Source organism: Anomaloglossus baeobatrachus, chromosome 4 (genome assembly GCF_048569485.1).
Source record: "Anomaloglossus baeobatrachus isolate aAnoBae1 chromosome 4, aAnoBae1.hap1, whole genome shotgun sequence".
Lineage (NCBI taxonomy): Eukaryota > Metazoa > Chordata > Amphibia > Anura > Aromobatidae > Anomaloglossus > Anomaloglossus baeobatrachus.
This window is the reverse complement of record NC_134356.1, coordinates 639,611,506-639,755,684: the sequence shown is the minus strand read 5'-3', so window position 1 is coordinate 639,755,684 and position 144,179 is coordinate 639,611,506. Positions and strand designations below refer to the sequence as shown.

The following is a 144,179-nucleotide window of genomic DNA, read 5'->3' as shown; positions in this document are numbered from 1 at the left end:
AGCAGAAGACCCCTTCACTGTGGAAGATGTTATACAAGTATTTCTTATAGAACAATTTCTTTACAACTGTCCTTCAGAAATATGGCAGTGGGTCAGAGAGTGCACGTTGTGCACCTTGGATGGAGCCCCAGCCCTGGCTGAGGAAGCCCTTACTATCTGACCACAATGGAGGAGGCTTATGGACAATAAGCCACAGTCTGATCCTCCTGCGCCTCGGCCCTCTCCAGTTATATCTGCCCCTCCACCCAGCTGCAGGCCGATGATATCCACGTCTCACAATTCTGGGCTCCAACAGTTCCAACCACGCCCTGGGGGAATCAGAGAGATGAGATGTTATGGGTGCGGGCAACCTGGGCACCTGCAATCCAGTTGTCCCACAAGGATTCGGAGGGACCCCCACGCACCTCCATCTTGTCTGGTGCATTTTGTGCATTCCATCCCGCCTGAGGAAGAGTTACCACCACCTCCACCGGAGTCTACCGCTGACCCCTGCGCCATAGATGCCCTTGTTGGAGTCACCAGGTTCTCCTACTGCCTTCTCCAGAATGCACATTGAAAGGAGTACGACGCCTCGGAGATGTTATCGATGTGGACATCCTGGGCATTTGGAAAACACTAGCCCTGCTGGTCGATTGAGGAATGACCTTGCACCAAATCAACCTGTTCATTCTCTACAGCCGAACTACCATCAAAGTAAGCACTTACAGGAGGTTGTGCTGGATGGACAGAGAGTCATTGGATTTTGTGACTTCAGGGCATTTCTCACAATAGCTAATCCCCGAGTGGTTCGGCGAAAGGTGATACATCATGGACCAGGGATTGTTATAGAATTGGCTGGAGGACAGAGGAGGAATATCCCAAAGGTGACTGTAGATCTGGACTTTGGTTTTGGGGTCAAGCAATGTGTGGTTGGGGTGTTGAGCGGCCTGCCTACAGATATTCTCCTAGGAAATGATGTGGGAGATCTACAATGCCGATTTGTGGATGCAGGAAACACAGTTTGAGTGCAGGACACAAGGGGAAGCTTCTCCTTCCAACCCTACCGCTGTACAAGGGACTATCTACAGCTTCTCCACCCAATACAAGTGTGGAAGCCAATACCAGAATGCTGATGGACTGTCCCGGCAAGAAGAACCATAGACTATTCACAGCTAAGCAACATTGGACTTAAGTGAGGTGGCCAGAGGTATGTGTAGACCTCATGGCATATGTGTCGCCCAGGGACCAGGGGTACTCAGATCCGGGCCACGGAGTCACTTCTGTGGGTATCACGGTGGCGTGACCCGGTCTGTGATCCCAGGCTCCCCAGTAAAAGGGGGTTTAGTAAGGAAGTTTGTCCGTGACGCCACCCACGGTTGTGGTGATTGTGGACACCACCGCTGCGATGAAGGTGCGGGACTCCCAGGAACGGTGTTGGGATGCAGCTTAAGATGTTAACCCCTCCGTGGGTAGGGCCAGTTGGTCCCGGGGCCCGTTCGGGGATAAGCTGGGAGCAGGGCGCAGTGCTGCGGTGCGGTGCCTGAGGGCACGGGCGTACTCACAAGTATTTCACACAGAGTCACTGGTAACTAGGAATTGCCGGTATCCGCAGCCTTCGGTACGGGGGGTGTTAGTGTCCCACACACGGTGCAGCAGCTTCTGTTGTTCTTTCCCTGCAGCCAGGTGCCTCTCTCTCCACTCTCTTCCTCTTTCTCCTCAGCCGGGAACGGGGAATCCACTCCCCTGCAGTGACCCGGGTCACCCTAGGTACCGTCGGGCCACTACCCTGCTCCGGCTACCTCTGGCCCCTTCCTCACTGCAGCCTGTCCCGGTCCTTTCGGAGCACGCTTCACTATCAGCCTGGGAGCTACAACTCCAGACTCCTCTTCTGTCTGTCTCTCCAAACACTCTGCTCCAGCCCCTCCCCTCTGCTCTGCTTTTCTCTTACCCTGGGGGATGTGGTTTGTCCTGCTGCATCGGTGTGGGATCAGGTTACCAAGGAGGATTAACTCTTTCTGTGACAACCTGGCTTTGCCAGGGCGTCACACATACTCACTTATTCAGAAGGAGGGAGAGGTTGTGACGGTGGGATATAATGTACTGTGTATCCTGTTGTGTAGGTTTGTATTTTAAGCTTGGTTCACTGTCCATTATTTGTATTGCTTGTGTGTACATTGTATTGTCTGTAGATAATCACCCTTTATAGTTCAAGGTTATAGCTTCTTGAAGCGCTTCTATTCCTAGGTGTGGGGGGAGATGGGTGTGGAATCCACCTACTGTAAACTCTCTGCTTACCTGGGGGGAAGAGGCAGTCTGTTTGAGAATTTGAAGAAAGAAGGACAAAGATTGAACCTCTGGGCTGAAGGTATGGCTTCTCAGAGAGACCTGGACATTTGTTTATCGCTTTCTGTTTTATATTCATATTTCTGGACTAATTTTACCCTCTGTTTTGTGGATTATGTTATGGACCGTTTTGATTTGCTTGGAATAAATTGTCTTACAGCCATCTCTTGCTCTGTTGATTGTGTGATATGGGAGAAGGACCCCGTCACATCGGGACGGGTGGACGAAAGGACAGTGTAGGGTGGCAGGATGTTTCCTTGAAGGACATGGAAAAAATGGGGTTCCTCAACCTGCCTAAACCCCACGAATTTCCTAGATGGCTTATTTTTAGCGGGGGAGACAAAGTTTTTATTGATATCATCTTAGGATAGACATGACATTTTGGTTGCTTTACAACATCATTGTTTTTGATCGCTTTCTATTCCAATTTTTGTTAGGCAGAATAAAAAAGAAAGAGCAACTCAGGAATAGTTTTTTTTGCTTTGTTTTGTTTTTTACACTGTTCACCATGCCGTAAAAGTGATATAAGACACATTTATGTAGTTCTTTTTTGTTTTGCGATTTTTACACCATAAAATCTATTTTATAGGAAAAAAACCTGTTTTTGCATTGCTGTATTCTGAGAGCGATAGCTTTTTCACTTTTTGGCTGACGGAGATGTATGGTGGCTTGTTTTTCGTGGGACAAGATGACATTTTCAGCAGTACCGTTTTTATTTATATATGACTTTTTGATTGCTTTTTATTCCATTCTTGTCAGCTCTATAAGGAAAAGAAGTTTTTGCTACGTTTTTTTGTTGTTTTTTACAGTGTTGACTGAAGGGGTTAACTAGTGTGACAGTTTTAGAGCTCAGGTTGTTACGGACACAGCTATACCAAATATGTGTTTTTGTTTTTTTTACATAAAAACAGCTATTTATTAGGATAATATTTTAATTTTTTTGTTCTTTATTTTCATTTTTTTTAAATATTTTTACTTTTTCACTTAGTCCCTTTATTGGACATTACCCCACAGGACTTTGATCGCAACTGCAATGTTCTAAAGTGCTCGATCACTGCTGTAGGCATGATCACAAACACTTTCCGTAGTCAGGAAACCTCAGGTCACCATGACAGCGATCGGGCTCTCGTTATTCCATGGCGGGGCTCCCGATCACAGGGGAGAGGGTGCGCGATCCCAATCCCCTTAGTGATTTAGGGGGTTAAACAGCCAGGGATGGCTCAGGCACCATCTTTGGCAGTGAGGGCTGGGCCTTGGCTGACAGGTGAGCCGAGTCTCCGGCGGCGATCACGGGTGCACAGCGCACTGTGACGCCACGATTGCCAGGATATACCGGTACATTCTTGGTCGGAAAGAGGTTAAAGGCGTATTCCATCCCCAAGATCTTATCCCATTATGTAGTAGGTATAATAATAATATTAGCAAATACCTGTAATTAGATATGTAGTATAGCTCTCCTGATATAGCCATGTCTCTTACATCATGATCAGGGCATTACAGGAGCTTAGGGTCAGTGCGCATGATCAGAAAGCCCCGCACTTCCGGTCATGTGCACTATGAAGCTGAGTATATATGTCCCGGCTTTAGAGAGGTCTAGTGTGCATGACCGGAAGTGAGGTGACTTCTGATCCACGCGCACTGACCCTAAGCTCGGCATCTGAGGCGGTGCAACGGGCACAGGTACGCACGTCACCGCCACTAATAATGCTGGGCCATGGACATTGAATAGCATGTTAGCATGCCCCTGTGGACATGCTAACATGCTAAGCGACTCGAATAAGCGCAGGAACAAATGCCCCTGCGACTAATCCCTGCGCTCATTAACATATCATAAAAGATATTTAGAAATACTTTTTCTAACGATTCCTTTATTTATGCTACTAAATACAGGGACGATTAGGCAGGGATTAGCAATATACACCCAGAACTGCTCGTGGTTCTGGGTGCATATTGCACATGACATGTTTCCCTTGAACAAATCAAAATGCAAAATAGTATTCTTGAGAGGGAGAGAGGAACTTAAAAGTCATATCCAACCTAGGGGATAGTCTACGTGGGATCCTCATAGCTAAATCCCCCATTAAATATCTAGGCATCCAAATAGGGTGAAACTTCGAGACGACTTAAGCCTGCTTTACACGTTACGATTAAGCATACGATATCGTATGCGATCGTAACTGCCCCCATCGTATGTGCGGCACGTTCAATTTGTTGACCGTGTCGCACAAACGATTATTTGCCCTCACACGTACTTACCTTCCATACAACCTCGATGTGGGCGGCGAACGTCCACTTCCTGGAGTGGGAGGGACGTTCGGCGTCACAGCGACGTCACGCGGCAGCCGGCCAATAGAAGCGGAGGGGTGGAGATGAGCGGGACCTAAACATCCCGCCCACCTCCTTCCTTCCGCATTGCCGGCCGGAGCCGCGGGACGCAGGTAAGATCTGTTCATCGTTCCCGGGGTGTCACACACTGCGATGTGTGCTGCCTCGGGAACATTGAACAACCTGACGTTCAATTTTTAGAAATTGAACGACATGCGTGCGATGAACGTTTTACCGTTCAATTGCAATCGCACGTAGCTGTTACACGCTACAATGTAACTTACGATGCCGGATATGCGTCACGACGTGACCCTGCCGACACATTGTAAGCTATATTGTAGCGTGTATAGCCCGCTTTACTCCCTAAATTAAACTCCATTAATTGAGAAAATAGAAAGGGAATTAGAGGCGTGGTCCAATTTACCTCTGTCATTTTGGGGGAGAAATCATTCAATTAAAATAATAAGCTTTGCGAAGTTGCTCTATCTGCTACAAAAGATCCCCTTATTATTAAGACACATTGATATGAACAGATTGACTAAAGCATTTTCTAGTTTTCTATGGAAGGGTATTTCTGTTAATCTTGTTGACTATAGCTTATAGCCAATGAAAACCCTAAAGTCATTATCTCAAAAAATTAAAATAATTACCACAAAACACATGCAAAGGCTTCCTAAGCATTGAAAATGGTCCTTTAGTCTGGTTCAGTAGGCTACACAATCATGGGGAAGACTGCTGACATGTCCAGAAGGCAGTAATTGACACTGACACACTCCATAAGGAGGGTAAGCAACAAAAGGTCATTGCTAAAGAATCTGGCTGTTCACAGAGTGCTGTATCCAAGCATATTAATGGAGAGTTGGGTGGGAGGAAAAAGTGTGGTAGAAAAATATGCACAAGTAACTGGGATAACCGCAGCCTTGATAGGATTAAGAAAAAGCCATTCAAAAATTTGGGGGAGATTCACAAGGAGTGGACTGCTGCTGGAGTCAGTGCTTCAAGAGCCACCACACACAGACGTATCCAGGACATGGGCTACAAGTGTCACATTCCTTGTGTCACCACTCATGACCAATAGACAACACCAGAAGCGTCTTACCTGGGCCAAGGAGAAAAAGAACTGGACTGTTGCTCAGTGGTCCAAGGTGTTGTTTTCAGATGAAAATAAGAGAGCAGAATGAGTGCAGGAACTAACGCCTTTGCGACTAGTCCCTGCTATCATTAGCATATCATAAAGGATCATTAGAAATACTTTTTCTAAAGATCTCTTTATGTATGCTACTAGATGCTGGGACTGTTAGGCTAAGGACACATGGAGAGTAAAACGTAGCAAGTGGAATACAATAAAAAAAAATCGCTTGGATTGCTCGATACTCGTAACTAGTGATGAGCGAGTGTGTCGCCCCCGTTTCAGCAGCCAGGCTGCTCGGATCCGGATCCGCGGTGGCTCGAGGGTGTCCGGACCCGGGGGTCGTGCGGCCACTCAAATAAAGGGGGTATTTACAGGGGATTGTATATTTAAAGTTCGTGACGCCACCCGTGGTGTGTGGTAAGGTGGAGTACCACCGCTGCAGCTGGGAGTACCCGGGGGCGATGGAGTGGGCAGCTAGGTGTTTTAACCCCTTCACGGGTAGGGGGAATGCCCCAGAACTCGGTGATGAAGTTGGGGAGTACCGTTGGGGGTGAAAGGGTCACTTGCGTACTCACTAAGTCCATAAAGCTGACACCGACAACTTGGTAAACCAAAGTTCTGGACACCGCTGCCGCTGAGGGGAGCTAGTTTGGGTCCCATTCCTACTGGTGTTGCCTGATGATCTGTGACCTTTCTCTTGGCACTAAGTTCTCTTGCTAGTTGACCCCTGTAGTGTAAAACTAGTCGGGTCCCGCTCCCCAGTGTGACTAACTGTGGGAGCTTGCTCTCAGGGTTCATGCTTGGGATTTTCTGGACCGTTTTTGTGGAAATTCCTATCCCCCTCGTTGCGCTAGTACCCTGATTTTGGAGTGGGTGGAGAGCGGATCTTGAAGGCTCCGTTCTCATCGGGTGAATTGTCAGGTTGCCTGAACCTACTCCCTGACCTAGGGTCAACGTACCCCGTCGTGCCCTGGTCCCAGCCCGATGATGGTACAAAGCCGCCGGCTGTCCTCCTCGACAGTTCCGTGCCCCTTGTCACGATCCCCTGCAACCGGGGGGGTCCAGCTCCTACTAGGCCCAGACCACCGTCTGCACCTAGTTACTTCCAAGGAGCCCGGCTCCTGACCTCCTCTCTCCTTCACTTACTACACTTCACTGACCTACTCCTGACACTCCTGACCTCCCCTTACCAACCCCCCAAGTGGGCGACCCTATTCTACTCAGGACGTCCACTGGTGTGTCTGGTGGGTGTGGTGCAGAGTGTTCCTAGGATTTTGATTGGCTGGTATTGGCAACACCATAAGTTGGGGACCCATAAACAAGGAGGAGGTGGATATTGCACAGAAGGGCAGATTGCACAATACCCTGTGACGACCTGATAGACCAGGGCATCACACGAGCACTGCCATGCTCGGGTTCTCAGTACTCATAACTATTGATGAGCGAGCACTGCCATGCTCGGGTACTCAGTACTCGTAGGTAGTGATAAGTGAGCACTACCATGCTCGGGTACTTGACTCGCCCACCCCAGGGCTATGGGACACCCGGTGCCGGGCCGGACTAGTCCGGGGGTCGTCAGTGGTGGCGGGGCCCGACTCCGTGACCCTGGTGGGTGTCAATTAAGATGGCTTCAGTGGGGTTGATTAAAGTTTGTATTTTCGTGACGCCACCTGTGGTTTGCAGCTATTAAGCCACCGCTGCTGTATGAGGCCTCCGGGGCTGGTGGTATGGCAGCTCGGATGGTCCTGCTCCCCACAGGTGGAGCGGTGCCCCGGGGCAACAGTTGGTGCTCGTGAGAGTCTATGGTGTTATGTTGTGTGAATAATACAGTGCAGGGCCGACAGGCAGTCAAAGAAACAGGCACAAACAGTAGTCTCTTTACCTTCTCCTCTTTTACTTGGCAACAGTTTAGTCCTGGGAGACCGTCACAGGTGGTAGAGGGCTCTGGCCGGCCTGGAAGTAACTGAGGTATCTTTTTGGCCAGATGAGTATGAGGCCTACTCCTGTTCTTTCTTTACTGTTATAGGACCCTGCTCTCTGGCTTAGCAATGGCCCTCTTGCTGCTGGGACCAGTGGTACGTCCCTCTCCCTGTGTGGTAGGCTGCGCAGGCCCTCTCTGGTGCTTCTCTGCTGGAGTCCACACCGGGCCCGGGTGATGCAGCTGTACCTTCGGGCTGTTTATGGGCCAGGTGCTTGCAGCTCTCCTGCCCTTCGGATTCGGCTACTAGGGAGTATTTTAGGCCCTGGTGGCCACAGACTCCGATGTCCGAGTCTCTTCTGTGCCTCTCTGCTCTTCCTGCTTCACTGGGCCAAGCTATTCCAGCTCCAGGCCCCAGTCCGCAGGACAGCACTACTCTGCGTCTGCTTTCTCTCTACAGACTGACCACTAACTCCTCCCTCAGGTCAGACTTAAGGAATGCTCCCTGGAACTCCAGGTTCAGAGCTCCCCCTGCTGGCCAGAGGGAGAAACTGCGTTGGATGTTGAACTTACTGGCCAATGATTCCCCCAATTACCTCCAGGCTCAGCATTAACCCTTTGGAGGGGCAATGCTGTTGTGGCGACCAGATCCTGGGGCGCCACACTCCCCCTTAGTTAAACGCAGTACTCCCGGTCTGAAGAAACAAAACATAACATGTTAGAACATTTCATCCCATTATGGGAGGCACATTTTCTTAAACGTTACAAACTTAAATAAAACTATAAGAGTCTAGTGTGGCTCCCTGCCGGGTGTCCAATACACTGCTCCATGGGGGACCCGCCGCGATAAAACCCCCAACGTAGGCTCTGGGCGTGCGTCAGAGCATTGATGACCCCACTCTATGCACGCCGGACGGGTTTTTCTTCAGGGGTGCTGAGCACACTGGTGCTAACTATGAACAATTAAAGTGTTGGCCACTCATAGTCCAGTGACCCAGTTGTCCATATACTCAATCATTTAAATAAAAAGCATTTTATACACAACATTTTAAATAACTATATACATTCTAATAGGTACTTTTCTTTTTACTCTCTATACCTTGGAGGGGGCTGTCCCCGAGTGCTACGTTGGGATCTGCGTAGCCCTGGCGTTTGTCCCTGACTGCTTGGAGTGTCTGCTACCTCAGTGCTACGGGTAGGCCTAACCCTGATAGGTATGCGTGATGATTGCCTACATGGTCTGAGAGTCGCCAAGGGTACGACAGGTTCACCACTGACAGGGGGTTGATTCTCCTGTTCCCCTGCTGGCGTGTCATCTTGTGTTGGGGCGGACAGTTCCTTAGGTGGATCTGGAACCTCTTCTGTTTCTGGCTCAACCAATTGCGGGATTGTCAAGACTGGTACTACTATAGCATTATTTATTCGGGTCCAAGTTTTGGGGAATTTTCCAAGTATTGTTTGGATCATCTCTTCCTCTTTTTCTTGAATTTGGGGACTTTCTTGTACTTCCTCTACTTCCTTTTGGATTTTGCACCGTTCAGGGCACACTTTCAGGCGGTCTCTAGAAACTGCTTGATAGGTCTTTCCTTCATCTTTGCTTATGAGACACACTTTACTGTTATCAAAATTGGAGGTAATAATGGTGTAGGGTTCCTTCTCCCACTGATCATCTAATTTATGCGCCCTCCTGTTGTGAATGTTAGTTATGTTTTGGCTGCTGGGAGGCTCCCTCTGGTGGCCAGGAATGGTTTGGACTTGGAACAGGTGTGTTGTGCAGTGGGTGTTTCCTTTGCTAACTCTCTGCTTATTTAAGTCCTGGTCTGATTGCAGGCTGTTGCCGGATGTCAGTTGTTCTTTGTATCTCCAGCCTGCTTAATCCTGCTTTACACCACATCTACTCCAGATAAGTGCTGGCTCTTTATTTTTTGTCTGGTTCTTTTGCTTATCTGGGTTTGTCATTTGTTGTGGTTGGTTTTAGTTTATTTCCTTCCAGGAGTTTCTGCGCTGACTCTTTGGAGGTTGTCGAGCCGTCTACTATCCTGAATGATGGTGTAGTTTTCTCGGCTATTTCGCCTGATCTCCGGTTGGCACTGGCAGAATTTCAGGGGGATAAACCTGAGAGATGTCCTACAGGGAAACTGTTTGTCCCGGACCAATGGAGAGACCGAGTTGTCTCTGAGGTTCATTGCTCTGTTTTGGCGGGTCATCCTGGCATTTTTGGTACTCGGGATCTTGTGAGACGCTCTTTTTGGTGGCCTTCCCTGTCCCGAGATGTCCGTCGTTTTGTGCAGTCGTGTGGAGTTTGTTCTAGGTCCAAGCCCTGTTGTTCACGTTCTAGTGGGCTATTATTGCCTTTGCTTGTACCTAAGAAACCTTGGACGCACATCTCTATGGATTTTATTTCAGAGCTTCCCGTCTCTCAGAAAATCACTGTGATTTGGGTGATCTGTGACAGATTCTCCAAGATGGTCCACTTGGTTCCCCTATCTAAGTTGCCGTCTTCATCAGAGTTGGTGCCTTTGTTTTTCCAACATGTTGTTCATTTGCATGGTATTCCCAAAAACATTGTTTCTGACAGAGGAGTGCAGTTTGTATCCAGGTTTTGGAGGATTTTTTGCTCCAAACTGGGTGTTCAGCTGTCTTTCTCCTCGGCGTTTCATCCTCAGACCAATGGTCAGACTGAAAGGGCTAACCAGACCCTAGAGACCTATTTACGGTGTTTTGTTTCTGTGGATCAGGATGACTGGGTTTCGTTTTTGCCTTTGGCTGAATTTGCCCTTAACAATAGAGCTAGCTCTACCCCATTGGTGTACCCCTTTTTCTGCAATTTTGGATATCACCCTAGGTTCCTCTCTGGGCAGCTTGAGGCGTCTGACTGTCCGGGGGTGGATTCGGTGGTCAATAGAATGCAGCAGATTTGGGGGCAGGTAGTGGATAAATTGTTTCAGTCCCAAGAAACTGCCCAAAAGTTTGCCAACCGGCGTCGGACTGTTGGTCCCCGGTTTAAAGTAGGGGACATGGTGTGGTTGTCCTCTAAAAATATTCCTATGAGAGTTCCATCTCCTAAATTTAAGCCCAGATTTATTGGACCTTATAAGATTTTGGAGATTATTAACCCTGTATCTTTCTGTTTGACTCTGCCTGCGTCATTTAAGATTCACAATGTCTTCCATAAGTCCTTGTTGAAGAAACATGTGGAGCCAGCAGATCCTGCAGCAGCGCCTCCTGACCCTGTTTTGGTACAAGGGGATCTGGAGTATGAGGTTGAAAAAATTCTGGATTCCCGTCGCAGTAGGCGTCAGCTTCAGTACCTTGTGAAATGGAAGGGTTATGGGCAGGAGGATAACTCTTGGGTTGTGGCTTCTGACATTCATGCGGACAGGTTGGTTCGCGCCTTCCATCATGCTCATCCTGAGCGACCCGGTTGCGTGGGTGAGGGTTCGGTGACCCCTCCTCAAGGGGGGGGTACTGTTGTGAATGTTAGTTATGTTTTGGCTGCTGGGAGGCTCCCTCTGGTGGCCAGGAATGGTTTGGACTTGGACCAGGTGTGTTGTGCAGTGGGTGTTTCCTTTGTTAACTCTCTGCTTATTTAAGTCCTGGCCTGATTGCAGGCTGTTGCCGGATGTCAGTTGTTCTTTGTATCTCCAGCCTGCTTAATCCTGCTTTACACCACATCTACTCCAGATAAGTGCTTGCTCTTTATTTTTTGTCTGGTTCTTTTGCTTATCTGGGTTTGTCATTTGTTGTGGTTGGTTTTAGTTTATTTCCTTCCAGGGATTTTCCCCCTCAGTGGATTGTTGAGGAACTCCCTGCAGTTCTGTGTGGAGTATAGCTCCTTTGGGTCCATGTGTTTGTGGCTTGTTGAATTTGTTATAATTCTTGTTTTCTGTTCATTGGTATGACAAGGGCATCTGGTATAGGACGGAGTTCAGATCGAGCGATCTGAGGGCCTTTTTGTACTATCAGGAAGTTGGTATTTTGCAGGGTTTTTCTCTGGTCACCATCAGTCCCCTTTCCTGTCCTTTCCTATTTTAGTCAGCGGGGGCCTCACCTTTTGCTAATCCTGTCATCTACCTGTGTATTTTGTTTTTCCTATATCACCGCAGTCTTTGAATGTGGGGGGCTTGCTATTCTTGTCTATTTTCTGAGGCAGATAGTTATTCATCTTTCCTACCTTTAGGATAGTTAGTTCTCTGGCTAGGTTCGCGGTGCACAGGTTGTTAGTTCACCCCTCGGCTACTTCTGGTTGTGATGGTTAGTAAGGGGATGGCGGCCAGATTAGTTGCCAATGCTCTTGTCACCTTTTGCCAATGATTTGTGGTGGTCTTCCATGGTTCCGGATCATAACACCCTCCGCTTCTTCTTGAGGACCTGTTCTCCAGGTGCTAAGGGAGTTGCTGGGGCTTTTTGATTATAGTTCTGTTCTTGTCTCGTTCTTGCTTGGGACAGGCTCTTTTCTACGCATTCCTGAACTTTGCGGTACTGCTGTTGTCGCTCTGTATCCCAATCTTCTATCTCTTGAACCGCTTCAGGTGACACAGTTCCAATCTCAAAGTCTACAGGTAATTTGCCAGGTCTTGCTCGCATCAAGTAAGCAGGGCTGCAGTTGGTCGAGTTTACTGGGACATGGTTATACAGGTCTACCAGATCTGGTAGCTTCTCTGGCCATTGGTTTCTTTCTTCCAGAGGTAGAGTCTTGAGCATATCAATAACCACATGGTTCATCTTCTCGCACAATTCATTGGTTTGGGGGTGGTACGGTGTTGTTCTGATTTTCCTACAGCCGTACATGTTACAGAACTCTTGAAACACTTCTGCCTCGAATGCAGGACCTTGATCAGTCAGTACCCTTTCCAGATAGCCGTGAGGTCGACAAAAGTATGCCTGAAATGCTCTAGCTGCTGTTCTGGCTGTCTGGTCTTTCACAGGCACTACTACCAAGAAATGAGAGTAATGGTCCACAATGGTGAGGGCGTAAACATAGCCTGACCGGCTTGGTGTTAACTTCATGTGGTCCAGGGCCACCAACTCTAGGGGCTGCTTCATGACAATTGGCTGTAGGGGGACCTCTGGCTGGCATCATCCTTCCGCCTCAGGTTACACGGACCACAGTCTCGGCACCACTTCTCGACTGTCTTTCTTATGTGCACCCAGTAGAACCGATCGCGGAGTAGGGTCTCCAACTTCTTCCACCCGAAGTGTTCTGCTTTATCATGGTAAGCTGCTAGGAACATTGGAGCATCCCTCTGTGGGGCCACTATCTGCCAGACGAGTTCATTCGTTCGCCAGTTGACATATCTCTTGCATAGCTTGCCTTGGTAGGTGAACAGTCGTCCCCTCTCCTTCCACAGCTGCTGGGCTTCTTGTGGAGCGTCTGGACCGAGATGGGTCTCAGCTTGTGCTAGCTTTTCTTTGACCAATCGCACGGCCGGGTCACCGTTCTGTGTCTCTTCCCAATTATGGTGGAGTAATGGGTTGACTGAGACTTCGTGAGGGCTCGAGCGCTTCCCTTCTACAGCATGCTCCCACTGGGAAACACCTTGGTGATGGAAAGCCGGTAACTCTATCTCTTCGAGTTCATCCAGGTCTTCTCCAGACTTGGGTAAGTGAGGCATTCTGGACAGCGCATCAGCATTGTTATTCTTCTTGCCAGCCCGGTACTTGATGGTAAAGTCAAAGTTAGACAGCCGGGCCATCCATCGCTGCTCCAACGCATTTAGCTTGGCTGTTGCCAGATGTGTCAACAGATTGTTGTCCGTGAAGATGGTGAACTTGGCCGACGCCAGATAGTGCTTGAAGCGTTCAGTCACTGCCCAAACAATAGCGAGGAACTCCAGCTTGAAGGAACTGTAGTTTTCTGGATTCCTTTCTGTGGGACGAAGCTTCCTACTGGCGTAAGCTATCACCTTCTCTCTGCCTCCCTGCACCTGGGACAGAACTGCTCCCAGTTCCACGTTGCTGGCGTCTGTGTATAGTACAAACGGCTGGCTGTAGTCAGGGTAGGCCAGAATTTCTTCTCCCGTGAGAGCCCCTTTCAGCCGGACAAAAGATGTTTCTATTTGGCTGTTCCATTCAAATGGAGGGCTTTGCTTCTTAGCCTTCTTTGGCTGGCCCACCAGGAGATCTTGAAGAGGTGCTGCTATCTTTGTGAAACCATCAATGAACCTTCAGTAGTAGCCCACCAGCCCAAGGAACTGCCGCACCTCCTTTACCGTGGTGGGTCATGGCCAGTCCTTGATTACGGTGACTTTCTCCGGATCAGGTGCTACACCTTCTGCGCTGACCACATGACCCAAGTACTGTACCTTTGGATTCAAGAGGTGACATTTGGACGGCTTTATCTTCAGGCCATACTCTGACAAGGACTCAAACACTTCTGCTAAGTGCCTCAGGTGGTCTTCGTAGGTCTTGGAGTAGACTATGACGTCATCCAGGTACAATAGCACGGTTTCAAAGTTGTGATGGCCCAAGCAGCACTCCATCAATCTCTGAAATGTCCCTGGGGCGTTGCAGAGCCTGAACGGCATACAATTGAACTCGCAGAGACCCATTGGTGTAGTGAATGCAGTCTTGTCCTTGTCCGCCTCTGCCACGGGAACCTGCCAATACCCACTGGTGAGATCCAGGGTGGAGAAATAATTAGCTGATTTTAAGGCTGTTAGTAACTCTTCTATTTTATTATTATTATTATTATTATTATTGTTTATTTATAGAGCACCATTGATTCCATGGTGCTGTACATGAGGGGGTTACATACAGAATACATATACAAGTTACAATAGACAGACTGGTACAGAGGGAAGAGGGCCCTGCCCTTGCGGGCTTACATCCTAAAGGATTTTGGGGAGGAGACAGTAGGTGGGGTGTAGGTGGGGCGGCAGCTCCGCACGGTGGTGGGGCGGCAGCTCCGCACGGTGGTGGGGCGGCAGCTCCGCACGGTGGTGGGGCGGCAGCTCCGCACGGTGGTGGGGCGGCAGCTCCGCACGGTGGTGGGGCGGCAGCTCCGCACGGTGGTGGGGCGGCAGCTCCGCACGGTGGGTAGTGGATAAGCATCTTTATGTGTAATGCGGTTAATTTGTCTGTAATCTACGCACATTCTCATTGTACCATTTTTTTCTTTACGAGCACTAGTGGAGCTGCCCAGGGGCTACAACTATCTCGGATAACCCCAGCCTCCTTCATTTCCCGTAACATTTCTTTGGCACGCTGATACTGTGCTGGGGGTACAGGGCGGTATCTCTCTTTAATGGGATGATGGTCACCCGTGGGGATTTGATGTTTAACCCCTTTTACCTGCCCAAAATCTAGGGGGTGTTTGCTGAAGACCCGCTCGTACTCCTGTACCACCCGGTAAACCCCATGCTTTTGGTGTGAGGGGGTGGAGTCGGTGCCCACATGTAATTTTTGGCACCAGTCCTCCAGCTGTCCCTTGGAGCCATTATCTTCTGCCTGGTCGGACGGCATCAAGGGTTCCACTGCTTTGATGGTATTGTTACTGACAGTGTACAGTTTTGCTACAGTGGTGTACCGGGGCAATTTGGCTTTCTCCTCCCCACAATTCAGGACGCGGACGGACACTCTTCCCTTGCGGACGTCTGCTACCCCTCTGGCTATCAGGACACCAGGCCTACTTTCTGAATACACAGGTTCTACCAGGGTCTGGTATTCTTGACCCTTGAGGCCTATTGCTGCCCGACACCATATCAACATTTCACTTTTTGGGGGGATTGCAATGGGGAGAGGGTCACTTACCCTTACACTGCCAATTTCTCCTCCGGCCAGCTCTACCTGCTGCCTCCTCATCAGGGCTCGGATTTCCCTCTGTAGGGCACGTTGCTGCCCGGAGCTGGCACTTTCAGACGCCTGCTGCAACAAAATATCACTTCGGCAAGACAATTTTCCATCACATTTGTACCAATGGTTAGCAGTGGGTTAGATTATTTGCGATCAATATCTACAATTATCATCCCCTGACATGGCAATTCTACCCGCCCCACTTTAATGGTTACCTCCTTATACCCAATTTGAGGCAAGGGCTGACCATTACTGGCCACAATTGTTAAATCATCATCTGGGCCATGGTCAATGTCTGAATCAGCCCAATATCTTTTGTACAGTCTATAAGGGATGGTTGTTACCTGGGACCCCATATCCAGGAGGGCAGTCAAAGGGATCCCATCCAGCACAATAGGAAGGACGGGGCGTCCTCCCACATACTTGCTGCGACTGGGAGTTGAGCCGGTGTGTCAGTCAATAAAAACACTCACGCATATTCCTTCTTTGTCTTCATTCGAGTGCTGGGGTTCATTTTACTATACTATATGATTATTTTTCCCCATAGCACCTATATTGTGAGTGGTAGAGCCTTTAATCTCCAAGTATGGGAGTTGAGCCGGGCTTCCTTACACCTGGTGGTTGGCTCCTGGCCCCAGGCTCGGCCCATTTAAAGGACAGTGTCTTGCTATGTGGCCCGCCTGGCTGCAGCGGCGGCAGATCGGTTGTCCCGTTGAATCATACCGGTCTGTGTCTTTTCCTCGGGTCGGCGGAATCCTCCTCTGTCGCATCCATGGGACGTCATCTGGGCTGGAGGCCAACTCAATTCTTGCAGGCGATGGGGTCACTTGCAGAGACTGCACGGTCTTGGCAAGGGCAGCTACAGTCTTGGTCAGCTCCTGGACCTGCTGTCTGAGCTCTGCAGCGGGATCCTTATCCAGGGACTGCGCCTCAGCCCCTGCAGCGGCTCGTGTTGCAGGCATCACCCCTGGGTACGTGATAGCAAGAGCCCGGAAGGGTACTCTGTCATTCGGTGTAGATTCTCTCAGTATCCGGATGGCCTGGTCCTTAAACTTTGCAAAGTCCAGAGCAGGGTTCTGCAGGACCAAGATACGCAGCTGGGTCCTGTGGGCGTCTGACAGGAGCCCTTCTATGAACTGCTCAGTTAGGAGTTTGTCTTCTTCACGTACACTCTCTGGGTCCACCTGTTTAATTGCTCTCAGGACCTCCTGCAAGTTTAAGGCATAGTCCCGTATGCTGTCTGTGGCCCGTTGTTTGCACCCAAAGAATCTCATTTTTATTTCTGCTGCGGTGCGGGTGTCAAAAGTACTCTTTAGCTTGGCCAGTATCTGGGTTGCTGTCCCTTTATCTGTATCAGGCCAGGACTTCACTTCACGCTGGGCCGCGCCGGCTAGCTGTCCCATTAATATGCCCACCTTCTGGCTCTCAGTCAGAGGATACACTCTAAACAAGCTGTGCAGCCTTTCTCTGAAGTCGCTCAGGGTATGTGACTCCCCGGAGTACTGCGGCAGCCATTCTGCTCCCGGGATGTACGGCATTGTGATCGGCATTACCGGCGCTACAGCGGGGGCTGGGGCGACGGCGACTGGGATTACATCGGCCGGTGCTGCGGCGTCTCGGGCTATGGCAGCCACCTGCTCTCCCTCTGAGTCGGACATCTTCCTCCCCCTTAGTGAACTTTACCAGGCTCCGTTCACTTTTCAAAATCTCTTCTGGGTCGCGCGGGGTTAATGGCGCTCTGCTCTGATGGCACGCTCCCTTCGCGCTCTTTGTCAGGCACGCCCCCCTTCTTCCTGCGCTCAGCGAGGCTAATGGCGGCGGCAGTTTTCAAACAGTAACACAGTCTTTTAAGCACAGTTTCTGCAGGCGCACACTACCCGGTGGGACTGGGCACGAAATCCTGTTCGTGACGCCAAAGTTGACTCGCCCACCCCAGGGCTATGGGACACCCGGTGCTGGGCCGGACTAGTCCGGGGGTCGTCAGTGGTGGCGGGGCCCGACTCCGTGACCCTGGTGGGTGTCAATTAAGATGGCTGCAGTGTTGGGGGTGAATAAAGTTTATAGTTGTCGTGACGCCACCTGTGGTTTGCGGCTATTAAGCCGCCGCTGCTGTATGAGGCCTCCGGGGCTGGTGGTATGGCAGCTCGGATGGTCCTGCTCCCCACAGGTGGAGCGGTGCCCTGGGGCAACAGTTGGTGCTCGTGAGAGTCTATGGTGTGATGTTGTGTGAATAATACGGTGCAGTATTAAAAGTTACCTGGGCATATTGTAATGAAGAGCCGCCCCCGTTGAAGCGGGTAGCGAAACGTACGTCGGGGTAAGAGACTGGCGGCTCTTCATTACAATATGCCCAGGTAACTTTTTGCTCTTGAATGGTTGATTTGGTGCCCATACTTTGTCAGTTTGGCGTCTGCTAAAACATGATACTTTCTCCCGTTTGGGAGCTGTTTGCAGGTGCCAGCTGATTGATCTATTTGCTGAGTACGTTCTGTATCGGTCCCGCTTACAAGTTGGACCTTAGCGCCATCTATGGATGCAATTGGGTAATGAATCCACCATTCATTTGCAACTGGGTTATATGGCACGATATTCAGACTTTCACTTAAACGCAGTGACTTTAATATATATTTTTTATGCAGTGATAAACTGACCTTAAAATTGCCAGATTATTTTTGGGCCTTCTACTAGTTATTCCATGTTTGGAAATTAGTTTAGGTATAAAATCCAATATACTGACATTACATGGGAATTTATTACAATTTGCATTTTTGTACAGCATTAGTCACTTTGCATAGTGGATTGGGTATAGGTGTAATATTATTACGCTGCTAGTTTGTTCTGTTGCTGTATACATCTTTTTATGCTTGTGTGATTGTATCTACTGAATAAAGATTATATTGTATACTTAGGACTGTTTGCTCCTTTTTGAAAAAATGATTTCACAAAGTTTTTTCAATTGTTGATATTACTGTAAAATGGGAGTGTCCATATATATAAGGACCGCTTTTGTGTTAATTTGATTGAGGCAAGGTGCCTGGACCTGTCAAAGTGGACGGTCAGCAGCCTGGTCCTATCACCGGTCCAGGACCGAATTCACGGCAGGGTACAAGGACCCTAGGTCGGGGAGAAGCTTCAGGCAACCTGGCAATTAACCTGCGGAGAACAGAGCCTTTATGAACTGTTCCCACTAGCTCCAGAATCGGGGCACTAGCGCAACGAGGGGGATAGGGCCTTCCATACAAGCAGCCCACTAAAATCCCAAGCGTGAGCCCTGAGAGCAGACTCCCGCACTTAGCCACAGTGGGGAGCAGGGCCTGGCAAGTTTCAGAATACTGGGCCACTACGGTGAATTTAAACTTTGTGCCAGGAGGCAGGTAATGGATCACCAGGCAGCACTGCAGGGGATTGGGACCCGGACGAGCTCCCCTTTGAGAGACAGCAGCATCCAGAGACTTGGTTTACCCGGTTGTCAGCGTCTGCTTATTGGCTGAGTGAGTACTTGAGTGATTTCCCCGTCACGGCACCCAGTATCATCATTCAGAGTCCCGGGGCCTACCCCTACCCGTGGAGGGCAACGACACCTTGCTGCCCCATTTCATCACCCCGGGTACTCCCAATGGCAGCGGCAGTACTCCCAGTTACCGCATACCACGGTGGCGTCACGAACTATAACTCCCCTGTAAATATCCCCACTTTTACTTTAGAGTGTGGCCCTAAGCCCCCGGGTCCGGAGACCCTCGAGCCACCAACGAACACCACCCCCGGATCTGAGCGGTTCGATCCACTGCTGTGGCAGCACACTAGCATGCTCAGGTGCTCAGTACTCGTAACTAGTGATGAGCGGGCACTACCATGCTCGGGTGCTCGGTACTCGTAACTAGTGATGAGCGGGCACTACCATGCTCAGGTGCTCGGTGCTTGTAACTAGTGATGAGAGGGCACAACCATGCTCAGGTGCTCGGAACTAGTGATGAGCGGGCACTACCATGCTCGGGTGCTCGGTACTCGTAACTAGTGATGAGAGAGCACTACCATGCTCAGGTGCTCAGCTACTCGTAACTAGTGATGAGCGGGCACTACCATGCTCGGGTGCTCAGTACTCGTAACTAGTGATGAGCGAGAACTACCATGATCGGGTGCTCGGTACTCGTAACTAGTGATGAGCGGGCACTACCATGCTCAGGTGCTCAGCTACTCGTAACTAGTGATGAGCGGGCATTACCATGCTCAGGTGCTTGGTACTCGTAACTAGTGATGAGCGGGCACTACTATGCTCGGGTGCTCAGTACTCGTAACTAGTGATGAGCGAGAACTACCATGTCCCACCTACTGTCTCCTCCCCAAAATCCTTTAGAATGTAAGCCCACAAGGGCAGGGCCCTCTTCCCTCTGTACTAGTCTGTCTATTGTAACTTGTATATGTAATCTGTATGTAACCCCCTTCTCATGTACAGCACCATGAATCAATGGTGCTCTATAAATAAATAATAATAATAATAATGATAATGCTTGGGTGCTCGGTAATCGTAACTAATAATGAGTGAGCACTACCATGCCCTGGTACTCGGTACTTGTAACAACAGTCCCTGACAAAAGTTCTGTCGCTTATCCATGTTATGTAAATAAAAGCTTATAACCTGACTTTAAATTCATCCATTGGTTTTATAAATTACTCTTTTGAAAGCTGAAACCCTCCCAAATTTGGTTTAGGTTATGAAAATAAAGTTGCTGCAAAGCTGAAATATTGATCTTTTAATGAACACAGAAAGGTCAGATTTTGGCAAGACAAAAGTTTTGTCGCCCACAGAAAGAAATGTTAAATTCAAACAAGTAATTAACTTCTAATACAAAGATATGTTGCATAACATTGGTGAATGAAGTTGTGATGCGATTAGAGCCATATTTAATATTTTGTGCGACTTCCATGAGCTTGAAGGACTGCATCCATGCGGTTCACCAATGATTCATACAATTTATTGATGAAGTCATCAGGAATAGCAAAGAATGCAGTCTTACATGCCTCCCAGAGTTCATCTAGAGTCTTTGGTTTTGTCTTCCAAGCGTCCTCTTTCATCCTACCCCAAACATGCTCAATGATGTTCATGTCTGGTGACTGGGCTTGCCAGTCCTTGAGCATCTTGATCTTCTTTGCCAAGAGGAACTTTGTTGTAGAGATGGATGTATGAGATGGAGCACCATCCTGCTGCAGAATTTGACCCCTTTTATGATTGGGAATGTAAGAGGTAGCTAATACTTCTTGATATTTTAGGCTATTGATATTGCCTTCCATCTTGCAAATGTTTCGCACACCCCCATACTAAATGTAACCAGACCATGATCTTTCCACCACCATACGGGCTCCAGCAGGCTCCAGCAGGTCTCCTGCAGTATTTGCGGTGCCTGTGGTGTAATTCAACTGAAGATTCATCAGAGAAATCCCCCTTCTGCCACTTTTCCAGCGTCCATCTTTTTAGCAGGCTGTGGGACTTGGCAAATGCCACACAGTTTTTTAATTGCCTTTTGTTTAGTACTGGCTTCTGGGCACTGATTCGACCATGGAGGAGATTTCGAGACAGAATCCTACAAACTGTTCTAGTTGACACAGGGACTTGAGGTGATCAGGCCTTTTGGAGCTCTGCTGCAGTGGAAGAGGGGATGGCTTTGGATTTTCTGACCAACAAACATTCCTCCTAAGCAGTTGTCTTGCGGGGTCTGCTGGACCTGGGCTTGTCGAAAACATCTCCAGTCTCTTCAAATCTTTTTTTAATTCTTTGTACTTGATGTTGAGACACATTAAAGGTGCCAGCCACCTCTGTACTGGATCTGGTCTTCAGCCTCTTGATAATCAAGGCTTTGGTCGCAGGGTGGATTTTTGGCATGTTGTCAGAGGTCAAGTTGCAGTTCAACTGTAGGTCTGGGGTGCTGGGTTCCTTTTTATACACACTCACTAATTAACCGATCATTTAGTGAGCACAGGTGAGGATGTAAACTAGGATTGGGTGCATTATATGACAAGGCGACAAAAGTTTTGTCTTGCGAAAATCTGACCTTTCTGTGTTCCTTAAATGATCAATATTTCAGCTTTGCAGCAACTTTATTTTCATAACCTAAACCAAATTTGGGAGGGTTTCAGCTTTCAAAAGAATAATTTAAGAAACCAATGGATGAACTTAAAGTCAGGTTATAAGCTTTTATTTACATAACATGGATAAGTGACAGATCTTTTGTCAGAGACTGTAGTGATGAGCGGACACTACCACGCTCGGGTGCTCGGTACTGGTAACCAGCAGTTGGACGCTCAGATGGGCGCAACTTGAGTACAGAGTATAATGAAAGACAATGGGGAACTGAAACATTTTTCTGTGAGATCTTTGAGTACTGGGCACTCGAATATGGTAGTGCTCACTCATCATTAGTAGCCATCTGTAGAAGATTGTTCAATCAATTGTTGAATCTCCCCAACTGCACATAGGAGCACTGTTCCACCCATTGCTCCTGTGTTCTCTATGAGAAAGTCACTGTCAGACTCTTCTGTCGGCACCTTATCTCGCCGAGAGTAAAATGATTGGAAGTCAAAATTGGACATGACAGTTCCTTAACTCCTGGAGGGCCTCATATATACAGTCAGGGCCAGAAATATTTGGACAGTGACACAAGTTTTGTTATTTTAGCTGTTTACAAAAACATGTTCAGAAATACAATTATATATATAATATGGGCTGAAAGTGCACACTCCCAGCTGCAATATGAGAGTTTTCACATCCAAATCAGAGAAAGGGTTTAGGAATCATAGCTCTGTAATGCATAGCCTCCTCTTTTTAAAGGGACCAAAAGTAATTGGACAAGGGACTCTAAGGGCTGCAATTAACTCTGAAGGCATCTCCCTCGTTAACCTGTAATCAATGAAGTAGTTAAAAGGTCTGGGGTTGATTACAGGTGTGTGGTTTTGCATTTGGAAGCTGTTGCTGTGACCAGACAACATGCGGTCTAAGGAACTCTCAATTGAGGTGAAGCAGAACATCCTGAGGCTGAAAAAAAAGAAAAAATCCATCAGAGAGATAGCAGACATGCTTGGAGTAGCAAAATCAACAGTCGGGTACATTCTGAGAAAAAAGGAATTGACTGGTGAGCTTGGGAACTCAAAAAGGCCTGGGTGTCCACGGATGACAACAGTGGTGGATGATCGCCGCATACTTTCTTTGGTGAAGAAGAACCCGTTCACAACATCAACTGAAGTCCAGAACACTCTCAGTGAAGTAGGTGTATCTGTCTCTAAGTCAACAGTAAAGAGAAGACTCCATGAAAGTAAATACAAAGGGTTCACATCTAGATGCAAACCATTCATCAATTCCAAAAATAGACAGGCCAGAGTTAAATTTGCTGAAAAACACCTCATGAAGCCAGCTCAGTTCTGGAAAAGTATTCTATGGACAGATGAGACAAAGATCAACCTGTACCAGAATGATGGGAAGAAAAAAGTTTGGAGAAGAAAGGGAACGGCACATGATCCAAGGCACACCACATCCTCTGTAAAACATGGTGGAGGCAACGTGATGGCAAGGGCATGCATGGCTTTCAATGGCACTGGGTCACTTGTGTTTATTGATGACATAACAGCAGACAAGAGTAGCCGGATGAATTCTGAAGTGTACCGGGATATACTTTCAGCCCAGATTCAGCCAAATGCCGCAAAGTTGATCGGACGTCGCTTCATAGAACAGATGGACAATGACCCCAAGCATACAGCCAAAGCTACCCAGGAGTTCATGAGTGCAAAAAAGTGGAACCTTCTGCAATGGCCAAGTCAATCACCAGATCTTAACCCAATTGAGCATGCATTTCACTTGCTCAAATCCAGACTTAAGACGGAAAGACCCACAAACAAGCAAGACCTGAAGGCTGCGGCTGTAAAGGCCTGGCAAAGCATTAAGAAGGAGGAAACCCAGCGTTTGGTGATGTCCATGGGTTCCAGACTTAAGGCAGTGATTGCCTCCAAAGGATTTGCAACAAAATATTGAAAATAAAAATATTTTGTTTGGGTTTGGTTTATTTGTCCAATTACTTTTGACCTCCTAAAATGTGGAGTGTTTGTAAAGAAATGTGTACAATTCCTACAATTTCTATCAGATATTTTTGTTCAAACCTTCAAATTAAACGTTACAATCTGCACTTGAATTCTGTTGTAGAGGTTTCATTTCAAATCCAATGTGGTGGCATGCAGAGCCCAACTCGCGAAAATTGTGTCACTGTCCAAATATTTCTGGACCTAACTGTATTAGACGTAGACTGAGCCCACCGATATTAGCGGGTTCGGATGACATTAGTCTTTTGTGTAAAGGGTCTGTTAGTATTGACAATCCCTTTTAGTTAGGGGTCGCCTGATATACTGGTAATTGAGTGTTCCAATGACCAGCTACAATCTGTAGGACTCAACAGCACCACCACAGGGAAAATTAGGCATTATGTTATGCCAGTATATCCATGCATTATAGCTAGTTAAGACATGAACATGTGGGGTCTTTTGCAGATAACCTTTATTAGCATTCTCCCCTCTACCCCATAAGATGAGGGTCCGGACCAGGGGAGTCCCTGCTCCGATGTCCAGACACAATCCCCTACTAAGGTATTGAAAAATAGTCTTATTTAAACTGGACATCTCCTTCAAGTCACTGGGATCAGAGCAGAAGTCTATCATGGCCATGTTTGTGAGGGTCATAATAATGTGCCCACCTAAACATCAGGACATACATGTACAGTCGCACTCTCTGGTGGCTTAGGCTGCTTTCACACATCCGGTTTTTCCTGTGCGGCACAATCCGGCGCTTTGCACAAAAAACGCAACCTTTTTTTTTGCTGCCGGTTGCGTTCTTTTTGCATAGACTTACATTAGTGCCGTATTGTGCCTCATGGGCTTGCGTTCCGTCCGGTTTTTGCCGCATGCTGCAGATTTAGCCGATGCGGCGGCCGGATGGAACGTTGCCTGGCACGTTTTTTTGTCCGGCAAAAAAAAAAACGCATTGCGCCGCATCCGGCGCGATTTGCAATGCATGCGGTTTTTGCCACTGCGCATGCTCAGTAGCCTGCCGCAAGCGGCAAAAACCAGACGGGCCGCATGTAAAAAACTTATGCAAAGGATGCGGTTTTGTCGCCGTATCCGTTGCATAGGTTTTAGAGCCAGATTGGCCGGCTCTGCTAAAACCGGAGGTGTGAAAGCAGCCTCAAAGGGGTTTTCTCGTTTTTAGGATAGGAGTCCCATATTAGTTCAGTAGTGGCCAGCTCTCCAGACCTCCGCTGGTCAGCAATCCACTAAACCCCTATATGTGCAAAATGGCACCAGAACGGTTTTCTCTGTACGATTAGTGTTCTGCATATGGTATATATCATTTCTACCAGCAAGAGATGCATAGGGAAATGTGGCAGGATCCCTATACTCCCTTCATCACTGTGTGGTATTATATACAGATTTACAACGTCCTCATGTATTTTATTCATGAAACAGAAACCAAAAATCTGGACGAGACCCCCAAACCGGAAATGCGCCATTATTTTACACCCTCATTCTGAGGTCACAGGAAGTAGTAGTAATGTTCTCCCTATAACACCATTACTGCCCCCCCTGCCTGCTGTGTGGTATTATATAAAGATTTACAACATATTCATGTATTTTACATATTCATGTATTTTATTCTTAAAATTAAAAAAAATAAATAAAAAAAATAAAAATCAGCACCAAGGACAAGACTCTACACCGGAAGTGCGCCATTTTTGTACACCCTCATTCTGAAGCCACAGGATGTAGTAGTAATCTTCTCCTTATGACACCAATACACCCCCCCTGCCTGCTGTATGGCATTATATAAGGATTTACAACGTGTTCGTGTATTTTATTCTTGAAATTAAAAAAAAAAAAAAAAAAATCAGCACCAAGGACAAGACCCTACACCGGAAGTCCGCCATTTTTGTACACCCTGACTCTGAAGCCACCGGAAGTGATGGACACAATTTCAGCTCCCCCGCCTATTATAACTGTGTAGACCGTCTTGTCCTTTCCCCTCAGCTTCTACACAGCTCTATTTTTCCGGCCCTTCACGCTTATCCCATAATCCCAGCCACTATGTTTAGGTGACGTTGGAACCATAGCTCCGCCCCTCTTATCCGGGTACGTCAGAGTGTACGTGCTGACGTCACCGAGGTATTAAGAAGCTGCTGACAGGCGATTCCCCGGCTGCTAGTGTCACTGCGGAGAAGATGGCGGTGAGAGTGATGCGCGGAGGAGACACCGGGAGCCGTGGAGGGCTGGGGAACCCGGCGGGGCAGGCGGCCCGGGAGCACGTCCAGGCGGTCAGCAGGGACTACCTGTCCCAGCCACGGCTCAGTGAGTCCATGTCACCAGGAAATAGCCCTATATTGTGTGTGCAATGACTGCTGATGTATGGGGAGTAGTGGACATCCCCTTTAAAAGATGTTCATGAGAATAATGGGGGCTGCAGGGAATTGTGGATACATGGAAATCAATGGGGGGAGGGGATAGTCTTATTAGAAGCTGCTGTCTTATGAGCTGCTGTCTAATAGGATCCTTAATATGATGTAGCTGCAAAACTACAACTCCCAGCATGCCCTGCCATCCACAGGCTCTCTGGGCATGCTGGAAGGTGTAGTTTTGTGAGCACTGGGGAGCTCCAGGTTGCAGATCACTGAGGATGGTGCAGATATTGCTGTCATTCCCCTCTCCACCTGCTGCAGGCGATACCCGGCGGGTTATGGCCCTATCCAGCACATTACACCCTCCGGCGCGCTTTTTTTCCCTGTGTTTTCAGTGACAACACAAAGTAACAGGTGTCTGTTTATGTGTAGACAAATCCGCAGAGATCAGGGCAGGTTATACTGCAGGCACTGTACGGAGGAGTCTATAGGTGAGGCAGGCAGACACTGTATGAAGGAGTCTATAGGTGAGGCAGGCAGACACTCTATGGAGGAGTCTATAGATGAGGCAGGCAGGCACTGTACGGAGGAGTCTATAGGTGAGGCAGGCAGACTGTACGGATGAGCCTATAGGTGAGGCAGGCAGACTAAGGAGGAGCCTATAGGTGAGGCAGGCAGACTGTACGGAGGAGCCTATAGGTGAGGCGGGCAGACTGTAAGGAGGAGCCTATAGGTGAGGCAGGCAGACTGTACGGAGGAGCCTATAGGTGAGGCGGGCACACTGTACGGAGGAGCCTATAGGTGAGGCAGGCACACTGTACGGAGGAGTCTATAGGTGAGGCAGACACTTTATGGAGGAGTCTATAGGTGAGGCAGACACTTTATGGAGGAGTCTATAGGTGAGGCAGGCAGACTGTATGGAGGAGCCTATAGGTGAGGCAGGCACACTGTACGGAGGAGCCTATACGTGAGGCGGGCAGACTGTACGGAGGAGTCTATAGGTGAGGCAGACTGTACGGAGGAGTCTATAGGTGAGGCAGACACTTTATGGAGGAGTCTATAGGTGAGGCAGACACTTTATGGAGGAGTCTATAGGTGAGGCAGACACTGTACGGAGGGAGCCTATAGGTGAGGCGGGCAGACTGTACGGAGGAGCCTATAGGTGAGGCGGGCAGACTGTACGGAGGAGCCTATAGGTGAGGCGGGCAGACTGTACGGAGGAGCCTATAGGTGAGGCGGGCAGACTGTACGGAGGAGCCTATAGGTGAGGCAGGCAGACACTGTATGGAGGAGTCTATAGGTGAGGCAGGCAGACTGTACGGAGGTGCCTATAGGTGAGGCAGGCAGACACTGTACGGAGGAGCCTATAGGTGAGGCCGGCAGACACTGTACGGAGGAGCCTATAGGTGAGGCAGGCAGACACTGTACGGAGGAGCCTATAGGTGAGGCCGGCAGACACTGTACGGAGGAGCCTATAGGTGAGGCAGGCAGACACTGTACGGAGGAGTCTATAGGTGATGCAGGCAGACACTGTATGGAGGAGCCTATAGGTGAGGCAGGCAGACACTGTACGGAGGAGTCTATAGGTGATGCAGGCAGACACTGTATGGAGGAGCCTATAGGTGAGGCAGGCAGACACTGTACGGAGGAGCCTATAGGTGAGGCAGGCAGACTGTACGGAGGAGCCTATAGGTGAGGAGGCCGCTCAGTGTCAGGCAGATTGTACAGAGTCTATAGGTGAGGCCGGCACTCAGTCATGTGGTTCCCTGCATCACATGCTTGCCGTCATGTGACCCCCTCCTCTCTTCCTCATCCTCCCTCCCCCATACGTCCTCATTCCTGCAGCGAGGCTGGATCATTCCTCTTCTCGCCTGTGTGTCATGTTTCCGCTCACAGATGTGGAAATGTTTTGTTCTTAGAATATTGAATTTGTTCCTAGACTTTTCTACATTGTGCAGTTTTCTTTTTTACTCCAAACCGCTCAGTAAGAACAAAAAATCCCATTGGTTTATTTTTTCATTAGGTTTTTGCAGGATGTTTTATTTTTGTTTTTTTACTACATAGTGCTGGGGTCGATTAGATTCAGTTTTTGCCTGTTATTTTAGGGGGAAGGGGAAAGAATAAAGTAATTATTTTTGTTGTACTGTTGTGTACTTACGTGAGATAGTGGTAGAAAAACATGGTTGTGTTCTTGCAAAATAAATAGCGCCCCCACCTGTCAGCAGGTTGTGTGTGATTTTGCAGCCCAAACACATCAGCTTCAGTAGGACTAACCTGCAGTACCAGACACAGCCTGTCTATGGTGGTTGTGCTGTTTCTGGAAAAAAGCAGCAATGTTTTTCCAATCCTGGACAATCCCTTTTACAGGACATCCTCCCTTATCACCTGAATGAGCTGCCGCTCCCTTTTGTGATGAGAGTAAGACTTCTTCTTGCCAGTCAGTGCTGGTGTTTGTGGTCAGACCCCCACCAATCAGGACAGGTGATAATGTGAAACCCAGGGGGGCAGGGGGTTCAGGTCTGGTCTGGTACCTGTCAGGCTGATTTCACACATCCGTTTTTTCCTGTGCAGCACAATCCGGCGCTTTGCAGAAAAACTGCAACAGTTTTTTTTTGCCGTCGGTTGCGTTTTTTTTTGCATAGACTTACATTAGTGCCATATTGTGCCGCATGGGCTTGCGTTCCGTCCGTTTTTTGCCGCATGCGGCAGATTTAGCCGATGCGGCAGCCGGATGGAACATTGCCTGGCACGTTTTTTGTCCGGAAAAAAAAAAACTCATTGCGCCGGCGCGATTCGCAATGCATGCCTATGGACGCCGCATGCGGTTTTTTCCACTGCGCATGCTCAGTAGCCTGCCGCAAGCTGCAAAAACCGGACGGGCCGCATGTCAAAAACGTATGCAAAGCATGGAGTTTTGTCGCCGCATCCGTTGCATAGGTTTTAGAGCCGGATTGGCCGGCTCTGCTAAAACCGGAGTTGTGAAAGCAGCCTTATTCGTCTCCGGGCCAGTGTGGAGGTCTGGGATGTGTCTGGTTTCGTGCCCCGAGGTGTACACCAATAAAAGGGGGAACATAGGAGATTGTTGTCGTAACTCCACCTGCAGTATGCAGACAGGGATTAGCCGCCGCTGCTGACGCTGTCCTCCGGGCTGGATGGTGGTAGCAGCAAAGATGGTTCTGCTCCCCACAGGTGGAGTGGGCCCCGGGAGGATGATGAGGGAAGTAGTAATGGCGGGCGCCGGCAATAACAGGCTCACACAGTCTCTGCGGTTCCAGGTTGTTTTCACTCAGTTATGCTGGGCACCCAGGTAGTACCGGTCACCCACTGTGATGGGTCGCATCAAACCCGAATCCCTTCAGAGGTCAGTCCGGTGTAGTGGTCACTGGGCCCTTCCTGCTAGCGCCGTGTAAGTTGGATCCCCGTGGCTTAAAGCTACTTGGGGACCCCAGTCCGTGTTGAGTCAAACTCCCGTCCTTTTTGCAGGTGCCTCGGTTCCGCAAAGGGGCCTGACGCAGATCAAGGCCCTGGATACTATATGGCACTGTGCTTCAGGCACTTATTGGCCAGGGAGACGTGTAATCTCCCCATCCCGGCAGTTTCTGGAAAACCAGCTTGAAGAATGATCTTCCCTAGGGTCCTGCACCCTGTGTGGCGCCAGTCCCGAGGGAGCAATGAAGCTCTCCCCTCTGCAACCTATGAACTCCTGTGTCCCACCAGAGCGAACGGTGAGACAGTCTGCTCGCTTCCTCTCCTGCTGGAGAACTCTCTGCTGTTGTTGGCTCCTGACTCCCCCTGATGGCTGCTCCTCCCCCGGTTCCCTGTCACGAGTGGGTGGCAGCCCCCCATGTTTGGAGATTGCCTTAGGACCATACCCTAGCCCGGTCTCCAGTGGGGAGGACACCCTGATTGTGTGTTTGAGTTGTGTAAGTGGTGAAACCAGTACCGACCTCCTCTGAATCCGGGTTGAGCACTGCACCTTAAATCAGGTAAATACCCTGTGGCAACTGAAGCCTGAGGGGCGCCAAACTAACAGCTCTTAATAACACATACTCTGCTCCCGCGTTGGTCCGTAGCTGGCCCCAGCAATGCAGTAATGGTTTCTTTGATTGTTACTCAGCTTTCCCAAACCCCTGAATGGCAACTCTTTCTAGTTGAGCAGGGAGAAATCCTCAGCAAATCTGCCCAGTGATGCACGAATATTAGTCTCTGCAGGGGCGCTTGCAGTTTTCGGGTTTCCCCTTCTTTCCCGACCTCAAGTGATGGATCTCCTGTAAAGTTCTTCAGTGATAAATTTCCCTTTTTCCATCCACGATTCTTACAAAGCCAGACGACGATGCCTGGGTTCTGTTGTGGCTGCCATATTGATTTTGCACTTTTTTTTTTGTGTGCCTTAATGATAAATCTGTCTTTCCTAATTTAGGCAAAAGTCTGGAGTATTTGCTGATGGGTATTCATAGATTTGCACCTCCCCCCGACTCTCCCCAATGTCGGGGGCAAACTATTGATTTCCGATGGTGTTTGGTGCGCACGTTGTCAGGATTCCCCCGTCTCATGCCGAACTTGTATGGCTTCTCCCAATAGATGAGAATTGCAAGAAGCTGGACAGGAGAGCAGTCGTCACATCACCGCCCACCGACACTGGGTAATTGTGACCGCGTGCTGTCAGTGTCCTGCAGACTTGTGTCCCAAACCTGGACACCGCCTGTAAGATTGACTGTATTGGGCTACTTTCACAGATCACTCTTTTTTCCCCATCAGGCACAATCCGGAAAAAAACGGATCCGGCGCCGGATCAGTTTTATCCCCATTGATTTGTATTAGCGCCGGATTTTGCCTGATGGCATTGCGTTGCATCCGGCTTTTGCCGGATCCGTCGTAATTGGTTAATGTGGCGGCCGGATGGAACGTCTGTTGTAACATTTTTTGTCTCTGACAAAAAAAAACATCTCGCCGGATCCGGCGCGATACAGCGTGATTTACAATAGAAGCCTATGAACGCCGGATCCGGCGCGATACAGCGTGATTTACAGTAGAAGCCTATGGACGCCGGATCCGGCGCGATACAGCGTGATTTACAATAGAAGGCTATGTACCCACGCTGCAGAAAATTTGCGGAATTTGCCGCGATTTTTTTCTCGGAAATTCCGCGGATTTTTTAAAAATCCGCAGCATAGAGAGTTTCCAGCCATTTCTATGGCATTTTGGAACTGCTGTGCCCATGCTGCATTTTTCTCCGCAGCGGAAACAATGCGAATTTCCCTGCGGAAAAATCTGCAGCATGTGAATTATTCCTGCGTATTTCTTTGCACGATCCCATACTTACCTGCCTTGATAGCAGACATCGGAGTCTCTTCCTCCGGTGCAGAGGAGCGCGGTGGAGCCAGGAGCAGGAGGTGGGCGGGGCCTTCATGAGCTCCGGTCATGTGACAGCCGGAGCTAGTTCAGGCCCGCCCACCTTCTCCTGCACAGTGCAGATAGACACGGCCGGAGAGTGAAGTGCTGCGTGATGGAGGTAAGTAATATGAACACCCCGATCACTCCAGCACTTGTTCTGCATTGAGGATGCAGTGCCCAAGCTGTGGTACTATATCCTCAATGCAGGACACCGTAGCATATCCGCAGGACATTCCGCAATACAACCGCATGTAAACAGACAAAGTTGTGCTGCGGATTTCTGGGAGCTCCTGCAGAATGTCCTGCGGATATATCCACAGGACACTTTCCCCGTGGGCACATAGCCTATAAACGCCGGGTCCAGCATAATGCGGCAAAAAACGGATGCGGCTGCTGGATCCGTTTTTGTAAACTGAGCATGCTCTGATTTATTGAAAAAAAAAACAAAACAGATGCAGCAAAAAAACAGATGAAACGGATGCAAAAACGGATGCGCCGGGTCCGTTTTTTGACCAATCAGGTATACCGGATCCGTAAAAAAAAAAAAAAAAAGGGATCAGGTGCATCAGTTTTTGCATATTCTGCGCCGGATCCGTTGCATCAGGCACACGCCGGATTGTGTCTGATGCCAAAAACTGATTTGTGAGAGGGCTGTTCCCAAAAGATGAATTTATCCTCCTATTTACAGGATAAAGGATAACTTGCTGATCACAGGGGGGTCCGAATACTGGGACCACCAGCGATCCTTAGAATATGATACTGGAACCCCACCAAGATCGGGGCCATGGAGCAAAGATGTGACTACGCAGCCTCTGCTCTGTTCATTGTCTGTGGGACTGTTGGAAATAGCTGAGCGTTGTGCTCTCATTCTCATAGACAATGAATGGAGAGTCACAAAAGTTGTAGGTCCTTATTTTTGTCACCTGTAATAGTCAGAATTAGCTGCTCGGAGATTTGTCGTGCCGGATGAGCGTTTACAGTCCCTACTAGAAGTATGTGTGGGGTACAAGATCACTGATCCAATACTAGAAATGATAAATCTCCTATTTCTCTGCTGCAGACCTTAGAACACAGCTAACAGGATAACCCCTCCCACACCACTGTGTACACTGTCAGCAAGCGACCAATCACTGCTGGGGGTGGGGTTATGCATGTTAAGTGGACGCCCCTCCTTTCTCCCCTCCGCCCCCCCTCCTTTCTCCCCTCCGCCCCCCCTCCTTTCTCCCCTCCGCCCCCCCTCCTTTCTCCCCTCCGCCCCCCCTCCTTTCTCCCCTCCGCCCCCCCTCCTTTCTCCCCTCCGCCCCCCCTCCTTTCTCCCCTCCGCCCCCCCTCCTTTCTCCCCTCCGCCCCCCCTCCTTTCTCCCCTCCGCCCCCCCTCCTTTCTCCCCTCCGCCCCCCCTCCTTTCTCCCCTCCGCCCCCCCTCCTTTCTCCCCTCCGCCCCCCCTCCTTTCTCCCCTCCGCCCCCCCTCCTTTCTCCCCTCCGCCCCCCCTCCTTTCTCCCCTCCGCCCCCCCTCCTTTCTCCCCTCCGCCCCCCCTCCTTTCTCCCCTCCGCCCCCCCTCCTTTCTCCCCTCCGCCCCCCCTCCTTTCTCCCCTCCGCCCCCCCTCCTTTCTCCCCTCCGCCCCCCCTCCTTTCTCCCCTCCGCCCCCCCTCCTTTCTCCCCCCCTCCCCCCCCTCCTTTCTCCCCTCCTCCCCCCTCCTTTCTCCCCTCCTCCCCCCCCTCCTTTCTCCCCTCCTCCCCCCCCTCCTTTCTCCCCTCCTCCCCCCCCTCCTTTCTCCCCTCCTCCCCCCCCTCCTTTCTCCCCTCCTCCCCCCCCTCCTTTCTCCCCTCCTCCCCCCCCTCCTTTCTCCCCTCCTCCCCCCCCTCCTTTCTCCCCTCCTCCCCCCCCTCCTTTCTCCCCTCCTCCCCCCCCTCCTTTCTCCCCTCCGCCCCCCCCTCCTTTCTCCCCTCCGCCCCCCCCCTCCTTTCTCCCCTCCGCCCCCCCCTCCTTTCTCCCCTCCGCCCCCCCCTCCTTTCTCCCCTCCGCCCCCCCCTACTTTCTCCCCTCCGCCCCCCCCTACTTTCTCCCCTCCGCCCCCCCCTACTTTCTCCCCTCCGCCCCCCCCCTACTTTCTCCCCTCCGCCCCCCCCTACTTTCTCCCCTCCGCCCCCCCCTCCTTTCTCCCCTCCGCCCCCCCCTCCTTTCTCCCCTCCGCCCCCCCTCCTTTCTCCCGTCCGCCCCCCCTCCTTTCTCCCCTCCACCCCCCCCTCCTTTCTCCCCTCCGCCCCCCCTCCTTTCTCCCCTCCGCCCCCCCTCCTTTCTCCCCTCCGCCCCCCCTCCTTTCTCCCCTCCGCCCCCCCCCCCCTTTCTCCCCTCCGCCCCCCCCCTCCTTTCTCCCCTCCGCCCCCCCTCCTTTCTCCTCTCCGCCCCCCCCTCCTTTCTCCTCTCCGCCCCCCCCTCCTTTCTCCTCTCCGCCCCCCCCTCCTTTCTCCCCTCCGCCCCCCCCCTCCTTTCTCCCCTCCGCCCCCCCCTCCTTTCTCCCCTCCGCCCCCCCTCCTTTCTCCCCTCCGCCCCCCCCTCCTTTCTCCCCTCCGCCCCCCCCTCCTTTCTCCCCTCCGCCCCCCCCCTCCTTTCTCCCCTCGGCCCCCCCCTCCTTTCTCCCCTCCGCCCCCCCCCTCCTTTCTCCCCTCCGCCCCCCCCCTCCTTTCTCCCCTCCGCCCCCCCCCTCCTTTCTCCCCTCCGCCCCCCCCCTCCTTTCTCCCCTCCGCCCCCCCCCTCCTTTCTCCCCTAAATCTCCCCTAAACCCCTCCATCATCTGGTATTCCAGCAGGAAAAAGTTTCTCCAGTGTCTTATTGGACTGTCAGGAGGTGATGAATATTTAAGGGGATAGTATAGGTTACAGTTACAGCAGCCTTTGCCGGGTTGATGTCCGGTAGTTGCTGTTGCTCCGCTTTCCTGATTAGCGCAGTGTGTTGCGGGTCCCCGGGCTGCGCCGCGGGCAGCAGAGCATTTTATGCCGCTGTTAGGGGCTGTAATCTCTGCAGTCCATTGCCAGGGAGTGACAGGACGTGGTTTGTCACATGTCACAGTTCTGTGGCCGAGTTCCTGGAAAAATGAGGATTGTGTGAGCGGTGACACAATGGCCAGAGAAGAGGAAACAGAGGAGCAGATGACTCCCGCAGGGGAACGCTACAGGGGAAGCAGAAGCTCCGGCACACGGCCGCTTCCCTTTTCTGAGGTTCTTACCAAACCCATGTTATGTGCCCGGACGGGGCATCCATCCGCCCCAGGAATCAGTGCAGCTGACGGCCTAAATCAGTTGCACGCAGTCACACATTTCACCACTTCTGACCCGGAGCTTCTGGCTGAGTGCTACTTACCTGACCTTAGGAGGAAGGGTTAATTGGAAATTGCTTCAGAATTGGGCTTTTCCCTGCACCCATCATCCAGGGTTACAGTACAGAGTGGTCAGGCAGTGACCCCGGGCATGTGGGTGCAGGATTCATGATGGCCCTGCACTCCTCTCCGTGGTCTCACCTTACGGTTAAAGCAGATCAGTCATCAGATTACATGGGTTAATAAATAGGCCTCTCCTGATGAGGCTGGTGTACTTACTTTCCTTTGATAATCCGTGTCATAATGCCTACTTAATTGTATGTGAAAGTTTCCCTGCCTGATATTAAAGGGAGCATTGTATACGTTTGTGGTTATTTTAACCCTTCAAGCAAAATAGGGGTGATCTCTAGTGGAGGGGGCTCAGGAGCTGCACTCACTGCACGGTCAGAATACACTCACTATATTATATAGACAGCTCGCTGATACCTGTGCACCGCGGCTACATCGTCTGACCGCTGCACGGTCCCAGGGCACTGATCAGCTACCATAGGGGCAGCTGGAGACCCTCGGCTTTACCATCTGGGTACTGCTGTGACGCCTCCATAGAGGACTGCGATCAGCACCGTTGTATAGCAGCAAATAGAAGATCTATGCAGACAGCCCCGTAGTTTCAGGAGTCCAATGTCCCTGGCAGGCTCCCAAGGATGGCTCCATGAGAATAGACTCACTAGCCCGTATTCATACTGAAGCCTGCCTGTATTACACAAATACAGCTGAAGCTCAATAGGCCGTACGGCGAGTGTCACACAGGCGTAATATAGGCAGATGTCTGCTGTTATTACAGCCCCACAGCCTCCGTAAACTCTTTAGTAAGGTCCATTAGACCCATGCTTGTAGGAAGATCTGAGTGTTTAATTGTACAAGAGGAGGAGGAGGTGAGCTTTGACATTGCCTATTGTGAATGGTGGATCCAGTGTTATCTACTATATATAGAGGTGTTATTAGTTGTTGTACAGGAGGGGGAGGAGGTGAGCTGTGACATCACCTATTGTGAATGGTGGTTCTGGTGTGATCTACTATATATAGAGGTGTTATCAATTATTGTACAGGAGGGGGAGGAGGTGAGCTTTGACATCACCTATTGTGAATGGGGGATCTGGTGTGGTCCACTATATATAGAGGTGTTCTCAGTTATTGCACAGGAGGGGGGGAGGTGAGCTGTGACATCACCTATTGTGAATGGTGGATCCAGGGCTATCTACTATATATATATATATATATATATATATATATATATATATATATATATATATATATATATATATATATATATATATATATATATATATATATATATATATATATATATATATATATATAAAATATATATATATAAAATATATATATATATTATAGAGAGAGGTTTTATCAGTCTTTGTACAGGAGGGGGATTAGGTGAGCTGTGACATAATCTATTGTGAATGGTGGATCCAGGGCTATCTACTGTATATAGAGATTATTAGTCATTGTACAGAAACAAGAGGTGAGCTGTGACATCACCCATCATGAATGGTGGTTTGTATTGTCTACTGTATATAGAGGTGTTATGAGTTATTGTACAGGAGGGGGGAGGAGGTGAGCTCTGGCATCACCTGTTTGTGAATGGTGGAGCTGTGTTACCAATCACTCTACAGGGGGAGGAAGTGAGTTGTGACATCACCTATTGTGAATGGTGGATCATGTGTGATCTCCTGTATGTAGAGGTGTTATCAGTCATTGTACAGGAGTAGGAGGAGGTTAGCTTTGCGATCAGCTATCATAAATAGTGGATCCTGTGTAATCTACTGTATATAGAGGTGTTATTGGTCATTGTTCAGGAGGGGGAGAAGGTGAGCTGTGATGTCACCTTTTGCGAATGGTGGATCCTATATGATCTACTGTACAAAGAGGTGTTATCAGTCATTGCCCAGGAGGGGAGGAGGTGAGCTGTGATATCACTTATTTTGAATAGTGGTTCCTTAATGCCTGAATTTCATCTTGGCTCGGTCTTTAGTTGTAGTTTTACTGTTTTGGCCCCCAGGTGTCACTATTACACAGTTTCTTTTAGACGTGCGTGTACAGAAGTGCACCCGCCCCATGTGCCCGGAGAAGGCGAAGGGCTGAACGCGTTGTGAATGAATCGATTGTGCCTCAGTAGATGAGCAGAACGGCCCGGGATGAGGACAGTGGCAATCATCTGCTTGTGCCATTACGGCTCCGGATCACTCATTACTTGGCTTCCGGCTCAGTCAGGACAATGCTCCATAGTGTGACCACCATGGGGACTAATCTCGCCTGTGTGGGGCATGACCGATTATTAAAAAATAGAGAGCAGTTACGAGCCGATGGCCCGGCTATATGGCTGCACCACTCCTTTATGGTGACATGAAGACTCGTAGGCCTGGCTGCCTATTACTGAATGATTAATGACCTGGACGTGGCTTAGAAACCCAGATATACTCCGTAGGTTGGGTGTCTGTAACCTATCAAGGCTCAGGCCTACCCTTGTAGCCCCTTACAGTACAAGAGCCATTGTCTGAGGCCAATATTACAGGATACGGCCAGCAGAGGGCAGCACCACTCGCCCGTGGCTCATGTTGTGGCCCGGTGTTGGGTAGATTATCTCGGTCGTGTCTTGCATCGCGCTCTCCCTTCGGATCCGCTCCATCCAAGTCTGTCGCTCTGAATTCATGTCCTCGTTTTTGCGGATAGTTCTGTATTTCACGCCCTCTTTGCTGCCCCCCTTTAATCTGCCCGACATCCTCTTTTGCAGCTTATCGGACAGTTTCTGGAGTCAATGGACCTCTCGTCATCCTGGACAACGTCAAGGTAATCTGATGGCGATCGGTGCTCCCGGCCGGATCATTGTAGATCATTGTTCGGCCTCATGGGGCTGCAGATAGGAGCAGAATTTGTAGCCGGTACCAGTATGAGGAAAGCCCTCTTTACTTGAGAGCGTCTTCCACACACTTTGTTATGGGCATAAAGATTTTGTAGCAAGATGGCAAGTTAGGCTATGTGCGCACGTTGCGTACTTCACTGCAGAAATTTCTGCAGCGATCTGAAGAGCACATGTGCGCTTTAGATCGCTGCAGAAATGTCCGTAGTGAGCGCCGATTCCATGCGCTCTGCCTGCAGCTCCTGCCATAGACAGAGCAGGAGCTGCCGGCAAAGCGCAGGAAAGAAGTGACATGTCACTTCTTTTTGCGCAGCGCTTCGGCAGTAGCCGAAGCGCTGCGCTCTGAGACGCCACGTGCGCACGGCCCCTGCACAATCTCCATAGACTGTGCAGGGGACGCAGGACGCATGCAGTTACGCTGCGCTGCAAAGCGCAGCGTAACTGCATGAATTTACGCAACGTGCGCACATAGCCTTACAGTACTTTGTTTTATAAGGCGCACCCCAAATTTAGAGGAAAAAAAGGGAAAAAATATGGGGTTCGTCTTATAATCCGGTGATGTCTTACCGGAGAGGGGGCGGCAGCGGTGGTGGAGCGGGGTCACAGAAGGCAGGGACGGCGCTGGAATAGGGCAATGCAGAGGGGGGGCCCAGATGCTCGCTTGAGGCACTGTGAGGCAGAAGGAGCATCCAGAATCTATCGGCAGTGCGGCTTCAAAGAAATGGCGCATGCGCAGATTGAGCCCTCGGGTCAATGGCAAGCCGATATCTCATCTGTGCAAGCGCTACCTCTGGGCGACGTTTTCTTAAGTCAGCTGCAGGGAATCAATGGGCCCGAGGCGGCGCATGCGCACACAAGATCTTGAGCCGAGAGCGCCATCTGCATGCGCCATTATTTGAAGCTCGCACTGGTGACAGCAGCCCCTGGCTCACCACCAGCAGTACAGCACTCGCGGCCCGAAGCATCTTCCCTGCCTCCACCATCCCCCGATAATCTACATTCAAATTATAAGACGCACCCCTTGTTTTCCTCACAAATTTTTGGGAGGAAAAGTTGGTTTTCTGATCCAAAAATGGTTTTATGATCCAAAAATGTACAGTATTTTTTATTTGCAGGGTTGGTGGAAACTTACTCATAGCTGCAGGTCCCTGTGCTGTGCCCCTCACTGATCCTAAAAATGGGGCTCTGCAATGTGTCTTCTGAATGGTGCTTGGGCTGCACATGTTAACGTTCCGCGCCATTGTATATGGGACTGATGGACGTAATCTGTATTGGGCTTGACTATGTCCGCAGTGCCACGGACAATGAAAGGAGTGGATTTGCACACATTGGACTGCTTCGTTGCAAGGGCACATTGCAAAGCCCCATTTTTAGAATTGCTCGATGGCAGCAGTCTCCATATGCTTGTGAACAATGGCTGGATCCTGACAACTTCAGCCCCTCGTGCCTCCCCCGATGCTGCAGAGGCATAGGCTGCCTCTTTTTGCCACCTCAGGGAGTGCACAGTTCAGGTCAGCTGCTGCGCAAACTGCCTATCATCAGGAGCCCACCGACATGCAGGAAGGTGGAAGGCGGGGAGCAGTGTGCTCCTAAAGACATAAGACATCCCCTTTTAAAGGGAATCTGTCACCAGGATTTTGCAATGTAAGCTGAGGAAAGCATGCTGCGTGGGTTAAAAAAGAAAAAACATCTGTGTTTCTCTTATCTGTGTGTGAGCCATTGATTACTTATACTAAAGGGTTTATTGCTCTTTGATTGGTGTGACTCCTCTGCATGTACAGAGAAGACCCGCTTGCCCCCTGCTGTGATTGTGCACTGACAGTGAGCTGTCAATCTATAGAGCCTGGTGTGGGCGGGGACAGCTCCCAGCTCTGCTACACTCCATCCTGACATATAGTCAGAACGGCTGCACACAGCGGGCTCTTATGTACAGCATTCTAACATGCTGTATATAAGCGCCCAGGCCGGGGGTATAACATAAAAAAAACCTTTATAATACTTACCTAACGGTTGCTCGGTTGGCCTTATGGGCGTCTCCATTGTCTGGCGCCGGCGCCTCCTCTTTCGGTCATCTTTGTCCTCTTTCTGAAGCCTGTGTGCATGATGCGTCTACGTCATACACACTCGCCGGTCCTGCGCAAGCGCACTACAATACTTTGATCTGCCCTGCTCAGGACCTGAATGCCGGCGCTTGTGTATGACGTCGGACCCGTCATGCACCGCGGCTAGAGAAGGAGAGCAAAGATGGCCAAAAGAGGCGGCACCGGACAACGGAGACGCCCATAAGGCCCACCGCGCGACTGTTAGGTAAGTATTATAAAGTGTTTTTATGTTATACCCCCGGCCTGGGCTCTTGTATACAGCATTCTAACATACTGTATATAAGAGCCTGGTGGTGGTGGCCGCAGCTTATAGGCCAAAAAAAGTTGTGACAGGTTCCCTTTTAAATATGGTTAGGTTCAGAATCTTTGTCTACATTATGAAGTAGTAAAAAACCTGCGGCCTGACTCCCTCTAAGTCAGCTTCTCTCCCAAGAAGCCCCGGTGCCCCCCATGTTTGACTCTCGCCTTTTTGGCACGTGTGGCTTTTTATAGTTGTCCCCAGAACCTGTATGGAGCAGACTGATGTCCGTCTTCTTGCTGTAGCTGATGTGTCACCCATGTGTCTGTGTCTTTATCTCAGTTCCCCAGATATTCAGAGATCGTGTACTTGACTCTTCCCGATGGCACAAAAAGGAGCGGTCAGGTGCTGGAGGTCAGCGGGTCCAAGGCTGTGGTACAGGTAAGACCCGGAGATAAGGCACCTCCCCTGTGTGCACCCACCATATCCTCTTCTCTGTCTTTTGATATCTTTCACCCTTCTTCTGCAGGTTTTTGAGGGAACTTCAGGTATAGATGCCAAGAAGACATCTTGTGAGTTTTCTGGAGACATCCTGCGGACCCCTGTATCAGAGGACATGCTGGGTATGTGAGCCCCCTGCTTACACGTATAGTTATTCTGAGGTGCGGTCAGATTGGGTTTTGCAGATTTGCTGATATATTCAGTTCTGTTTCTCAAGGTCGTGTATTTAACGGCTCAGGGAAGCCCATTGACCGCGGGCCTACGGTCCTGGCTGAAGATTACCTGGACATCATGGGTAAGTCTGAGGACCCTGGTACTCCCATGAGTTGTCCGATATGTGAGTTAGATTTATATTTTCTATCTAAACCTTATGTATGTTCTCTGCAGGGCAGCCCATTAATCCTCAATGCAGGATTTACCCCGAGGAGATGATCCAGACGGGCATCTCTGCCATCGATGGCATGAACAGCATTGCCCGTGGGCAGAAAATCCCAATCTTCTCCGCCGCTGGTCTCCCCCATAATGAGGTGAGTGGTAGAAAGGCCTAAAAATGGTTCACAGAGGACAAATTCAGAAATGATGGGTCACACGGGGTCCCAAATTGTCCTTCAGCCGTACGACTCACATTATGGTGCACTGATGGGCACCACTCCACCTCTACACCCATGGGAGTTATATGTACATATACATGTGCTTTATACCTGCTCCTGTCTCCTGTCAGATTGCGGCACAGATCTGTCGTCAGGCCGGGCTAGTCAAGAAATCCAAAGACGTTATGGATTACTCCGAGGAGAACTTCGCCATTGTGTTTGCCGCCATGGGGGTAAGTGAGTAATGGCAAAACGCTGCACACTGTGAATGAGGATTACCCATACATGGTGAGTTCTGGGCTTTGTCATCACCCTGTCTCAGGACCCTTCAGTCCAATAGGGATGGTCCAAAGTGCCTTACTGAAGTCTTTAATCCACGGGAGACCTAGAAATAAGTCCCTGATTCATCAGTTTTCAAAGTTACCAAAAATTTTGCACCTTAATATTTTTCCACCAGTCCCGGCCTGCAAACTTTGAACTTTTTTTGAAAAGTTGGGCTGTGGCATCCCAAGTACAGGCAATAAAATTATCATTTATGCCACAATAGTGATGTAAATTGCAACAAAAGCGTAACCCGTCTGATGGAAGCGCAAGAAATGTATTAAGTGGTACATTCTTCTTTAAGAATTAGGCGCATCTTACTCCAGCACTCCTGGCATGTAGACTGATGTTTAATATGCTGGTATTGTCTTAAAGGGGGTGTCCCCTACATTTACATTGATGGCCTTTCCTTACTCTACATTGATGGCCTTTCCTTACTCTACATTGATGGCCTTTCCTTACTCTTACATTGATGGCCTTTCCTTACTCTTACATTGATGGCCTTTCCTTACTCTTAAATTGATGGCCTTTCCTTACTCTACATTGATGGCCTTTCCTTACTCTACATTGATGGCCTTTCCTTACTCTTACATTGATGGCCTTTCCTTACTCTTACATTGATGGCCTTTCCTTACTCTTACATTGATGGCCTTTCCTTACTCTTACATTGATGGCCTTTCCTTACTCTACATTGATGGCCTTTCCTTACTCTTAAATTGATGGCCTTTCCTTACTCTACATTGATGGCCTTTCCTTACTCTACATTGATGGCCTTTCCTTACTCTACATTGATGGCCTTTCCTTACTCTACATTGATGGCCTTTCCTTACTCTTACATTGATGGCCTTTCCTTACTCTACATTGATGGCCTTTCCTTACTCTTACATTGATGGCCTTTCCTTACTCTTACATTGATGGCCTTTCCTTACTCTACATTGATGGCCTTTCCTTACTCTACATTGATGGCCTTTCCTTACTCTTACATTGATGGCCTTTCCTTACTCTTACATTGATGGCCTTTCCTTACTCTTACATTGATGGCCTTTCCTTACTCTACATTGATGGCCTTTCCTTACTCTACATTGATGGCCTTTCCTTACTCTTACATTGATGGCCTTTCCTTACTCTTAAATTGATGGCCTTTCCTTACTCTACATTGATGGCCTTTCCTTACTCTACATTGATGGCCTTTCCTTACTCTACATTGATGGCCTTTCCTTACTCTACATTGATGGCCTTTCCTTACTCTTACATTGATGGCCTTTCCTTACTCTACATTGATGGCCTTTCCTTACTCTTACATTGATGGCCTTTCCTTACTCTTACATTGATGGCCTTTCCTTACTCTACATTGATGGCCTTTCCTTACTCTACATTGATGGCCTTTCCTTACTCTACATTGATGGCCTTTCCTTACTCTACATTGATGGCCTTTCCTTACTCTTACATTGATGGCCTTTCCTTACTCTACATTGATGGCCTTTCCTTACTCTACATTGATGGCCTTTCCTTACTCTACATTGATGGCCTTTCCTTACTCTTACATTGATGGCCTTTCCTTACTCTTACATTGATGGCCTTTCCTTACTCTTACATTGATGGCCTTTCCTTACTCTACATTGATGGCCTTTCCTTACTCTACATTGATGGCCTTTCCTTACTCTTACATTGATGGCCTTTCCTTACTCTTACATTGATGGCCTTTCCTTACTCTTACATTGATGGCCTTTCCTTACTCTACATTGATGGCCTTTCCTTACTCTACATTGATGGCCTTTCCTTACTCTACATTGATGGCCTTTCCTTACTCTTACATTGATGGCCTTTCCTTACTCTACATTGATGGCCTTTCCTTACTCTTACATTGATGGCCTTTCCTTACTCTACATTGATGGCCTTTCCTTACTCTTACATTGATGGCCTTTCCTTACTCTACATTGATGGCCTTTCCTTACTCTACATTGATGGCCTTTCCTTAGGACAGGTCATCAATGTCTGATCGGCCGGGGTCCGATACCTGGCACCTCTGCTGATCAGTTGTTCTCGGCCCCGGCAGCAGGCAGCCAGAGATGCTCAGTTTTGGAGCTGCTCCATCTTCTGATAGCGGCTGCGGCCGGGTACTGCACATCCACCTCGTATTGATTTGAACAGGAGGCGGATGTACAGTACCCGGCTGCGGCCGATATCAGTAGATTGAGCAGCTCCAGAATTGAGCATTTCTGGCTGCCTGCTGCCACCGCCGGGACTGAGAAAAGCTGATGTGCGGGGTGTCAGACCCCAGCCAATCCGACATTGATGACTTATCCTAAGGATAGTCCATCAATGTAAAAGTAGTGGACAACCTCTTTTAATACAGGAGATTCCCTGCAGTGGCTCCACAGGAGAAATTGAGTATTACAATGCCATTGAAACTCAATATGTAATGCATAAGAGGAAAGGTCCTGCAGAGCGAGAGACTTTGTAGCTCATCGAATTATTCTAGAATTTCCTGATGGGGGGAACGCAAATACGTTTACTAAAATGGATAACCCTTTGTAAGACACTGGTGAAACTGCGGCATTTGCCCATTAGGTTGACTAAAGTTAGTGCAAATCAATTCTCAGGACTCGTACACCGGCCACATCGGTAATCTGTGGCTGCTGGAGGGGGGGAAGGGCGCGAGGCTGGAGGCGCAAGGCTGGAGGGGGGGCAGCCGTGACAATGACCTTTTAACTGACTGCATCCATGGCGCTCTGGATTAGCCAGCCTAATAAAATGAAGTGCCACGGATGCAGTCACGTCAGAGACCATTCGCATGGCTCCCCTCCAGCAGCTACAGGTTACTTTTGTGGCCGATGGACCAAGTCCCGAAAATCGTTTGCACCATCTGTAGTTAAGACTCAACTACTTGCAGTAAAAGAAATGTGAGAGCTAAAATAGCGCCACAGTTGTACATACCAGACACAGCTGTGAAGTTATTTCTGTAAGAAATTGGCCATGTTTTCTCTTATAACCCCTTCTGATGTATGGAGCAGGTGCAGGAGCTGAGCCTGCATTACACAGCAGGGATTGTTCTGTAACAGAAGCATTTGCAGTTGGCCTGTATCACTGCTGTAACCAATTACATGCTGCTGTCAGTCACTGTCAGCAGAAAGTCAATGGTGCAAAATTAAGTGATGGTGTTTATCCACTCCCATCGGTCTCACTAAACAATTGTGGTGGCCCATCTGTTCTCATGACAGCAGAAGGCTCCTGAAGGCTCCTCCTGGGCCATGGGCTTCAGAAAACGTCAGTTTGATTATATACTGCAGTATGATGAAATTGCAATCAATTCCCCAAAGGAGAGTAAAAAATTTAGTTTTTAAAAATCTAACAATCTAAACTTAAAGGGAACCGGTCACCAGATTTGGGGCCAATAAGCTGCGGCCACCACCACTAGGCTTTTATATATGCAGTATTCTAACATGCTGTATATAAGAGCCCAGGCCGCTGTGTAGAACGTAAAAATCACTTTATAATACTCACCTAAACGGTCACTGCTGTGGAGTTGGGTCATATGGGTGTCTCTGTTCTCCGATGCCTCCTCTATCAGTCATCTTTGTCCTCCTTCTTCTGAAACCGGGGTGCATGACGCGTCCTATGTCATCCATACTCGACGGCATTGAGCTCCTGCTCAAGCGCACTTTGATCTGCCCTGAGCTCAGGGCGGATCAAAGTATTGTAGTGCGCCTGCGCGGGACCGGCGAGTGTGGATGACTTAAGACACATCATGCACCCCGGCTTCAGAAAGAGGATGAAGATGGCCGAAAGAGGAGGCATCGGGAAACTGAGACACCCATATGACCCAACTCCACCGCAGCGACTGTTTAGGTGAGTGTTATAAGTGATTTTTTTAATGTTTTACACAGCAGGCTGGGCTCTTATACATGTTAGAATGCTGTATATAAGAGTCCACTGGTGGTGGCCACAGCTTATTTGCCAAAACTGGTGACAGGTTCCTTTTTAAAGGGTTTTTCCACTACTAGGACACCCCCTTCTGATTCCCCAAGTTTCCCCCAGGTAAAATAATAAAACCTATACTCACCTCCTGTACCAGCACTGTTCCAGCGGTGCCGTGGATCATGTAGGGTTGTGATATCACGTGAGCCCTGCGCCCAATCAGCTCCGGCTTCCTTCCCCCGCCTGCAGACCAAATGAGTCAATCAGCAGGAAGTGAGCTGCACTCACTTCCTGTTGATTGCGCGTTTGGTCCAAAGGCGGGGAGAAGGAAGCCGGAGCTGATTTGACGCGGGGCTCTTGTGATATCACAACCCCGTAGCACCGCTGGAACGGCGCCGATACAGGAGGTGAGAATAGGCTTTATGCTTTTACCTGGGGGAAACATGGAATCAGATGGGGCGGGTCCTAGTAGTGAACAGCCCCCTTAAAATTCTTACTTCATATGCCATAAAGCGAAAAAAAAAAATACTGTATTCAGCTGTTCAGTTTGTCAGAAATAACCCCAAAATGCTATCAATAAAAATGCCAGATTGGCACGAAAAAAACAAGCCCTCACCCTACTCCATTAACTGAACAATAACATGTTACAATTTTTTTTAACGCAATTGTACTCACCTGTAGAATTTGTTTCCAGGTAATTTTATTACCATATAATGAGAACCGTAAATACAAAACCTAAAAAACAATGGTGGAATCATGTTTTGTTTTTTTTTCTTTTTTCTCCATTCTGGTCAGTGCATTTGGAATGGTCTCCAGTTTACATTATCTGGTAACTCAAATTGTTATTGACAACTACGTCTCGTCCCGCAGAATAAATACCGGCCCTCAATCCGTTCTGTTGATGAAAAATAAAAAAAAAAGAGAAATAGTTCTAAGAAGGGAGGGAAAAACCAAAAACGCAGAAAATAACATTCACGTATTGTAGACTTCCCCTCACTTGTTCCTATTTTTTTTTAGGTGAACATGGAGACTGCTCGGTTCTTCAAATCTGATTTCGAGGAGAACGGGTCTATGGACAACGTGTGTCTCTTCTTGAACTTGGCCAATGACCCCACGTAAGTACGGGCTGATTCTACCCACTGGGGCTTGAGGATAGTCCTGTGCACCAATCTATCTCCCCATGTGCTGCCCACTGTGCCCTCCATGGCTGACCGGCGATGCTTTGTCCCCCGCAGCATTGAACGTATCATCACTCCTCGGCTTGCCCTCACCACGGCAGAGTTCCTGGCCTATCAGTGTGAGAAGCACGTGCTGGTCATCCTGACGGACATGAGCTCCTATGCTGAAGCCTTGAGAGAGGTAATGTATGTGTAACCGCGCAATGATGCAGGATATTGGATAAAGGGATAACTGGTGGATCTGCGATGGTTTGATCACCGGGAACCACAACGATCGCCAGAATGGGGTCCTGCACCCCTCCGTCATCCTGGCTGAGCAAGAAAACTCTGCGAGGAGGAGTTTTAGGCTGCGTGGCCACGATCAGTGTTTGCAGCGTTTTGGATCTAGCGTGTTTTCGGTATGTCTAAAATGCTGCGTTGTACAGTACAAGCACAGTGGATAGGATTTCTAGAAATACCGTACCTACTGTGCTTGTTTCTTCCACAGCAAACACTGACCTGCGGTGTGGCTTTCCAAGCCGCAGCATGTCAATTGTTTACTGCGAAATCACATGCATCCTCCGCAGGGAGAACACAAGCGAAAGACTGCAGCACACCGAACCCTGATCGTGGGTACAGGCAGGACGCAGCGAGCCCTGATCGTGGGCACAGGCAGGACGCAGCGAGCGCTGATCGTGGGCACAGGCAGGACGCAGCGAGCCCTGATGGTGGGCACAGGCAGGGCGCAGCGAGCCCTGATGGTGGGCACAGGCAGGACGCAGTGAGCCCTGATAGTGGGTACAGGCAGGACGCAGTGAGCCCTGATGGTGGGCACAGGCAGGACGCAGTGAGCCCTGATAGTGGGTACAGGCAGGACGCAGCGAGCCCTGATGGTGGGCACAGGCAGGACGCAGTGAGCCCTGATGGTGGGCACAGGCAGGAAGCAGCGAGCCCTGATCGTGGGCACAGGCAGGACGCAGCGAGCCCTGATAGTGGCTACAGGAAGGACGCAGCGAGCCCTGATAGTGGGCACGGGCAGGACGCAGCGAGCCCTGATAGTGGGCACGGGCAGGACGCAGTGAGCCCTGATCGTGGCTACAGGCAGGATGCAGTGAGCCCTGATCGTGGCTACGGGCAGGACGCAGTGAGCCCTGATCGTGGCTACGGGCAGGACGCAGTGAGCCCTGATCGTGGCTACGGGCAGGACGCAGTGAGCCCTGATGGTGGCTACAGGCAGGACGCAGTGAGCCCTGATGGTGGCTACAGGCAGGACGCAGTGAGCCCTGATCGTGGCTACAGGCAGGACGCAGTGAGCCCTGATCGTGGCTACGGGCAGGACGCAGCGAGCCCTGATAGTGGGTACGGGCAGGACGCAGCGAGCCCTGATAGTGGCTACAGGCAGGACGCAGTGAGCCCTGATCGTGGCTACGGGCAGGACGCAGCGAGCCCTGATAGTGGGTACGGGCAGGACGCAGTGAGCCCTGATCGTGGGTACGGGCAGGACGCAGTGAGCCTTGATTGTGGCTACGGGCAGGACGCAGTGAGCCCTGATAGTGGGTACGGGCAGGACGCAGCGAGCCCTGATAGTGGGCACGGGCAGGACGCAGCGAGCCCTGATAGTGGGCACGGGCAGGACGCAGCGAGCCCTGATAGTGGGCACGGGCAGGACGCAGCGAGCCCTGATAGTGGGCACGGGCAGGACGCAGCGAGCCCTGATCGTGGCTACGGGCAGGACGCAGCGAGCCTTGATCGTGGGCACAGGCAGGACGCAGCGAGCCTTGATCGTGGGCACAGGCAGGACGCAGCGAGCCCTGATCGTGGCTACAGGCAGGACGCAGTGAGCCCTGATCGTGGCTACAGGCAGGACGCAGTGAGCCCTGATCGTGGCTACAGGCAGGACGCAGTGAGCCCTGATCGTGGCTACAGGCAGGACGCAGTGAGCCCTGATCGTGGCTACGGGCAGGACGCAGTGAGCCCTGATCGTGGCTACGGGCAGGACGCAGTGAGCCCTGATCGTGGCTACGGGCAGGACGCAGCGAGCCCTGATAGTGGGTACGGGCAGGACGCAGTGAGCCCTGATAGTGGCTACAGGAAGGACGCAGCGAGCCCTGATAGTGGGCACGGGCAGGACGCAGTGAGCCCTGATCGTGGCTACAGGCAGGACGCAGTGAGCCCTGATCGTGGCTACGTGCAGGACGCAGTGAGCCCTGATCGTGGCTACGGGCAGGACGCAGTGAGCCCTGATCGTGGCTACGGGCAGGACGCAGTGAGCCCTGATCGTGGCTACGGGCAGGACGCAGTGAGCCCTGATCGTGGCTACGGGCAGGACGCAGTGAGCCCTGATCGTGGCTACGGGCAGGACGCAGTGAGCCCTGATCGTGGCTACGGGCAGGACGCAGTGAGCCCTGATAGTGGGTACGGGCAGGACGCAGCGAGCCCTGATAGTGGGTACGGGCAGGACGCAGCGAGCCCTGATAGTGGGCACGGGCAGGACGCAGCGAGCCCTGATGGTGGGCACAGGCAGGACGCAGTGAGCCCTGATCATGGGCACATACCCTTATGCTGTGGGATTACGGATGGAAGAGCTGGGCTATGGCTGTGCAGTGAACATCTTTGTGTGGATACACAAGTGCTGGGGCACAGGGAGAAGACCTCTGCTCCACCGTGACCCCGACTCATCCATCTGTGATCTCTCGGCAGATGTGCGGTGTATGGTGCTGAGCCGGCAAGAAGTGGCAGATAGCAGAAGTTCTGTGCGCGAGCCACTACCTCCCGGCTCAGCACGAACAGATTAACCCTGTCATGATCTTTGATGTATATTTTTACATAAAAGGTTGTGTCCCTGCCTTTGATGCTGGCTCACATCTTTCCCTTCACATGACGGCTGATCTGTTCAGGCATCGTGTGCCGCTAACGGCCACGACTGGATCGGAGATCCGCCTGCTGCTGTTAACCAGTTAGAGATTGACAACTGGATTTAATTGGGGCAAATCATTCCCCGCTCCCATCGGCTGCCCCGTGACGTTATCGCAGGCTGCTGATGGGTTTTTATAGCAGCCGATGACCCCTGTGTCTGTCAGTACGATCTTTCTGTGAACACCGGCTGCGAGTCATATAGTGAACATAAACCCCCCCCCCAAAAAAAAAACCTGTAGCATTGCACGTTTTTTGCAATTGTGCCGCACTTGTAATTTTTGTTTCCCGTTTTTGCTACATGGTATTATTCAAAAATACAACTTGTCCCAAAAAAAACAATCCCTCATGTGGCTATATTGATGGAAAAGTAAAAAGGTTATGGCTCTTGGAAGAAAGGGAGGAAAAACAAAAACGCCAAAATCGTAAAGGGGTTAAAGAGGGAATCACTCGGCCGATCAAACCTCGGGTGTGCAGTGTGACGCCAGGGTGATGGCACATAGACAGGTCGCTGTGCACATCCGAGGTCACAGCGGCCGCTAGGGATTTGTCTGACATAGTTTGGTAGGAGGAAGCAGAGGGGCACTACAGATGGGCGCGATATTTATTGGCTGGGCTGCTCAGCAGGAGTACACGCCATTATGACTAGTGATATCAGGTGGCTACGAGTATGCGAGCAACTTTCACTTAACATTGGGGCTGCTGGAAACCAGTGTTTAATGGCAAATGCAGCGCTGTGATTAATAGGGGTAAGTCCTGCCGGGTTCCCTTTAGGCACTCTGCCGCGCCATTTAAAGTCTCTGGCTCTGTCAGATCTGTCCAGTGTTGATAATGACGCGGCCGTATTACAACTCCGGTTATTGGACCCGCACCCATACACATGTAGGCTCTGCTAGACCGAACATGTCTGCTCTCAATGGGAGAGGGGAGTAAAGTCAGGGTCTGCAGCCGCTGCATGGACTGCGGTTATTAGTGATGTGTCGGTTGGGGACGATCCGACACAAAGATCCGGCTCCCTGCTGTGCCAGATCCCCAGTGAGAGCCACTAAATTCTTTAAATGGCTCTTTTCGCTGCTGAAACCCCGCCCACCCATAGCTAAACCCCGCCCACTCAGCAGTCTAATCGGTCCCTTGTAAGTGGGTGGGGTTTATCCGCGGGTGGGCGGGTTTTCACCGGCGTTACTATAATCCTAAATATGTGTTCACCTGGGGTGAACACATATTTTATAAGGAGCCAAGAACGATCCGAATGAGCCGCCTCTTTTTGGTGAGCGGAGCCATGGGAATCGGATCACCAAAAAGAGCCGGACTGCCCATCACTAGCGGTTATTTGGACTCCCACCGCGCAGTCAGTGTCCGCTGGATCTTCTGCATATACCTTAAACAATTTTGTAGCGATCTGGATATCTCCTTTGGCTTCTGGCTATCTAAGGAAAAGCAGCCATTTTATAAACCCTCATTCACCTTTTTCTCTTCTTTTCTTGGTTCTTCTATGGGAATGTTGCTGAGATGGGAAAGCTTGAATGTATTATCTCCTGCTGCAAACAGATCAGAGGGGAGAGGCTCCTGCTGCAGCCAATTGTCTAACACCCAGACATAGGATGTGGAGGAGGGGGACATGGCTGAGCTTCTGAGGCACACAAATGAATTCTCTCTACTTTTTTGTTTTTAAAATGTTCATATCTGTAATGGAGCGAAGAGATTGCTGGGATGTTTATTTACTGTTTAGGTTCCTTAATCTTAGTCTTTTCTTCGGCGCTCCATTGGGAGACCCAGACGATTGGGTGTATAGCACTGCCTCCGGAGGCCACACAAAGCATTACACTAAAAAGTGTAAGGCCCCTCCCCTTCTGGCTATACACCCCCAGTGGGATCACTGGCTCACCAGTTTTCTGCTTTGTGCGAAGGAGGTCAGACATCCACGCATAGCTCCACTGTTTAGTCAGCAGTAGCTGCTGACTATGTCGGATGGAAGAAAAGAGGGCCCATACAGGGCCCCCAGCATGCTCCCTTCTTACCCCACTTGTGGTTTGTAAGGTTGAGGTACCCATTGCGGGTACAGAGGCTGGAGCCCACATGCTGTTTTCCTTCCCCATCCCCCTGAGGGGCTCTGAGGAAGTGGGATCTTACCGGCCCCCAAGCCCTGAGGCCGGGCTCCATCCACAGACCCACTGAACCTGCTGGATACGGAGCTGGGTACCGTTCAGGGACAAGGCCCTGCAACTTTCAGGTACTCTGTGTCCCCGTACAGACAGGCACGCACACGCCAGACTTGCTGGGTGTGTTAGTGCGCCGGGGACAGTAGCGCTGCGCGCTGGGGTTTGAGTCACAGCAGCTTAGCTGTGTGACTTCATGTGCTGGGAACTACCGCGCCGGCCACTCTCAGAGCGGCGGCGCGGCTGGGACTTGTAGTGCGCCGGGGACTTAGCGCCGACCGCGCTTTTACGGCGGCGGCGCTTATAAATTTACTCCCCGGCTTTTGCGGCCTAGCTCCGCTTCGTTCCCGCCCCCTCCCTGTCAATCAGGGAATGGGACAGACGCTGTGCAATCGTCAGCGCCGAGGGCTGGAGCCTTATTTACATGCTCCAGCCCTCTCACTAGGCACAGTGGGACGCAGGTTTCCCGCTTTTGGTCTGAGCACGCCCAGGGCCCGCCCCCCCCTCCACAGGTCGCCGGCAGCCATTCCTGCATGCAGTCTGGCTGGAGGACGGACACAGGCTCTGGGAGACCCAGACTAGGGATTTCTGGCGACCACACACCCGCGTTTAGCGGGCGGTAAGCAGCACATTAGTGCTGGCCCCACTACTGCCACAGTGTTGTATTGGTGTACTTTTTCCTGTACCAGATATATATATATATATATACTGCACTGTACGGTCGCTTCTTGGCTGTATACCCTATATTGCTCTGAGGAGACAACAACATGTCATCCACAAAACGCAAGGGTGCCAAGGCACGGGCTGTATACACTGCTTGTACAGCATGTGGGGCTAATCTACCAGCAGGATCCAACGACTCTCATTGTGTGCAATGTTCAGTCCCAGTGGCACTTCGTCAGCCAGAGCCTATGGTGGTGGTAGCCCAGGCAGAGACGCCTGTGAACCCTGCCCCGGTGACGGGGACAGAATTTGCAGTCTTTGCTGATAAAATGTCTGTGACTATGACAAAAATCCTGGAGACCTTGCAGTCCAGGCCAGTTGCTCAGACCATGGACACTGCTGTGTCTATGTTCCCCGGTCCCCCTCAGTTGGAACTAATCCGTACTTCAAGGGGGTCCCAGGCATCACAGGCTGGGGGCTCTGACTCCGATGACAGTCCCAGGCCGCCTAAGCGAGCTCGCTGGGAGAGACCCTCCACGTCATCACGCGGGTCAGGGTCTCAGCGAGAAGGGTCTCTATATGATGAGACAGAGGTGGGTGATCAGGAGTCTAGTCCTGACACCGCACTCAATTTGGATACGCCAGATGGTGACGCCATGGTAAATGACCTTATAGCGGCCATCAATAGGCTGTTGGATATTTCTCCCCCAGCCCCTTCAGCAGAGGAGGCAGCTGCCCAGCAGGAGAAATTCCTTTCCTGTATCCCAAGCGTAAATCGAGTACTTTTCTGGACCACTCTGACTTCAGAGAATCAATCCAGAAACACCATGCTTATCCGGACAAGCGTTTTTCCAAACGTCTTAAGGATACACGTTATCCCTTTCCCCCTGACGTGGTCAAACGCTGGACCCAGTGTCCAAAAGTGGACCCTCCAATATCCAGGCTTGCAGCTAGATCCATAGTTGCAGTGGAGGATGGGGCTTCACTTAAAGATGCCAATGACAGACAGATGGACCTTTGGTTGAAATCTGTCTATGAAGCTATTGGCGCGTCGTTTGCTCCAGCATTCGCGGCCGTGTGGGCGCTCCAAGCTATTTCAGCTGGTCTGGCACAGGTGGACTCTTTCATACGTCCAGCAGTGCCGCAAGTGGCGTCCTTAACTACGCAAATGACTGCGTTTGCGACTTACGCTATCAATGCGGTACTGGACTCTACGAGCCGTACCTCAATGGCATCCGCCAACTCTGTAGTTTTGCGCAGAGCCTTGTGGTTAAAAGAATGGAAAGCAGATTCTGCTTCTAAAAAATGTTTAACCAGCTTGCCATTATCTGAAGACAGACTGTTTGGTGAGCAATTGGCGGAAATCATTAAACAGTCCAAAGGTAAGGACTCTTCCTTACCCCAGCCCAGATCAAGCAAACCTCAACAGAGGAAGTGGCAGTCAAAGTTTCGGTCCTTTCGAGGCTCGGGCAAGCCCCAATTCTCCTCGTCCAAAGGGACTCAGAAAGAGCAAAGGAGCTCTGATTCCTGGAGGGCTCACTCACGCCCCAAGAAAGCAACCGGAGGTACCGCTTCCAAGGCGGCTGCCTCATGACTTTCGGCCGCCTCCCTCCGCATCCTCGGTCGGTGGCAGGCTCTCCCGCTTTTGCGACATTTGGCTGCCACAGGTCAAAGACCGGTGGGTAACAGACATTTTGTCTCACGGGTACAGGATAGAGTTCAGTTCTCGTCCTCCGCCTCGGTTCTTCAGAACTTCCCCACATCCCGACCGAGCAGAGGCCCTTCTGCAGGCGGTGAATTCTCTAAGAGCAGAAGGAGTGGTGATCCCTGTTCCTCTTCGGGAACAAGGACAAGGTTTTTACTCCAATCTCTTTGTGGTGCCAAAAAAGGACGGCTCATTCCGTCCTGTTCTGGACCTAAAACTGCTCAACAAGCATGTGAACGCCAGGCGGTTCCGGATGGAATCCCTCCGCTCAGTCATTGCCTCAATGTCTCAAGGAGATTTCCTAGCATCAATAGACATCAAAGATGCTTATCTCCACGTGCCGATTGCTACAGAGCACCAACGCTTTCTGCGCTTCGTGATAGGAGACGACCATCTTCAGTTCGTAGCTCTGCCATTTGGTCTGGCGACAGCCCCACGGGTGTTCACCAAGGTCATGGCGGCAGTGGTAGCAGTCTTGCACTCTCAGGGACACTCTGTGATCCCTTACTTGGACGATCTACTTGTCAAGGCACCCTCTCAAGAGGCATGCCAACTCAGCCTGAATGTTGCGCTGGAGACTCTCCAGACGTTCGGGTGGATCATCAACTTCTCAAAGTCAAATCTGTCACCGACCCAATCACTAACGTATCTTGGCATGGAGTTTCATACTCTCTCAGCGATAGTGAAGCTTCCGCTGGACAAGCAGCGGTCACTACAGACTGGGGTGCAGGCTCTCCTTCAAAGTCAGTCGCACTCCTTAAGACGCCTCATGCACTTCCTCGGGAAGATGGTGGCGGCAATGGAGGCGGTTCCGTTTGCGCAGTTTCATCTGCGCCCACTTCAATGGGACATTCTCCGCCAATGGGACGGGAAGTCAACATCCCTGGACAGGAAAGTCTCCCTTTCCCAGACGGCCAAAGACTCTCTGCAGTGGTGGCTTCTTCCCAACTCATTATCACAGGGAAGATCCTTCCTACCACCGTCCTGGGCGGTGGTCACGACAGACGCGAGTCTGTCAGGGTGGGGAGCAGTTTTTCTCCACCACAGGGCTCAGGGTACGTGGACTCAGCAGGAGTCCACCCTTCAGATCAATGTTCTGGAAATCAGAGCAGTGTATCTTGCCCTACTACCCTTCCAGCAGTGGCTGGAAGGAAGGCAGATCCGAATTCAGTCGGACAACTCCACAGCGGTGGCATACATCAACCACCAAAGGGGGACACGCAGTCGACAAGCCTTCCAGGAAGTCCGGCGGATTCTGATGTGGGTGGAAGCCACGGCCTCCACCATATCCGCAGTTCACATCCCCGGCGTAGAAAACTGGGAAGCAGACTTCCTCAGTCGCCAGGGCATGGACGCAGGGGAATGGTCCCTTCACCCGGACGTGTTCCAGGAAATCTGTCGCCGCTGGGGAAGGCCGGACGTCGACCTAATGGCGTCCCGGCACAACAACAAGGTCCCAACCTTCATGGCACGGTCTCGCGATCACAGAGCTCTGGCGGCAGACGCCTTAGTGCAAGATTGGTCGCAGTTCCGGCTCCCTTATGTGTTTCCACCTCTGGCACTCTTGCCCAGAGTGATACGCAAGATCAGATCCGACTGCAGCCGCGTCATACTCGTCGCCCCAGACTGGCCAAGGAGGGCGTGGTATCCGGATCTGTGGCATCTCACGGTCGGCCAACCGTGGGCACTACCAGACCGACCAGACTTACTGTCCCAAGGGCCGTTTTTCCATCGGAATTCTGTGGCCCTGAACCTGACTGTGTGGCCATTGAGTCCTGGATCCTAGCATCTTCAGGATTATCCCAAGGGGTCGTTGCCACCATGAGACAGGCTAGGAAGCCCACGTCCGCTAAGATCTACCACAGAACGTGGAAGATATTCTTTTCTTTGTCGCTCCATTGGGAGACCCAGACAATTGGGTGTATAGCTATTGCCTCTGGAGGCCACACAAAGTATTACACTTAAAAGTGTAAGGCCCCTCCCCTTCTGGCTATACACCCCCAGTGGGATCACTGGCTCACCAGTTTTGTGCTTTGTGCGAAGGAGGCAACACATCCACGCATAGCTCCACTTTTTAGTCAGCAGCAGCTGCTGACTATGTCGGATGGAAGAAAAGAGGACACATATAGTGTCCCCAGCATGCTCCCTTCTCACCCCACTGTATGTCGGAGGTGTTTGTAAGGTTGAGGTACCCATTGCGGGTACGGCGGCAGGAGCCCACATGCTGATTCCTTCCCCATCCCTTTTTACAGGGCTCTGGGTGAAGTGGGATTTACCGGTCTCCAGGCACTGAGACCGTGCTCCATCTACAGCCCCTGGAGAAGATGCTGGATGGAGCGGAGTACATCAGGGACATGGCCCTGCTTCCTCAAGGTACTCTGTGTCCCCGTGCATTTGGCGCTCACACCGCAGCATGCTGGGTGTTGTAGTGCGCCGGGGGACATCAGCGCTGCGGCGCCTGTGCCATGGCCTCATTCAGCTTAGCTGAAGCAGGCACACTTATGGGACTCGGCCGCGCCGGCCGCTGGGACTGCGGCACGGCTGGCACTTGTAGTGCGCCGGGGACTTCAGCGCGGCCTGCGCTTTTACGGCGGCCGCGCTGATAACTACAGTCCCCGGCTTTTGCGGCCTGCTTCCGTTCGTTCCCGCCCCCAGACCTGCCAGTCAGGAGAGGGGCGGGACGCTGCCCACGTCTAGGACTCGGGCGCGCCGGCCGCTGGAACAGCGGCGCGGCTGGCACTTGTAGTGCGCCGAGGACTTCAGCGCGGCCCGCGCTTTTACGGCGGCCGCGCTGATAACTCGAGTCCCCGGCTTTTGCGGCCTGCTTTAGTTCGTTCCCGCCCCCAGACCTGCCAGTCAGGAGAGGGGCGGGACGCTGGCCACTTCTAGGGCGGTCGCGCCGGCCGCTGGGACTGCGGCGCGGCTGGCACTTGTGGTGCGCCGGGGACTTCAGCGCGGCCCGCGCTTTTACGGCGGCCGCGCTGTTAACTCGAGTCCCCGGCTTCTGGGCCTAGTCTCCCTTCGTTACCGCCCACAGCCCTGACAGTCAGGGTAGGGGCGTGACGCTGCATAGAGCAGAGCTGAGAGCTGGAGTATGTTTTGCATACTCCACCCCTCTCACTGTGTGCAATTCCCGCACTTTCTCAGGCACGCCCACGGCTTCCTTCTCTACAAGGACACCGGCAGCCATTAGTGTCAGTTTCTGTACGATACAGAGACAAGTGTGGAAGACCCTGGCATTCTGATAGTCACACAATCGCTGTAACAGGCGTTAAGCAGCACCTGTGGTGCTAACCCCACTAGTGCAGAAGTGCACTTATAGATATGCTTGTACTATATACATTGCACTGTTTGGTCGCACGTTGTATATACCCTCCTGGATTATGCGGAGGAGTTATCAGCATATTCTCTGTGTAAAACAAAGGTGCAGAACCACATGTTTTTCTATACAGCTGGTACAGCATGTACGGCTATACGGCCGGCAGGTACATAGACTCCCATTGTATGCACTAATGGCCAGGGGATGAGGACGGTGTCTGCAGTATTTACTGACAGTTTTTCTGAGACTATGGCTATGATACTAGAAGCCTAGCAGTCCGGACATGTCTCTCACAATATGGGCACTGTTGAATCATTGATCCATGGCCCCCCTCAGTGTGAATAACTAACAGCTCCGGGAATGTCACACGCATCCCAGAGTCACGGCTCTGCACGGACGTCAGTCCCAGACAGCCTAAGTGGGCTCGCTATGAGCGGCCTCGGTTTCATCAGGGTCCTAACAGAAGGACTCGCTGTGTAATGAGGCGGAAGTAGCGGCTCAGGATTCTGATCCTGAGACCGCTCTCAATCTGGATACACCTGATTGTGACGCCATAGTAAATAATCTTATAGCGTCCATCTATAGAATGTGGGTTATTTCTCACAACTCCTCCAGTGGAGGAGTCAGCTTCACGTATTTTTCTGGACCACTCTGCCTTCAGAGAGGCAGTCCAGGAACACCACGCTTATCCAGATATGCGCTTCTCCAAACGGCTTAGGATACACGCTATCCCTGTCCCCTGACTTGGTCAAGGACTGGACCCAATGTCCAGAGCGGCATCCTCCAATCTCCAGGCTTGTAGCTAGATCCATAGTTGCAGTGGGAGATGGAACTGCAAACTCAAAGATGCCACTGACAGACAGATGGATCTCTGGTCGAAAGCCATCTATGAGGCTGTCGGCGCACCGTTGCTCCGGCATTCTCTCCCTTGGGGCACTCCAAGCTATTTCAGCTTGTCTTACACAGATTGACACGGTTACACGTACATCTGTGCCGCAGGTGGCATCCTTAACCTCTCAAATGTCTGCATTTGTTTCTTACGCGATTCAGGTTGTCCTGGACTCTGCGAACCGTGCGGCGGTAGCCTCCGCTACTCCGTGTTTTTAAGCAGAGCCTGGTCTGCTCGTTAAGTGAATGGAAGGCAGATTCTGCTTCCAAAAAAGGTTGCCTAACCAGTTGCCTTTTTCTGCTGACCGACTGTTTGGTGAGCGTTGGATGTAACCATCAAACAGTCCAGGGGTAAGGATTCATCCTTTCCTCAGCCCGGACACAACAAACCCCAACAGAGCAAGAGGCAGTCGGGGTTTTCGGCCTTTTCGAGGCTCGGGCAGGTCCCATTTTTCCTCGTCCAAGGTGGACTCAAAAGGATCAGAGGAGCTAAGATTCTTAGCGGGCTCAGTCTCGCCCAAAAAAGCGACAGTCGGAAAACCCGCTTCCAAGGCGGCTTCCTCATGACTTGCGGCCTCGGTCCGTAGCAGGCTCTCCCGCCTTGGCGATATTTAGCTGCCATAGGTCAATGACCATTGAGTGTGAGACATTCTGTCTCACGGGTACAGGATAGAGCTCACTTCTCGTCCTCCAACTCGATTCTTCAGAATTTCTCCACCTCCCGGCCGGGCCGCTGCTCTTCTGCAAACAGGGTGCACTCTATAGGCAGAAAGAGTGATGACCCCCGTTCCTCTTCAGGAACAAGGTCACGGTTTTTACCCCAAATTCTTTGCGGTACCTATAACAACGGGCCGTTCCGTCCCGTTCTGGATCTAAAAATGCTCAGCAAGCTCGTGGACACCAGGCGGTTCCGGATGGAATCCCTCCGCCATGTCATCGCCTCAAGGTCCCAAGGATATTTCCTAGCATCATTAGGCATCAAGGATGCTTATCCACACGTGCCGATTGATCCAGAGCACTAGCGTTTCTACGCTTCGTTATAGGAGACGAACACCCTCTGTTCGTAGCTCTACCTTCCGGCTAGCGACAGTCCAACTGGTCTTCGCCAAGGTCAGGGCAGCAGTAGTCACAGTCCTGCACTCTCAGGGTCACTCTGTGGTCCCGTATTTAGACGATCTACTTGTCAAGGCACTCTCTTAGGAAACATGCCAACACTGCCCGAACGTTGCGCTGGAGACTCTCTAGAGTTTTGGGTGGATCATCAACTTTTTAAAGTCAGATCCGACCCCGACCCTATCGATAACATATCTAGGCATAGAGTTTCTTACTCTCTCAGCGATAGTGAAGCTGCCGCTAGACAAACAGCATTCACTACGGGCTGCAAGCTCTTCTTTAAGAACCAGTCGCACACATTGACACGCCTCATGCACTTCCTACGTAAGATGGTAGCAATGGAGGCAGTTCCTTTCGCGCAGTTTTACTGCGTCCACTACAATGGGACATTCTCCGCCAATGGGACGAGGAGTCGACGTCCCTCAACAGAGTCGTCGTTCTTCTCAGGCGGCCAAGGAATCTCTACGGTGGTGGCTTCTTCTCACCTCTTGGTCAAAAAGAAGGTCCTTCCTATCCCCGTCTGGGCGATAGTTACGACAGACGCGAGTCTATCAGGGTGGGGAGCAGTTTTTCTCCACTACAGCGCTCAGGGTACGTGGACTCAGCAAGAGTCCACTCTTCAGATCAATGTTCTTGAACACAGAGCAGTGTATCTTGCCCTACAATCCTTCCAACAGCGGCTGAAAAGCAAGCATATCCGACTTCAGTCGGACAGCTCCACAGCGGTGGCATACATCAACCACCAAGGAAGAACGCGCAACCGGCAAGCCTTCCAGGAAGTCCGGCAGGTTCTGATGTGGGTGGAAGACACGGCATCCACCATATCCACAATTCATCCCAAGTGTGGAAACTAGGAAGCTGACTTCCTAAGTCGCTGAGGTGTGGCCGAAAGAGTATGGTCTCCTCACCCGGACGGGTTTCAGGAGATCTGGCGCCGCTGACAGAGGCCGGACGTCGATCTAATGGCGTCACGGCACAACAACAATGTGCCAGCTTCATGGCACGGTTTCACAATCATCGAGCTCTGGCGGCAAACGCCTTAGTTCAGCATTGGTCGCAGTTCCAGCTACCTTAGGTGCCACCTCTGGCATTGTTGCCCAGAGTACTGCGCTAGATCAAGACCGACTGCGGCCGCACCATCCTCGTCGCTACAAATTGGCCGAGGATGTGTGGTACTCGGTTTTGTGGTGCCTCACGGTAGGCTAACCGGGGGCACTACCAGACCAATCAGACTGGCTGTCTCAAGGGCCATTCTTCCATTTGGATTCTACGGCCCTCAACCGGATGGTGTGGCATTGAGTCCTGGAACCTAGTGTCCTCAGGATTACCTCAGGACGTGGTTGCCACCATGAGACAGGCTAGCATACCAACGTCCGCCAAGATTGACCACAGGACGTGGAAGATGTTCTTATCTCGGTGCTCGGCGCAGGGTGTTTCTCCCTGGCCGGTTGCATCGTCTATGTTTCCTTCCTTCCTGCAATCTAGGTAGGAAAATGGGTTGTCGCTCAGTTCCCTTTAGGGACAAGTCTCAGCGCTATCTGTATTTTTTCAGAAACGACGACTTCCTCAGGTACGCACGTTCCTACGGGGAGTTTGTCTTCTCAGCACTCCGTACAAGCGGCCGTTAGAGCCCTGAGATCTGAACAAGGTTCTAATTGCTCTCCAGATGCCGCCTTTCGAGCCTTTGAAGGATGTCTCCCTTCCCGTTTTTCACGGGAAGTGGCCTTCTAGTAACGGTCTCGTCTCTTAGGAGAGTTTCCGAGCTAGCAACGCTCTCATACAAACTCCCTTCCTGGTCCTTCACCAGGACAGGGTAGTTCTGCGTCCGGTTCCGGAATTTCTCCCTAAGGTGGTATCCCATTTTCATATCAATCAGGATATCACCTCACCTTCTTTGTGTCCTCGTCCAGTCCATCAATTTCAGAAAGATTTGCATCTGTTGGTTCTGGTGAGAGCACTCAGGTTCTACTTCCCGCATGGCGCTCCTGCGCCACCCGGATGCACTCTTTGTCCTTGTCGCTGGTCGGCGTAAACAGTCGCAAGCTTCCAGATCCACCCTTGCTCGGGGGCTCGAGGCACCAATTCTTGAAACCTACAGTTCTACTGGGCTTCTGGTTCTCTCAAGGCCGAAGGCCCATTCTACCAGAGCCGTGGGTGCATCCTGGGCATTACGGCACCAGGCTACGGCTCAGCAGGTGTGTCAGGCACCCACCTGGTCGAGTCTACTTACTTTTACCAAGCATTATCAGATGCATACCTACGCTTCGGCAGACGCCAGCCTAGGTAGATAAGTCATTCAGGCGGCGGTTGGCCACCTGTAGGAGAGGGCCGTTTGACGGCCCTATCATGAGGTATTCTTTTACCCACCCAGGGATTGCTTTTGGACATCCCAATTGTCTGGGTCTCCCAATGGAGCGACAAAGAAGAAGGGAATTTTGTTTACTTACCGTAAATTCCTTTTCTTCTAGCTCCAATTGGGAGACCCAGCACCCGCCCTGTTTTCTCGGGGTTTTTCTGTTTTTTCGGGTACACATGTTGTTCATGTGGTATGGTTCAGTTCTCCGATGTTTCCTCGGATTGAATTGGTCTTTAAATCAGTTATTGGCTTTCCTCCTTCTTGCTTTGGCACTAAAACTGGTGAGCCAGTGATCCCACTGGGGGTGTATAGCCAGAAGGGGAGGGGCCTTACACTTTTAAGTGTAATACTTTGTGTGGCCTCCAGAGGCAATAGCTATACACCCAATTGTCTGGGTCTCCCAATTGGAGCTAGAAGAAAAGGAATTTACGGTAAGTAAACAAAATTCCCTTCATCCTGGTGCTCTGCTCAGGGAGTGTCTCCCTGGCCATTTGCTTTGCCTACCTTTCTTTCTTTCCTGCAATCTGGGTTAGAAAAAGGTTTGTCGCTCGGTTCCCTTAAAGGGCAAGTCTCGGCGCTATCCGTCTTTTTTCAGAAGCGTCTAGCACGACTTCCTAAGGTGCGCACGTTCCTGCAGGGGGTTTGTCATATCGTACCCCCGTACAAGCGGCCGTTAGATCCATGGGATCTGAACAGGGTACTAGTTGCCCTCCAGAAGCCGCCCTTCGAGCCTCTGAGGGAGGTTTCACTTTCTAGACTATCACAGAAAGTGGCTTTTCTGGTAGCGATCACATCTCTTCGGAGAGTGTCTGAGCTAGCAGCGCTGTCATCCAAGGCTCCCTTCCTGGTCTTCCACCAGGACAAGGTAGTGCTGCGCCCCATTCAGGAGTTTCTCCCTAAGGTGGTATCCTCTTTTCATCTTAATCAGGATATCTCTTTGCCTTCTTTTTGTCCTCATGCAGTTCATCGGTATGAGAAGGATTTACATTTGTTAGATCTGGTGAGAGCACTCAGAATCTACATTTCCCGCACGGCGCCCCTGCGCAGTTCGGATGCACTCTTTGTCCTTGTCGCTGGTAAGCGCAAAGGGTCGCAGGCTTCTAAGGCCACCCTGGCTCGATGGATCAAGGAACCAATTCTTGAAGCCTACCGTTCTGCTGGGCTTCCGGTTCCATCAGGGCTGAAGGCCCATTCTACCAGAGCCGTGGGTGCGTCCTGGGCATTACGACACCAGGCTACGGCTCAACAGGTGTGCCAGGCAGCTACCTGGTCGAGTCTGCACACTTTCACCAAACATTATCAGGTGCATACCTATGCTTCGGCGGACGCCAGCCTAGGTAGAAGAGTCCTGCAGGCGGCAGTTGCCTCCCCGTAGGGGAGGGCTGTCTTCGCAGCTCTTACATGAGGTATTCTTTACCCACCCAGGGACAGCTTTTGGACGTCCCAATCGTCTGGGTCTCCCAATGGAGCGCCGAAGAAGGGAATTTTGTTACTTACCGTAAATTCCTTTTCTTCTAGCTCCTATTGGGAGACCCAGCACCCGCCCTGTTGTCCTTCGGGATTTTTGGGTGTTTTTCGGGTACACATGTTGTTCATGTTGAACGGTTTTCAGTTCTCCGACGTTACTTCGGAGTGAATTTGTTTAAACCAGTTCTTGGCTTTCCTCCTTCTTGCTTTTGCACTAAAACTGGTGAGCCAGTGATCCCACTGGGGGTGTATAGCCAGAAGGGGAGGGGCCTTACACTTTTTAGTGTAATGCTTTGTGTGGCCTCCGGAGGCAGTGCTATACACCCAATCGTCTGGGTCTCCCAATAGGAGCTAGAAGAAAAGGAATTTACGGTAAGTAACAAAATTCCCTTCATTTCTTAATTTTGTGTCCACCAGGTTTCTGCTGCTCGAGAGGAGGTGCCCGGTAGAAGAGGCTTCCCAGGTTACATGTACACTGACCTGGCCACCATCTACGAGCGAGCGGGGAGAGTAGAGGGCAGGAACGGCTCCATCACGCAGATCCCCATCCTCACTATGCCCAACGATGGTCAGTGTGTGCCCGTACATTGGCCATGTAGTGTATGCACGCTTAGAGAAACACATTACATGGAGGAGATGTTTGATCTCGTCGCCTCTCGTTTCTTGCAGACATCACCCACCCCATCCCTGACTTGACGGGATACATCACAGAGGGGCAGATCTATGTGGAGCGGCAGCTACATAACAGACAGGTTGGTGATGGAGGTGCTGGGTCCAACCAGTCATCCAGATTATAGTGTCCGCCTCATGACATTAATTCCGCTCCCCCCCCAGATCTATCCTCCCATTAATGTGCTGCCCTCACTGTCCCGTCTGATGAAATCTGCCATCGGTGAAGGCATGACCAGGAAGGATCACTCGGACGTGTCCAACCAGCTGGTGAGTGATCCGCTTAACGCTGGGTGTGGCATATTTGTATTTGTCCTTACAGCATATATTAAAATCAAGGCATTTCTTTTCCTTCACTTGTGTAACATTGACACATCACCAGCTTATGTGAATACACCTCAATATTTGTATTAGAGGTATTTTGGCCTTGGTCGTTTCAACATCGGGAGGTGAGCGGAGTCATTGACGTTTCTAGTGATGAGTGAGCACTACCATGCTCGGGTGCTCGATACTCGTAACTAATGATGAGCGGGCACTACCATGCTCGGGTATTCAGTATTCGTAACTAGTGATGAATGGGCACTACCATGCTCGGGTGCTCGGTACTCGTAACTAGTGATGAGCGGGCACTACCATGCTCGGGTGCTCGATACTCGTAACTAATGATGAGCGGGCACTACCATGCTCGGGTGCTCGATACTCGTAACTAATGATGAGCGGGCACTACCATGCTCGGGTGCTCGATACTCGTAACTAATGATGAGCGGGCACTACCATGCTCGGGTGCTCAGTAGTCGTAACTAGTGATGAATGGGCACTACCATGCTCGGGTGCTCAGTACTCATAACTAGTGATGAGCGGGCACTACCATGCTCGGGTGCTCGATACTCGTAACTAGTGATGAATGGGCACTACCATGCTCGGGTGCTCAGTACTCATAACTAGTGATGAGCGAGCACTAACATGCTCAAGTGCTCTGTACTCGTAACATGTGTGTGCTTTGTTTGCCAGGTATAATGGAAGTCAATTGAGAACTCAAGTGTTTTTCCAGAAGATTTTCTCGAAAATATGGTTCTCCCCATTGACTTCCATTATACCCAGTACATGAGTAGTGCCCATTTGAGTATCAGACTGCTCATTACGAGACCTCAGCAGGGTAGTACTCGCTCATCACTAGCTACGAGTACAGAGCATGGTAGTGCCCACTCATCACTATTTCTGAATCAATTGCCAGTAAGGCTTTATGTAGAAGAAATAAATTTGCTTGCTTAAAAGGGTTCTGTTTTCAACAATTCCTGCTTGACAATAAGCTTATCATAGTGTGCCCACCTCCTGGGACCCCTAATGGTCATCTGTGATGCCATCTTGCTTTAGGTGTTCAGTTTCCCTGCAGCACTCCACAGGGTAAATTATTGTATTTTTCTGACTATAAGGCCCCCTTCACACATCAGTGATTCTGGGACGTTTGTGCTTTTTTTACGTACCAGAATCACTGACATACGCAGACTCATTATAATCAATGGGTCTGCTCACACATCAGTGATTTTTCACTGAACGTGTCTCCGTGCAGCGTGCACCCTTGGCCGTGATTCTGCACGGAGACAAGTCCGTTTTTTTCTGGCATCACTGATGACCCACGGACCACACTATGGTGTGATCAGTGAAACACTTAGCAGAAAATCACGGACATATTAAATAATAAATTTCTTCAGCGCTCTATTGGGAGACCCAGACGATTGGGGTATAGCTACTGCCCTCTGGAGGCCACACAAAGCACTACATCAAAAGTGCAAGGCCCCTCCCTCTCTGGCTATACCCCCCCGTGGTATCACGGGTTCTCCAGTTTTAGCTTTGTGTGCGAAGGAGGTCAGACATTCCATGCATAGCTCCACAGATTTTAGTCAGCAGTAGCTGCTGACTATTTCGGATGGAAGAAAAGAGGACACATTTAGTGTCCCCAGCATGCTCCCTTCTCACCCCTGGATGGTGTTGTAAGGTTGAGGTACCTATTGCTGGTACGGAGGCTGGAGCCCACATGCTGCTTTCCTTCCACATCCCCCTGAGGGGCTCTGTGGAAGTGGGATCCTGCCGGCCTCAAAGCTCTGACGCCGGGCTCCATCCACAGACCCATTTGAACCTGTTGGATACGGAGCTGGAGTACCGTTCAGGGACATGGCCCTGCACCATTACAGGTACTCTGTGTCCCCGTACACACAGGCACAGCACACTCCAGACTTGCTGGGTGTGCTAGTGCGCCGGGGACAGTAATGGGTTACAGTCACTGCAGCTTTGCTGAGTGACTTTGTGTTTTGGGAACTACCGCGCCGGACGCTCCGGGAGCGGCGGCGCGGCTGGGACTTGTAGTTCGCCGGGGACTGGGCGCCGACCGCGCTTTTACGGCGGCGGCGCTTATAAATCCAGTCCCCGGCTTCTGCGGCCTAGTGCCGCTTCGTTCCCGCCCCCTCCCTGTCACTCAGGGAAGGGGACAGGCGCTGAGCAATCAGCAGCGCCGAGGGCTGGAGCCTTTTTACATGCTCCAGCCCTCTCACTGCACACTGTCGGGCGCCGGATTCCCGCTCTGCCTTGGGGGCACGCCCACGGCCCGCCCCTCCTCACAGGAGCTGGGGAGGAAGCCGGCAGCCATTACTGAAGTCCGAGCTCGGACTTTCGGCAACCAGGCAGGACGGTGGCGATCATACACCCGCTTATAGGCGGGCGGTAAGCGGCACACATAGTGCTGACCACATATAACTGCAGTGTGTACATGTGTTGTTTTTAACTGCACAGGTCGCTATATGCCCGCTTGGGGAGCGACACATTAGCAGCAGGAAAGCAGGTGTGCTAAGGCACAGGCTTTCTAGGCTGCTTGTATTGCACGACTGAGGTGTTCATTTGTGTTTATGTGTTATACATTGCACTGTACAGTCGCTAGTCTTAGCTATATTCTCCTGGAATGGCTAGACTACAGCAGCAGAAAACCAAGGGTGCTGGGGCACAGGTTTTTTTCTATGCTGCTTGTATTGCATGGGCTGCAGTGTGCATTTGTACTTGTGCTTGTATGCTATACATTGCACTGTATGGTCACTCTTCTGGGCCATATTCCCCTAGATGACTAGTCTATAGCAGCAGAAGAGCTGGGGTGCCAGGGCACAGGCTTCTATGCTGCTTGTATTGCATGTGCTGCAGTGTTCATTTGTACTTGTGCTTGTATGCTATACATTGCAATGTACGGTCACCAATCTTGGCTATATAATTCTAGATAGCTAGTCGGCAGCGGCAAAACAGCAACACAGATTTTCAGTGCTGTTTTTACTACATGGGATGCTGTTCATGACACCGTCCCATTGTGTGCATGCTCCCCTGTAGCACGTCGTCTGCCGGGGTCTCTAGCACTTCGTCTGCCTGGGTCTCTACTAGTTGTGGCCAAAGAAACCATCTGTCAACCCTGTCCATGGACAGGGACGGAGTAGTCATAATATAGAGACTTGCAGTCCAGACAGGCCATGGGCAATCTACTTGACCAAAAGGCAGCTCTTCAGGGCTTTGATACTGACATAGCTATCGATCCGGATACACCGGGTGGTAACGCCATACGGAATGATCCTATACCGTCCATCAATGGAAGGTTGGATCTTTCTCCCTCAGCTCCCCCAGTGGAGATAGGAGACGAACAGGAGAAGTCCCTTTTCAGTATCTCACACAGATATTGAGTATTTTTCTGGCCACGCTGACTTCCGAGAAGCAGTCCAGGAACACCACGCTTACCAGATAAGCGTCTTCTCCAAACGTTTTTTAGGATACACGTTATCCCTTTTCCCCTGACGCGGTCAGCGCTGGACCCAGGGTCCAAAGGTGGATTCTCCAATCTCCAGGCTTGCGTCTAGAGACATAGTTGCACTGGAGATGGGGCTTCACTTAAAGATGCCAGTCACAGACAGATGGACTCTGGTTGAAATCTGTCTAGGAAGCTATCGGCGTGTCGGTTGCTCCGGCATCCACAGCCGTATAGGCAACCTAACCTTTTCAGCTGTTCTTGCGCAGCTGGCCTTGAGCACAGGGACATCTGTACCGCAGAGGCGTCCGTAACCCGCAATGTCTGCACTGCGACTTACCCTGTTAATACTGTCCTAAAAGTACAGTCGAGGTTTCGGTCCTTCCCAAGCTCCGGTAGGTCCCAATTGTCCTCGGGCAAAAGGGCTACTAAACCTCAGACGGGCTCAGATTCCGGCCGGGCTCAATCACGCCCAAGGAAGGCAGTCGGAGGAACCGCTACCAAGGCGGTCTCCTCAGGACTCTCAGCGCTCTCTCTCTCTCAGCGCTCTCTCTCTCTCTCCGCATCCGCGGTTGATGGCAGAACCCCCGCCTTTGGCGACATTTAGCTGCCACAGGTCACAGACCGGTGGGTGACGGACATTGTGCTCACGTGCACAGGACAGTGTTCTATTCTCGTCCTCCGACTCCATTTCCCTGCTGCAGGCGGTGGATGCTCTAAGAGCAGAAGGAGTGGTGATCCCTGTCCCCCCTCAGGAACGAGGGCGAGGGTTTGTACTCCAATCTCTTTGTGGCTCCAAAAAAGGACGGTTCCTTCCGTCCCGTTCTGGTCCTGACACTGCTCAACGAGCATGCGAACTCCAGGCGGTTCCGGATGGGATCCCTCCGATCCGTCATTACCTCAATGTCTCGAGGAGACTTCCTTGCCTCAACAGACATCAAGGATGCCTATCTCCACGTGTCAATTGCTACGGAGCACCAACGTTTTCTACGTTTGGTGATAGGAGACGAACATCTTCAGTTCGTAGCTCTGCCATTCAGTCTGGCGTCAGCCCCACGGGTGTTCACCAAGGTCATGGCAGCAGTGGTAGCAGTCTTGCACTTTCAGGGACACCCGGTGATCCCATACTTGGACGATCTACTCGTCAAAGCACCCTCCCTCGAGGCATGCCAACGCAGCCTGAATGTTACGCTGGAGACTCTCCAGACTTTCGGGTGGTTCATCAATTTGGCAAGGTCAAATCTGTCTCCGACTCAATCACTAACGTATCTCGGCATGGAGTTTCATACTCTATCAGCAATAGTGAAGCTTCCGCTGAACAAGCAGCGTTCACTGCAGACAGAGGTGCAGTCTCTCCTTCAAGGCCAGTCGCACCCCTTAAGGCGCCTCATGCACTTCCTAAGGAAGATGGTGGCAGCCATCGAGGCAGTTCTCTTTGCGCAGTTTCATCTGCGCCAACGGCAATGGGACATTCTCCGCCAATGGGACGGGCAGTCAACCTCCCTGGACAGGGAAGTCTCCCTTTCCCAGACGGCCGAGGACTCTCTGCTATAGTGGCCATAGCCCCCATCCTGGGCACTGGTCACGACAGATACGAGTCTGTCAGGGTGGGGAGCAGTTTGTCTCCGCCACATGGCTCAGGGGACGTGGACTCAGCAGGAGTCCACCCTTCAGATCGATGTTCAAATCGGGGCAGGGTATCTTACCCTATTAGCCTTCCAGAAGTGGCTAGAAAGAGAGCAGATCCGAATCCAGTCGGACATCTCCACAGCGGTGGCATACATCAACCACCAAGAAGGGGCGCGCAGTCAGCAAGCCTTCCAGGAAGTCCGGCGAATCCTCATGTGGGTGGAGGACACAGCATCCACCATATCCGCAGTTCACATCCCGGGCGTAGAAAACTGGGAAGCAGACTTCCTCAGTCGCCAGGGTATGGACGCGGGGGAATGGTCCCTTCACTCGGACGTGTTTCAGGAAATCTGTTGCCGCTGGGGGGTGCCGGACGTCGACCTAATGGCGTCTCGGCACACCAACAAGGTCCCGGCATTTATGGCCGATCGCGCGATCACAGAGCTCTGGCGGCAGACGCCTTAGTGCAAGATTGGTCGCAGTTCCGGCTCACATATGTGTTTCCACCTCTGGCACTCTTGCCCAGAGTACTGCGCAAAAAAATCAGATCCGATTGCAGCCGCGTCATACTCGTCGCACCAGACTGGCCGAGGAGATCGTGGTTTCCGGATCTGTGGCATCTCACGGTCGGCCGACCGTGGTCACTACCAGACCGACCAGACTTATTGTCCCAAGGGCCGTTTTCTCCATCGGAATTCTGCGGCCCTGAACCTGACTGGGTGGCTTTTGTGTCCTGAATCCTAGCGTCTTCAGGATTATCCCAAGGGGTCGTTGCCACCATGAGACAGGCTAGGAAGCCCACGTCTGCTAAGATATACCACAAAACGTGGAAGATTTTCTTATTCTGGTGCTCTACTCAGGGAGTGTCTCCCTGGCCATTTGCATTGCCTACTTTTCTTTCCTTCCTACAATAGGAGTCAGAAAAGGGCTTGTCGCTTGACTCCCTCAAAGGGCAAGTCTCAGCACTATCCGTGTTTTTTCAGAAGCGTCTAGCACGTCTTTCTAAGGTGTGCACGTTCCTGCAGGGGGTTTGTCATATCGTACCCCCGTACAAGCGGCCGTTAGATCCGTGGGATCTGAACAGGGTTCTAGTTGCTCTCCAGAAGCCGCCTTTCGAGCCTCTGAAGGAAGTTTCTTTTTCTCGCCTGTCACAGAAGGTGGCGTTTCTCGTTGCGATCACATCGCTTCGGCGAGTGTCTGAGCTGGCAGCTCTGTCATCCAAGGCTCCCTTCCTGGTGTTTCACCAGGACAAGGTAGTGCTGCGCCCCATTCCGGAGTTTCTCCCTAAGGTCGTATCCTCGTTTCATCTTAATCAGGATATCTCCTTACCGTCTTTTTGCACTCATCCGGTTCACCGGTATGAGAATGATTTACGTTTGCTAGATCTGGTGAGAGCACTCAGAATCTACATTTCCCGCACGGCGCCCGTGCGCCGTGCCGATGCACTTTTTGTCCTTGTCGCTGGTCCGCGCAAGGGGTTGCAGGCTTCTAAAGCCACCCTGGCTCGATGGATCAAAGAACCAATTCTAGAGGCCTACCGTTCTGCGGGGCTTCCGGTTCCTTCAGGGCTAAAAGCCCACTCAACCAGAGCCGTGGGTGCGTCCTGGGCATTACGTCACCAGGCTTCGGCTCACCAGGTGTGCCAGGCAGCTACCTGGTCCAGTCTGCACATTTTCACCAAGCATTATCAGGTGCATACCTATGCTTCGGCGGATGCCAGCTTAGGTAGAAGAGTCCTGCAGGCGGCAGTGACACCCCCGTAGGGGAGGGCTGTTTTGCAGCTCTAACATGAGGTATTTCTTTACCCACCCAGGGACAGCTTTTGGACGTCCCAATCGTCTGGGTCTCCCAATAGAGCGCTGAAGAAGAAGGGAATTTTGTTACTTACCGTAAATTCCTTTTCTTCTAGCTCTTATTGGGAGACCCAGCACCCGCCCTGTTGTCCTTCGGGATGTTTTTTTGTTGTTTGCGGGTACACATGTTGTTCATGTTGAACGGTTTTTCAGTTCTCCGATGTTATTCGGAGTTAATTTGTTTAAACCAGTTATTGGCTTCCTCCTTCTTGCTTTGGCACTAAAACTGGAGAACCCGTGATACCACGGGGGGGTATAGCCAGAGAGGGAGGGGCCTTGCACTTTTGATGTAGTGCTTTGTGTGGCCTCCAGAGGGCAGTAGCTATACCCCAATCGTCTGGGTCTCCCAATAAGAGCTAGAAGAAAAGGAATTTACGGTAAGTAACAAAATTCCCTTCATTTTCAACTAACCTTTCCAGTGACGTGCTGTGCAGCCTCCGCTCTCTGCAGCTCCTGCCCGGCTCATGAATATTCATGAAAGCAGGAACACCCGACCCGGACGTAGCTGCAGAGAGCGGTGGGTGGACGCTGTACAGCCGAGGAGTTCAGCACCATGGACAGCAGGAGCGAAGGCAGGTGAGTAATGTCAATTTGCGATCACGGAGGGGCATGTGTGGGTTTTACACGTCAGTGAAGAGCGTCAGTGTTTTTCAATGACGTGTGAAGGGGGCCTAAGATGTATTTTTTAACAAGGTAACTTCTTGCTAAAATTTATGTGCGTCTTATAGTCTGCAGTCAATGACATCAGCAGGGCCAGACCTCTGTGATTGCTTCCTTGAATAACATGGCAAAGTATTCATAAGCGCTGAGATAGCCAAGCGGCTGCACAGTTCTCACTCTCTGTAATGCTGAGCTTGCTGGCAGGTTAGGGAACGTTTGTGCCTACATGAGGGTTACTAGAATGGATCTTTGGTGCACCGGCTGAAGGAAAATAAAACGGTCACATATAGATAAGTTTATTTCCACTTAGCAGAAGAGTCATGCTCTCTCAATTGAAAGCCGATCTGCATTTCCATTCTGTGTAGCATACAGGATACATACTATATGTGATGCCGTCCTTTTTTTTTTTTTTTTTTTTTTTTTTGTCCAAATTCATGGGGTTATGAAGGGCACAGATAATCAGTGTAGCACAGGACGGCTTGATATAAAATCTGCAATAGTCTTCCTTATTAGTAGTATGGCTATTAGAATGATTTTTGCTAAAGGGAACAACGGGCTAAATTGTGTGTAAGGAGTGAAAGACATCACACATGTAAGATAGCAGACACTTACATAGTTTCACAATAAAAGGACTTTTTGCTGTTTATGAACTTCAGTATGTTAGGAACAGTATATAATGCCCTATATTTTTTAGTACAACCCTCCTAATCTACTTTTACTACTTCCTAATAAATCATTACCCCCTCGTCTAATACTCTAGAGCTCCAAGAAATGAGCACAGATGTAGATGGACCACCAACATTAGTTACATCACCAGGGTAGTTTTAATACTACAGTGGTACCTCGTTTAACGAGTAACCCTCTTAACGAGAATTTCGCTTAACAAGCAAAGCTTTCTGTAAACTTGTAACCCGCTTTACGAGAAAGCCTTGCTGTACGAGCGAAATCCTCACTGCACACACTTCTGGTTTCGTCCATCCACCACACTGTGACCTGCACTTGCAGTCCACACAAACACACACATGTACGCACAAAACACGCACAAACACACACATGTACGCACAAACACACACATGTACGCACAAACACACACATGTACGCACAAACACACACATGTACGCACAAACACACACATGTACGCACAAACACACACATGTACGCACAAACACACACATGTACGCACAAACACACACATGTACGCACAAACACACACATGTACGCACAAACACACACATGTACGCACAAACACACACATGTACGCACAAACACACACATGTACGCACAAACACACACATGTACGCACAAACACACACATGTACGCACAAACACACACATGTACGCACAAACACACACATGTACGCACAAACACACACATGTACGCACAAACACACACATGTACGCACAAACACACACATGTACGCACACACACATGTACGCACAAACACACACATGTACGCACAAACACACACATGTACGCACAAACACACACATGTACGCACAAACACACACATGTACGCACAAACACACACATGTACGCACAAACACACACATGTACGCACAAACACACACATGTACGCACAAACACACACATGTACGCACAAACACACACATGTACGCACAAACACACACATGTACGCACAAACACACACATGTACGCACAAACACACACATGTACGCACAAACACACACATGTACGCACAAACACACACATGTACGCACAAACACACACATGTACGCACAAACACACACATGTACGCACAAACACACACATGTACGCACAAACACACACATGTACGCACAAACACACACATGTACGCACAAACACACACATGTACGCACAAACACACACATGTACGCACAAACACACACATGTACGCACAAACACACACATGTACGCACAAACACACACATGTACGCACAAACACACACATGTACGCACAAACACACACATGTACGCACAAACACACACATGTACGCACAAACACACACATGTACGCACAAACACACACATGTACGCACAAACACACACATGTACGCACAAACACACACATGTACGCACAAACACACACATGTACGCACAAACACACACATGTACGCACAAACACACACATGTACGCACAAACACACACATGTACGCACAAACACACACATGTACGCACAAACACACACATGTACGCACAAACACACACATGTACGCACAAACACACACATGTACGCACAAACACACACACGTACGCACAAACACACACACACGTACGCACACACACACACATGTACGCACACACACACACACACGTACGCACACACACACACACACGTACGCACACACACACACACACGTACGCACACACACACACACACGTACGCACACACACACACACACGTACGCACACACACACACACATGTACGCACACACACACACACACGTACGCACACACACACACACACGTACGCACACACACACACACACGTACGCACACACACACACACACGTACGCACACACACACACACATGTACGCACACACACACACACATGTACGCACACACACACACATGTACGCACACACATACAGTATTATGCTCACCTTACTTTCCGTTCCACCGCCAGTCTCATGGTTCTTGTAGTTCCCGGGTACATCGCGACGTCCTCGCGGCGAACTACAAGACCCAGGAGGCCTGCGATGGAACGGAAGGTAAGGTGAGCATATAATATAACATATGTTTACCTTTCGTTTCATCGCCGGCCTCCTGAATCCTGTAGTTCGCCGCTGCGCTCCAGTCCACGCTGTGTATCTGCATCCATAGCGACGAGGGAGGAACTTCCTGTCATCACTAATGAAAGGCAGAGCGCTGGCCAATCAGTGGCAAGCGGCTCTGCCTTTGACGTCAGCGCTCTGGCCGGGAACTTCCTGCCTCGTCGTTATGGTAACGCATTACACAGCCCGGCCCCATACCAGAGAACAGCAAGTCCCAGCAGACCGGCGATGGAACGGAAGGTAAGGTGAGTTTGTGTGTGTTTGTGTTTGTGTGTGTTTGTGTGTGTGTTTGTGTGTGTGTTTGTGTGTTTGTGTGTGTGTTTGTGTGTGTTTGTGTGTGTGTTTGTGTGTGTGTTTGTGTGTGTGTTTGTGTGTGTGTTTGTGTGTGTGTTTGTGTGTGTGTTTGTGTGTGTGTTTGTTTGTTTGTTTGTGTGTGCTTGTGCATGTGTGGAATGATAGAACAGGAGACCAGGATGGGACATTTTAGAAGTTGTGGAACTGATCGTCTGCATTGCAATGATTTCCTATGGGAAATCTTGCTTTGCTGAACGAGTACCCTGATTAACAAGCACAGTACCAGAACGGATTGTTCTCGTTAAGCAAGGTTCCACTGTATTTGTTTTACTATTTTCTGGTGTCCATATCTGGGTGCATCTTAGGCCAAGTTCACACTTCTGTTGTTTTAAATCCGTCAGGTCTGTCGTTGCGACGCAATGATGGATCCGTCGTTTTTTAGATGTCAACTGACGCAACGGATGTGTTGTTTCACAGGATTCCGTTCACAGGAATCCAGTGAAAAAACTGATTTGTCGCTACCGTTACATCCGCTGTGCGTCCGTTTTTTGACGGATCCGTCGTGATCCGTTTCTGTTTGGAACAGCCCAAAGGGTGTGCCAAACATACTGGGCATGCTCAGTAGAGCATGACTGCGTCCAGCACTGGATTCCGTCGTGTGACGGATTACGGCGGAATCCTGCACCATTAAACATCCATTACAGCTCTTGATAGATGATGACAGATACCTGCGGAGTCCGTTTTTTTGCCTCCCCAAAAAAAGTTGCATGCAGCGTTGCTCCCGCCTGACGGTCCGTCAGTAAACGACTGATCCATCACACAACGGATGCAACGCAAGCCCATCAGTCACAATCCAGCGCTAATAGAAGTCCTATGGGGGGAAAAAACGGACTCCTGTAAAATATTTTGAAGGATACCGTAATTCCTCAAGGCGATGGATTGTGACTGAAGCAAAACAGAACTGTGAACTTAGCCTTATAGTCCCAAAAATTACGGTAGGTATTATGCAGGGTGCACATAGTCACTTGTACAGTACAGGAGTGGTCATCCAGATGAAGAGACACTGTCAGGATCCTCCTCTCCTGCATTATGCTCCACTTACTTGAGCGTATATTCCCTCTTCAGATAACCTGATCAGTTATGACACTCGGATCAAAGTGTGATCAGAGTGTCAGGTAAGTGTGATCCGATTCTACCCCATGAGGGAATCCTAGCACAAGTGAGGAGAAGATTGAGAACAAAATTTCTGAATGTTCGCCATTCTGTGACTTTGCAGAAATTGGAAGTTTTGCGGGTGAAATCCAATGATTTCCACACATCCATAGACTTTAATGGGGGCGCGCCGTCCAATATACGCTGCCACTCGCAGCATGCTGCTTTTTTTTTTTTTTTTTGTCATGAGAAGAAAAGCGCTGATCTTCACTGCCCCATAATATAACATTGGATCCAGTGCTATCTGATAATACACCCTAAGGGTGTGTGCCCACGATCAGTATTTACAGCGGTTTGGACGCAGCATATGTCAGCTGCGTCCAAAACACTGCGGTGTACAGTACAAGCCCAGCGGACGGGATTCCTATAAATCCCGTGCCCTCTGTGCTTGTTTTTTTCCGGAGCAGCTTTCCAGACCGCAGCATGTCAGTTGTTTGCTGCGGATTCGCATCCTAGGAAGAACACAAGCGAGAGACCGCAGGGCACTGAACCCTGATTGTGGGCACTGACAGCTGCGGTCTCCTGCGGAGGTGACGCGCGGCCCCGCAGCTTAGGAATTGCTGCGTTCTGAACACAGCGAGTCCTGATCGTGAGCACATACCCTTAAAGTGAGGAGGATGCCCCTCTATATTAACTTTGAACTTGCTCATAATGGTACATGCACACATCGATGTGACACCACTGTGTTCTGTTGGATTTTTTTTTTCTTGCAACGCATATAAACCCATAGAGTATAATGGATCTGTGCAGGTATCCCTGAAAATCAGTGATCCAAGAATTAGAGGTGCTGTTCTCATCCGATCCTGAGGATTTGTACAGGGCATACTAGATGGGTCTGCGTGCTGTCCAAGAAAAATTCAGACAGCGCACACACTTCACACGGATGTGTAAAAGTAGCCTAAGGTAGATGAGTGGGTTCTGATCATACGTCTCGCAGCCGTCCCTGCAGGTAAAGCCTCCAAATTAATGTGACCATGCAGGTGATAAATAGGGATGAGCGAATGTATTTGCCACTATTCGGTACCTGATGGATAACAGGCCATTCGGTATCCAATGAATAAAACAACATCCGCTCTGATACTTTCATTTTCATTTTCATTTCTTCCGAGAGAGAGAACAAACTGTTTCTGCCTTTTCCCATCCATTTCAGCCTTTTCCTCAGTCACCGCAGCTCGCCGTTAGGTCCAACGTGAAATTATTCGGGTTTCCCATAGACTTTCATTGCGCGTCGATATTCGCGAATAGTCGAATAGCGACGACCTGATTGGGATTTCTGGTAGGTCACAGCCTTTAAAGGGATTTCCAGTATTTTGATATTGCTGGTTCCGTCAATAGGATGGGTCCTTAATAGCAGATCAGTGGTGATCTGATATTAGCAGGTAAGTATACAGTGTAATGAGAGAGTACAGTGCCGTACGGTGACCATTCTTTGGTATGGCAGCTCCTATTGAAGTGAAAGGGTCTCGTGGTACATCTCAGCAATCTAATTTTGATCATTTTGATAATTCATCCGAAGGATAAGTCAACAATATCCATGTCCTAGACATACCCTTTAACTCCTGATAAGACTCTATTATTATCTATGTACCACCTTCTCACCTAGACCTGCAAAATCAACCAGACACCAAGAAACCATGACACCCTTGATCCTTAAAGGGGATCTGTCAGTAGGTTTTTGTAATGTAATCTGAAGACTGCATGCTGCAAGAGTTAGGCTATGTGCGCACGTTGCGTTCTCTGCAGTGCAGAAAAGAACGCACCCTCGCGCAGACTGCACACTGCGTTTTGTAAAAAAAACAAAAAAAACAATGCATCCACAACGCATGCATTTTGGATGCTTTTTCCATGCATTTTGCATGCGTTTTGGATGCATTTTTGACAGTGCGTTCCCCCAGCAATTCAGCTCTGCTACATGCCAGCTGACAGCACACACAGACAGTCGCGCGACGAGAATGAACTCGGGTGAACTTCACCCGACTTCATTGTCATACCGCGGCTCTCTGTGTGTGGCGTCCTGATTAGCGGTCACCCGTGAAGGTCTCACCGGTGACCGCTAATCCCCTGAGTGACTGAAGTGTGCAGCGCGATTAGCGGTGCCGTCACTCAGGTTACCCGCGGCTAGCTGGAGTCATCCACCCGAGACCGCAACTCACCTGTGACTTCATCGCTGATCACGCGGCTCACTTCAGTTGCTGCGTGGAGCTGACAGAGAGCGGTCTGGTCTGTGACCGCTTTTATCACCTTCATGTAGCAGAGCTGAGAGCGTCGCGGGACCTCTGGATTATGTCGGACCTGGAGGGGTATTTGAGTATTAATAACGTGGTGAACGAGGGTTTTTTTTTTTTTTTTTTTTGTATTTTAATCCTAATAAAGGATTTTTGGATGTGTGTGTTTATTTTCTTTAACTTACAGGTTAATCATGGAAGGTATCTCGGGGACTTGCCTGACATGATTAATCTTGGACTTAGTGGCAGCTATGGGCTGCTACTAACTCCTTATTACCTCGATTGCCACCGCACCAGGGCAATTCGGGATGAGCCGGGTAGAGTCCCGGGGCTGTGGCATCTAAAGGATGCAGCAATTCCGGGCGGCTGCTGGCTGATATTGTTAGGCTGGGGTGCTCCCCATAACGTGGAGCTCCCCATCCTGAGAATACCAGCCTTCAGCCGTATGGCTTTACCCTGGCAGATATAAAAATTGGGAGAGACCGCACGTCGTTTTTTTTTTAAAATTATTTATTTTACTGCACGATATAGACCCGCCCACCTTCGGCTGTGATTGGTTGCAGTGAGACACCCGTCACTCGGAGTGGGGGCGTGCCTGACTGCAACCAATCATACGCGCCGGTGGGCGGGAAAAGCAGGGAATACCAGATTGAATAATGAGCGGACGTCATTTTCAAAAGAGGAAAAGCTGCCAGAGCAGTGTGACAGCCATGCAGCGCCGCGCCCATGATCGGGAATCGGTGAGTATGAGAGAGGGAGAGAGACCGAGGGACAGAGAGAGGGAGACAGATAGACAGAGCGACCAACTGACAGAGAAAAAGAGCGACTGACAGAGAAAGAGTCCGACAGAGGGAGATTCACCGACATTGACAGATTTCAATGGGTGGAGAATGCAGCTACAACGCACAAAAGAAGTGACATGCTGGTTTTTTTTCCGCAGCGTGTGCATTGATTTTTCGGCTTTCTCATATTTTGCTGGGGAAGCAGAATGCATGCAATTTGGCACTGAAAACGCTGCAGTTCAAAACGCAGCGTTTCCGCGGAAAAAAACGCAACGTGCGCACATAGCCTTAAACAGAACATTTAGCCCTTGGGTGTCTTATCTCACTATGTTTTTGTTTACCTGCAGTGTTAGCTTAAGCCTCTTATCTTTATCATTAGTGGGTCTCAGCCCTAGCCAGATTCTTCCACTTTTTGCTTATGACAGTGTGCCTGGTGTGGGCGGGGTCAGCTCCTAGAGCGCTGCTACATACAAAATCTACAATCTTTCACTGTGTCAGAACGGCTGCAGCCAGTAATCTAAATGATACATCATTAGATTCAGGATCTCTTGGTCTACATCCTACTGCTCTCAGATGAGGTAGCAAAAACCTGCTGACAAATTCCCTTTAAATTTTTCCCATGCAGCCACCATGAGCAACATTTCTACTTTGCAACAGGTTTTGAAATGTAACAAAGCCCTAAACAAGCTTCAATAATGACACTGGTCATAGATCTTCGTACCCTGCAGAGGTCCATGATGTGCGCCGGCATTGCGGAGGATCCATTTTTAGGTCTTGTTCTCACAGGGCAGTTTTGATAGCTTTGGAAAAAATTGTGATTGGATCCTCTAAATATGAGTGATTTTGGACCTGCTCCTGGTTTGTCCTGAATCGTGCCGGGCTCCTCCATCATCTGCAAAATACTAATTCTCCCCGCTCCTGGAGCTTCTGGTATCTGATTTCACGTGTTCTGGTTTATCATTTTCCTTGCCATGATTGAGCAAAAATGGGAACGTCAGAAACCCTGTCCCTGCCCGTCCCTGGTCATATAATCTCTCCATGTTTGTTTTTCCCTCAGTACGCCTGCTATGCTATTGGAAAAGACGTACAAGCCATGAAAGCGGTGGTGGGTGAAGAAGCGCTGACGTCTGATGACCTCCTCTACTTGGAGTTTCTGCAGAAGTTTGAGAAGAATTTTATTGCCCAGGGTGAGTGGTGACGTTACATGTACATGTATATGTATATTATATATATATAATATATTATAATACAATATAATATATGCCAAAGGGTCACTAGAAATAACTGGTGGTGTTGTCTCTGTGCCGTTCCATGATTTGCTCACCAGATGGCGCTGTTCCCCTATAAGAACATATAGGCTTCAGTGGACTCATTTGTGCGGTTCCTTGTCTCCCACGAGGATTAGGACAGAAGAGTGGGGTTTCAATGGGGTGCAATGCTGCATTAGGTCACAACAGATTCTCCATATAGACCCTCAAACCCGCCATTAATTACTTTAATTGTATCGATCGGGACAAATTACACGATGGTCATTTGCATTGTGCAAAGTTATGACATTTACTTACATCATATGGAGCCACCTGGAGCTCAGTATATATCGATATCCAAGTGTACATGAATGCTGATGGACCCAAAGAGGAGCACGGGAGACGTTGCTCCGAGCGCCAAATTCTGATCCAGATAGGCAGGTCCAGTGCATAGGGAATGTTTACTGAGCAAGCATCACCTCTACTTCCCCGCACTTAATTGAGTAAGGCATACCACCCCCTGCTGACTGCAGTACCCATGCAGAGCGCAGCTGTAGTGATGACTTTATCAGCTGCTGCGCTCTGCATGAGCTGCAACAAGATGAAAAAGCATCAAGTGTAATGATTACACTCAACACTTCGTCATCTCAGTTACTGCCTATGCAGAGCGCAGCAGCCAATGAGTCCTCTCTACTGCTGCATAGTCAGCAACAAGGGTACTATATGACTGGGTGTGCAGCTCTTAGTAAATGAAGAGTGTAGATATTATTGAAAGGGGCAGCAGGCACTATTCTCAGGGTAGGCTGTGGCACTATACTTGAGGGTTAATCTCTGGGCACATTGGCTGCATGGCGCATGAATAGCCTGATTGTTGTGTTCTGTATATCAATCTATACAGGAAGACCTACGGCGAGTGAAATTAGTATTGATCACATCACCAGTTTACGAAGTCTATATTTCTAAAGGTGCTCTTTACATGAAGTTCTCAACAGATGTCGGTAACAACCCATCCAATCTATATATTCAAAGAAACCATAGATGTCCAGAAATGTAGTGATGTGTAATAATGAGATATGACACAGGGAAAAAGTGTTGAACACGTAGAGGGGCAAAAAAAACATGTAAAGTCATGACATCAGCTGACATATCTCAGTAATTAGAAAGCAATCCTGTCACTTAGTGAAAAATATCAGCTGATTCAACTGAGGGCCTATAGAAAGGGGTCTCGAGTCATTACCAAGGTGCCACACAAGAAACATCCAGTGATGGGTAAAACCAGTGAGCTGCCTCAAGACCTTCACAACCTTATTGTTGCAAAACATACTGATGGCATCGGTTACAGAAGAATTTCTAAACTACTGAAGGTTCCAGTGAGCGATATTGGGGCCATAATACAGAAGGGGAAAGAATATAATTTCATTATAAGGCGGGCACGATCAAATACTCCCACCAGGATATCAGACAGAGGAGTGAAAAGAATTATCAGAAGAGATGTCCAAGAGCCAATGACCTCCTGTGCAGAGCTACAGAAAGACCTGGAATCAGCAGGTACAACTGTATCCAAGAACACAATAAGTAATGCACTCACCCTCCATGGCCTGTATGCACGCTCCTGTATGCACGCTCCTGTATGCACGCTCCTGTATGCACGCTCCTGTATGCACGCTCCTGTATGCACGCTCCTGTATGCACGCTCACCACATGTTCCAGTGCTTTTAAACTTTGTTCAACAGCATTTAAATAAGCCTTGAACATACTGGGAGAATATAGTCTGGTCAAATGAAACCAAAATTGAACTCTTTGGTTGCCATAATGCACACCATGATTGGAGGCCAAAAGGCAGCACTGCATACAAATACACCAAACCAACAGTGAAGTGTGGAGGTGGGAACATCATGGGGTGGGGCTGTTTTTCAGAATATAACACTGGCAAACATTATATAAGTGAAGGAACGATGACTGGACAAATGTACTGAGACTTTTATATTTATATATTTATTTTTATATATATATATATACATATATACATATACATATTATATATATATATATATATATATATATATATATATATATATATATATATATATATACATACATACATACATACATACATACATACATACATACATACATACATACATACATACATACATACATACATACATACATACATACATACATACAAATATTATATATATATTATATATATAAATCTACTGCCATCTACCAGGGTGATGAAGATGAAACAAGGATGGACATTTCAGTAAGTCAGTGATCCCAAACACACAGCCAAGGAAACTCAACTGCTTTTAAAAAGGCAATAAATCTGCTAGAATGGCCGATCACCGGAGCTGAATCCAATAGAAAATTTATGGCTGGAACTATAGCTCAGAGTTCATAGAAGGAGCACACGGGACCATCAGAATTTGAAACGTTTGTGTGGAAGAATGGACCCAAAATCCCACCTGAGCAATGTATGGCACTAGTTTCTCCATACTGGAGGCGTCTTAAAGCTTCATCACCAACAGTGGCTTTTGTACGAAGTATTAAATATAATTAGTGTGTTCAATACTCTTTTCCCTGTGTCATTTCTCATTATTACACTTATTGCTGCCAGATGGGGTAGGATACCGACTCGTAACTTACTAGGGACTATATACAGTGCCTTGCAAAAGTATTCGGCCCCTTGAATTTTCCAACTTTTTCCCACATTTCCGGCTTCAAACAAAAAGATAAAACATGTAATGTTCTGGTGAAGAATCAACAACAAGTGGGACACAATTGTGAAGGTGAAAGATATTTATTGCTTATTTTAAACTTTTGTAAAAAATAATAAACTGAATATTGGGGCGTGCAATATTATTCATCCCCTGTACTTTCAGTGCAGTAAACTCACTCCAGAATTTCATTGAGGATCTCTGAATGATCCAATGTTGTCCTAAATGACTGATGATGATAAATATAAGCCCCTGTGTGTAATCAAGTCTCCGTATAAATGCACCTGCTCTGTGATAGTGTCAGTGTTCTGTTTAAAGCGCAGAAAGCATCATGAAGACCAAGGAACACAACAGGCAGGTCCAGGATACTGTTGTGGAGAAGTTTAAAGCCTTATTTGGTTACAAAAAGATTTCCACAACTTTAAACATCCCAAGGAGCACTGTGCAAGCGATCATATTGTAATGGAAGGAGCATCATACCACTGCAAATCTACCAAGACCCGGCCGTCCATCCAAACTTTCATCTCAAACAAGGAGAAGACTGATCAGAGATGCAGCCAAGAGGCCCATGATCACTCTGGATGAACTACAGAGATCTACAGCAGAGGTGGGAGAGTCTGTCCATAGGACAACAATCAGTCGTACACTGCACAAATCTGGCCTTTATGGAAGAGTGGCAAGAAGAAAGCTATTTCTCAAAGATATCCATAAAAAGTGTTGTTTAAAGTTTGCCACAAGGCACCTGGGAGACACCAAACATGTGGAAGAAGGTGCTCTGGTCAGATGAAACCAAAATCAAACTATTTGGGCACAATGCTAAACGATATGTTTGGCGTAAAAGCAACACAGCTCATCACCCTGAACACACCATCCCCACTGTCAAACATGGTGGTGGCAGCATCATGGTTTGGGCCTGCTTGTCTTCAGCAGGGACAGGGAAGATGGTTGGAGCCAAATACAGGACCATTCTTGAAGAAAACCTGTTGGAGTCTGCAAAAGACCTGAGACTGGGACCGAGATTTGTCTTCCAACAAGACAATGATCCCAAACAAAGCAAAATCTACAATGGAATGGTTCACAAATAAACGTATCCAGGTGTTAGAATGGCCAAGTCACAGTCCAGACCTGAATCCAATCGAGAATCTGTGGAAAAAGCTGAACACTGCTGATCACAAACGCCTCCATCCAACCTCACTCAGCTCCAGCTGTTTACAAAGGAAGAATGGGCAAGAATTTCAGTCTCTCGATGTGCAAAACTGATAGACACATACCCCAAGCGACTGCAGCTGTAATCACAGCAAAAGGTGGCGCTACAAAGTATTAACTTAAAGGGGACGAATAATATTGCACGCCCCAATTTTCAGTTATTTATTTATTTTTATACAAGTTTAAAAGAAGCAATAAATGTCATTCACCTTCACAATTGTGTCCCCCTTGTTGATTCTTCACCAGAACATTAACCTTTTTTTCTTTGAAGCCTGAAATGTGGGAAAAGGTTGAAAAATTCAAGAGGGCTGAATACTTTTGCAAGGCACTGTAGCTGCCAGACTGGGAAGGATACTGACTGGTGACTTACTAGGGACTATATAGCTACCAGACTGGGAAGGATGCTAGGTTACTTACTAAAGAACAAATAGCTGCCAGATGGGGAAGGATACGAACTGGGTGACTTATTAGGGACTATATAGCTGCCAGACTGGGAAGGATGCTAGGTTACTTATTACAGACTAAGGCTCTATCTAGTTTTTAATCGGTTATTTGTGCAGTTTGTGGTGGCCTTTTAGTCACCACAAACAGCATGTTTTCCTTCCCCAGCAAAGCCTGTGATTTCATACTTGCTGTGTGCACATTGCTTTTTTTGAGTGGGGGCAGGCATTTTTGGAGTGACCACAAAAATGCAACATTTCAATTGTTTTTGCATTTTTCACCCATTGTGTTTTTTTTTTTTTTTTTTTTTTTTTTTGCCACAAGATGCATTTTTTTGGCTACAGGGTGCATTTTTGTGTTTTATACAAAACTGCAGCGTGCGGACATACTCTAAGTAGCTGCCAGATGGGGAAGGATACTGACTGGGTGACTTATTAGGCACTATATAGCTGCCAGATGGGGAATGATACTGGCTGGTGACTTACTAGAGACTATATAGCTGCCAGGTAGGGAAGACTACAGACTAGGTTACTTACTACAGACTAACTAGCTGCCAGATGGGGAAGGATAATGACTAGGCGATGTATTGTGGACTATATAGCTGCCAGACAGGGAAGGATACTGAATGATGACTTACTTGGGGCTATATAGCTGCCAGATAGGGAAGAATACAGACTAGGTTACTTACTACAGACTAGCTGCCAGATGGGGAAGGATACTAATTAGGTGACTTATTAGGGGCTCTATGGATTCCAAATGGGGAAGGATGCATACTGGCTGTGATGTGAGGGTGTGAGACATACTTTGGTGATTTGTGATTTTGTGGTGGTGCTGAGGGGCACACCGATGGGGTAGGTGGGGAGTATGGATGGGAAGGGTATATTTTGGAGTAGAAATGGTGCCAGTTTAAGGGCAGGTAATACTTGTGTGAAACTACAGTTGATCTTTGGGATTAATCCTAAGATTATGACGTCTTATGGGGAATTGCAACCACAGTCCGATCTACAGAGGATAACACCGCAGATGCTGCGCCAAATTACTATATTATGTATGCAAGATGTTGAATGGTCAGGAGAGCAAAACCAAACCTAACGCCATGGGTGGTGGCACTAAAAGTCTCAGCATGCAGCATGATGTCTGTGGTCTCCTCGCCCTCTGATGGCTGCGGCCGTATTGTCATGGTCTTGCATAATGCACACACATAAATTGGATCTGGTACGGCAGTGAAGCAGTTAAGTGCGGTTTGGCAGCAGGGTGGCTCCGGGTGGTTCGGAGCCGTCACCCGTTATCACTGTGGATCCCGCTGTTCAGCCCTCCTTTAAATAGCTTGCAAAGGACTGTCACATGGGGGATGTGTGCGCGTGTGGGCGGCAGTCAGTTACCTTAGCAACTACCGGCTCGTTAAGGGATAATAGCAGCTTTCGGTACACATGGATGGGGAGCAGTAAGGGCACCAGGGGGGTCTGACGTGGCCCAGTGTTAACCCCGTTTATTCCAGGTAAGAGCAAAGGTTCTTTGCATGTTTTCCTGTAGAAAAGATGGTGCAGTTCTCACTTTCCACCACACGGTGGCAGTACAGAGCAATTAGAATGTTATGCAACGATCAGTGGGTAAATATGCAAATGTGAGTGCTGCAGATTGTGGCCCAATATTGGGCAGTGCGCCTTATATCTGACCTGTACTGCTCCCACCCTGCGCCCTAACACTGTCCTCCTCTCTGCAGGCCCATACGACAACCGCACAGTGTACGAGACGCTGGATATCGGCTGGCAGCTGCTCCGAATCTTCCCCAAGGAGATGCTGAAGAGGATCCCTGCCAGCACCCTGGCGGAGTTCTACCCCCGAGACTCCTCGGCCAAGCACTGAGACCCCCCTCCATTCCTCCACTTCCCTCTGTGTGTCTGTCAGGGACCCCTTGGAATGAGCCATTTTTCTGCATCCCCTTTGAGAGATTTTTTTTGTTTATTTTTCCAGGTACGTCCTGTGCTGTCAGAATTGGCGACTTCTGTGTAATGGTAACCTGCGGCACCCCCTGCTGTTGTGAAACTACCACTCCCAACATGCGCTGACAGCTTGTGCCGGTCAGGGAATGATGGCAGTTGTAGTTCGACAGCAGCTGGAGCGCGCTGTATTGTAGGCTTCACGTGGTAAAGCAGCCACCCTGACACGCTCCTGGCATGTGTGTATATTGTGCCGTGACGTTCACGTGGTTTACATGCGCTGCTAATACAATAGTGCTTCGTGAGCCTAGATAACATGCAGCAGTCAGTCTGTACTACAACTCCCAGCATGCCATGCCACGTATGTGCAAGCAGGATATGCGTCAGTGACAGCCGGGCAGCCATGCGCTGCCAACCTCTGTATTAGTGTGTCCTGGTGCCGGTAAGGGGTTGCATTTCTTTCACACATGGTCCCGTTTTCCTGCCATCAGTCCCTATTATTTATCTTCTCTTTTTATCGCCGGCCCTCTTCTCCGCAGGTTGACAGTCATTTTGTTTAGGGCTGATTTGATGTTTGTGAATATTGGTGCACTCGTCGTCCATTCCGTCTGTAACCGGTGTATACATTTATTGAAGAGCGTTATATCTGAATAAATATTAGTGTACGGTACGGAGTTCTGCCTGAAAGTCTTATCTGCGCCTTCCTGCTCCTGCGTTTTGTAGGACAACATCTTAAGGTAATGTGCACTTGGAAAATGAACAACTGGAGGTTAGGATGGCAGGGAGTTGTGCTCTGAAGGACGTGGGTGGTGAAGGCAGCTGGATTTTCCCTCTTCACAGCTGCAAGTCATGGCCATTAGTCCTGTGATGTTAACTGCAAACTGGTCTTGTCAAGGGAGGAATTTGGGTGAAGACTGCTAATGGAGTCTTCGTTCGGGATTCAGAGACTGTGCCGTATTAGCTGTATATCAGTGCCGATATATTAATGTATCAGACAATGAACACAGACATGTTCTCTCTTTCAGCCAGCGTCATCCACTGAGCTCGTGTATTGGAAGAAACCCAATTATACAGTTTGCATCTTTAACCTTGAAGCTAGAAAAAGGAAGTAAGGAGTATTTCACTCCCTATTTTCTCCCAGCACATTGTTTGTTTCTTGTACATTCTGTGCAAACTCTACTGATAAGACTTTGCAGCTTCACATTCTGGCTTCATTATCTTTGGTTAACTCCTTCATGACTATACAGCTTAGAATTATATTATGGGTCTATGCGATGGCTACATAGACAGTCAGATTATTATGCAACTACATCAATATTTTGATTATTTACATACACAGATATTCTTATTACGTATAAACAAACAAACTACAGCTCAGGCGACCTCCACAGTCTGAGAAGACATGTTCACAAATCGGACTGGTGGAGCGGCCACTTGCCGGTAGTGCCCTGATTATGTGGCTGCCATGATGGACATTTTGCTGCACATTTTGGGAGGTCTATCAGGTATCGACTACTATTACTATGCACTGTCCATCTATCTGAATATTTACCTCTGCAGTGGTACACAAATGTGGCATTTCTTAGCTTTACGAACCTTACTGTGCAGCACTCTGCATAGCTAGTAGTCCTCCACGATTACCCTCTATACTAACTGTTGCTGCAGTTAAAGGGAACCAATCACCAGAATTTTCCTATATAAACTAAAGCCAGTGCTATACTGGCACTATCAGGCTTATTCTATACATAACTTTACTTGTCAGCTAGATTGTATAGGTTTTGAAAAACAAGCAAGTAAAGTTTATAAAATGAGCAGCTTTTTCAGTGTCAGCAGCTGCCAATAAGCCAATAGCTGGGGTGGGTATTCATAGTGATTCCTTTCCCCTGCCTGCCCTTCCTATGCTAATTCTATTATAGAATCGTTTTACTAAGTGACTAGAAGGTCCTGAGCTGATGTCATACCCATGTGACCAGAAGGGGAGGGGTCTCCACCAACATAGCTGATTCCAGGAAGCAACATTTATTTTTCTGTTCAAAAACTACCTCAGTGAAAAACAATATATAATTTTATTAAGCAATTAGTCATAAAAAACATACATATTGAGACCACAAGTGTTGGTGAGGATACAAAAGAGGAGGGGGGCACCCAAATGCTGACAAACAAAAATAGGGAGTTGGGAATAAATGCCTATGCAGGTTAGCAGAAGTATTTACAGAAATTGGGGGGTATCTAGTTCACAAAAAAGTGCTCTTGGGCATTAGCAGCAGATTTAAAGCAGCACAGATATAGGGCCCCTCATAAGGTGCAAATGGAAAGTAAACATCCACTCGCAGTAAAATGACACCCATACTACTTCCTAGTCAGCGGGGGGGGTGTACCTCCAGGATCCCAACGTGCGTTTTGCGTGGGTTTCTTCTGGGGGGGGTTATGATCGATTCATCAATAATTTACAATAATTTGGACTCTCCTTTTCTATTATAGGTTTATATACTTGTTGGGACTCTACCAGTTATTTATATATTATCGTCCGTATGAGGGTTAGTGGTTGTCTAGTTTAGCTCATCATTTACGCTCCCCACCTATTTATGTTCAGATGTTTTTGAATTATTTTTCTGTTGACTGAGGCAGGTTGGTTGCAACCAATCCGTCTGCGGGTCAGTTTCATGGTATAAAAATAAATAAATTAATTGGCATAGCGTCACCCCATATTATGATACCCAGCGCCGATAAAGCCCACAGCAACAGGCTGCAGCCCTAAACTCTGTGCTGATTGGTTGCAGTCAGACACGCCCCCAAACTGTGTGACAGCATCTGCCTGCAACCAATCAGACGCCAGGGTGGGTGGGGAAAGCAGTGAATATGGATGAGCAATGATGAGCAGCCCAGGAAGTGAAGGAGAGGCCGCAGGAGCAGTGTACAGCCATGTGGTGGGAGTAGTGTACAGCCGCACCCGAGAATTAGTAAGTATGAAGCGCTTGCTTCAGTTTTATTTTCTTTATTTTTCCTTCATTTCTCAAGTGCTGGATCTGGATCAAACACCTGGAATCCTGGGTCCGGAGAACGTTCAGATCTGGACTTTTACAGTGTGGGTCCGCCCATCACTAGCAGCAATTCACAGCTTGCCACTTCTGGGTTGGTTAGGGTGCTCAGGTACGCTCTAAACCCGTAAGGCAAGTAAAGTTGTAACCAGGCACTCCATTAAGGTACAAATAGTGATTTATTTAGAATTGAGGCAGTTCTAAATAAATCACGGATTGCACCTTTTTTGAAGTGCCTGGTTACAACTTTATCTAAAACTACCTGTAGTACCTGAGCAATAGTAAGTGTCTCTCCCCCTCCCTCGCCTTCTTTCCCCTCCCTTCCTCTCACCCTCTACCCCCAAAATCTTATTACCTCACACATAAGCTTCTTATACTAACAATTATTTTGTTCCTATAGCAACTACTCACAGCTGCTATTACTAACCTGTAGGTGGCAGCTCCATTCACTTTTGTTTAAATGCGGATTGCACATTTTCTGTTGGTACAATAAACCTCATTTCAATCCAGAAATATTACTCAGTCCATCAGTTATTAGATATATGAAACTGAAATAGCTGCTGCAAAAACCCAAATTGTTATAAAGAAAAAAGGTTAACATTAATAAGGGTGCCCAAACTTTTTCATATGACTGTATATACATACATACTCAGTTCGATATCAGAAGCAGTGGCAGAAATTCAGAGGACCTGGGAGCGATGAATAAAGAAACTGTACTCTGGGACTGAGATTTTCTAAAATGTGACAGCCTTTTAAAGCCCATTATGAACAAGCATTCATTAGAACGCTTGATTGCCTATTATCTGCTTGTGTAAACATGCCGGGAATATCCCAACCAAAAGTGATCGGCAAGTGACTGGTATCGGTCATATTCTTGAAGGAAGGATGAATAGACAACTGTACACAGACATTCTTGATAAGTCTGCTGCCATCTACCAGGATGATGAAGGTGAAACGAGGGTTCGACATTTCCCCAAAACCATGATCCCAAACACACAGCCAAGGAGACTACATTGGTTTCAGAGAAAGAAAATAAATCTGCTAGAATGGCCGAGCCGATCATTGCCGCTGAATCCAATTTAGGGAAGGAACTAAAGCTCAGAGTTCAAAGAGCCCATGGGACCTTCAGTATGTGAAGTGTTTGTGTGGAAGAATGGGCCAAAATCACACCTGAGCAATGCAAGCGACTAGTTTCTCCATACAAGAGGTGTCTTGAAGCTTTATCACTGACAAAGCGACCAAAGGCTTTTGTACAAAGCCCGTAGAACTATATTTAACTAGAAAATTAGTGACTTGTTCAATACTTATACATAAACAGCGGTCGAAATATGTATGTGTGTATGAGATAGAGATATAAATAGATATATACAGTGCCTACAAGTAGTATTCAACCCCCTGCAGATTTAGCAGGTTTGATAAGATGCAAATAAGTTAGAGCCTGCAAACTTCAAACAAGAGCAGGATTTATTAACAGATGCATAAATCTTACAAACCAACAAGTTATGTTGCTCAGTTAAATTTTAATACATTTTCAACATAAAAGTGTGGGTCAATTATTATTCAACCCCTAGGTTTAATATTTTGTGGAATAACTCTTGTTTGCAATTACAGCTAATAATCGTCTTTTATAAGACCTGATCAGGCCGGCACAGGTCTCTGGAGTTATCTTGGCCCACTCCTCCATGCAGATCTTCTCCAAGTTATCTAGGTTCTTTGGGTGTCTCATGTGGACTTTAATCTTGAGCTCCTTCCACAAGTTTTCAATTGGGTTAAGGTCAGGAGACTGACTAGGCCACTGCAACACCTTGATTTTTTCCCTCTTGAACCAGGCCTTAGTTTTCTTGGCTGTGTGCTTTGGGTCGTTGTCTTGTTGGAAGATGAAATGACGACCCATCTTAAGATCCTTGATGGAGGAGCGGAGGTTCTTGGCCAAAATCTCCAGGTAGGCCGTGCTATCCATCTTCCCATGGATGCGGACCAGATGGCCAGGCCCCTTGGCTGAGAAACAGCCCCACAGCATGATGCTGCCACCACCATGCTTGACTGTAGGGATGGTATTCTTGGGGTCGTATGCAGTGCCATCCAGTCTCCAAACGTCACATGTGTGGTTGGCACCAAAGATCTCGATCTTGGTCTCATCAGACCAGAGAACCTTGAACCAGTCTGTCTCAGAGTCCTCCAAGTGATCATGAGCAAACTGTAGACGAGCCTTGACATGACGCTTTGAAAGTAAAGGTACCTTACGGGCTCATCTGGAACGGAGACCATTGCGGTGGAGTACGTTACTTATGGTATTGACTGAAACCAATGTCCCCACTGCCATGAGATCTTCCCGGAGCTCCTTCCTTGTTGTCCTTGGGTTAACCTTGACTCTTGGGACAAGCCTCGCCTCGGCACGGGTGGAAACTTTCAAAGGCTGTCCAGGCCGTGGAAGGCTAACAGTAGTTCCATAAGCCTTCCACTTCCGGATGATGCTCCCAACAGTGGAGACAGGTAGGCCCAACTCCTTGGAAAGGGTTTTGTACCCCTTGCCAGCCTTGTGACCCTCCACGATCTTGTCTCTGATGGCCTTGGAATGCTCCTTTGTCTTTCCCATGTTGACCAAGTATGAGTGCTGTTCACAAGTTTGGGGAGGGTCTTAATTAGTCAGAAAAGGCTGGAAAAAAGAGATAATTAATCCAAACATGTGAAGCTCATTGTTCTTTGTGCCTGAAATACTTCTTAATACTTTAGGGGAACCAAACAGAATTCTGGTGGTTTGAGGGGTTGAATAATAAATGACCCTCTGAATAAACGTTTCACAATTTAAAAAAAAACAAAACATTCTTTTTTGCTGCAGTGCATTTCACACTTCCAGGCTGATCTACAGTCCAAATGTCACAATGCCAAGTTATTCCGAATGTGTACTTGTAGGCACTGTATGATTCTATATCAGACACACACTGCACTGCAGGCTTTACCAGGAGTGGGAGCAGCATTTATTATATCGTGGAAAGGTGTACAATGCCCCTTTCCATGTGGCTCGTTTTCATGTTTGTATTCTAAGTCTTCACAGGTCAATAGTGTTTTTTGTTTTTTTTTTTACCATTTCCTATTGTATTTTTATTTTATTTATTTTTTAAATTGTGGGCAAATCCTTTCAACTTTGCCTCCTGCCATTGCAAGGAAATGAGGGGAAGATTTGAACTTTATACATTGGGAAATTGGGAGTCAAAGCGATTTGCAGAGGGAGGAGGGTAGGAGGAGAGAGGTGAATTAGTCGTCAGCAGAGTTAAGGATGGACTGTGGATGTGTGAGAGTGATAGCAGGGAAACCACAGAGGATGTTACAGTAGTCTAGGTGGGAAATAATGAGGGCATGTACTAGTAGTTTAATAGATTCAGAGTTGCATAGTTACTTAGGTTGAAGAAAGACCTCTGTCCATCTAGTTCAACCTTCCTCCACCAGTTCTACATTTGGTCAGTCATTTATAACCAACAATGTTGTGTGTGCTGAGGAAATCATCCAGCCCTTTTTTAAAAGCTGTTATAGTATCTGCCATTACTAGCTCTTGTGGTCGGCATTCCACAGTCTGACCGCTCTAACTGTAAAGAACCCTTTCCTATTTAGCTGTCCGAATCGCTTTTATTCCACTCGCAGTGAGTGCCCCCTGGTCCTTAGTATTGTTTTTGGAAGAAATAAGTCATGTGCCAGTCCTTTATATTGACCACACATGTATTTATACATATAAATGAGATCTCCTCTGAGACGTCTTTTTTCTAAGCTAAACATATCTAACTTTTTCAACCTGTCATCATACGGGCGGCCTCCATTCCTTGTAATAGTCTAGTTGCCCGCCTTTGAACTGACTCTAACTTCTGAATGTCCTTTTTAAAATGTGGAGCCCAAAACTGGATCCCATATTCCAGATGTGGCCTTACAAGTGATTTATAGAGGGGTAACACTACGTTGGGATCACGGGATCTAATCTCTTTTTATGCACCCTAAAATCTTGTTTGCTTTAGCAGCTGCTGCTTGACATTGAGTGCTGCTGCTCAGCTTATTTGTAATGAGAATACCCAAGTCCTTCTCCTGTTTTGTAGTCCCGAGTTTACTTCCATTTAATGTATATGCAGTTATAGGATTACTCCGTCCTAGGTGCATTACTTTACATTTATCATCATTAAATCTCATTTGCCAAGTATCTGCCCATTCTGACATCTTATCCAGATCTTTTTGTAATATTGTACTATCAAGGTCAGTTTTTAATATCCTACATAGTTTGGTGTCATCAGCAAAGACTGACACTTTACTATCAATCCCATCCACAAGGTCATTAATAAAGAGATTAAAAAGAATCGGTCCTAGCACAGATCCCTGCGGCACCCCACTGCTGACTATAGCCCATTTAGAGAATGTACCATTTATGACTAGTTGGAGGGTTGGATACTGGAAAAAAAATTTGAGTTGGAGATGCGAACGTTTGAATGTGTACTTTGAAGGACATTAGATGCTTTAACCCCTTCAGCCCTCGGGCACTTTCCATTTTTGCGTTTTTGTTTTTTGCTCCTTTTCTTCCAAGAGCCGTAACTTTTTTATCATTCCGTCAATCTTGCCATATGAGGGCTTGTTTTTTGCGGGACGAGTTGTACTTTTAAATGAAACCATAGGTTTTACCATATATTGTACTGGAAAACAGCAAAAAAATTCCAAATGTGGAAAAACTGCAAAAAAAAGTGTGATCGCACAATAGTTTTTGGGATGTTTTATTCACCATGTTTACTATATGATAAAACTGATGTATCTATGTGATGCCTCAGGTCGGTGCGAGTTTGTAGACACCAAACATGTATAGGTTTACATGTATCTAAGGGGTTAAAAAAATTCACAAGTTTGTCCAATAAAAGTGGCGCACGTTTTGCGCCATTTTCCGAAACACGTAGCATTCTTCTTTTTTGGATCTATGGCTCAGTGACTGCTTATTTTTTGCGTCTCGAGCTGACGTTTATAATGGTACCATTTTTGCGCAGATGCTACGTTTTGATCGCCTGTTATTGCATTTTGCGTAAAACTTGCGGCGACCAAAAAACGTAATTTTGGCGTTTGGAATTTTTTTGCCACTACGTCGTTTACCAATCAGATTAATTGATTTTATATTTTGATCGGGCATTTCTGAAAGCGGCGATACCAAATATGTGTATATTTATTTATTTTTTAACCCTTTTATTTTCAATGAGGGGAAAGGGGGGTAATTTGAACTTTTAGGTTTTTTGTTTTTTTTAAAACTTTTTTTTTTTACTTTTTTTTTTTTTATTTTACTAGTCCCCCCTAGTGGGCTATAGCGATCAGCAAACCGATGGCTCTTATCTATCTGCTGATCACAGCTATACAGCTGTAAACAGCAGATTCAGTCACTTTGTTTTTCCCTCTGCTCTCGGCCGAGGGAAAATGAAAGTGAAACTTCGTAGCTGCAGGCATCATCACATGACCCTGTGCTACGATGGCAACCACCGATAGTCACGTGATAACACACGTGACTTCCGGTGGGGGCGGGGGTAAGTAAAAAACATGGCCGCGCGCATTTAGATCTTGCTGCCAGACTTTGGCAGCAAGAATTAAGGGGTTAATGGCCGCGGGTGAAAGCGATTCCACCCGCGGCTAGCAGGCACACATGTCAGCTGTTGAAAACAGCTGATATGTGTGCCGATCCATGCCGCCTGCCCGTGGCAGGGGGCGGGGCTTAACGGGACACGATCCTGGACGGATACGTCCGTCCAAGGTCGTGAAGGGGTTAATACAATAGATAGTCTATTGCTGCTAATTTACATGTGGATTTGCTGAAACTGAAGGTCTACAAAATTAAAAATAAAAAAAACCCTAGTGGCCAATATGAAAATTGCAAGATTTTTATTTTTTTTATAAATCAATGTTGATCGAAAAATTTGCTTTGCTAACAGTCTAAAAACTGCACTTCACGTGTGATATTCTAATGATTACCTTTTAACCAGGGTTGTGGACTTTGCGTCGTGGAGTCGGTATAAAATGAACTGACTCTGACTCCTAAAATATATACTAAATTGAGTATAATTGTTCAATGCAGTGCGTGTGTGCGTGCGTATATATGTGTATATGTCCGGGATTGGCACCTGCACCATCACAGCTACAGCCACAAAATTTTGCACACTCACACGTCTGGACCCCGAGAGCGTCATAGGCTATGTTGTGAGGTGAAATTTTAACCCAGTGCGTTCCAATTTACCAATTAATTTTGCCCCTATCTACATAATGGGGAAAAAGTGAAACGAAAAGTGTATCCGCACTGTTGCATTTACAATCACGAAATTTTGCACAGACACCTCATGTGACCCAGGGAACGTCGTAGACTATGTTTTGACAGAAAAATTTAACCCCGCGCTTTACAGTTACTCCCCAAAAAACATGCCTCCGTTAAAGTAAATGGCGCCTGGAACTACAGGTTATTAGTTGGAGCTGTGATTGGTTGCTATAGGAACAAGAGACATTCATAATATAAGAAGCTTATATGTGAGGTAATATGATGTCAGTGAGGAGATGGATAGAAAGAAAAAGGGACAGAGACAGACTGGGACAGAGACAGACAAAGAGGGAAAGAGACAGACGGGGAAAGACACAGACGGACAGAGAGAGACAGACAGCGACACACAGACTGGGAGAGAGACAGTTAAGGGGGCTTTACACGGTAGCGATATCTGTACCGATATCGCTAGCGTGCTTACCCGCCCCCATCATTTGTGCGACGGGCATATCGCTGCCCGTCGCACACAAAATCGCGCTCCCCCATCACACAGCTTACCTGCCGTGCGACGTCGCTCTGGCCGGCGATCCGCCTCCTTTCTAAGGGGGCTGGTCGTTCGGCGTCACAGCGACATTACACGGCAGGCGTCCAATAGAAGCGGAGGGGTGGAGAGGAGTGAGACTTAAACATCCCGCCCACCTCCTTCCTTCCGCATTGGCGGTGAAGGCAGGTAAGGAGACGTTCCTCGCTCCTGCGGTGTCACACACAGTGATGTGTGCTGCCGCAGGAACGAGGAACAACATTGCTAATGAGAGGTAAACGAATTTTAGGATGATCTCTCCGCGGCAAACAATTTTGGCCGCTTTTGCGATTGTTTTAGGTCGCACATAAGTGTCACACGCTGCGATAACGTTAATGACGCCTGATGTGCGTCACTAACGACGTGACCCCGACGATAAAACATTAACGATATCGTAGCGTGTAAAGCCCCCTTTACTATCTCGGCCAACGCCCGGGTACTCCAGCTAGTCTCATATAAATGTTTGTTCTATCCTTGATCTAAGAATCTCGGCTTTTTAGTTGAGATTAATCTGTGCTGCACTTTTCAGCCACATGATATAAGTAGTGATGTTACCATTTTATTACAGTAAATTTATCACAAACATGAGTCATGTACAGCTGAAACCAGAAGTTTACTTCAACTATCTAAAAAGACACATCTGCAGATTTCTCTCCCTATCTGACAAGAAATCAGAATAAACCTTTCCTGTTTTAGGTCAATTAGGAACTAAAATTATTTATATTTGCCAAATGCCAGAATAATGAGAGAGAGAATGTTTTAAGGCATTGTTATTACTTTCTGCAAAGTCAAAAGTTTACATACACTAAAAGTACTGTGCCTTTAAACAATATGGGACAGCCCATATGATGATGTCATGTCTTTGGAAGCTTCTGATAGGTTTATTGGCAACATCTGAGTTAATGAGCGACACACCTGTGGATGTATTTTAATGCACACCTGAAACACACTGCTTCTTTGTGCAGCATCATGGGAAAGTCAAAAGAAATCAGCCAAGATCTCAGGAAGAGAATTGTGGACTTGCACAAGTCTGGCTCATCCTTGGGTACAATTTCAGATACCCGAAGGTGCCTCGTTCATCTGTACAATTATACGCAAGTATTAACAAGATGGGAATGTCCAGCCATCATACCACTCAGAAACGAGACTGGTTCTGTGTACAAGAGATGAATGTGCTTTGGTCAGACATGTACATATCAACTCAAGAACAAAAGCAAACGACCTTGTGAAGATGCTGGAGGAAGCCGGTAAGATTGTGTCATTATCCACAGTGGAATGAGTGCTGTATCAGCAAGGGCTGAAAGGCCACTCTTGCCAGGAAGAAGCTGTTTCTATAAAAGAAACATAAACAAGACAGATTTATGTTTGCAAATGCACACAGGAACAAAGACTTAAATTTTGGAGACCTGTCCTGTGGTCTGACGAAACTGAAATTGAACTGTTTGGCCATAATGACCATCGCTACATCTGGAGGGAAAAGGGACAAGCTTTGAAGCCTAAGCACACCATCCCGACAGTGAAAAGTGGGGGTGGCAGTATCATGTTGGGGGGGTTGTTTTGCTGCAGGAGGGACTGGTGCACTTCACAAAATAGATGGCATCATGAGGAAAGAAGATTATGTGACAATACTAAAGCAACATCTCAAGACATCAGCCAGGAACTTAAAGCTTGGGCAGAAATGGGACTTCCAAATGGACAATGACCCGAAGCATACTGCCAAACTGGTTACAAAGTGGCTTAAGGATGACAAAGTCAATGTTTTGGAGTGGCCATCAAAAAGCCTTGATCTCAATCCTATTGAAAATTTATGGGCAAAGCTGAAAAGGCCGGTGCGACTAAAGTGACATACAACCAACACCAGTTCTATCAGGAGGAATCGACCCAAATTCCTACCAACTATTGTGAGAAGCTTGTGGAAAGAGATCCAAAACGTTTCACCCAAGTCATACAGTGTGAGGCTAGTTTCACACATCCGGCTTTTCGCCGGTTTGCCGTATTCGGCACACGCCAGTACAGTGTATACAGTACAATGGCAGCGCAACAAGCGCCAGTGACATGCTGTCATGTGACCCGGAAGTTGCGTCGCTGCCATTGTACTGTATACACTGTACTGGCGGGCGCCGAATCAGGCAAACTGGCAAAAACCCGGTTGTGTGAAACTGGCCTAAGGGCAATGGTACCAAATACTAATAAAATGGAGGGAAAGTTTTGACTTTGTTTTAAGTCATTGATATTACTCTCTGCATCCTCTCTCATTATTCTGGCATTTGGCAAATATAAATAATTTTGGCTCCTAATTGACTTAAAATGGGAAAGTTTTTTTCTGATTTCATTTCAGATAGTGAAAAAAACCTGCAGATGTGTCTGCATAGAGAGCGGAGGGAAAAACCTGCAGATGTGTCTGCATAGAGAGCAGAGGAAAAAACCTGCAGATGTGTCTGCATAGAGAGCAGAGGGAAAAACCTGCAGATGTGTCTGTATAGAGAGTGGATGGTAACTTCTGGTTTCAACTGTATGAGTGGGAATCGGGGAAATTGAGGAGTCGGAGGTTTGGCTTACTGACTTGTCAGTCCTGCTTTTAACTACTGTCATGATTGTGTTCAGTGGAAAATAAAGTGTGGATGTGTCACACAGCGCACTAATATGTGATCTGTTTCCTCCAGAAGGGCTCCCTATGCCTAACTTTTGGCAGCAGAAGGCACATACTGGCTCTCAAGGGCATCTATCTACCATGCTGTCTATCCCATCCTCTAGACATGTAGCACTAGATGGCTCCTTCAGAAGGGAGAGTGAAGTTTGCAGGACAAGTAATAAACAAAAAAAATTGAGCACACTAACCTAAAACTAAATGGTGTTCAGTATAAGAGCAGCTTATATGGAAGCCATTTATCTACAGGTGCAATGCCAAGTCTAAAATACAGGAATGATGACCTGTAGTATGATTTTCAGATACCCCTGGGTAACCGCTCCAGGGACAATTCCCACCTTCCCATCATGGTGGTGTATAAAGCAGTAATCCTTGCGTCACTATCTCACCTGATCTACTGTATGTGTCGTCTTTTCTGCTCCCGTATACCAGACACAGACCTGAGCCGATAGTACACTTTAGGGTTCGGTTCCACTTGCGTTTTGCACGGACGAGTGCAATCCGATAAAACATCAGATTGCAGTCGCACCAGTGCAAAATTATGGGGCAGTGTCCATCTGCAATTGATTTCTCATGCCATAGCGGCATGCGGAATGAATCGCAGCATGCTGCGTTTGGCAGGGAGTCTCGGCTCACACACCCCCATACAAGTCTATGGAAGCGTGTGAAACCTCATATAGCACTCCCATATCATCCGACCACAATGCAATGTACGCAGAGACAGAAAGTGCTTCCTCCCTCTTCTCTGCAGCTGTGATTCGATTGCAAGATCGCATCACTGTCGCATGACGCTCGCAGCAGAGGGTTATTAGCATATCACTTCCCATGCTCTCGCATCACAAGCTATACACAAGTGGAACCGAACCCTTATATAAACACTTTGATGAGCGCCAAGATTACATTGCCTCCTTCTAGGAGCAGCCTTACGAAATAAATCTACTAATCCACTACCATGACCACTTTGGGAAAGCTATGTGCAGATGTTATTTTTCTCAGAAGCCGCTGCCCCAAGCTTTGTATAGAGGATGACCTGTATCCTGTTTCCTTACACTAGAAGACCCAAAAATGATGGCACATTCACTTTATAATGTCCTGAACAGACAAATGTGTTCTTAGGCTAAGTTCACACTTCCGTGGTTTTGCATCAGTCACAATCCGTCGCCTTGAGGAATTACGGAATCCTGCAAAATATTTTGCATGAATCCAGTATTTCCCCATAGACTTCTAATAGTGACGGATTGCGACTGATGACCCTGCGTTGCATCCGCTGCGTCGCGGTCTGTTGTTTTTGACTGACCGCCGAACGGGGAGCAATGCAGAATGTAACGTTTTTCGGGCCGTCAAAATTAACGCACCGCGCAGGAATCCGTCGCCATCCGTCAAGCTTGTAATGTATGTCTATGGTGCTGGATTCCATCATGCTCTACTGCGCATGCCCAGCATGTTTGGCACACCCACTGGGCTGTCCAAAACACAAACTGATCATGACTGATCCGTCAAAAAACAGACGCACAGCGGATGCAACGGATCAGTTTTTTCACAGGATTTCTGTGAAAGGAATCCTGTGAAAAACACATCCGTTGCATCTGTTGCCAACTAAAAAACGACTGATCCGTTGCTGACGGACCTGACGGATCTAACACAACGGAAGTGTGAACTTAGCCTTACACCTCTTCAACCTTTACTGACCCCTGCCGGACAGCTGCTTTACCTCCTTTGAAACCGACCCTTCTTTCCGTCCTTACACTGGTGCCCATCACACATTGGGGAAGGTCCACATTTTGAACTAGAATCTAAGAACGCCGATTGTTTTCCATCCCACAGTTCTTGTAGGCTACATAAGGCTCGATTGCACATTACTTACAGCAAGATGGAATTGCAGCTGTATATTGCTCAGGCCAAAAGACTACTACTACTCCAGCAGGATACAGCTAAACCCCCACTAGGTGGAGGCAACAGAGGTGCAGGTGGAGCCATTCACACTCACTTCTAAATATGGAGGAGGTGATGGCTGGATGGTAAAACTGCACACTGGTGGCTTGCATAGAGCACTGTTCACACTAGCAGACGCACAGTCACAAACCCGCAGCCTATTAGGTGACGCCCATACTATTAGATCAGGCGGGCTGCCAAGCCGTACCCTTGCTATCAGAGTTTCTGTCCCTACGTAGCGCGCAGTGGGGGTACGGCTTGGCAGCCCGCCTGATGGGGGGGTTTAGCTGTATCCTGCTGGAGTAGTAGTAGTCTTTTGGCCTGAGCAATATACAGCTGCAATTCCATCTTGCTGTAAGTAATGATATTTTCCTTTTTGCTTTTTTATATTATATATAGTGTAGGGACCTACAAGCATGAGGTTCCCGTGACGAGGGTTGTAGGCTTACGTCTTATGGCCATAACACTAACAAAAAACCTCAAACCTTTTTTATACAGAATACAGCCAGGCCCCTTTTTGTTAGGCCTTGCTATCAGAGTTTCTGTCCCTACGTAGCGCGCAGTGGGGGTACGGCTTGGCAGCCCGCCTGATCTAATAGTATGGGCGTCACCTAATAGGCTGCGGGTTTGTGACTGTGCGTCTGCTAGTGTAAACAGTGCTCTATGCAAGCCACCAGTGTGCAGTTTTACCATCCAGCCATCACCTCCTCCATATTTCGAAGTGAGTGTGAATGGCTCCACCTGCACCTGTGTTGCCTCCACCTAGTGGGGGTTTAGCTGTATCCTGCTGGAGTAGTAGTAGTCTTTTGGCCTGAGCAATATACAGCTGCAATTCCATCTTGCTGTAAGTAATGATATTTTCCTTTTTGCTTTTTTATATTATCGATTGCACCTTACCACGCTACTATTTACATGCATTAGTCTGGTTGGAGCCTTGTTGTCCTGACCTGGCATTCATGTAGTAAACGGTCCATATGCCTTAGCCTGTAGGCTAACATTGGTCTGGGTGTGGTCTGTAGCACACATGGACAGCAAACTTGAATAAAATGTGCACATCTGAATGTAAGGGAATCTGTCATCAGGTTTTTGTCTCCTAATCTGAGCGTAGTGTGATTTATAGACAGAGACCTTGATTTCAGTGATGTCACTCACTAGACTATTTGCTGTAGTTTGTATAAAATCATTGTTTTATCAGCAGGAGATTATCAATTAGGGTAGGATTTCACTTGCGAGAGACTGCATCTATCGGGATAGCATGCCTGTCACCCGACAGGAGCGGGTCAGCTGCACCTATTTCTATGCAGCTGAAACACTCTTGTTTTGAAAGAGGCAGGCCATCCTGGGAGATGCGAGATACGCTCGAGTCTCTCGCAAGTGGAATCCTACCCTTAGAGAACTACTTGGTGTGCTGTCTGGTAGTCCAACCACGCCCCCGTCACTGATTGGCAGCTTTACGCCTATGCACAGTGCACATGGAAATCTGCCAATCAGTGCTGTGGGCAGGGTTATACAGAGCTCAGAGAACTGGTAGATCTGCAGCAGATGAATCTGTGATATTTATAAAGATTGCAGCAAGCAGCCAAGTTAGTGACACATCACTGGAATCAGGGGCTCTGCCCCTATATCATGCTGATAGCAAAAACCTGGTGACAGATTCTCTTTAACCCCTTAATGACCAATGGCTGACACAGCACGTCAAGAGCTGGTGTCAGTTCCTGCATCATGACGTGGTAAGTCAGTTATGAATTTAAACTAAGAAAAAGACTGATGGCACATCCTACCTTTCTAATGTGAACAGGTGCAAACTGAAAATGAAGCACAGTAACAAAAAGGAGACAGCTGCACTCTGTAATGTTGAACTACACTGTGTGCAGAATTATTAGGCAAATGAGTATTTTGATCACATGATACTTTTTATACATGTTGTCCTACTCTGAGCTGTATAGGCTGAGAGCCAACTACCAATTAAGTAAATCAGGTGATGTGCATCTCTGTAATGAGGAGGGGTGCGGTGTAATGACATCAACACCCTATATAAGGTGCGCTTAATTATTAGGCAACTTCCTTTCCTTTGGCAAAATGGGTCAGAATAACCAACAAAGTCGCAAGAAGCGTGTTGGGCAAAAAAGGCGCAAAATAACTGCCCATGAATTGATGAAAATCCATCGTGAAGCTGCCAAGATGCCATTTGCCACCAGTTTGGCCATATTTCAGAGCTGCAACGTTACTGGAGTATCAAAAAGCACAAGGTGTGCCATACTCAGGGACATGGCCAGGTTAAGGAAGGCTGAAAAACTACCACCTGTGAACAAGAAACATAAGATAAACGTCAAGACTGGGCCGAGAAATATCTTAAGAATGATTTTTCAAATTTTTTATGGACTGATGAAATGAGAGTGACTCTTGATGGGCCAGATGGATGGGCCAGGGGCTGGATCAGTAAAGGTCAGAGAGCTCCACTCCGACTCAGATGCCAGCAAGGTGGAGGTGGGGACTGGTATAATAATAATAATAATAATAATCTTTATTTCTATAGCGCCAACATATTCCGTAGCGCTTTACAATTCAGGAGGATCATATACAAACAAGTAACAGTTATAGAAATACAATATTTAGAGGGGAAAAAAATACAACCCTGCTCGTGAGAGCTTACAATCTACAATGAGATGGGGGGAGAGGCAAGGTTCAAGTGCTTATTTACAATGACAATCCAACCATCTCACGGAAATGGGGCTGGATAATGGTTTCCTGGACCAGTGGGCCCGAGCCTTGAGATGCCTGGTATGTCCTGGTATCATCAAAGAGGAACTTGTGGGACCTTTTTGGGATGAGGATGGAGTGAATCTCAACTCCCAGACCTAATGCCAGTTTCTGGAAGACAACCTCTTCAAGCAATGGTACAGGAAGAAGTCGGTATCATTCAAGAAAAACATGATTTTCATGCAGGACAATGCTCCATCACATGCATCCAACTACTCCACAGCGTGGCTGGCCAGTAGAGGTCTAAAAGATGAAAAAATAATGACATGGCCCCCTTGTTCACCTGATCTGAACCCCATAGAGAACCAGTGGTCCCTCATAACATGTGAGATCCACAGGGAGGGAAAACAGTACACCTCTCGGAACAGTGTCTGGAGGCTGTGGTGGCTGCTGCACGCAATGTTGATTGTAAACAGAACAAAAAGTACAACAATACTATTACAGACTACGAACCCTTCTGATCCACAACAAGAAAAAGAAGCTACATAGACTGCGCCTCAATTCAGGACTTAATACAAACAGGTGGAGAACAAAGCCAAAACCTGACAACTTGGACAACCACTCCATTCAAGGCACAAAAGCATCTAACTGTGTTATCAATCTCTCGGATTACAAACCAAACAAAGTGGAACTTGCTGTGCTTTCTAAAGGACTCTAATTTTGTCCTACTAAAGCTCTAGACAAAATTGAACTCTGCAGCGACATGGAAGATTACTTCAGGAGACTACGTCTGAGGGAATATTTTAGCGATGCAGATGTTTCAGAATCCACCCAGACTGAATGAAGACGGATCTTGACAACCAGGAAAAGATCAGATTGGACACCTCCACCAGGATGCAACCCTCATCTGGATAACTGTTAGGTTGACCTAACGGTCACAGCTGTTGCCAGCGATGTCCGAATGCAGAGAGGGTACCGGTGACCCCCCCTCGGCTATTCCAGCTCTCAATGAAAACAAGCGAACGCCGTTATACACATAAGACTGGAGATGTGCGGCTCCGAATAGAAAGTGTATTGGTATTGTTTACATTACAAAGTTATACAAAGTTGATTAGGGCGTAACTATGCAACATACATATTCATTAATCTACATTCATTAAGGCGTGGATTGCATATTCCAAGCAAGAGAAATTAATATAATGACTTATACTCCCATAATAGTCTATTCCGCCTCTCATTCTCATAACAAGATGTTTGTCAGTCATTTCTAAGTCAAAACATTCTGCGTCCTTGAAGTTGGTCTCATAGTTTATGACGCAAATAAGTCTGGTTCGGTCTTGCCAGGGAGAATGAATTTCTATTATTTTCTAAGTCAGTGAAAAAAGGTTAACTCTTTCCTCACAATCCCCCCTATTGGCGTGATTGATGGACAGGGGGCCATCGAGAAGCTGTGGACTATAGAGCGAGCAGGCTAGTCTCCAGATACTTTCTGAGCCGCGGGTTTGCTCAGGGAGTGTCGTTTCACATCCGTCACCCAGGACTGCCTGCATGCCTCTCGATAGGAGTCTCATCATGATACGCCAAGGTGATTTCTAGAGGAAAGAGTAGAGAAGAGAAAAAGCATATTAGTGATTTCATACGGGTGCTGAATAATCATTGTATCTACATTGCTTCAAGCAGCGGGAAAACAAAGCCATTAGCAACTTGAACACTACATAAGCAACTAGTAAACAGAGTAACACTTGGAACACTGATAGTCTGTTGTAACAGCCTCCCCATTGAAACACTTTGTTTATTGGGACTGGTATGGCTAAGTATCGCATGGAGGAGGCTGTCACAGGTGCGTGTGTACATATCCAGCAGTCTGTGATCTCAAGTTTTTCAGCTAACACTTCATGATGGGTCTCAAATGAATTCTGCCATGGTGTAGGAGGCCCCAAAAAAGGAGTACACATAGAAATACTTATCAGCAGTATTGGGCCTTCTTGCAGTGGCTGGCATGGACCCATGTCGATCTCCCCTCAAGTTTGACGGAGGTTGGAGTGGTCAGCTGGACAGTCAAAGGCCCTTCGAATCGTGGCTCAAGGGTCTTTTTCACGTGCTTCTTTAAGTAGACCCGGTCACCAGGCTTTAGAGAGTGGGTTCCTGGAATGGCATCAGGATCAGGTAGAGAAGAGTAGACCCTTTGGTGGGTTTCAGTTAGTCTCTTCTGCAGAGAAACAACATAAGACGTTAGGCTATCACATTGCAGGTGTAACTCCTGCGGGAAGTAGCATCCTAATCTGGGTGCACTACCAAAGAGTATTTCAAAGGGTGAGAGCCTGTGCTTTCCCTGCGGGGTAGTCCTTATAGAGTAAAGAGCTATGGGGAGACATTCTGTCCATGGTCTACCAGTCTCCTCCACTGCCTTGGCTAGTTTCAGCTTTAGGCCTAAGCCACACGGCGAGAAAATCGGTGCGAGTGGAGTGCGATAAAACATCGCATTCCACTCGGACCAATTCTAGCCTGTGTGACAGCACACATGAGCGATTATTTTCTCAGCCCTAATCGGACCGAGAAAACAATCGCAGCATGCTGCGATTGTAATCCGAGACTCTTTCTCTCGCACCCATTCAAGTGAATGGGGCGAGAGAAAAATCGCACCGCACTCGCGGTACATCGGTGTACCGTGCGTGCAGAGCGAGAATGTCTATAGCCGGCTACACAGGCGAGAGGGAGAGAAATCCCTCCCTCCCCTCCTGAGTGCCGGCCCGCCCCCTGCAGCTGAGGTCTGCTCGCACGAACGGACCTCAGTTGCAAGGACACAAGCATGAGACTCGGCTCTGCTGTACTGCCAGCACGAGCCGAGTCTCATGCAAGGGGATCGCAGTAGTCCCCGTGTGGCCCCAGCCTTAGAGTTCCATTTAACCTTTCCACTTTCCCTGATGACTGTGGGTGGTAAGGTGTGTGTAAGGCTGACTGAATGCCTAACAGGGCACAGGTGTTCTGGAAAACTTGTCCAGTGAAATGAGTACCTCGGTCTGACTCTATGACTTCAGGGAGTCCAAACCGAGGCACCAGCTCACAGGCCAATTTCTTTGCTGTAATTCAGGCCGTGGCTGAGCTGACAGGGTAGGCCTCTGGCCATCCTGAGAAGAGGTCTACACAGACAAGTACAAACTCGTAGATGCCATGTTTTGGCAACTGTATATAGTCTATTTGTACTCTTTGAAATGGGGCAAACGTCTTTGGCATGTGTCTTTGCGGGGTTTTAGTTAGCTGGCCTGGATTGTGTTGTTGACAGATGTGACAAGCTTTTATTCTCTGGGAGGCGTATTGTCTGAAGACGGGGGCTACCCAATAAGGTTGCATCTGGTTCATGATTGAGTTTGTGCTTCCATGTGTGGGATAGTGGAGTACTTGGAAAATGGCAGGGAACCAACTGCGTGGCAGGACGGGAAGTCCGTTTAGGCGCCAAATCCCCTACACCCTTTCTGCCCCCTGGGCCCGCCATCCGGCCTTTTCTTCCTCAGAGGCGTTTTCTTGTGTCTCAAAGAGGTTCTGCATTTCTTCCTCCGTCGTTGACACTGTTTCCGTCTCCTTCAAAGGGAGTAAGGCGGCTTGTTTTGCTGTTTGATCGGCCAAGCGATTTCCCCTTGCCTCGGGTGTTTGAGCCTTGGTGTGGGCAGCAACCTTTATGATTGCTAGCTGTTTTGGTATCAAGGCTACTTCCATTAGTTTCTTCACTGAGGCTCCATGCCTGATAGGATTTCCTGTTGCTGTGAGGAATCCTCTAGTCTGCCAGATGGTGCCAAAATCGTGCACAATGCCGTGTGCATAGGCCAGTGATGGCGAACCTGTGGCACTCCAGCTGTTGCAAAACTACAATTCCCATCATGCCTGGCCATTCAAAGCAAAAGCTTTGGCTGTGAAGACATGATGGGAATTGTAGTTTTGCAACAGCTGGAGTGCCACAGGTTCGCCATCACTGGCATAGGCTGAGTCCATGTAGATGTTCGCTATTCGTTCTTCCAGAAACTCAATTGCCCAAATGAGGGCAAGAAGTTCTGCTTCTTGAGCAGATATGCGTGGAGGTAGCGGTTGTTTGGCTAAGACTGCATATAGAGTCACTACTGCAAATCCGGTGTGGAACTTGCCTGCTTCATCAGCGTATCTGCTACCATCCACAAAAAGTTCAAAGTCTGGATTTGTAAGCGGTGTTGTCTGAATATTGTGCAGGGGCTTTGCCTCATGTTCAATGAGTTCCTGACAATCATGATCAAATGGTGCGCTGGTACGTTTGTCACTCGCTTCTGTCCTCTCTTCTGTCACTCTCTTCTGTCCCCCCTTCTAAACTTGTAAAGATCAGCAGATTAGCAAGGTTTAGACTTGTAACTCGAGCAAATGAGATGTTTGGGGGTAGCAACAGCATGCACTGGAGTCTGACTTGTCTTGCCATGGAGAGGTGTTTCAGCTGCACTTGATTGAGAACAGCATAGATGTCATGGCTGGTAAGGATGGTAGTCGGGAAATCGAGTGAGATTTCAGATGCTTTCTGCAGTATGTTGAAACTGCTGTAACAGCACGGACACAGGTTGGTGCTGCTTTTGTGACGTTGTCGAGTTGAGAGGAGTAGTACTCGATTATGTGATGTTTGTCCGTTTTCTGGGTGAGTACTCCTACGGCAAATCCTTGAAGCTCTGCTACGAACAGATTAAAGGTGAGATCATAGTTTGGTAGTGCTAGAGCAGGTGCATCAATCACTAGTTCCTTGAGCTTTTGAAAGTTTTGTCGAGCTTCTTCTGTAAGGGAGAAAGGAACATTCTTTGTGCAATCATACAGCGGTTGCATGAGTAGTGACGCATTGGGAATCCACCGTCTGCATTTATCTCTGCTTGCTTTGCATCCTACTTCTGCCAGAAAGGTAAGCATTCCTCTTCACTAGGGAAGCACAGTAGTAAATCATCCACGTACTGGTAGATGTACTGCGAGAGGTAGCGGGAGGGGGGATTGTCTCAGCTGCGGTGGCGTAATTCCAGGCTTGACTGAAACTTTTACTGTGGGCACGGGTAGTGTGCCGAGGTCAGTTTTTGATGTGGACCAGAGTTTTGCAGGAAATTGTAGAAGTATTGGATCCGTGTTTACTTTACGTGTAACATCAGATTCTGGTTGATCTTCTATCATCTGGAGAGTGCACAGGACTTCTGGGATATCTTCTGGAATTTGCAGGATAGCAGATCCATCTTCATTGTATACAATCTGAGCTTGTAGTCTTGATAGTAGATCTTCTCCCACTAGGGCATCTCCACCCAGGGGGGACACTAAGAATTTAGACACGAACATGTGTGGTCCAAGTTTCACCTTCAGTGGATGTGTTATTGGGATTATCTGGGCTTGTCCATCAAATCCGGATACTACAGTAGCTACAGTAGCTTCAGAGGAGATGGATCCTTCGGGCACCAGATTCTTGGGGAGTACGGAGCGAGAGGCTCCTGAGTCCACTAAAGCTCTTATTTCCTTGTTGCCAATGTGAAGGGGGACAGTAATAAATGGACCTCTGGCATCCCTATCCCGTGCTGCCGCAAGTCAGGCAGTCTTCTCCTCCTGACTCTCGGGTTGGTTTTGAGTGTCCCTCTTCTTCTTTCTACAGTCTCTGATCACATGTCCTCTGACTCCCACAATAGTAGCAGGTCGGTGCCTTCCTTCTTGTACCTTCTGGCTGACCATCCACTGCTGCTATGACAACTTTCTTGTTGCTCCTTTTATCCTTTGCGTCGGTTTCTAAGCCACTTGCTTTGTTGACTAGAAGATCTATGTCTTCCTAGTTTCTCCATTCTGGGCAGCACGCTTTCAATCTTTCTGCCAGAGGTGCATGTATTCCATCCATGAAGGATCTTACCATCAGGCGACGTATCGCACCCACTTGTAAGTCCAGCCCTTCATCTGCGAATGACTGCATCAATCTGTAGTAAAATGAGCTGACATTCTCCACAGGACCTTGATGCACTGGTCCCATTGTGCCCTTAGTTCTTTGCTCCTGGGCGCAGAAGAGATTGAGTCTTATCATGAAATCTTGGCCCGATTCCACATTACGGGTATTGTCCGGAACATGTGAACATGTCCTGTCAGGTGGGCAGTGAGTTTGGCATACAGTTCGGGAGACATTTTAACTCTACACAAACCTTCCATGTCCAACCAAGTGCTTCTGTAGGAGACCTGTATTTGGTTCAGGTAACGTGAAAAACTGACTGGGTTTCTAGTCGGATCTGGAGCATTTTGCAGGAAAGCCATCTGCTCGGCTGGAGTCCAGGGTACGTAGTCATCATACGTACGGGGAACTGCATCTCTGGGAGCATCTGGGTTTTGTGGATTAACAGGTGGTCTTATCAGAACTCTTCTTTCCACTACGGGATAAAGAGGCACTGGTGCTGTCACTTGTAGCTTGTGCTGTGGGGCTCCACAGGCTAGGCATGTTTCACTCCAGTCCAGATTTTGTTGGCCACAGTTTGTGCAGGTCCATCCCGGGGATCCTGTTATTTTTGGAGCTGTTCCAGGAGTAGCTGACAGGTACGGAGGGGGCTGCTGTTGATCCTTATTAGCCTTCTTCCCAGCTTCTTCCCATGTGTCTGATTCTTCATGGTATATCCAACCTTGATCGTGGGCTGTTTTTGCCATGTCAGAAAGAGTTCTGACTAGTTCAGTCCATGATTTATCTGCTATCACTCCTGCTCTAGTAGCTGTTATTGTATCCCATTTGTTGGGGTCCAATTGATCCTTCCCCTTCAATCCAAATGTCTTGAAAACTTCCTTGGACTGACTGGCTGTCCTCTTGCCATGATAACACGTAATGAGATGTTGCAGGGTGCATCCAGCTCTTCTGTCTTTTGATATTCCTTGCCCCATTCTTCGTCTTCTATCTTCTTCAGCTTTTAGACCCTTGAACGTCCTTTGGACTAAACCTACCTATCCTGGAGATACTCAGAGACTAACTCCTTTTGTATTCCTACCTAAGGTGAGGTCTAGAACCACCTTTCCTGGGGATACCCAAAGACTGATTCTTGATGTGTATTCCTACTGAAAGGTGGTGTCCTAACTTCAGAGGGGGCTGAGAATGTTGAATGGCGCTGGGTTACCCTTCTTGTACCAGAGATACACTCTATATCCGATGGCAATGGCAAACAGGGCTATTCCCACTAACACTAGGGTAGTGAATATCACATCCATTGGACAGAGCAGGTACACTATTCCCTTTCAACGCTCACTGATGTATGGGATCTATGACAACCAACAAGGACAACAGCACAGAAGTAAAGCGCAGGAGAGCAGACACGCGACACACGGAGAGGCAGAGAAACAAACAAGCAAACAACCAAACAAGGCACAGAAAACATCAGCTGGCAAGGCTCTCTCAGAGTTCAGTAGAAACCCGCCAATAACCCAGTATCTACTCACAGTGTACCATTTTGCGCGTTGAGGAGAGGGGAGATCAGATGTGGGGAGCATAAAGAGAAGAATAAGGTTCAACTCTTACCTGGCCAGGTGTTTCTGGTCCCCACGTCTGGTCCACTCCTCCTCTGAATGGCAAGACAGTCCACTGCATCCTGGGATTAGAAACACGGGTCCCTGCTTTTCGGGCGCCAGATAATGTTAGGTTGACCTAACGGTCACAGCTGTTGCCAGCGATGTCCGAATGCAGAGAGGGTACCGGTGACCCCCCCTCGGCTATTCCAGCTCTCAATGAAAACAAGCGAACGCCGTTATACACATAAGACTGGAGATGTGCGGCTCCGAATAGAAAGTGTATTGGTATTGTTTACATTACAAAGTTATACAAAGTTGATTAGGGCGTAACTATGCAACATACATATTCATTAATCTACATTCATTAAGGCGTGGATTGCATATTCCAAGCAAGAGAAATTAATATAATGACTTATACTCCCATAATAGTCTATTCCGCCTCTCATTCTCATAACAAGATGTTTGTCAGTCATTTCTAAGTCAAAACATTCTGCGTCCTTGAAGTTGGTCTCATAGTTTATGACGCAAATAAGTCTGGTTCGGTCTTGCCAGGGAGAATGAATTTCTATTATTTTCTAAGTCAGTGAAAAAAGGTTAACTCTTTCCTCACATAACTATATAGACACTTTCAGACATTTGGTAAAATCCACTTTCCTAGACACACACAGGAGGCAACCATCCAACATCAGTGCCCAGGAGAGAAGGGCCATAAAATCTTTGAAAACCAACAAAGAAATCATCATTAAACCTGCAGACAAGGGGGGTGCAATAGTCATGATGAACAAATCAGACTACATGAAGGAAGCACACAGACAACTGATGGACACACGCTACTATAAGAAATTGGAGTTTGACCCCACACAGAACTATTACAAGGAACTTAACAAGTTGGCCTCTTGTCTGCCTGACATATCCATAAGAACTGATGAACTGATACCGGTGAGTCCAAGAATAGGCACATTCTACATGCTTCCCAAAATTCACAAATCTGGAAACCCAGGAAGACCCCTCATTTCATGTGTGGGCACCCTCACTGAACAAGTCTCTGGATGGGTAGAGGGTATCCTTAAACCCTTGGTAAGGGATACAACCAGCTACATCCAGGACACTACTGACCTATTGAAAAAACTATCAGCAATAGGTCCTCTTCCAGAGGGAACCATCCTTGCCACCATGGATGTGGAATCTTTGTACTCGAACATTCCACACCAGGATGGATTAAATGCTTGCAAAATTTTCCTGGAAAATACAGGAACTGATGCCAATTCTGTGGTGAAGCTTACAAAATTCATCCTCACCCATAATTACTTTGCATTTGACAATGACATATATCTACAGGAGACTGGGACTGCAATGGGAAGCAAAATTGCACCACAATATGCAAATCTTTTCATGGCCAAGCTTGAGAGTGACTTTTTATCCTCTTGTCCTATCAGGCCTCTGGCCTACTACCGTTATATTGATGATATTTTAATCATCTGGACAGAGTCTGAGGAGCAGCTGAAGACCTTCCATGAACACTTTAATGAGTTTCATCCCACCATCAACTTAACACTCAAATACTCCTGCACTGAAATCAACTTCTTGGACACCATCATTAAACTACGGAACAATGAAATAGAGACATCCCTGTACAAGAAGCCAATTGACCATCCAACATACCTGAAATGGGACAGTTTTCATCCAAAACACATAAAAAACTCTATTGTATACAGCCAGGCTATCGGGTATAATCGGATATGTTCCAACAGTACAGATAGAGACAATCACCTTGAGGGCCTCAGAAAGACCTTTCTGAATCAAGGCTACCACCCAAGAACAATTGAAAACCAGATTACAAGAGCTACCAGAATATCAAGAAACCATCTCCTACATTATAAAACTAAAGAAGAAAACAACCGGATCCCTCTTGTAGTCACCTACAATCCACATCTGGAGGTGTTTAGAGGAGCTGCACGGAAACTACAACCATTACTGCAAAAAGATGCCCGGTTAAAATCTATTTTTCAAGACCCCCCACTTCTGTGTTTTAGACAGCCCCCGAATGTAAGAAGCATCATTGTCAGAAGCTCCCTGTCCTCTCCAACACCAACAGGAACATTTCCCTGCAACCAGAAAAAATGTAAGACCTGTCCATTAATATTGACAACGGACAAGATAAAGATTCGCAGATCACATCAGGACTACAAGATCCCAGGTACCTTCAGCTGCACCACAACCAATGTGGTGTACTTAATTATATGTACCAAATGTCCAACTGGGGGTCTGTATGTAGGGGAGACCGGACAACAGCTCAGGACAAGGATGAACTCTCACCGCCACACAATTAGAGAAAAAAGGATGGATCTACCTGTGGCCAAACATTTTTGTAACTCAGACCACAGCATCATGGACATGAAATTGCTGGTATTGAAAGGAAACTTCAAGTTCAGAGAGATAGGAGACTCTGGGAGTACAAACTTATGATGACCTTTGACACATTCAGAGCAGGAATGAATGTGTCTCATGGATTCATGTCTTTTTACATCAGTTAAAAGATGTGCTCCTCTGACCATCCGAGCGCGTCACAGCCCTGGACCAGACCCTTATCAAAGGACAATAAAACTTTCACACTGAACTGCAGCAAAATTTATGGCCACAACAGTTTGCCCCCCTGCCATAGAGATAGTTCTGTTTTATATAACTTTTTTTTTTTTTTTTTTTACTGCACTATTCTAAGTCCTGTTGTGTATAAATATGTGACTCTTCAGATTTTGTGTTATACCATGCCTGATGAAGAGACCTGAGTAGTCTCGAAAGCTTGCAATTATTACCATCTTTTCAGTTAGCCATTAAAAGGTATCAACCACTGAGGACTCTCAGTTCTTTTAAACAATTTTTTTTATCTCTACTGGCTAACACGGTACAAAGATATATTTTACTTGTATGGGAATATAGACATGTATTACTGCTATGAAAAACATGTAAGAATTGGAATACTTAGCACACGAAAATAGCCAGTTTTATGTGAGCCCAACAGCCAGCGTCAAGGCGACCTCATGTTGCTGGGGTCCTGCCTACTCTAATGCCTCTCTTCGGAGAAAAAACCCTACAATTTATGGGCAGACAGGAACCTGCAAATGGAGAATTAAATTCTCATGAAGGTGACAGCTGATCGGCACCGGAAGATGTGCGAGGACCTGTTTCATCAGTCCCTGCACTCAAATCACTGTGATTGGTGAGTCCAATTGACTGACCCAATCACAGCACGATCGTGCCAAAGGTTCTGAAATATCAGTACCTCTCGCATGATCACCGCTGGAACTCTGCACAGCTGAGCGCCTGTGATAACAGCCAGGGATGGTGCCCATGCAGCTCCTGCTTGATCAACCCTCTAGATGCCGCGATTGAGATCGATCGTGGCATTTAGGGGGTTGTGGAAGGGACAATGCCCCCTTTCTTACCTCCATCGGTACCCCTGTGACAAAATCATGAGAGCTGATGGTTATCATGGCACCTGGAAGTCAAGCAATGACCTCCTGGTGTGTAAGGTATGGTGGCCTGTTAGGTCAGATTACACTGACGGGTGTTCTCAGTGTAATCTGATAGCAGGTCCCATGTATTGCAATACATGAAATCAGTGATCAATGTAATAAAAGTTAGACATATTTGATATCGTTGTGTGTAGAACGACACGATCTATGAAACTATAACACTATTTAACCCCTAAACTGAACACCATAAAATAAAAAAGTGGCAAAAACTATGCTTTTTCATCATACTTCCAAACTAAGTGGAATAAAACTTGATCAAAAAGAAATATATAAATAAAATTCGTATCTCTGAAAATGGCATCTTGTCTTGCAGAAAATGAGCTGACATACAGCTACATAAGTGGAAAAATAAGCTACAGCTTTCAGAGTACAGTGATCCAAAACCAACACCTTCTATAAAACTGTTTTTATTGTGTAAAAGTGGCAAAACATGAAAAAAAATATATATTTATGTGGCATCGTTGTAATCGTACTGAACCGAATAATAATTTCTCTTTTACCAAATGATGAAAAGTAAAAAAAGAATAAAAATTTCTGAATGGCTGTTTTTTTTGTTAATTTTGCATCCATAAAATCAGAATAGAAAGCGATCAAAACATTTTATGTGCCCGAAAATAGTAGCTATAGAATTGTCAACTCATCTCGCAAAAACCAAGCCTCACCTGACTCTGATGGCAGAAATATACAAATATTATAGCTCACAAAATAAGAAAATACTCAAATTTTTAGTTATTTTATTCTTGTAAAAAGGCATTTTTTTAGTGTGTGATAGTTGCCAAACATAAAAAAAAACTATATAAATCCAGTATCGCTGTAATCACTCCGACCCAAAGAATAAAGCCGTCTAATAACTCATACCACACTGTGAATGGCATAAAAAATAAGTGTTTATTCTGCCTCCCAAAATCTCAGTTATGCTCGGCTCACATTTATCCTGCGCTCTGTGCTAAGCGCTTACATGGGGGTTTCCGTGTGAATCTGTGAAATACGTGATTCAGACAGAATCTTTGATGGAACATTCACTATAATGAGGCAGGTGAAGTCACCTTGACTCTTTGTCCTATGATCCAGCCGTGCCTGTCTTTTATGTCGTGCATAAACGTGTGGTCACTCTTTTTGTCCACATCTTAAAAGCTGGATACCGTCAATCAGAATCCACACTCCACAGAGTCCAGAGTATCTCTGCTGCCTCTTTAGTGAATGGATCCTATGGGTGTTTCATCTGAATCATGTATTTTGCAGATTTAGATGGAAACTCCATTGTCAGTGCTCAGCGTAGAGCACAGGATAAATGTGAACTGATCCAAAATGTTGTGTATCCCAAAATACCACCTAAAAAAGTTTCTACTCAACCCATAAAAAAATAAATCCCCATTCAGGTTCATCATTTGTTAACAGAAATACAGGGGACTTCCTTGTTACTGATAGTACAAAGGCTCTGGAAAAGCGCTGTGGTTCCTCCCAAAAGAAATTCAGTGAAATCTGTGCTCTCAAATCGAAATGCTCCCCTCCCTTCTGAGCCCCACAGTGCACCTAAACCACAGTTAACGTCCAAATGTTTAGCATTCCTGTAGTGAGGAGAGCCCACTTTATTTACTTGGTGCAGGTATCCGAAAGCTGAAGCTGGGCACAATGTATGGGCACTACAATGTACTGGTCACTAGAATGGCAGATTTCCATTTTCACTCTGCAACATCCATTACTGCTTGTTTCTGGAAAACACTCATGGAGTCAAAATCCTCACTACCTTCAAAGATTAATTCCCAGAGGGGTGTAATTTCCAAATTGGGGCCACTTGAGGGAGGTTTCTGCTCTTCTGGTGTCGCGGGCGGAGGAGGGGATGCCGCCCTCTCCCACTGCTCGGGTCCGGCTGCCGCTGCGGCGGCTGCGGCCTGCTGCTGCCGCTGCTCGGTGGCTCGAGCGATGGGCCGGATCCCGGGGACTCGAGCGGCGCTCCTCGCCCGTGAGTGAAAGGGGATTGGGATTTGGGATAGTTTATTGTCCGTGACGCCACCCACGGTTGTGGTGATGGAGTGGACACCACCGCTGCTCTGTTTGGGGGAGCCCGGGAGTGATGGTACGGAGCAGCCAGTTGTTGATTTGCCCCTCCGTGGGTAGGGGTCTTGGTGCTCCCGGGGCCCGGTGATGGGATTGGAATGGTGGACAGGCGGGGATGGGGCCTGTGGAGGTGCAGGGGCACAGGGGCAGCGCTGTGCCGCACGGCACGGAGGTACTCACTCAGCCAGTAAACACGACACAGTTCTCGGTAAACAAACGGCTGGTTGGACGGGTCCCTCGGATGGTTCACGGTGCTGATGTTCCCTGCAGTTAGCGGTGATGGTCTCTTCCCTGCACCTATGAAAGTCTCTTTGGTAGCGATGGGTCCCCACCGGTAACCCGCTCCCCAGCTTGGATATGAGCCGGAGGAGCTCCACTCTTGCCCGCAGGCGCTGGCCCTGGGAAACTGGTGTCTTGGCGGTGGCGGTGTCTCCCCTTAACGGTTGGACTGTTGCCTTCAACGGGACTTGGTTGTTGGGAGACAGTCGTCCCCTTTACTGACGGATTTGGCAAATTCGGTGACTCCTAGCCTTGCCGGGATCCGAAAGGCCCCTGCCCTGGTGCTGACTAATCTTTGTATACCGCTCCAGTACCGCCGGGTCACCACCCGTCCACGGTCCTTTCGGCAACCTCCAATCAGTCTCGCCTGCAGACGGTCACCGCCGTCTGCCAACCTTGCTGTCTCAGTCCAGGGCACACACCCGGACCAACTTCAGGCTTGCTTAACTGTTTCTTTTTACTTCTTTACTCCTCTTACAAGCTCCTCTCTTTTGCTCCACTACCACTTCACTTCCTTCTACCTCTTCCTCCTAAACTGCACTGCCTGGTTCTCCCGCCTCCAGGGCTGTGAACTCCTCGGTGGGCGGAGCCAACCGCCTGGCCCACCCCCTGGTGTGGACACCAGCCCCTGGAGGAAGGCAACAAGGATTTTAGTTTTGACCTTGTGTGTACCTGCAGGGAAGGTGGGGTGCGTGTGGTGTTGTGACCTGTGACCCCTGGCTTGCCCAGGGCGTCACACTGGCATTTAGGGGCTCTGTAAATATCTCTAGGAAAGTATGAACTCCAAAAGTCAAATTGCGCTCCTTCCCTCCCGAGTCTTACCGTGTAGCCAAACTGAACAGTAGAGTCACATATGGGGTATTGTCACGTTCAAGAGAAACTGTGTAACAAATATGCAATCATTTTTACCTATTTCCCTTGTGAAAATGTAAAATCTGGGGCTAAAAAAACATTGTTGTGGTAAAAATGTAATTATTTTTTCTTCATTGTCCAATGGTATAATAGTTTGTGAAATATATGGTATTACTATGCTCACTGCACTGCTAGATTTTTTAATTAAGATGTGTAGTTTGTAAAACTGGGTCACTTATGGGGGTTTCTGCAGTCCTGACACCTCAGAGGCTCTGCCAATGTGACATGGTACACGCAAACCATTCCAGCCAAATCTGCACTCCGATATGGCTCTCTTTCCTTTTATATGGGGTATTACTGTACTCAGAAAAAATTGCACAACAAATTTTGTGGTCCATAGTCTATGGTTACCCGTGTGAAAATTAAAAATGTGGGCCTTCTGCATAATTTTTGTTGAAAAAAATTTAATATTTCATTTTCACGGCCCAATATTATAAAATTCTGTGAAGCACCAATGGGTTCCAGATGATCACCACACCCCCAGATAAATTCCTTTAGGGGTGTAGTTTCCAAAACAGGGTCACTTGAAGGGGGTTTCCACTGCTTAGGCACATCAGGAGCTTGTCAAACGTAACATTGTGTCCGCTATCTATTCTTATAAATTTTGGACTCCAAAAGTCAAATAGTGCGCCTTCCCTTCCGTGTGCTCAAACAGTAGTTTTCTACTATATATGGGGTATCTGTATACTCAGAAAAAAATTACCCAACAAATGGTATGGTGCATTTGTTTCCTGTTACGCTTGTAAAAATGCTAAATTTTGGGCTAAAACAACATTTTTGTGGGAAAAATATGATTTTTTATTTTCTTTCCTCATTGTTATAAAATTCTTTGAATCACTTGAGGGTTCAATGTGCTCACCCAACAACTACATAAATTCCATTAGGTATCTAGTTTCCAAAATGAGGTCACTTGTGGGGTGTTTCCACTATTTAGGCACCTCAGGGGCTTGACACGGCGTCTACTATCAATTCCACCCAATTTTGCGTTCCATAAATCAAATGGCGCTCATTCTCTTCCGAGCCCTGCCTTGCGCCCAAACTGTAGTTTTCCACCACATATGGGGCATCAACGTACTGAGGATAAATTGTACATACAAATGTTTGGTCCATTTCTCATGCTACTCTTGTGAAAATGGACTACCCAAAAATTGATCAAGTCAGGTAGGATTGGTAATGGTAAATTGGTTAAGGCGTCTCTCGGCATTCTTATTTCTGTGGCCAAGACATTTGACATTAGTACATGAGTCCTGAATTTTGTGGGGTGGTTTACTTAGAAGATCCTGTTTGCAATTGCGTCACCGCCTCTCACCCTGCTTTTGCCATCTGTTTGTATTGGTGTTTGGCAAAGCGTCAAGGCTGGTAAACAACGCAAGTGTGCAGAAAATGAGCTATGCTTATCTGCACAGAAGGTGCCGGTACCTGCCAACGTTCCTAAAGACAGTGCGGACAACGTAAACCATTTCTTGTTCCTCCCACATAGCCTTTTTCTAGCTGGCTGCTGTCCTTATTGCACCTTGATATTAGCATTGAGGGAAAATCTATACCTAGATGTGAAAAAGGAGCATTTACGTCTATGCTAAACATATAAGTGGGATTAAATCTATCAAAGCCGACAACCCTGCTAACTCATCCGAGCAGAGAAAGGCGCTTTACCGGAGATGTAATTGCTGAGTCCCAGCTCCATGCCTTTTCCTGAAAGGTCATTTATGTTATTATTTATTTAGATATTTTTTTTTAAATTGTACTTTTAAGAAAATTCTGCACTGTATATAAATGAAGGCTCAAAAGTCCGCAAAGTGTGCTAAGTCCCCAAAATGTGCTAAGTCCCCAAAGTGTGCTAAGTCCGGAAAGTGTGCTAAGTCCCCAAAGTGTGCTAAGTCCGGAAAGTGTGCTAAGTCCGCTAAGTTTCCTGATCAATGTTTGTGAGGCTGTTCCTGGTCTGTTGATTGACATAGATCTGAAAAGCGGTGCAAGCGCAATATGTTTGTCTGTATATAGGCAGCATTGTCAGTTTTGCTCCTTGCATGCTCTTTTTTTGATTGGGCTCACTTCTAGGTTATTGATATTGGTGCATTCGCAGACCAAGATTGAAAGGAACCTGTCACCAGATTTGACAACTATAAGCTACAGCCATACCAGTAGTGAGCCCTTATATACAGCATTCCAGAATACTGTATATAAGAGCTCAGGCCACTCTGTATAACGTAAAAAACACCATTTTAATACTCACCTGGGGGGGGTCCAATGGGTGTCGCTGCTCTCCGGTCTGGCGCCTCCTCTCAGCTGCGATCTCCGTCCTCCTTCTGTCCAGCCCAGGGTAGCATTGCGGTCCTGCGCAGGTGCACTTTGATCTGCCCTGCTGAGGGCAGATTAAAGTACTGTAATGCGCAGGCACAAGGAAAGGTTAAAGACCATCCAAGCATGTGTGGCGCCCTTGCGGCTCCAGTCGCCACATAGTACTGCACCTTATTTAAGGTGTAGTATTCGCCTCGAGGAAGGAGGGCGTTAATCACCGGTGTTCCACACTCACACTTTACATACAGTCAGGTGCCTTCCCACTGGGGGGATGGCCCAGGATAGGGGGGTGGCTCGCCGGCGCTGCAACAAAGTTTGACACTTTGCCCATGGATGTCCTTTGAGTGCCTAGAGCCAGGGGGCTGGGATCATCCCTCTGGCACCACCACCAGCAGCCAAGCAAGAATAACTGTTTTCTTCTCATATGCAAATGTTGATGTTTTATTGCATAATGATACTGCTGACCTCTAACTGTTGAAAATGTTTGAAACTGTTTATTGATGGTGCCTCCCATAAAGGTAAGATTGTTATATTGTTATTACATACAAAAACTGCGGTGTACTAACTTTTGTTTGTTTGCAGCCCGGGAGTGCTGCCATTTGCTGTGGGGAAATGTGGCGTCCCTGCGGTTCCAGTCGCCACAGAGTACTACACCTTATTTAAGGTTCGGTATTCGCCTCGAGGTAAAGAGGGGGTTAATCACTAGTGTTCCACACTCACACTTTACATACAGTCAGGTGCCTTCCCACTGGGGGGATCGCCCAGGGTAGATAGGGGGGTGGCCATCACGAAGCATGGGACTTTCTCGGTCACTGAAGCCAGCCACCTGGGGGGCGGGTCCCACTTGTGGTAGAAGTAGGAGCAACTTCACACACTCTTCAGTCAGTCTACCCGGGACTTCAGTTCTGGCTTCAAGACACCATCACCTTCTTCCTTTTTCTTCTTTCACGGGGCCTGTGGCTTGGAGTGGAACACTCAGCCCGGGTTTTTCACTACTGGAGTGGCAACTCTTAGGACACTTGGCTTCTTCCAACTTATCCGAGGTCGACGGGGCCCATTACAGCTGGTGACCGGTACTTCCTGGGCGAGTGACAAAGACTGAGTAAAACACCTGGAACTCGCAGAGACTGTGTCTGCCTGTCATTCCCGGCGCCGCCACCCCGTGCCTTGGCACCAGCCGCCACTACTCCACTCATCATCTTCTCTGGGGCCTGCTCCACCTGTGGGGAGCAGAAACACCTCGGCTGCTACTACCATCCACCCAGGAGGACAGCGACAGCAGCGGCGGCTAAATCCCTGGCCACGTACCGCAGGTGCCGTCACGAAATCAACCGCCACCATCACCCTTATCCACCCATCTCCCTCTGTATACACGTCAGGGTCAGGAAACCGGGCAGGGTCATCTGTGACATCCCCCTGATCCTAACCGGCCCGGTGACAAGTATTTTCCCCTGTCCCCCTGGGGTGCTACACATGGGCACTACAATACTTTGATCTGCACTCAACAGGACAGATTAAAGTGCGCCTGCACAAGACCGTAATGCCGGCTAGTGTAGAAGACGTGGGACGCGTCATGCACACGGACATCAGAAGGAGGAGGACAAAGATTGCAACAGAGAGGAGGTGCCGGACTTGAGAGCAGCAACGCCCATTGGACCGGACCTCCCCAGTAGGTGAGTATAATTAAGGTGTTTTTTATGTTCTACACTGGTGCCTGGGTTCTTATATACAGTACTAGAAGGTGGCCCGATTCTACGCATCGGGTATTCTAGAATTTACGTATTGTGTAGTTCATGTATGATTTTTGTTATATATATAGATGTTGTTGTGTGTAGTTACCAAGTGTTTGTGTAGGGCGCTGTACATGTTCTGAGTGTCGCGGGGGGTGAGAGCGGTGTTGTATGTGTGTTGCGTGTGTTGCGTTGTTTGTGGAGCGCTGTGTGTCTGTAGCGTTGTGTGTGTGTTGTGCGGTTTGTGTGGGTGTGGTGTGTTTTGGGGGGAGGTATGTTTTGAGCAATGTGTGTGTTGTGCAGTATGTGCGTATATTTGTGTGTGCAGCGTTGCCTGTGTGTGTGGGTGTCTGTGTAGGGCGTTGTTTGTGATTCCTAGTGTGTGTGTGTTGTGCAGTGCGCGTGTGTGTGTGTTGGGGGGAGGTGTGCACCTCCCATCGTGCTCCATCCCCCATGCTGCGCACCCCCCATCGTGCTGCATCCCCCATGCTGCGCACTCCCAAACGTGCTCCATCCGCCATGCTGCGCACTCCCAAACGTGGTCCATCCGCCATGCTGCGCACTCCCAAACGTGCTCCATCCGCCATACTGCGCACTCCCCATCGTGCTGCATCCCCCATGCTGCGCACTCCCAAACGTGCTCCATCCGCCATGCTGCGCACTCCCCATCGTGCTCTATCCGCCATGCTGCACACTCCCAAACGTGCTCCATCCGCCATGCTGCGCACTCCCAAACGTGCTCCATCCGCCATGCTGCGCACCCCCTATCATGCTCCATCCGCCATGCTGCGCACTCCCAAACGTGCTCCACCCGCCATGCTGCGCACTCCCAAACGTGCTCCATCCGCCATGCTGCGCACTCCCAAACGTGCTCCATCCGCCATGCTGCGCACTCCCAAACGTGGTCCATCCGCCATGCTGCGCACTCCCAAACGTGCTCCATCCGCCATGCTGCGCACTCCCAAACGTGCTCCATCCGCCATACTGCGCACTCCCCATCGTGCACCATCCGGCATGCTGCGCACTCCCAAACGTGCTCCATCCGCCATGCTGCGCACTCCCAAATGTGCTCCATCCGCCATGCTGCGCACTCCCAAACGTGCTCCATCCGCCATGCTGCGCACTCCCAAACGTGCTCCATCCGCCATGCTGCGCGCTCCCAAACGTGGTCCATCCGCCATGCTGCGCACTCCCAAACGTGCTCCATCCGCCATGCTGCGCACTCCCAAACGTGCTCCATCCGCTATACTGCGCACTCTCAAACGTGCTCCATCCGCCATACTGCGCACTCCCCATCGTGCACCATCCGGCATGCTGCGCACTCCCAAACATGCTCCATCCGTCATGCTGCGCACTCCCAAACGTGCTCCATCCGTCATGCTGCGCACTCCCAAACGTGCTCCATCCGCCATGCTGCGCACTCCCAAACGTGCTCCATCCGCCATGCTGCGCACCCCCCATCATGCTCCATCCGCTTAGGAGTGCGCAGCATGCCGGATGGTGCACGATGGGGAGTGCGCAGTATGGCGGATGGAGCACGTTTGGGAGTGCGCAGCATGGCGGATGGAGCACGTTTGGGAGTGCGCAGCATGGCGGATGGACCACGTTTGGGAGTGCGCAGCATGGCGGATGGACCACGTTTGGGAGTGCGCAGCATGGCGGATGGACCACGTTTGGGAGTGCGCAGCATGGGGGATGCAGCACGATGGGGAGTGCGCAGTATGGCGGATGGAGCACGTTTGCTCAGCCTCTCTCCTTCCAGCCTCCCTGAGCATCAGCCCCCCCCTCCCAGCCTTCCCCAAGATCAGCCTCTCTGCTCCCAGCCTCCTCCAGCACGCCGTGCTCCTCTGCCGACACTCACCCACACAACCGATCGCATCCACTCACCCACACAACCGATCGCATCCACTCACCCACACAACCGATCGCATCCACTCACACACACAACCGATCGCATCCACTCACACACACACCCGATCGCATCCACTCACACACACACCCGATCGCATACACTCACACACACACCCGATCGCATACACTCACACACACACCCGATCGCATACACTCACACACACCCGATCGCATACACTCACACACACCCCCGATCGCATACACTCACACACACAGACACTGACGATATCGCACATACGCGCTGATACTCACAACATCCGGGGATATCACATGCTTCTGGCCATGTGATCCTCCCGGCAGGTCCTGGAAGCTCACAGCACAATATCGCCGCCGAGAAGCAAGCGATATCCCAGGATGTTGTGAGTATGTGGATGCGATGTGATGTGTGTATGTGAGTGAGTGTGATCTGATTTGTGTGTGTGTGTGTGTGTGTGCTGTTATGTTATGTATGTTCTGCAGCTGCAGGACCTTGATGTGTGGATGCGATGTGATGTGTGTGTGAGTGTGAGCCGCTGTACACTGGTAACTATGATACACATCGGGTAACTAAGGGACCTTAGTTACCCGATGTGTATAATGGTTACCAGCTTTCACGGCCTCCGTTAAGATCCCAGCATCGCAAGGTTATGTCTGGCGCTGCCGGGATCCTGACGGAGCCGGTGTAGAAGCAAGCGATATCCCAGCATGTTGTGAGTGTGTGGATGTGATGTGTGAGAGTGAGTGTGAGTGTGATCTGATGTGTGTGTACTCACCTGGGAATCGGAGCCCCGTGTCAGTTGGGCCACAGCGAGCGTGCATTGCGTGAGGGGGCGGGGCCTGCAGAGAGCCGGGGCGAGAGGCCAATCCGTGTGGGGGGGCGGGGCCATGGCGAGCCCAGCGGCCAATCAGCTTTGTGTCACCGTAAGGACACAATTTCGGAGCATGACAGACAGACAGACAGATAGACAGACAGATAGACAGACAGACAGACAGAATAAGGCAATTATATATATAGATTCTAGAATGCTGTATATAAGGGCTCACTGGTGGTGGCCACAGCTCATAAGGGACAAACCTGGTGACAAGTTCCCTTCAACTATTCTTCCCTCAGCTCTGCATATGCGCCAGTTTGCTCACAGCCTGTGGTCAACCTTACAGACACTGTTTGCAGGCTGGGAGAATATTCACCAGCACTAGTGATGAGCGAGCGTGCTCACTACCTCTCGTAACTCGATTGAGCATCTGAGTGAAAATCCTTGAGTTTCCAATTGACGTCCATTATACATGGTAATTGAGCCGCGTCAAAGCTAATACTCGGTACTTTAATCACATCTAAACCACCCGATGGTTGACCGAGTAGCAGTGCGAGCACACTCGCTCATCACTAATCAGGACAGTTGGAGAAAAACAGACTTGAGACTCTATTTGGGACAACAGTAGTTTTGGAAGGTATAATGCACTATAACTGACAAGTAACAAATGATAGTGGCTGATAGACATAAATGTTACTGACAAGGTCCCTTAGGACCGCTGTACGCTACTGAGGTTACTGAGAAGACCGGGGTGCTCGGATCCGGGGTGGTCGTGGCTCGAGGGGTCCAGACTCGGGCTCGGCAGACACTCAGATCCTTGATAGGGGATTATTTACAGGGGAGAAGTTCGTGACGCCACCTGTGGGTTGCGGTCATGGGGAGTACCGCCGCTGCCGTAGGGAGTACCCGGGGCGGATGGAGTGGGGCAGCCAGGTGATCCCTCTGCAGGTAGGGAGGCCCCGGGACTCTGCAGGGTTGTTGGATGGATGGTGCTGTGCAGGCAGGATGCAGGGAGGGGGGCAGTGTACTCACTCAGGTTGTTTTGATGTTAGATGCAGCCAATAAAGTCTCTGGGTACCACTGCAACTGCGGGGAGCCCGTCCGGGTGTCCGCTCCCACCGGTATCACGTAATGATCCGGAGCCTGCCTCCATGCACAAATTTAGTTGTTCTTTTGACCCCTTGGCATGAAGCTGTCAGGGTCCTGCTCCCTACGTGTAGTAGTGCTGTGCTCTCGATGGCTGGCACTTGGGATCTCAGTGGGTTGCATAAGCTGGAAAACCGTATCCCCCTCGTTGTGCTGATGCCTTCGATCTCTGAGCTCTTGGGGAAGTTCATAAAGAGACTCTTTCTCCCAGTTCAATTATCAGGACGTTGAACGGTTTCCTGATCTAGGGTCCTGTACCCCGCCGTGCTCGGTACCAGTCCGGTTACTGGACTTTCCGATGTTGACCGCCCTCCAAGACTAAGTCAGTACACCCCTTTCTAATACCCTGCGACCGGGTCTCCGACTTCTCTGGTCCCGGACCACCGTCTGCGACCCAACCTAGGTCACACCCGGGATCTACAACTCCCAGCTCTTCAGTCTTTAGGAGCTACTACTCAACCCTAACTCTAAACTGAAACTGACTAGGAACCTGGAACCATGGAGGGGGGTAGGTCCTTCATCATAGAAAGAGAGGATGCAGTCCCCTGTGACACCCTGATATAGTCAGGGGCATCACATTAGGAAGCCAAAAGTGGCTAGACCATAATCCGAGGTTCTTATAGGTTTGTCATATGCAGTGGGATATTTCAAGGGAATTTGTCAGCAGGCTCTTATGTGATCTGTGAGCAGCATGATGTAGGGGCAGGGACCCTAATTCCAGCTGTGTCTCTTACTAGATTCTTTTGCTGTTTCAATACAATCAGAGTTTTATCAGCAGGAGATTATCACTACAGGTCTAGGTGTCTAGTGCCTGCTTGTCCTCCTGGTCTAACCATGCCACCCACCATTGATTAGCAGATCTTTGTCAATATACAGTGGGCACATACAGGTGCCAATCAGTGGTGTGGGCAGGGCTATACACAGCTCAACATTCTGACCTCTGCAGCAGAGAAAACCGGGATTGTATCGCAACTACTGCATTCAGTAAACTAAGTGACACATTTGAAAAATATGGGTCTCTGTCCCTACATGATGCTGCTGTTATATTATATAGCAAAAACCTGCTGACTGATTCCTGTTAATAATTTCTATTTAGAAGATATTTTTCAGTTTGATTAAGCAAGTATAGGAGGCTACAAGTACAGATATATGAGCTGAAGTTTTATACACAGTCTTAAGGCTACTTGCAGCAGCAACGATATTTGAGATTAGAACGACTTGTCAACGATCAACGATATGGTGAGTATTTTTGATCATTAGTGGTCGTTCGTACGTTTCACACGCAACGACGTCGCTAACGAGGCCGGATGTGAGTCACGAATTCTGTGACCCCAACGATATCTCGTTAGCGATGTCGTTGCATGTAAAGTGGCCTTTAATCCAGGTAAAATGCAGCATGAGAGGGCACATTTGGGCTCTTATGTTGCGTGCATCAAAATTTGTTCAATTTTTCACGACGTTTCCCCCACTTAGTGTTTTCAGGAAGAGTTAACTCCTCTGCTCGGGTGTAAGTGATCTGAGCGGTTCGGTAATTGATGTCACCTTGCTACGCTCCTAGGAGAGGTGACATCTTAATTAGGAATTTTTTTTTTCCTCGATTTACGCTTGAGAAAGCGAATCGCTTAGCAAAGTGATTAAGGAAAGAGACAAAAGTGAGAGCGTAATTATCCGCTGGTGAGATATACGCAGGCGGCGCTTGTGTATAATGAATGTCTAGGAGGCTTTACCTGAACCTACCAAGCAAACTTGCAGATATTGTCGACTGCGCACATCAGCCAACCTGACCCCAGACGGGCCGGACTTAAATTTAGTGCAAATCGCTCCACTTATCTCCTTTCTTAGATTGGCATAGGCCTGGGCCACAGAGCTTAAAGGGAACATGTCTGGTCCCCTCTGCCCTGCAACCCAGCAGCATTGATACCTGTATGCCCAAATTCCCTCCTTAACCAGCCCTGTATAACGCCAGTCACTAATATAGGAATGTTTTTTGTTTTAAAAAAAAAAAAAAAGTACTTATATGAGGGGCTGCTGCTAAGTCTTTGGCTTTGTGATCTTTTTTGTTTCTATGAAAGCCTTGTGTCTAATATAGGTTTTCAAAATTTTGTGTTTGTGGCTTATGGCAACTGTGTTCTACACACGCGGGAAACAAAATGGCAGAGTCTAATGCGATATTCACAGCAACTGAGAGCAGAGGGGGGATAAAATTCTTGCTTCTGCAAGGAAAGTCCGCGAAGGATATTCATGGTGATATGTCGCAGACATTGGGGGATCAATGCCCTTCATATTCCACAGATAAGAACTGGGTTGCAAAATTTAAAACCGGCCACTTCAGCACCAATGATGAGGAACGTCCTTGACGACGGAAAGTGGTTGTTGTTCCGGAGATCGTCGATGCTGGGCACAACCTCATAGTGGAGAATCGATGAATTTCAGCTAAAGCAATGGCAGACATCATGGGGATTTCCTGTGAACGTGTTTGTGTCATTATCCATGGACATTTGGACATGAGGAAGCGATCTGCAAAGTGGGTCCCCAAATGTTTGACAACAGATCAGAGAAGCAGCGAGTGAAAACTTCCCGGTCCATTTGTCAGCGTTTCTGGACTGATAAGAACTACCTGGATCGACTGGTCACTATGGATGAGACCTGGATTTATTTATATGACCCTGAAAGCAAAAAGCAGTCAAAAGAGTGGAGGCACAGTGGTTCTCTTCATCCAAAGAAGTTCAGGGTGCAAAAATCAGCCACTAAGATGATGGTGTCTCTGTTCTGGGATAAGGAAGGCGTGCTGCTAGTGAACTACCTTCAAAAGGGTTCCACCATCAATGCAAGGTATTAAATTGAACTTTTGAACCAATTGAAGGCAGTTCTGGAGGCCAAAAGGCGCGGCAAGCTGTCCAAAGGAACCTTGTTCCTGCAAGACAACGCCTCCGCTCAAACTGCACAAGCGACCATGGCAAAACTGGCAGAGCTGGGCTTGGCTTCCAGCTGGTTGACCACCCACCGAATTCACCAGATCTAGCTCCCTCCGACTAGCATCTGTTTCCAAACCTGAAGAAACACCTCAAGGGTACCAAATTTCACACCATTTCTGATGCGATGGCTGCTACGGAAGCCTGGTTTGAGGCACAACCGATATCCTTCTTTTTGCTAGTGTGTCGCCTGGGGACAAGGGGTACTCCGATCCGGGCCACGGTGTCACTTCTGTGGGTATCACGGTGGCGTGACCCGGTCTGTGATCCCAGGCTCCACAGTAAGAAGGGGATTAGGTAAGGGAGATTGTCCGTGACGCCACCCGTGGTGTGCAGTGAGGTAACGATGCACCGCCGCTGCCGGTTAATGGATCCCGGGGATGGTGGTGGGCAGCAAGGTGGTGATTTCCCTCCACGGGTAGGGTGTTGGTGTCCCGGGACCCCGGTGAGGTGGTGCAGGGAGGAGATGGAGACGGTCTGAGAGCTGTGCGTCCGTTTGGACCGGGGGATGTTGTTACTCACAGTTCGCTTTGCAAGAAAATTCACACAGAGTCAGGAATTAACCAGAAACTGCTGGAGTCCGCAGCCTTCGGTAGGGAGGGTGTTAGTGTCCCACACACGGTGCAGCAGCCCCTGTTCTTTCCCTGCAGCCAGGTGCCTCTTTCTCCACTCTTTCTCTTTCTCTTCAGCCAGGAATGGGGAGTCAACTCCCCTGCAGTGATCCAGGTCACCCTTGGTACCGGCGGACCGCTACCCTGCCCCGGCTACCTCTGGCCCCTTCCTCACTAACAGCCTGTCCCGGCCCTTTTGGAGCACGCTTCTGTAGCAGCCCGGGAACTAAAACTCCGGACTCCTCTCCTCTCCCTCTCCCCACACACTCTGCTCCAGCCCCTGTTCTGTTTTGCTCTTACACTGGGGGAGGTGGTTTGTCCTGCTGCACTGGTGTGGGATCAGGTTACCAAGGAGGATTAACTCTTTCTGTGACAACCTGGCTTTGCCAGGGCGTCACACTAGGCTTACAGAACTTGTAATACTGATGTAAGAAGTAAGAAGTATGATAACATCAGTGGAGAGTATGTGAAATAAATGTAAAGTTTCATCATCCTATCTTGTTTTTTTTTTGGGTAAAGCCAAAGACTTATAAGCAGCCCCTCATAAACCTCTCTATTTCCATTCTAACTAGGGCCATGACTATTGAAAGGAGTGTTAGATCCCCAGACTAGTCGGCCCAATTTTCGTGTCATCACGCCCCTGTAGGTGTAAGAACATGATTTCTACAAGCCGGTGTCACTGCCAACTCCAGGCAGAATGGAGTGTAGTGACCCATGACTCTCCTTTGCAGGACAATGAGGGGTTAATGTGGCTGCTGGGAGAAAAATAGTTTTTTGTGGGGTATTTGGTTTCAAGGGGTAGGGTATAAGGTACAGGGGGTGGTTAGAATGGGTAGGAATATACTGTAAATAGGCTCAGAAAAGGGGGGGTCACCACAATGGTGTGTTGGTACCAACAGAGAAGGTCCCGCCTGCCCTATGGTTAATCTTTCGAGGAAATACCAAAGGTAGAGTTTTCTAGGATTGTTTTGTTTAGTTTTGTTTCAGCGAGTGGTGGGGAGGGGGCTTCTTGGAGTGGGTCAAAACGTTAAGGTGGGGGATGATAAATCGGATGGATGGCGGGCCAAGGCGTTCAACACAGTCGCTGAGGAGAAGCAGGCGACTGCTCCCACTGGACTGGCGCTGTCAGGGTACAGAACCCTAGGGCAGGTATACTTGACATTGTCTACCAACTCTGCAAGGGTTGCTGGGAACAGCTAGAAAAGTCACCGGACCCGTCCCACCGAGTCCGCAGCCAAATAGCATATAGGATCGAGGGCTGAGGTCCTCGACTGGCCCCACATCGGAACCGTGCTATCAGCATACAGAACGGGACACTTTTCTGACACAGGGATTCCCAAGTGCTTCACGCTACAGGGATCCAATACTTAGCGCATCAAAGGAGGAAGAGACTGACACACCTCGGATCTGACTTTCCACAGATTTGGCATTGGCTGGAGCCCATCGTGGCGGAGACCGGTACACTGGGGCAACACCTGAACTACCTGTGAGTAAAAGACCTGTAACTGCAGCACTGTCTCTGCCTCTCCTTTACCGGCGCCCAGCGCTGCAACGTCAAGGGGGACTACCAAAACCCCCATGTCGTCCTCCATCATCCTCCCTAGGGTAACCCCGCTCCACCTGTGGGAGCGACACCATCCCGTCTGCGACCCTCACCATCAGCCCTGAAGAACAGCACCCACAGCGGGGGCCCATCCCTGGCCGCGTACCACAGGTGGCGTTACGATCCTAAAAGACTTTCCTAACCGTCACTACCACCTACATCCTCCATCCTGCCTCCCGTCCACCGCCTTCCCTCCCTCCTGTATGTCTTGGGGTCACGCAACCGGGCCAGGCCAGCCCAGGCCAGCCCATGATGACGCAGACGATCTGCACCCCTGGCCCGGCAACATGTCAGGTGAAAACCCCTCGACCCTGAGGTGTTACAAGTGCGCCTCAGAAGCAGTGTGGACGCTTCCCGCCTTCATTAGTTACTCCTAATGGTGGAGCGGCCTGAGTCTCAAGCCTGGCTATTCTCCTGTCCAGAACTAATCTCTCCCTTCCACGGAAGGAAGGGGCAGGAGTGTAATGGAAACACAGATGTAGACAGACAAGGAAAAACAATAAGTAAGAAACTAAAGAGGAAAGCAAGACAAGTAAAGCAACAACAAAAGGACAACAAGGGTTAATACCAAAACCGCTCACAGCAATAAAGCACTACAACCACCAGTAAGTCTGGATCAAACCACCTCTCCAGACAAGTATAGATAAACTATAGCTGGCACTAATGGAAGTGTGCAGCCAGCATAAATAGGAGGAGGGCTAATGTGACTGGCTCACCCACAGCATGTGACCAAAGGAGATTAACAAGCAGACCAGCAGAGATTAACTCTTGCTAGCCTGCCTATGAGCTACCAATCTGTGGGTTGATGCCCAAGTCTCCCGGAAATGATGACCGACATCAGAGAAATTTGCAGGCAGAGTGCCAGAATCTGGAATTTCCACAGATCCTAACAATCGGTGATGCCTGCAAAAACCTCAATGTGAAGACTGCAAGCTGCAGGAGAGAACGAAAATTGCAATTTGGATTGTGGTTCTGTATTTTTAGGGGGTCTGTGTTTGTTCACAGGTTTGCTCTGAGTCTATTTTGAAGGGGTCTGGTCTGGGGGCTATGTTTAGAGATTTTCTCTTGCTGTATTCATGGTCCTAGGAAAAAAAAAGAACAATGTCTCATGTACAGAAAGCACAAAACCATTTAGTGGGATCCTGGAAACCCTTTCGTAGTCGGATGTGAGGAGAACGTCCCGGTAAACACAGGATACATTATGTCTCGGAGGCAGCTGAACGCTGTATTCCACCCTCATCCCGTACACGAAGATCGCTGGTGGGTGATTTTTAGCTGCTTGGCAACAACATCAGGACCTGGATGACTCACAGCCGCTGAAAGAACAATGAATTCAGTATTGTACCAGCAATTTCTACAGAAAAAAGTCATGGGATCCAGCCATAAGCTGATGCTTAAAAGCACAAGGCTTAAGCTGCGTGACAACGATGGCAAGTAACGCTACAAGAGGGTCGCTCAAGGAGAAGAATTGTATTATTTCCAAATCTATAAAGCTTAGGCTTGAAGTGTGTGAATACAGTCGTGCTGCTTCAATTAACCCCCTCGTAGTCGCATTAAAAAACGAAAAACTATCATTTGTGTATACTGACCCCTTGATCGGGTGTGAGTAGGTAGCACATGTATAATTAAGTGAGCTTTGTTATCTCAGTCGCTGCCTATGCAGAGCACAGCAGCCAATGACTAAATGATCTTGACTGCTGCTCTCTGCATAGGCAGGGACCGAGATTAATGTCAAAGGAGAGCTAGATGTAGAGACTTGCTTAGAGCTGAGCCAAATGTAGAATAAAGTGTATTTACTCTGGAAAAAAAAATCTATTATTATAAGCTTTACATCTCTGCACACTTTTTCTAACCCTATTTATATATACAGTCATATGAAAAAGTTTGGGCACCCCTATTAATGTTAACCTTTTTTCTTTATAACAATTTGGGTTTTTGCAGCAGCTATTTCAGTTTCATATATCTAATAACTGATGGACTGAGTAATATTTCTGGATTGAAATGAGGTTTATTGTACTAACAGAAAATGTGCAATCCACATTTAAACAAAATTTGACCGGTGCAAAAGTATGGGCACCTCAACATAAAAGTGACATTAATATTTTGTAGATCCTCCTTTTGCAAAAATCACAGCCTCTAGTCGCTTCCTGTAGCTTTTAATGAGTTCCTGGATCCTGTATGAAGGTATTTTTGACCATTCCTGTTTACAAAACAATTCCAGTTCAGTTAAGTTTGATGGTCGCCGAGCATGGACAGCCGCTTCAAATCATCCCACAGATGTTCAATGATATTCAGGTCTGGGGACTGGGATGGCCATTCCAGAACATTGTAGTTGTTCCTCTGCATGAATGCCTGAGTAGATTTGGAGCGGTGTTTTGGATCATTGTCTTGCTGAAATATCCATCCCCTGCGTAACTTCAACTTCGTCACTGATTCTTGCACATTATTGTCAAGAATCTTCTGATACTGAGTTGAATCCATGCGACCCTCAACTTTAACAAGATTTCCGGTGCCGGCATTGGCCACACAGCCCCAAAGCATGATAGAACCTCCACCAAATTTTACTGTGGGTAGCAACTGCTTTTCTTGGAATACCGTGTTTTTTTGCCTCCATGCAGAACGCCTTTTTGTATGACCAAACAACTCAATCTTTCTTTCATCAGTCCACAGGATCTTCTTCCAAAATGTAACTGGCTTGTCCAAATGTGCTTTTGCATACCTCAGACGACTCTGTTTGTGGCGTGCTTGCAGAAACGGCTTCTTTCGCATCACTCTCCCATACAGCTTCTCCTTGTGCAACGTGCGCTGTATTGTTGACCGATGCACATTGACATCATCTGCAGCAAGATGAAGCTGCAGGTCTTTGGAGGTGGTCTGTGGATTGTCCTTGACTGTTTTCACCATTCTTCTTCTCTACCTTTCTGATATTTTTCTTGGCCTGCCACTTCTGGGCTTAACAAGAACTGTACCTGTGTTCTTCCATTTCCTTACTATGTTCCTCACAGTGGAAACTGACAATTTAAATCTCTGAGACAACTTTTTGTACCTTCCCCTGAACAACTATGTGGAATAATCTTTGTTTTCAGATCATTTGAGAGTTGTTTTGAAGAGCCCATGATGCCACTCTTCATAGGAGATTCAAATAGGAGAACAACTTGCAAGTGGCCACCTTAAATACCTTTTCTCATGATTGGATACACCTGCCTATGAAGTTCAAAGCTCAATGAGGTTACAAAACCAATTTAGTGCTTTAGTAAGTCAGTAAAAAGTAGTTAGGAGTGTTCAAATCAAGAAATTGATAAGGGTGCCCATACTTTTGCACCGGTCAAATTTTGTTTAAATGCGGATTGCACATTTTCTGTTCGCACAATAAACCTCATTTCAATCCAGAAATATTACTCAGTCCATCAGTTATTAGATATATGAAACTGAAATAGCTGCTGCAAAAACCCAAATTGTTATAAAAAGAAAAGGTTAACATTAATAGGGGTGCCCAAACTTTTTCATATGACTGTATATATATATATATATATATACAGAGAGAGAACTTTATATATGTATGTATATATATATATATATATATATATATATATATATGTATGTATATATATATATATATATATATATATATATATATATACCGTATATATATTCATGTTTTGCATTTTTAAATTAACAAAAATGGAAAATGGGTCGATTCAAAAGTTTGGGCACCCTGCACAGTTAGTACCTAGTAGCACCCCCTTTGGCAAGTATCATAGCTTATAAATGCTTTTTGTAGCCAACCAAGAGTGTTTGAATTCTTATTTGAGAGATTTTCATTCATTCTTACTTGGAAAAGTCTTCCAGTTCTGTGAGATTCCTGAGTCGTCTTGCATGCACTGCTTTTTTGAGGTTTAGCCACAGATTTTCAATGATGTTCAGATCAGGGGCCATTGTAAAACCTTCAGCTTGCACCTTTTGAGGTAGTCTATTATGGATTTTCACATGTGTTTAGGATAATATCCATTTGTGGAAGCCATCCTCTTTTCAACTTCAGCTTTTTTACATATAGCGTTATGTTTGCATCAAGAATTAGTTGAAATTTCATTAAATCCATTCTTTCTTCTACCCGTAAAATGTTCTCCATGCCATTGGCTGCAGCTGAACCCCACCACATGATTGATCCACCCCCATGGTTAATGGTTGATGAGATACTCTTTTCTTGAAATTCTGTGTCCTTTTTTCTCCACATCAATCATTGTGGCCAAATAGTTCTTTTTTAACCTCATCGCTTCACAGGACTTGTTTCCAAAATACATCATCTTCTTTAGATGTTCTTTTGCATACTTCTGACGCTGAATTTTATGGTAAAAATGCAGGAGAGGTTTTCTTCTGATGACTCTTCCATAAAGGCCATATTTGTGCAGATGTCTCTGAACAGTAGAACAATGTACCACAACTCCAGAGTCTGCTAAATCTTCCTGAAGGTCTTTTGCAGTCAATCAGGGGTTCTGATTTCCCTCTCTAGCAATCCTACGAGCAGCTCTCACAGAAATGTTGCTTGGTTTTTCAGACCCTATCTTGACCTCTACTCTTCCTCGTAACTGACATTTCTTAATTACATTTCAAACTAAGGAAGGGGCAACTTGAAAACACTTTGCTATCTTCATATAGCTTTCTCCTGCTTTGTGGGCCTCCACCATTTTCATTTTCAGAGTGCTAGGCAGCTGTTTAGAAGAGCCCATGGCTGCTGTTTTTTTGGCACAAGGTTAAAGGAGGCTTGGTTTTTATAAAGCTGTGAAATTTGCATCACCTGGCATTTCCTAATGTTGATAGTGAACAAGCTATAACCCTAACAGGCTAAATAAGGTCTGAAATCTTGGTCAAAGTTATCTGAGCACACAAATCTCCAAGGGTGCCTAAACTTTTGCATCGGCCCATTTTCCTTTTTGTAATTTTTAAAATGTAAAAGATGGACATACATTTTTTTTTTTTGCTTAAAATGCAAAGGAAATGTGTGATCTTTAAATTGATGCCATTTAGAGATCATTTCATCCTCAACTTGCTTAACTGTTCACAATAACACTAATGTTGACCAGGGGTGCACAAACTTTTACATGCCACTGTACATAGTTAAGGCTGAGGTAATAAAATAGTTACATTAAAAAAACACACACATAAAAGGAATAAAGGTAATAAGGTAATAAAAAGAGGGGTTTGCTAATGATTCATGGGTTACTTGTCTTGTTCCCAGTGTCGGCAACCCACGGTGTGCAAACACAATTTGGCCATTGTCGTCCCAGATCCTTACACTTACCCATTATTTTTCATGAGCTGCCAGAAACCGACTTGTCCACTTACCGCCTGATATATTCCACTGATGATGGGTGCCATTGTCATGAGATTAATACTATTCACTTCTCAGTGGTATAAAAGTTATGGCTAATGAGAGTATCTAGCTTTAATAGTAAATGTGAAAATATGAAACTCTGCTCAAATCTGTCTACAGATCTGTTTTCAGTGAGGAAAGAGAAACTGCTGAGGTTTCTAGTGACTAGTCTGGAAATAATTTCGTATACTAGTTATATGTTGATGAGCTATTGGACTGCAAAGGGCACATATATTGTTCTTGAACAGGGGCCATTTTCTGTCTGTATCCATGAGGGTCAAGATGTAAACATTTTGGAGCCGATTCATGAAATCTTTACAAAGTTACAACATTTTTGAGCGAAAATTTTTGACGTTTCATGATTTGAATAAAAAAATTGTCCACATAAAACAAAAAACACTTGTGGCTTTTTGCACTGTTTATACAACGGAGGAATTTTTTTCTAAAAATCTTTTTATACAAAAAATTCTGTGAATCATTTGTGTCCAATTATAGTTTTCTTCCATTTTTTTGTCCATGTTTTTTTTTTTTATCATCCTATGTAAACTTTTTTCATTGTTACTTAGCAGTGGATGTCTTTTTTGTGTTTTTATCTGTTTTTAACAGATCCCTATAGACTTGAATGGCCGATTCTGCGCCGCAAAAACAAACAGGAATAGAAGACCACCGGTGCAGTATGGAGGGATCGTGGGGCGACACACCGAGTCCCTCCACGTCACCATACTGACTCCGTACATATGGGTTGCTAACACTTTATACACTGATGTGCAATTTGTATTCTGCTTTAAGGTCATTTAACACCAAATTAGGCTGAAAATTATTATTATTATTTTCGTCTCACGCTCTAAAAGGTATACGTGGTAGGGTAGTAATATAACAGGACTATCAATTAGGCTTGTGTTCACACAGTGCAATTCTGCATTTCTTTAGCTAAAACTGGGAATCAATCCAAAAGTAGAAAAATAAACCTTTCCTTTTATACTTTTCTCCTCCCTATGAATGCAATTCCAGTGCCTTGAGTAATTCTTTTGCTTTCTTCTTTAGCTCAGTGGCTTCTTTTTAGCTCGGCTCCATTAAAGTACAACATAACTGATTTGTCTAAAGGGAGTCTAAAACAGCCCTAATTAATGCCGCCTTCTATGATACAAGTTCGCTGCTCTGTTCTTCCACTATTCTTTACACTGCAGCACTGCTTGTCAAGATTCATTAGATTTTTTTCACAGGGAAAAGCCTATATACATCTCATTAAAAGGCACTCACTTGTCTATGTATATAGGCTGACAGAGTTAGGGGTACTTTACACGTAGAGACATCGCTAGCCGATGCTGCGATGCCGAGCGCGATAGTCCCCGCCCCCGTCGCAGATGCGATGTCTTGTGATAGCTGCTGTAGCGAACATTATCGCTATGGCACCTTCACACGCACTTACCTGTCCTGCGACGTCGCTCTGGCCGGTGACCCACCTCCTTCCTGAGGGGGCGGGTCGTGCGGCGTCACAGCGACGTCACACGGCAGGCGGCCAATAGAAGCGGAGGGGCGGAGATGAACGGGACGTAAACATCCCGCCCACCTCCTTCCTTCCTCATTGCAGACGGGACGCAGGTAAGGAGATGTTCCTCGCTCCTGCGGCTTCATACACAGCGATGTGTGCTTCCGCAGGAACGAGGAACTACATCGTACTTGTCGCTGCAGCGAAATTATGGAAATGACCGACACTACACAGATCACCGATTTTCGACGCTTTTGCGATCGTTTATCGGTGCTTCTAGGCTTTACACGTTGCGATGTCGTTACCGGCGCCGGATGTGCGTCACTTTCGATCTGACCCCGACGAAATCGCAGTAGCGATGTCGCAACGTGCAAAGTACTCCTTATAGTTTAGATTTTCTATTTAACACTGGAATCCACAGAATTTGATATCCATAACTTCCTGTCATGGCCGTCTCTCTGTATTTTGAGACTAGTGACTGGATCAGGACTAGAGTCTCTCATTGTCATCTGAAACGCTACATAGTAAACATGTTTTCTTCCTTAGGGTGTGGCAAGGGTTAATATAAGTTTTCCTTGCCAGCAGCGTTTGACTTCTGGTCAGGTGTTTCCGGTTTGGGACCACTCTCAGTCAATTTATATACCATCTGCTTGGAGTAGAGGGTGACGGTTATGCTCTTTGCCATTTGGATTCTGGCCCTGGAGGTGGAAGGAGCTGCTGGACCCCTTGCTGTTGGTTGCGGTGTAGCCTTCAGTACTGGTGCCTGACTGCAGCCTAGTTGTTGGAGTCAGTCTGTTGGTGTTTACCCCCTGTTTGTCTTACCTTCCCTTAGTGTGTTGTTTTAGTGCAGTGGTGGGATTAGTGATCCTTACCTTCCACTCACTAGCCAGGGCTTAACGCAGGGTCTCTCAGGGTATCTGGTTCCTGCGACAGGTGAGGAACCTCTATAGGGACTGGCTAGTAGTGCAGGGTACAGGGGAATGTATGGATAACTAGTCCCACAGCTGCACTAAAGCGCACCAATGGAAGTTAAGATAGTGGGGATAGCAACAACAAACTGACTCCAACAACTAGGCTACAGTCTGAGCACTACCAATAACAAGGATTCCAGCAGCTCCTTCCACCTCCAGGCCCAGAATCCTAATGAGATCAGAGAATAACCAGCACCCTCTGCTGGACGAGCAAAAGGTATATAAAGGGACTGGGAGTGGTCCCAAACTAGAAACACCTGACCAGGAGTCAGAAGCTGCTGGCAAGCAAAACTGATATTAACCCTTAACACACCTAAAGGAAGAACACTTGTTTAATATGTAGAGTCTCAGATAACAATGAGAGACTCTCGTCCTGATCCTGTCACTAGTCTCAAAATACAGAGAGACGGCCATGACACTTCCTCTTGAAATAAGTGATCATTTTGGTGATCGGGTAAGTGGCCTCATTAGATCCCGTTAATCCCCAATATCCATTTTCTTTTGTATACTGTTTCTAAATAATGAACATTAATTACTGTAACTAATGAGCTCCACATATCGAGCTTTGCGTATGGAAGGTCAATGTGGCTAACGTGGGTGCACTGTTGTTTTAATAGTGGTCTTCACAGCTGGTGATGTGACTGTTATGGACCCATTATGGCTGTCCAAAGGGCACTGTGGCTGTCGTGGAAAGTGTAACACCCTGGGGTTGAAGGGCTTTCACCCGACTCGTCGCCGGGCCAGGGGTCGCAGATCCTCTGAGTCGTCACAGGCTGGCCTGGCCCAGTTCCGTGACCCCGAGGTGTACAGGAGGGAGGGAAGGCGGTGGGTGGGAGGAAGGATAGATTATGGGGGTAGTAGTGACGGTGAGGAAAGTCTTTTTATATTGTGACGCCACCTGTGGTCCGTGGCCAGGGATGGGCCGCCACTGCGGGTGCCACTCTCTGGGGCTGATGGTGAAGGTCGCAGCCGGGGGTGCTGTGGCTGTTATAGACCCATTATGGCTGTCCAAAGGGCACTGTGGCTGTCGTGGAAAGCATATACAGCACTTAAATATTAATAATCTATCCTTGTTCTGGCCACATCTGTGATTAGCTGATTGAAGATGCCATGGGGCACCAGATGTGGCACAGCTCCACACATTATGTAGTTGTACTGTGAACTCTTTCTTATAGAAATGAATGGTGAGAGAGTTTGCAGTACCATGTACGGCCAATACACAATGTACGCAGCATTTCATTATTAGTAATCAACACCTTCAATCGATGGTAGTGCCTGAAGTCAGACCAATGCCAATCTTATACAGCCAAATTAGATATTTTGCTTTGCCCTGAAGAGGGGCAACACCCAGAAACACGTCTACAAATAGAGATTTTGGTTTTGGCTTTTATCCTGTCATGTGACAAGGCTCATTAAAGGGTCGATATTGACTTTTAGGATTGCCACTTGCCTTAGGTGGCACTAGAGTTTTAGTTCTCTTCCTCTCTGAAGAGGCGATTTGCATTGCATGGTGTATAAGTCTCCTTACACTCGCATATCAGGCATGTCACTCTCTTCAAGTAGAGCTGTTACTCCTTAGACCTCAATCTTATATTAATGAGCTACCTAAGGCTAGGGCATCCATATTAAAGTCCTGAAAACCCCTGTTAAATTGACCCTCCACTCTAAAACTAAAGATATATTTCATAGGTATATTCATTGTGTCTATGAACACTAACTGTGCTTTAAATTCTGACACTGGTCTAAGACTAACATCCTCCATAATCCAAACCTCTCACTTCCGTATCAAAGACTTTTGTCATGCTGCCCCAGTTTTCTGGAATACACTACCACGGCTGATCCGATTAACACCTAGCCTTCATTGTAAGTATAATCTAGCAACATATCTCTTTAGACAGGCCTATCACTTCAATTCAGTAATCTAAAGGCCCCGTTACACGCAACGACATGGCTAACGAGATATCATCGGGGTCACGGAATTCGTGACTCACATCCGGCCTCGTTAGCGACGTCATTGCTTGTGACACCTATGAGCGACCGCTAACGATCAAAAATACTCACCTAATCGTTGATCATTGACATGTTGTTCATTTCCCAAATATTGTTGTTGGTTCAGGACGCAGGTTGTTCGTCGTTCCTGAGGCAGCACACATCGCTACGTGTGACACCCCGGTTACGACGAACAACAACGTACCTGCGTCCTGCCGGCAACGAGGTGGGTGGGTCTCCGCCCCTCCGCTTGTATTGGCGGGCCGCTGTGTGTCGTCGCTGTGACGCTGCATGAACCTCCCCCTTAAAAAAGAGGTTGTTCGCCGCCCACAGCGACGATGCTAGGAAGGTAAGTATGTGTGACGCGTCTTATCGATATTGTGCGCCACGGGCAGCGATTTGCCCGTGACGAACAAACGACGGGGGCGGGTGCTTTCACGAGCGACATTGCTAGCGATGTCACTGTGTGTAAAGCAGCCTTAACTCTCCCCTGGTCTCCCTTTCTTATGTTTTTTCAGAATCTGGTCCCTAGCTCTTGGTTACTGCACACTGGCTGTTGACGGCTCATGCAGCTTTATGTGAAAACTGCTATTCATTATGATGATGGACCACACATGATAAATCCGTTCTACCTATTATGTCCTCCCTATTTCCTTATAGATTGTAGCTCACGAGCAGGAAACTCCCTCATACTGTAAGGGGTATTTTGCACGTTGCGACATCGCTACTGCGATCTCGTCGGGGTCAAATCGAAAGTGACGCACATCTGGCGCCGGTAACTATGTCGCAACGTGTAAAGCCTAGAAGCACCGATAAACGATCGCAAAAGCGTGGAAAATCGGTGATCTGTGTAGTGTCGGTCATTTCCATAATTTCGCTGCAGCGACCGGTACGATGTTGTTCCTCATTCCTGCGGCAGCACACATCGCTGTGTATGAAGCCGCAGGAGCGAGGAACATCTCCTTACCTGCGTCCCGCCTGCAATGAGGAAGGAAGGAGGTGGGCGGGATGTTTACGTCCCGCTCATCTCCGCCCCTCCGCTTCTATTGGCCACCTGCCGTGTGAAGTCGCTGTGTGACACTTAGGAAGGAGGCGGTTCGCCACCCAGAGCGACGTCGCAGGGCAGGTGAGTGCGTGTGAAGCTGCCGTAGCGATAATGTTCGCTACGGCAGCTAACACAAGATATTGCATCTGCGATGGGGGCGGGGACTATCGCGCTCGGCATCGCTACAATCGGCTAGCGATGTCGCAGCATACAACGTACCCCTAAAGGTAAGGACACACAGCAAATTAAAAGGGGTCGAGTGGAATGCAATAAAAAAAATCGCATTCCACACAGACCCATGTTACTTTACGGGGTCGAACCCATCTGTGATTATTTTCTCAGCCCTAATCAGTGGGTGTAATCTGATCCATATTCACTTGCACCCATACAAGTCTATGGGTGCGAGTGAAACATCGCACTGCACTCGGATGTCACCGGAGTGCAGTGCGATAATTGCATCAGCTGATAACGGAGGAGATGGGGAGATTAGACTCTCCCTTTCCTCCGCAGCTGTGATCCGATCTACAAGGGTAGAGGGTCACCTTAATATTAATATCTGCATACTATTTCACACTGAAAATGGTATAGAATAGAGGAAGAGGTAAGAAGGTTGTAACTCAATAATAGAAATTAGTGCATAAATTTGTAGGTCCCTGGTAAGTGTTCCTTGGCCACTGGATGGGAGCTCGGCAAACCTTCTACCAACCTGCCCGCATGCCCACCTCCTATTTTGCCTATCCAGGTTGGGACAAAGTCATATGGACATCATAATGCTGCAATGAGGCTAGCTGATCAAAAGAGGAGATGGGGGTGGTAGCAGGTAAGAGGAGGTTCTCATGGCTCCCATTCATCGGCCTTGGAATACCAAGCTGGCTGCCAGTCCAAAATCTTGCCCACTGGTGGACATAGACAGAAAAAGGCCCTTGTGCAAGAACAATATATGGGACCATTGCAGCCCAGGAACTCATCAAAATGCAAACGTTTCACGTGCTTTGGAAGTAGAAATGGGCCCCCTTACCCCTTGGGCCCACGCTGCACCAATAATATGTCCGCGCCTGGTCTTACCTACCTCTATTTCATGGCTTGTGACAAGTGCCAGAGAGAATTGCAATATTTTATCCACAGTCCCGGGAATAATAATCCTCTACAGGTCAGTTATTCTTACTCAGATTTTAGAATAAGTTAACACTAGAAGTCCCAGGAATTTCGAGCTCCATTGGGTTCCAATGGTAGAACTGTTAAATGACCTCTTTCTGGGACTTCTAGTGTTATTAAGGGCGAGGTTTTTGCAGACGGCGGCTTATCACGGGGTGCACGGGGTTAGTTACGATCACGTAGCAGGATGTTCTATCAGACTCCAATCTCTAACCCCCTCTTTTCTTTATGTAATCAGTTCTGTGATAATTTCTCTCTGAAGAACAATTATAGCTCATTAGCATCTTCATCTGCTGTGTGTGGGCTACAAGAAGCAGAGCACACGGCGAGCATTGCTCTCTGCTATAAATCTAATCCGTACGTTCATATGAGTCCATATATATCAATGCACCTGTATACTCTAAGGGGCACTTTGCACACTGCGACATCGCAGGTGCGATGTCGGTGGGGTCAAATTGAAAATGACGCACTTCCGGCATCGCATGCGACATCGCAGTGTGTAAAGGCTGGATGATACGATTACCGAGCGCAAAAGCGTCGTAATCGTATCATCGGTACAGCGTCGGCGTAATCCATAATGTTGTTCCTCGCTCCTGCGGCAGCACACATCGCTGTGTGTGAAGTCGCAGGAGCGAGGAACGTCTCCTACCGGCCTCACTGCGGCTTCCGTAGGATATGCGGAAGGAAGGAGGTGGGCGGGATGTTTACATCCTGCTCATCTCCGCCCCTCCGCTCTGATTGGCCGCCTGCCGTGTGACGTCGCAGTGACGCCGCACGACCCGCCCCCTTAACAAGGAGGCGGGTCGCCGGCCACAGGGACGTCGCACGGCAGGTGAGTGTGTGTGTGAAGCTGGCGTAGCGATAACTTTCGCTACGCCAGCTATCACCACATATCGCTGCTGCGACGGGGGCGGGCACTATCGCACTCGGCATCGCAGCATCGGCCTGCGATGTCGTAGTGTGCAAAGCCCGCCTTAGACAAGGGAAACTATGTACATAAAGAACCACTAGATAAATGTCTGCTGACTGTGTAATACAGCTGGCACATGCCTACTGAGATTCAAGCTTTCAGGAGTTCAACCCCTTAGATGCTGCACTCTATAGTGATTATGGCATCTAAGCAGTTAGTCAGAGAACATGGGATGTCATGAGTAGTGATGGGCGAATAGTAACTATTCGTGTTTGGATTAGGCTGAGTACTATTCCAGTATTCATCACGGCAAAAAAGTGCTTGGGTTGGGTTCCCCATTGACTTGCATTAGGCTCGTTATTCGTTACAAATACCGGAAT

General features: G+C 48.3%; 1 protein-coding gene across 1 annotated transcript; it reads left to right on the top strand.

The window, feature by feature from the left end:
* Positions 1 to 25,587: 25,587 nt before the first annotated feature.
* ATP6V1B2 (ATPase H+ transporting V1 subunit B2) lies at positions 25,588 to 87,048 on the top strand. Its single transcript, XM_075346456.1, has 14 exons — positions 25,588 to 25,865; positions 37,438 to 37,493; positions 40,246 to 40,344; positions 40,433 to 40,526; positions 40,622 to 40,699; positions 40,792 to 40,931; positions 41,126 to 41,227; positions 46,251 to 46,348; positions 46,469 to 46,592; positions 63,388 to 63,538; positions 63,640 to 63,722; positions 63,805 to 63,909; positions 79,882 to 80,011; positions 86,162 to 87,048. The coding sequence occupies exons 1-14, from the start codon at positions 25,739 to 25,741 to the stop codon at positions 86,302 to 86,304; spliced, it is 1,530 nt and encodes a 509-aa protein (XP_075202571.1). The 5' UTR covers positions 25,588 to 25,738; the 3' UTR covers positions 86,305 to 87,048.
* Positions 87,049 to 144,179: the final 57,131 nt, after the last annotated feature.

Coding starts and splice junctions, on each gene's coding strand:
- ATP6V1B2 (XM_075346456.1), top strand. CDS start 25,739: ATGGCGGTGAGAGTGATGCGCGGAGGAGACACCGGGAGCCGTGGAGGG. Junction 46,593..63,387: donor ATGCTGAAGCCTTGAGAGAG/GTAATGTATGTG, acceptor TGTGTCCACCAG/GTTTCTGCTGCTCGAGAGGA. Junction 80,012..86,161: donor GAAGAATTTTATTGCCCAGG/GTGAGTGGTGAC, acceptor TCCTCTCTGCAG/GCCCATACGACAACCGCACA.